This window comes from Gasterosteus aculeatus, chromosome 9, assembly GCF_964276395.1.
Source record: "Gasterosteus aculeatus chromosome 9, fGasAcu3.hap1.1, whole genome shotgun sequence".
NCBI lineage: Eukaryota > Metazoa > Chordata > Actinopteri > Perciformes > Gasterosteidae > Gasterosteus > Gasterosteus aculeatus.
In genome coordinates, this window is record NC_135696.1 from 8,219,850 (window position 1) to 8,359,934 (window position 140,085).

The window sequence follows — 140,085 nt, forward strand, 5'->3', positions numbered from 1 at the left end:
TTCAATGGAGCAAAAAGTCAACTGTGTGTTTTACTCAATAATTTCCCAAGTTGTAGGCATTAAATGTAATTAAAATACATTTGATCCCTCACCTAGAGGGTTTCTGGTGGGAGTGAGATTAGTCCACTGGCCTTTACGCTCAGCACGTTGTCACCGAGGGGGATGCTTTAGTAGTATGAATGTGGTTATTTATATTTCCCCAATGTGGATGATCAGAATCTGTTTACATTTGATGAGTAATGTCCACAAAAGCCAGAGGCCCTCCACAAAGATGACATATTGGCTGCTTTGAGATCAACAGCAGATTGCTAATGTCATAGTAAAAACAAACCACTTAATCATCACTAGAATCTATCACTTACACTCTGCCCCTGTTTGGACAAACTCCTACCCTGTGAACGGTGAAATAACAAGCCTTTACGTACGGCTCATGGAGGGTTTCCTTCCCTCATCAGGACCAGATGGCATCAGCCATTAGTTAAGAACTTGATCTCAGCCGCGAAATGGTGGATTTCACAGTCAAATCCGATGTAGCTACCTGAAGTCGATGGCAATTCAACACAGATGCCTTTTAACCCATGAATAATGGTAATCTATTAAAAATAGAAAAGATATTTGTGCCCTTCAGTATATATATATATATATTTATTTTTTTTATTGACCTTTGGGGATGAGTTCTCAAATGTTTATTTGGACACGCTGAATTTACACATGAAAGTTCCATTAGTCGAGGTGGAATGAGCCTAATGTGTGTTTCAAGGTGTAAAAGAAATGATGAAGCCTTCCAGATAACACATGAAACCAGTCGGCAGTTGTCTAGCTCAAAGTGGCTCAGAGTCCAGGCGTCTGCTGCCAGCTGAGCAAATAACACCACAGGAGCAAAGCTCATGAGAGAAAGTGAAGGAGATGTGGACGGAGATAAAGGACATTTACACTCAGTGTTTGCATTGGGAGGGATGTATTGGATGGATGCGTGGAACGCGATGTGGTTATGACTCCTGCAGTGCAGTCATCATTTGAGGAACAGGCACAAATGAATATTGTTGTTGAACATCTCATTCCAAACCACTGGAACCTGAACCTCCGCCACAAGTTGTTAGCCAATAAGCCCTGGTTTAACTTTGCAAGGTGTTCAGTGGGGTGAAAAATCAGATCTGTGTGCAAGCCAGAAAAAGATTGACCTGGTACACACATTCCTTTTAAAAGTACTGGCATAGTACTCATGTTTGTACTGGAGAGGGTACACCAATGTTGCTGCACAGCAAACAGTGCTCCCAATACACCACACAGACCATACAAATCAGGCAATCTGATTGTATTGTGGTTTTAATTTTAGTAATGATTTACTTATTTATTATACCTTTACTGCAAAACATTACACGACCTCACATGGACTGAGAAGATCATTATCAATATTCTAAATGGACTATTTGTGCTTCAATTAAAATAGCCGTAATTCAGTGAAGGAAGGTTTGAACTCTTGCAATCTCGCATTGCAACATGTGCAAAATAACAGTTTCTCAGCAATTGTTATATTGATCTATTCAACATATCCAGCTGTTCCAATGACCTCTTCTGCTTTGTGGCCACCCAGCCTTTCTGCTGTCACCTTGATGTAGAGCAGAGTGGAATTCTTCAAAAATGGACCCATAACACACATTTTGTGATAATGTCTTTACTCACGATACAACCTACTACCACACTGAATTTGTTTTAAGAGGATGAGGAGATCATGGAATGCATATGCCAGAACAAACCTCATAGTAATTTGACGGATAAATTACTCCAATTTACTCTCTGTGAGGTGAGAAGACCGTATAAACATGCCACTTTCAGTCCTACAGAGCTGCCAGAACACCGCAGATCAGTGAAATTTTTTTTTAAACTCCAGGCCACATGTCAATATATATATATAAAGCACATTTATTGATAAGATAATTCTGAGCAATAATTGAATTCAGGCAGAGCATGTGTTTAAACTTTAACTTTATTAACATCATTTATACATTCGGTGCAGTCATCTACTGTTTTAGTAACTGAATCACAACATGGGAGAGTCGAGTGCACTAGAATAATGTCGCCCGCTTCTAATCTCATGGGCCAGACTGGGAGTCTGTTTACCTGCACAGTGTTTACGAGAAAACCTGGAACTCCCCTGCAGAACAACAAAAGGTGGACGTGTGCATGTGCAAGTGAGCTGTGTATGTGTGTGTGTGTGTGTGTGTGTGTCTGTATGCACGTGCGTGTGCGTGTTCAAGAGCTTGTTGTCCGACTGCATCTCAGGTTTGTTTAGGTGTGACCGGCTCTGTCTGGAGCCTGGCCTACCGCTCTCTCTGCTCCCCTCCTCCTGCTGGGCAGCGAGTTCTGGGGGGGGAGAGAGAGAGAGAGAGGGAGCAGCCCTGACCTCCGGCACTTGATGCGGAAACAATGGCGACGGGCCTCAGGGTGACAGCAGGAGACAGGAACAGGCACAAACACAGGAACTGAGCATTCTGCCACTGAGACAGACCTGCAAAGGCCTGAGAATCTGGAGGAGGAACTCCCTCTCGCTCGCTCTCTCGCTCTTGTTCTCTCGATATGCCCTAATATGAATATGAAAAGTGATGAACTTGATTGTATGCCAATATTAGCCAGTGGTCCCAGAGGGGGATGCTCTGAGCGCCACAGAGTCGTAGGGAATGAGACAAGGATATTTCAGGACACAATGGTGGTCTCCTTATACTCACCTTGCAAAGAGAACTGCTAAATCTGATAAACGCAAGACTTGCCCATGGTGACTATCTGTTGCAGGAAAGTCCCTCTAAGGGGGGCAAATACAAATTTCTGAAAGGTTCTGCAATGTTCAACCAGTTGCTACCACAATTCTCTTTGGGTTCAGCTCACAACTTTAACCCCCAGAAACCTCATCAAAATGTAAAAAGCCATGGGTTAACAATGTAATGTAAGTCGCTTTGGATAAAAAGCGTCAGCTAAATGACCTGTAATGTAATGTAATGTCACCTCTGGCTAAAACGCCAACCTCAAGGCTTCAAACTGCAGTCGACTGTGTGTCCACGTTCTATCTGACTATGATATGGAACTATTTAGCTACAGTGGTGCTTTGAGCTAACTGCCCACGCCAGTATGCTAACAGACTAAAGAAAAGCTGACATCATGATTGTTGGCAGGTGTAATGATGGTAACCTGAGGCTGATGGGAATTCCATCGGTTTGGCTAAAAACTACAGCAGTTTGAAAATGTGGATGATGAACTTTAGGTGAATAGACATACAGTGAAATCATTTCAAGGTTTTTTTTTTATAAAGAGCTTCATGAAACAAGAGACATAAAAACACTCCCCAAAAAAAGAAAGTGCCCCACACTCATGCAGCGAGCCTGCTTGCCTTTGTGTAAGTGGGTGTAGAAATAAATCCCAGGCAAAACCCTGGCAGTTTGGAGCAAAAATAATGAGTGGCAGGTTCCAGTTTAGAGTTGTAGGGCGTAGTCTGCGCTGAGCAAATGGGCCTTGAGCTTAGGCTGGAACATCAAGATTGTATCCTTGAGAGTACATCAGGTATTAGAAATCAACTCCCTGGTTTTCTCTTGACCCGAGCAGAGGAAAAACTTTCCACTCTGAAAAGTAAATGAAAGGAAAGCACAAAAACACAGACAAAATTGAAAATTTAGTTACTGAAAATGTGTCCATCTGTTTCTTCGCTTGGGTATTGTATATGTTTTTAAGTCCAGTTAAAACTGCGCTTTATTCTAAGATGATAAATGAAAAAGGTGTTTTGGGTAATTCCCCGATCACTTTGACCACACACCTTCTTCAAATGAGCTGCAGCCAAATTCCTTTCATGCAGAGTTTCATGAAGAGGTATTAAAGACATACATTACTCATTGCCGATGTTAACGTGATGTTCTTCATCCCAAGGGGCCACACTTATTTGGGGGAGATGATTTTGAAAAATGAATGTGCACTGAGCTCATCTGTTAACAGCGTTCTCTGTTTCATGGAAACAGAAATACAAAAGAAAAACGTGTTTGTGGTTCAGCTGCTGTCCCAAGAAAGTAATGAGGTATTACTTTGTGTTTGAAGTATTCAATTATTCCATTTAGTGCCGACCACAATCAGCTGTACCGTCCCGTTAACCGTGGGGCTCGGGGAAGCCAAGAGATTTGGGGGAAAGTCTATTAGAAGCCCAGAGGCTTATCCATTAAAACCGTCTTCATCCACCAAACAAAATACACTTGGAGGAAGCAGAAACATGTGAGTCCAACATGTACCGAGGTTGACATGTTGCAATGTTAGCAGGCAGTCACACATCTTGTAGCTTCGGAGCCACGTTGTCATGTGGAGTTCTATTCGTGTCCACCCAATGAACAGAGAAACTGCAGTTTAAGACCAATATTTAGATTGGATTCAGGGTCAGGTTGAAGTTTGACACGAGACATGATTTGTTGTGACAGAACTGCAACCAATCACAGATAGTAGTGTTTGCAAAAGCACATCAAGTTTTCTTGTAAACATTGATTCAAACCAAAAATAAAGGCATATTTTCCTTGTCTATCTTTAGTAGAGTAGCTTGTGAGCTAGTTTCACTTCGTAGACGTACATCAACTCAAACTGTACTTCACACAATGGAGCTGCTGATAACGGTACGATTGAGCTATAAACCTGCCAACCGTTGATGTACACCAAAACACGGACTTCCTGACTGGTTTATTGTGCTGCGCTCAAGCTGAGTCCTCGAGGGGCAGCGCTATACAATAACTGACCAGATCATATCACTCAGCACCCGGAGGGCACACTCCACCTCCCCTCACACCCTCATGCTACCTCCCCCCTCAGCCGGTGATGTGGCATTGTTTCACTATTAACGAGATCGACCTTGAGGAAATCCCCTGCAGCTTTAAACTGGAGACTGTCAGTCTGGCAAGTAATTCCAAGGTAAACACAGTCAATCAACCAATGAGACACCTGTCTGCTGTTCTCACCTACCAGCAATCAGGAAGGTGAAACCGGATTGGGAATGGCACTGGGAACTCTGGGGCTATTTTGTTTGGGAGCAGAGCAGTCTTCCTCCCTCCATCCTACAGCAGCCTGTGAGGCCGAGGTCTAGTCGCGTTCCTCTTTTCAGCAGGAACCCCCCACTGAGTGAGGCATCGCTTTCAAAGAATTCAAAGTTGCGGACTTGGTCACAAGGCTTATGTCTAGAGGTCGGGTGTGAGAACCAGTCCTAAATGCCGGCCTCAATGAGTTCTCTCTGGGAGGGAAATCATAAAGCAAAGGTTGAGTCCAATTGGGGGAAGTGCGGCACGGTGTGTCAAATGGGTGCTAATGTTGTGCATGTTAAACTATGAACTTTGCTGGATTCGTGAGTGTCAATGCAACAGGTTGACATTAAAACCATCAAAAAGCCTTTTATGGATAGATGGGGAATAAGCCCGTCCAGTGTTACATGGGAACGTCAGTTCCAAATAAGGAACACTGTCCGTTGCTGTGTACACATTTTCCATTTGAAATGAACTGGGCTGGGCTGTGGATTCCCTGGTGAAAGAATGCGGTGTTGTTAAAATCAGCAAAAAAAAAAGGACATCTTGGGTTCAGTTCAAAGGATGGAATATTTAGGCTCCACGAATGGAACTGGAAGACATCTCCCCTCAGGACACAATGGATGTTGTGGTCCATTGTCTATTGTCGGATTCCCTCTGCCTCACCCTGTGTTACCCCACAACACATCCCCTCCCCTCTTTCTGGAAAAAAAACATGGGGTGAAGCAGTGAATCCTAACTCTTTTTGTTTTCAAACACATCCCACCAGTGAGATCTTTGCCTTGGCTCTCGTTACCAGGGCGGTGGGAACAATTGATGGCGTGAAAGTGTGTCCAAGAACATGGCTTCCCAAAGTGGTGGGGCTCAAAGAACTCCTTTTTCCTTTGAAAGACAAATCATGATACAAAGTAACAACCACTTACTCGCCAAAGAATTGGATGAGATCAATAGTCCGACATTTGTCTTTATGGAGAATTCAAAATTAGAATTAGCACAGTTAAAAGTAAAAATTGTCATATAATAAATATAACAATGTGTCAAAGAACTAACTGTATTCTGCAAAGTACAATGTGTGCAGATTGAATTGGTGCATTTGTGAGTTCAACTGTAAGCTGCACTTATCATAGCACCTCTAAAAAAAAGGAGCATTTATTTTGTGTTAGCAGGGATCAGTTGGATTTCCTGTATTTGTGGCTGTAAAACAAAAGGAACTGTTTTCACTTACTAAAACAGGATTTCCCATTACTAATATATAAGGTTTCTAATCAGACTTAAGGTTTGCCTCATCCATGTGTTTTGGATTTCCTCTGCGTTATAGTGGATCACCGACATGAAGGGGGTCCGTGATTGGCGGGGGGGTGAAACAGCAGCTATGTGCAACACTGCAGAGCTCAGCAAAGTATCATCCCCCTTTCTAACTTTCTAGAAACCAAACCGCTCTTTATTCATATTTCCGTTTGGTTTTGACAAGTGCTCAGTGTAAATACACTTTATTAGACCCTTGTATGGTGTTCGGGTTTGTGGGACCCGTTTTTATTTTTTATTAAAACAAAGATATCACGGTTCATTATTTTTTCAAACTCAAGGCCTTGGCTCATTTTCTGCCAAGAACACATATCAGACCACATTTTTATCAAACCCACACTGTCCCATTCATATTACATATTGTACATGCTGGACCCGGGGCAAATAAAAGTGTGGAAATTATAGGTCCTGCTTAGCTTTAGTTTTACAAGTACACTGGGAGACCTGATGGAGGAAACCCTGATATAAATCAAGGGATGACCCTTGTCCTGGACATGGCTCAGGGACTTAGAGGACACGCGGACAGGAGCTCCTAAAGAGGAAGCTGACCACGGGCAGGAACTACGAGGAAAAACAGGTCTACGCTTGCCAATAAAATTATAATGTCACTCATTAACTTGAGTTACAGTTTTTTCTGATTGCTAAACGACAGTGGGCACAACTGGAGTCACATGTGCAAAACTCTAACTACAGTCTGCACAGCAGCAGTTCATGAGGACCAAACTAGTTCATTTTTCATTGCTTGAACACAGTTTTCAAAACTCTACACACTTATCCCATGACTTATCCACAACCTGCACAACACTGATTTACAGCACTTTGTTCAAATGCTAAAACAATGCTAAAAAACTGTGAACCACACATTCAAAACTAAATAGATTTCAAACTTGTGCCTTTCAATCACTGCTGATTTCAGGTGTCTCATTTTAGACGTATTAGTGAACACACACACACACACATATATGATATATATATTATATATATATATATATATATATATATATATATATATAAAAGTATATATATATAAAAGTATATATATATATATATATATTTCAATAAGGCATGTGAAAGAATGTCACTCTTTTCTCTGAAGAAAATCTTACTTTGTATGAAGTCACTGAAATGGTTCAAAGTGTAAAGATGAACAGTTAGTATTTAGTGTATTGGTGTTTGATGCTGGTGTTTTTACTCTCAGTGTGTTCTGAGTGACAGTGTGTGTTCTCTCACTGAGGCTTGTGCACAGTGTTTGCTGCACTGAGCCTGTTTTGAGTCGTGTGTTGCTTGGAGCGAGTTTTGCAGGTGATGTGAACTGTTTAGCTCAGGTGACTGTTGGTAGTGCAGACTGGAGTTAGAGTTTTGCACATGTGACTCCAGTTGTGCCCACTGTCGTTTAGCAATCGGAAAAAACTGTAACCATATTTGCAGTTTACGTTGCTTCTAATTGGAATGAAGTAAACATCGGTTGAGTATTTTAACATAGGATTGTTTGATTGTGTTGAATTAAAATACCCCAAAATACAGCAGGTCCAACAGACCTACAACGCCGGCTGAGTAACAAAAAAATGAACACCACACAAGGGTTAAAGAGTGATTGAATTGTTGTCCCATTCTGTCACAGAGAATGGTAGTGCGTGCCAGCACTGAATCCCATTGCTTTGTATGAGTCAACTTGCAGAGCTCGTTCTCCAGTGTCACCCCATAGTTCAGTGATGTCCGATTGAAACGTACAATAAAAGTATGACTGTTCATTTCCTTTGCCTCATTACCTTGTCTTATACATTCCCTCCATCCTGCCCTCCCATCCACCTGCACATTCTAACGAGGTGATCGCAGCGCTCAAATACCCGACTGTGATCACATCGCATGCCTGCCCCATGCGTCCACTTTCCTCTCTTTGTTAGTCCTGAGCCGAGCACACACATGGAGGCCCGGGCTGCTTCCTGCAGGCGAACGCAGGGAGGTGTGTTTCTAATTATAAACCTGATGCAGGGTTCAGCGCACCCTCCGCAGGCCACCGCGGTCACCAGGATTTATGGTACCACGTCCAGGCTCCCACCCCTGAGACCCGCTAGGGATGCAAAGCTGTTCGCTTTCTTGGGCTGCAAATCAGAACAGTGTGGCCGGTACCTGCCAGTCTCTCTCCGACCCACAGCGCTGGATTCCGTAGGAGGTGAGAAAACAAGTCTGCTCCTTGCACTCTTGTTAGATAAATGTGTCACTTGAATGACTTTAGGCCTGTGGGCTGACCTTGACCCTAACCCAAATGTTAAATGTTATCTTTAGTGATTAATCTCACAAGCGATTACTTTTGGCTACTCGTGTCCCTGCACAAAAAAAGTTTCAATTTAATTCATTTGGTGTAGCTCAAAATCACAAATACCAGAGGAATCCCCGGGTGCAGAGAGCCCAGTATCACTCAGTAGCTTCATGACAAGCTGATCAGCTGTCGATGTATGCTATGCGAGTCAAGGTGTTTAAAAGGTGTGCTGTGCTGTTACAACCCAAACTGTCTGATAACACACAGCTTGATAAATAAAAAACACAAATGCCCATAATGAAAAGATGTCTTATTTTCAGCACATTCCTGTTTAATCAAATAAAAATCTCAATTTGAGAGGCTTGATACCATTCATAAGTCTGGGCGCTAAAAAATTAGCTTAGCTTAGCATAAGTCTAGAAGATACAGGTAACCAGCTCTCTCCATTCAAAAACACACCAATTAGCATCCACACATTACTAACATGCGTTGTGTCCTGTTATAAATGTAACAATATTGTATTGTTGTTTTTAAGAGTTACGCGTACCTGTAACTATGTTTATTGCACTTTATCATAGTTGATGCAGTAGGCCGAGCAAATCACCTCCAATCAATGTGAGTTTCACCTCAATTATAAACCGAAGAGCTGGTTTTGATCGGAGAGAATGGGCCTCCGCCTCCAAAGCTGTTTCCATTCCTCCAAATCCTGTGCCAATGACACCTCATTAAGGAAAACGTTGCTAATTGTGTATTGTTTTGATGTTGTATGATTATTGTTTTATGTTAAGCAGTGATTTTGGATAATTGGTCAAGGTCAAACACGAGTAAAAGTTCAAAGAACAAGAAGGAAATCAGCCCCACGCTGTTTCTACTATTATCAAATAATGGTCTAGCAAATCTAAAATGAACCACGGCATAAAGAGTCAAACTGTATTATTTTAGCCTTCTGCTTATTGAAAAGAAGAGGAAATCCTTCACAGACAGGAAGGTTTCCCTTTTGTGTAATAATGATCCAAAATATTGTGCCAAAGGCAATCTGGAATGTGGTAAACAATGTTAGGGAACAAACTGCCTGCGTGATAGATGTGCGATTACCAAGATGTAGCATGGCTGGACAATTGATCCTTTCAGTGGCGTGTAAACCCCAGGGAGTAATAGCCATAGTTAAGCACTACAGGGGAGTGATGCAAACACGGCGGTATGCAGGTTGCACTGTGATAATTCCCTCTTTGGGAAAACACCAGTAGTCCGGCATACTTAAAGAGTGTCACACATCATTTCTAAAAACACTGCATGTGCTTTCCTATTTATTGTTGATGACTAATCGGTCAGAGAAAAGCGGACAAAACCTTCATAAACACAGGAAATTGTATTGAATATGAAAGCAGAATCAATCCAGCGGGGATGGAGTCGAGGTCAATGCAATATTGTTGATCATAGGAAGCTCGTCTCTGTTATTAACAATGACAAAAACAAACAGAGGTGGGTCTGTAGTTGCACGTTTTGCAGCAGGACAGCAACAACTAAGTGGGGTTTTCCTTCAGTGGGGCAGGACTCTCCAGGGCCCTTCAAGACATGAAAGAAGTCCGTTGGGCTGCCAGAATCCCTTTCAATGCACAGAGATCTTTGTAGAGGAAAAAACTCCATTCCCGGACCGTTGTTCCTTTGTTCGTGTTCTCAAGTAATCTTCTGGAAGCCCACAGGTGGACTGGGTGTTTTTTTGTTATGTTTTTTATCTGGAGTGTGACGGCAACCGCACAACAACATCCAGTTCAATCTGTCGCACATTTCAGACTGACGTTTAGATTTTAAACAGCTGTTATCTAAACAGCGAGAATACAAACAGTTCGTGTTTATTTATTTGTATTCGAGCCATTGCGAAGAATGTTGGGATATAACTGAATAATTAACCATCATGAGGTTTAACGTTTCCGATGGATGATGGTGGTGCTCGCTGTGCATAATCACGTTTATATACATATTCATATGTCAGGCTAGAGAAGAAATACAGAACATAGTCACCATTTCATGAAGTGACACTCGGCCCAGCTGATAGATACAATGCAACAATGAATATGTGTAGGTAACACAAGCAGAAAACATTTAAACATCTTGTTCTAGGGCCTGTGGCCCATGATCGCATGGGCCACGATGCATTTGGATTGAATTTTACCAAATTTGTCCAAATGCATCGTGGTCCATGCGATCATTCCACAACAGATAGTACTTAAGAGAGGGACAATAAGAGTGGCTGGGTTTGCTACACAGGAGCCTTTTGCTGCATGCTGCTGCCACATTGTGGTCGGGGTCGAAACATGAAGATCGGCCGAGTGTGCTGCTCATTTCAAACAGATGTTGGAATGAGGCGCCCCAGAAAATCCTTTGACGCTAGTTTGGTGTACAGCATCATTTCAGACTGCAGCGTCTGTGGGAACGAAGCTGTGCATCAAACGCGGATTTAAAAGCTGTTTAGGATACTTTAACAGCTGGGTCCAGCTAGTATACATAACCAAGTGTGTTTCAAGAACTTTGTGTTGAGGGAACTGCCGGTTGACTGAACGGTATCTAAGTAGGTCTCTAAATGACCCTTCTGGAAATGTTTCATCCTTTACGTGTCTTTCAAGAGTCGGCTGCTAACAAGTGACTAAATCAGACAACCAAAGCCTGTTTACAGCCTTAAGCTTTTAAAGCTTTTGATTTCTGACAATCGGCTTTTTGTTTCAAAATGAAATCGTGTTGTATATTTGTGAAGATTATATTAAGTGTCATGGATGTGTGTTTTTGCAAAACTTCAAAATCCTAAACTAGACAGCAGAACATATGGGATTTGCAATTAGCTCCTTAAAAAATAAGTTACTTTCCACACACAAACACAGTTTCTAGTGGGTTTCTTTTACTTTTGTCACAGTTTTTTTCCTTCATGCGTTAAGTCCCTGGTTGAAAACCAAATGAATCTGTACTCTTACGGTAGTGGTCACTCAGTAGTCCTACAAATATCTATATTTACAATCCAGCCACAAGCTTTATTCATGAATTAGCTAATTATTCACTGTGGACTCATAAGACAAAAGACCGCTAACTTATTTTAATGTTTATACTAGCGACAGTCTTACAAGAGAACACATCCTCCTCATCATAACAAGTTACACCGTATTATTATGACAATTCATTGTTGACTATTCGTACATTTTGAGCAAACTATCATTTGTAAGTTCCAAACACCTTCTCAAAAGCCTGTTTGTCCACCACACGTCCAAAACGAGTGGAGAAATACAGCGTCTGTGGACTGCTGAATCTCTTGAGTTTCACTATTGTCTCGTTGACAGAGTCGCCCGTATCCCCGATGGTCATAACATCTGACACGGGGAGGTAGAGGTCATGGCGCCTGCCCCAGAAGGTGAGGTGGGACACTTTGAGCGTGGTCTGAGGAGGGTCTAGGTACATCATCCCCACAACCCTCCTGAAGAAGTGACTGGCAGTGAAGAGCATGACACCAGCAAGCAACGCTATACCAGTTGTGTAGCTGACAAGAGCGAACGGGACGGCTCCCTGGAAGTAGAAGAGGTACACGGGGGGCAAGATGACCACGGTGATTGCAGTTTGCAGCAGTTTCAGCCTGGACACGGCTCTGAGGAGCCGAATGTGCGGCAGGGTGTAAATCAAGGAGTATCTGTTTGCGGAAGCGTCCGAGCACCTGACCAGGGCTGTGATTTTAGGTAGGTGGGGTCCCGGGAAGCTGTGCTGAGAGGGTGTGCGGCCTGGTGAATGAGGCTGCACCCCATAAGTTGTCCGACCTGTAAGTAGACATGATCCTCTGGAGCAGGATGTCTGAAGGAGGATATTTGAAGTAAATCTGCACAGCAGCACTGTCCTGATCTGTAGAAAAATAGCAGATGCGTTTGATACTCAAGAGAAAAGGATATTTGCACATTGGCTGATCAGAAAAGGTATCAGCAAAAAATGTAATAAAGCATTTAATATAACTTCTAAAGCCAAAATGCAATACATCACTGGTTTCAGCGTTACATATATGAACATCTGAGGTGCAGCTGAATTACCCGGGACACTAAACCGAGAGCTACTGTTGGTCAGAAAAAACAATGCCATTGTTTTTCAAACTATACTCCGGTATATTCTACAACACAAACTATTAAGCAAGATAATATTCAGGAGATTAATTGATAGTGAAAATAAGCGTAATTTCACAATGACATGCAATCCATCAACACAAACATATCTCACAAGCTAAAACTCAAGAGGTCCCAATAAAATGTAAACATTGGTAACTGGGCTATTTGATTGCATAACGTTGTGCATTTTTTTGTGACTTTGAGTGACTTCTTTTAATTTCCGGTTCAGTCCTCAAGGAGACATGCAGCCAGTAAGACTAAATACATCAACACACTAACATAAGCGACCGAGCACATGCACCCGTTTGGTTTGCATTAGCTTCATTATGAGAAGTAACGTAACACGGAGAAGCGAGGTTGGGAAACATTTAAGGTAATGAATAAACAAGTTAGAGATAGATCATCCTAATCAGGCTGGAATACAGTAGCGACAGGAAAGCCGGGTGGTTAATTAACTATGCGGCTCAATTCAACCTTCATATTATTTTACATATCTCTTGCAAAACAGTGAAAGCAATACACGATTATATGGGAGAAAGGGGCTCACCATGATCGATGACAGGCTTAATGGAAGAAGAAACGAAAAAAGTCGAAGTCAGAGACATGCGAGCTGTTCGGCTAACGTTAGCTAACACGACTGAAACCCTCTGACCCGGATGTACTCAGCAGCCGGTTGGTGCTTTATTCGCCCTCTTAAGAGCCAGTTGTAAACTACCCTTAGAATAAAATGCATTTCATGTGTAAGAATCCCAACATGTAACATCTTGCTTTAAAAGTATTCAGCTCGCGGAAGAGACGCATAGCTTGCGGCAGAGTTGTCACATCCGCCGTAACGTGAAAACGGAGTTCCTGTTTCTCGTATATCGTTACTGAATGACCACTGGCAGGGTTTCTCTCTGCTCGGAGGCGTCTCATCGATCTGCCCGAGTAACCATTGTATTACCTGCTGTCCACGCTGAGCGTGCCCTTATATCACAGAAAATATACCTAGCAGGACGGGTAGCTGACGTTAGCTAGCTGAACTAGCTGTCGCTCGCTAACGCTTAGCTAGCTGAACTAGCGGTCGCTTGCTAACGTTAGCTAGCTGGCTAATTTAGCCCTCGGCGTCAGCGCTAAACTGACGTCCTGTCCGTTTGACACGCTCAAGATAGACGGACCAACGGGGACAACAATGCTGCAGCTAGGGGACGATGTCACCCTCTACTCGGTCGTGTTCGTGCTGGTCCTGCTGGGTACCCGCAGTCCGGTGTGGACCACCGCGCTCACTGCCTCGCTCTACCTCTTTGTGGCCGTGTTCCGGTTCCCTCAGGTACCGAGCAGCCGAGCCCGGCTGGTGCTGCACCCGGCCGAGGGCACGGTGGGCTCCGGCAATGTGTCGGTGGTCGCTCACCGGTGCGGTGGGCACGACGCACCGGAGAACACGATTGTTGCCATCCGGGAGGTGAGAGGAGGGCGGGAGAGATTTTTTATTTTCCTTCACATGTCCAGTCCAGATTCTCACCAAAACAACCTCCCTCAGTGGCTGTAGCACAGGGGGTAAAGGGGCTCAAAACAGTGACTAAGAATATCAGTTTACTTTTCCATCAGAATATCATGTCCCTTTAATTACTGTACCACAATAAGTGTCCACACTGGCATTGACAATATTTTTTAAATATTTAACTAACTTTTATTCTCTCTTTTTATACTAACCTATAGCCTTATTCTACTAACCCATTGCATTAGCATTTTATTTTATTTTATTAGTTGTGCACTGCTGTCTTGTTGTCTATTGTCTGTTTTGTGTCTATTGTCACGCACCAACCACCAAGACAAATTCCTTGTATGTTTGACATATTTTGGCAATAAATGTTTCCTGATTCCTGATTGTAAGTCGGTAGAGTGAAGTATGCAACTATGTGAAACCTATAAAGCCCTTTTAATTGATCCGTTCTTCTCTCTAGTCCAGCAAGAACGGGGCGACGGGCGTGGAGTTGGACCTGGAGTTCTCAGCAGACAGTGTCCCGATACTGATGCACGATGAGACCGTGGACCGGACCACCAACGGGTCAGGGTCGCTCAGCCAGATGAGACTGTCCGAGTTGGACAAACTGGACGCAGCAGCTAAACACCGACTCAGGTAAGACCGACAAGAGATCCCACACAAGAAGCATGCAGAGAGATGGGCACGTCTGGCTTTTCATGCCATTTTTTTTGCAGCTGATGTATCGCTCTTGCCGGTAGCACATGTTATATGTGTATATTTGCAATGCAGAAACAAGAAAGCCAAGTTGCTATTATCACAGAGCCCTGTAATTCGCAATTAGCAGTCTTACAACAATAAGCAACTCAAAGTTAAGTGTGCTGTTTGCATGGGAAACCGATTTTGTCTCCTTGGTCACCAGGGAAAGGTTCGCTGGAGAGAAGATCCCCACTCTGGAGGAGGCGGTGGAGGAATGCATAAAACTACAGCTCACCATCTACTTCGATGTCAAAGGTCATCCAGATGAGGTGAAGCCAACAAAACTAACAAACAAGAGTTTTGGGGTATTTTCTTGAGGTCCACACTACACGTCTACGCGTACACACTGGCTAGTTACCAAGTGGTTGCACAGGAACACACACACACACGCATAATAAACTAACTAATAACTGTATTTCTGTTCCCAGGCAGCTGCAGCCCTTAAAGAACTGTATAAACAACATCCAGTCCTCTACAACACCAGCATCGTCTGCTCGTTTGAGCCAAAAGTCATCTACAGGGTAACCGAGGTCTTTTGAAGTTATTTTTGGAAGTGAGTGTCTGGTCAGTAGTATACTGTACCTGGACAAGGCCACATTTGGGCTCAAGCATTTGACCATCAGCTAAATTCTCTTTGTTTCCTATGATGAGTATGAAGCGTACCCACTGTGGGAGCATCCCCTCAGGTGATGCCGTTACGACGGACTTTGCGTGTTTACCATATTTCCAGGGATACGTCTTAACCTGACTTTGACGGAGCCGTGCCAGTACAAATAGTTTGTCATTGCTAAACCACAAAACTCCCATTTCTCAATGCTTTAGCTGTGGCCCCTTATCTCTGGCACGCCACCAATGCTAGCTGTACAAGCGCAACAGGCTGACTTCTTGTCATATATCTTTCTCCTCAAAGTTAACATACTGGTACTGAATGAGTAAACTACATTATTAGCATAGGCCTGTCATTTATTGCATTGCTGTTGTGTGTATTGTATCGCTAACATTCACTGTTTTCTTCTCTCTTGCTCGGTTCCACTGTGGCCCAGATGCGGCAGAGCGACCCAGAAGTGGTCACAGCACTGACCCACCGTCCATGGAGCCTGAGTCGCCTCGGCGATGGTGCCCCACGTTTCTCGTCGCCGTGGAAACACAACTGGATGACACTGATGGACATAGCATTGGACTGGGCGCACCATCACGTGCTGTGGAAGCTATGCGGCATCTCGGCCTTCCTGATACAGAAAAACTTTGTCTCACAGTAAGTTTCCACAGCTGAGACCAGCCATCGTGTTAACGTCCGATTCGCCACGACGAGACTGTGGATATTTATTAGTACCCCCAGAGTTGGTTTTCCCAATAAAGGGAAATTCCCGTTTTCAACTGGGTCAGTGCTGCGATGAGAAGAGGGAAAGCAAAAGCCAGCCTACTCTATTTTTCTAAATGGATTCTGTTGCTGTGTCCTCTCTGCAGGGACTATGTTCAGTACTGGGCCCGCAGGGGGGTGGAAGTGGTGGCCTGGACGGTCAACACAAAGGTGGAGAAGGATTTCTACCAGGAGCTGCTGCATGTCAACTACATCACAGACAGCCTTGTGGAAGACTGTGATCCCCATTATTGAAAAAAACACAGGAACCCAGAGCATGATTTTACGACCACATGAATGAAATATACATACACATAATGAAAAAAGTACTTAGGGAAGTCTCTCTTCATATCTACTGTTCACCCAAGATGTGGCTTCAGGTATGAGAGCATAAGCCACACTGGTCCCGATGTGTGTTTGGTTGGGGCCATCAAGCTGACCAGACTGTGGGCCATCTGTATATTGAGAGTAGTTGCTTACATATCCAGCAATAATGACCTGTAACAAACCTTAAACGTTTGAGTAATGCATTCACCAACTCAGGATTCTGCATTTCTGCCTCTTTCAAGACCTGAGGTATAGTGTCATACAGTGTCTGCTTTTTACTCTGCAACAGACATTAATCTGGTGTAAATAAACATTTCCTAACTTTCATAAATGCACATACTGAACTGCAGACTTGAATGATATTGGCATTTGAATGTTTTTTGTATGTGCTTTTGTTAAAATTCTAAAAAGAACCTTCTAGTTTTTTTTTGTTTTTTTTGTTAGCTGGGGGAAAAAAAGCTAGACTGCTTTGTTCTTTGACCCAGCTGTAAACCTCATGTGCATTTCTATTTGGCATATTCTCAATTAAATCTGAACAGACATAACAATTTAAGAGTAATTAAAAATGTAATTTGTCATGTGGTGGAGTGAGGAAATGCGACAGCAGTGTTTCCATCCATAATTGCTTTATAACCGTTATAAATGCATGAGGAAGAGCAGAAGTGTAGTGACCATAGTTGGGCCTCTGTGGTCAGTGCTAAGCTGGTGTAGTGCAGACTGTTGATGATTAGCCTCTTGGCCCCCAGTCTCCGGTGATTGACCCAGATAGTAAAGATGAATGGGGGGCTGAGTCGGACATGGAGTGTGGGATATCACCCGGGTTAAGCCTGTCTGAGCTACTTGTCTCAGCTGAATGTCAGCTGCCAAACGGAGTCGCTGAGATGCTCATCGTAAGGACACTGGTTACCTGCGATGACTATTAGATCTTTGATAAATGTCAAATAAATGTGATCTACAGGGAAGCTTTAAAAGGGTGCAGCAATATACTCATAGGATTGCGACAGTGGATGGCGTCAAACTGGAGACTAAAATAAAAGAAGAACAAAGTGTATATTGCATCAAGCACCATTCATAAAAGTCTTTAAATATATGAGTAATTTACGTCAGGCTCTTGGTTGTTTTAAATATAATCTGTTACCTGCAGCAGAAAAGGATCGACTTTATTTCAGTCAGTCCATCTCAGGTCTGTAGGTGAAAGGTAAACGCTCCTGCTGAGGGTCGAGCTGTGACGTCACTGAGTGGGATTGCCCGTTTTAAATAATCAGAAACAACGAAGAAAGCGGAAGTGAAGACATTTAACTTCAAAGTAAAAGCTGCAAATATAAAAACGCTTGTCAGCAACTAAACATGTGTACAAGTGTACTACGAACGTTTTCTATCAGGAAATATAAGATGCACATTTCTATAAGTTGGTACATATGATTGTTTTACAATAGTAAACCGCATGTTTCAACAATAAACATGCATGTCCCGTTCACTCTCGTTAACCTTGTATTCTTTTGCAACGTCAGTCTGCCAGATAAGTGAAACACTCAATTTTCATAGTAAATAGGAAGCAATAACACTTAAAACCCGATAGCCTCTCCCTATCTTACTCCCTAACCATTTTAAAGAAAATTCCACCTTTCCCAATTTGTTTACAGAATGTAAAATAGCACATAGTTATTCAAACAAGCTATCTATAATGTGTCATATTACAGCCTTTGTATCAATACCGAAAGTTAAAATTATTAAATCAACCACAAGTTTTGTCAATCCCATGTAGCCTTCGTAATCAAATAGGTGCGTCATCACAATATAATAAATAGCAATGGCGTTTTATTTTGAAAATTCCTCCCGGAAGTCCCGCTCTAAACTCCGGCCGGCTTGACCGTGGAGAATCATTGTAGCTTTCCGAGCCGATTGAAAGCATCAACGTGCGCCTCGTCCCTGCGCTGCGTCACAGAGCGGAGGTGTCGCAGTCGGTCCCGGTGCATCGGCGGGACGCAGAGAGCAGACTGTCCGGCCTGGAACGTCCCTTATTCGACTTGAGAAAAGCACAAGGTCTCCCCCCCCTAGCCCCTCCTCCGGGAGACAGCCCCGGCGTTTCTCCTTGGATGACCTACACGAGCTCTCGTAGTAGCAGCGGTGACGGCGCTTCTTTGCAGAGACGCGCCGGCCGGTTTGGTGGTGTGACAGATCTACAGAGGGCAAAAAGTCAAGGCGAGTCTTCCCGCAGGCTCAGGCGGACCGCGGAGCAGCTGACCCGTGGTGGTGGTGGTGGTGGGGGGGGGGGGGGGACAAAAATAAATAATTAGTTTTCATCGTCGTTGATGCGTCAGCCGGTCGATGCGCTCACCTGCTCATTGAGAAGAGCGCCCGGGTCTTGACGCGAGGACACTACGGAACATCCCGGAGCTCACATGATGTACACGATCACCAGAGGTCCCAGCAAACTTGTTACACAACGGAGGACAGGTTCGTGCATGTGCGTTATCCGCGGCATGACGCAACATCGCATCACTGCACTTCTTTCTCCCATTTAAAAAAGAAACGGGGTGAATTTGGGGCATTGCGCACGTTTGCATTTTGCCCGCTGTATGTATATCCATCAACTCCGGCTTCTGTCTCTCAGGTCCCACGCAGCAAATCGAGGGAAAATTCGGCGACTTGAAGCTCAAGCCGACGTCCTGGCTCTCTCCGAGGTAAGTCACGTCACCGGCGGTGTTACTGCAGCTCTGCCTCCCCCATCCGAACATCAGAAACCACCGGCTGAAGGCACAGTTCATGTTTCTCTGACCGGGTGGGGATTTCATGCAAGCAGATGTTCTGCAGGGCAACATCACAAGACCTTAGTTTGTATGAGGTGAACCTAATCGACTGGTGACTGAGTGTATTTCCAGTACAGCACTTTAGGTGGAAAAAATACTTTTTTTTAAAAACTTTTTAATCTGAATTAGTATTTAATTTGTAACAGGAGGAGAAGCAAAAGCAACTGGCAATTTATGTTCCAACTGCAAACCTCAATCTACCAGAATGCATTGCAACTATAAGATGTGTTTCATTTTCAGTTGTTGATATGACCACATCAAACCACATCAATTTCTTTGAACTCCTTGCTAATGGAGACTGTGCTCCGATAGAACTTTGAAATTTTCGTTGATGCCAAATTGTTCTGCCTCCTTGAATCCGCTCTGACCAACTACAAGCAACCGGCTTAATGTTTTGTTACCATCCGCGTGGGATGCGCTTGTGCTTTCTTTACGACGCCTTCCTCGATCCTCTCTGCAGCTCTCCGCCCCCAAAGATTGTCTTCAATCGTCTGAACGGGAAGCGTTACCACGGCGCCGCCACCCAGAAGAGCGCCGGCCCAGCAGAGGGATTCACTCCCGACCATGAAGACAACGTCAGATTTGTGCACGAAGGTGAGAGTTTTGTGTGCGAAGGTCAGACGTCAGGAGGATTGAAACTGGGACATTGGGGGTGGGCAGATAATCGCTGGCTCTCCAACCCCCCCCCGGCCCCACCTCCTTTACCTGAGCAGGTGTAAATGAATGACTAGTGGGGCCGTGGCGGCATGAACCGGTTATCTGGGTCGCAGCCAGCGCAGCCGCTCTGAGGCAAACTCGTGTGGTCGTTTGGAGACTTTGTGACTTCTACTGGGGCAGGGGGGGGGGGTCCATCAGATGGTCACCATGACGACGATGCAACAAATGTCAAATCCAAGTCAAGTTTAGATTGACTCTCCACTATGGCCACATCCAACTGTTTGATAGGTATGCGAGCTTTATACTTGTTATCTAAAGTGAGGAGGAAATGAGTGTAGACGTATGTTTGCGTGTGTATCAACCGGACTCTCTTGCACCTTATTTCCATTTATTCATTTGATCTTTATGCATGTTAAACCGAGACCATGAGTTTGTATTGTTATAATATCATACGGGGGCTTTACATCTTCTATATTATTCATTCCATTCTCACATACTATTACCTGAAACCCTGTGGGGTCATGGTTTGTACGTCTACAGGGCTCTGTATTCCATCGTAGGAGGCCTGCAGGCCAGCGTGAGCTACTCATTCAGGTTTTAGGATTGATGTCCCACTCGGGATGCTCGTACATGTAGTGCACAAAGAGGCGTGCTGCTTTATGTTACTAAACCCAAATAATTCCCTATGAATAGCCAAAAAAAGAGTGCAAGCATCTCGTTCGAAGTGCGAGGGCGCAAGAAAAAGTAAAATACAGCCCGTCCCTTGAGGCTTACGGAGAGTGACGCGTGAAAACCTTCACCCCTGGCAAATAAAACACACGAGTTGGACCGGTCGCGTTATCTCCGTGGGAACACGTGCAGGGGCTGCGTTATTTGGGTTTGAGTCTTGCGTGTAGACATAAGGGAAAGAAGGGTGAAGGACAACTTCCCCACAATGTCTGAAGCCAAGTCTACGTATCTACGTATGGTGTGTTTGTCTGCTCGCAGCATGGCAGGAGGTGGAGCAGAAGCTGGGGGACGACAGCCAGGGGCCCGTTCAGTACGCTGAGAAGACTCCCGGCGCTGCGATGAAGAGTGAGTCCTGGCGCCGATAAGCGTGCGATTGCACTTTATTCACCTGTCAAAAGTCTTCAGAACAACAATGGAACTCAACGCTCATTAAATCTAATCTCGCTACCAGGATTTATGGTGTCGAAACACAACGCGCTCCCCTCCTTCGGAGCCCGCTGCACTTTGAACCAGTAATCCAGGCATGTTTTAATTATTAGTGATTATTTAAACACGGGGGGAAAGGGGAGGGTGTTTGGCTCAGTTTTTTCCCTAGTCAGAGGTTAACCCATTTAAATAATCTGCTTTAATTTTTAACTCCCAGTTTGCCAACCTGCTTGTTCCAGATAAACCGCGGATTGCAGAGTCTCTTCTCTTGCCTCGCACTCACCCGTCTCCTCCTGTGGCTCAAACCCACTCTGACCACTTGGGACTGAACATTTTTACATCCACATAACATTCTATACTACAACTTTTAACCATAATAATCTAAGAAAATAGAACTCCACGTAGTCTCCTGATGCATAAACATTAGCTTGAATAATTCTGCAGCTGCCAGATCGGCCTGAAAGTTCCCTGACTAACGTTGGCTACATTCTATTTCATTTCCCGCAAATATCAGTTCTAAAACATAATTTTCCAAACATTTGACGGTAGTAAGCACTACTGCCCCGTCTAGGTGGTCAGTCTGCTGCGTGGTTCGATTACATGCCGTATGGACGAGGGATCACCGTCTCCTGCCATCATTTTGGTCGTCGTGGTATTAAAAGTAATTTATTTCCCGTCAGTGAAGGAATGTTGTGAGACTCTGATCTTGGGGGTCATCGAACGCGCTACGTTTTCTCTAACGGATAAAAGATTTCCAATCTTTTTGGACAAGATGAGGAACACCAAATACATTAGTGGTCATAATAATTTACTCAATCAACAACTAAGTACAGTATGTGTTGACCAGATCATTTCCTGTTCAATTATACTTTGGGGTCCATGTGGCAAAATTGATCCTAAAATACAAATGATGCTCCTGTTTCCTTTGCAGACTTTGTGCCCATAGACCTGGAAGAGTGGTGGGCAAAGCGCTTCCTTGCCAACATCGCCAACCTGTCATGACTGTGAAGCGGGAGGCTCCAAGTCGATGCTCCTTCGCGAGGGTGAAGAGGAGGCGAGTACGTCTCCAGGGTCTGCGAGGCAAAAGGCCGCTCCGGAATTCGGAATCTGCCCTGTGCTTCACGCGGCTGCAGAGAAAACTGAGTGCAGGACGCAAACCAACCCCACGAAACACCAGCGACCTGACGAACTGTGACAGCCCTGCTGTGAAGGACCCGCCTCCTCACACGGATGACCGATCAGAAGTTGTGAGAACCCTCTCGAGTGTCCTCGGCTGTATGTACATCTCGGCTGATCTTTGGATATAAATCTATTGAAGATCGAAAGTAAAATGTTTTTCAAAAATATCTTGTGTGATGGATTTTTTTTTTAATTATTTAGGACATTTAACTCCTGAGTAGTTCTTCCATAAAATCGGACTTAAATGAAACATTTATTATGATGGTAGCTGGTGTTTTTGTTGTTGTACCATCTCTCACACACAAACAATTTTTATACATAAATACAAGTGACCCATCTTCTTATTTCCACGTTGGGTTCAATAACCACATCCTTAAAATAGTTTTGAAAAACCGAACTCTGAGGTCAACGCTGGAGGAAACAACTGCTTCCACCTCAAGTTTCAGTTCAACTCTGCCGTCTCTTGCGGTTAAAACGTCATTAAATCACGGCTGTGGCGGCTCTCTTCCTGCCCGCCGCCTTTGCCCCCCTGCCCGTCTTCTTGCCCCGCCCGCGGCCGGGTGCGGCCCGGCCCGGCTTGGCCGTGGTGAAGGTGATGCACTGGGAGTCCAGGTAGTCCACCAGCTTGGCAGCGCCCAGCCGGATCCCCGCTGCTTTGAGCTGCTGCTGCAGCCGGGACAGTACGAGAGGCTGGTACTTGAGGATCTGGCCGTACAGCTCGGCGTTGGACAGGATGAAGGCGCGCACCGCGCGGAGGCTTTCTTTGAGCCGGTTGGCTGACTGCGAGGCGGAGACGCCCTCGTCGCTGTCGGAGTCGGAGGAGAGGCACAGCTCCGGGTTGGACCGGCTGAGGGAGGGAGAACAGATCACGAGTCCACGGAAGCTTCTTATGAAAAATAAGATCGATGAAATTCTTGCTTTTCTCTCATGTAATCTTAAGACTAGTTAATTACACATCATTGAGCTCTGGGGGATAAAACACTCTGATAATTGACTACCAAATCTCGTATAAATTTGAATAGCAACAAAACGTGACTAAAACACCTGAGATGACGCAAACACTTGAATAGACGGCGGCACCTTTCAGATTCTCCGCTGGCGGCGCCGGAAGACGAGTTGGAGCCCTGAGAGGCCGACAGCAGCTCCGCCTCCTCTGTGGCGACGGCTTCTGGCGCTTTAAACGTCACTCTCTGGCTGCAGGAGGCCGGTCTGAACTCTGGACCGGTGGCCAGGGGCCTCGTCGGGGCGGCGCAGCTCGCTGAGGGAGCCTCCTCCTCCTCCTCAGAGCTCACCAGCTGGTGGGTGTACTGGTGGATCTCCTTCAGTTTCAGGATCATCTGGCGCTTCGGCAAAGGCCGAACGCCAAACCTGCACAGAGGAGAAAGTAAGCAAGGACGTGTGTGAGGGAGGGGGAGCCAGACTAAGGTGACAGGTAATCGGATAGGAGTTAACTGGCTTGATAAACTACACGTGGCCTCCGTTTAAGCGCGCTGGGAGGAGAGCTAAAGTTAAACCGACTGACCTGTTGAGCTTGTTCTTGAGCTCCGGTGTGTCCATGTCGGAGTAGTGGGGCAGGGGGGTGATGGGCACCAACGTAGCGCGCCGTTGGTTACGTGATGATGCTGATGAGACACAAAGAGAAAGGCTTTGTTTGAAGTCTGCTTTCCCCTCATCGCGGCTTGCCTATTCTAGTTAGCAGTGGATTGCATTTCAAACCATGAACTGAAACTACTCGACTTAAAATGCTGCTTCTTCTTCTTCAGATCTGCACTCCAGTGAGCTACACGAGTCCACGGCGTTGCAGTGAGACGACGTACCTGGTGTCTTGAGCTGAGCGGAGGAGGGGTTCACCCTCTGACGGAGAGGAAGATCCTCGTCGTCTTCCTCTTCCCAGCTGTCCCATATTTTGGAGTCCAGGAGGCTGCTGACGACCCCATGAGCGGCCTGGTTTGGGGGCTCGGGTGGTGACGGCGTAAAGGAAAGCCCCCCACGAGGTGCCACGCCGCTGGCCGCCGGGGACCTGTGGGCTTCGGACGGAGCGTAGGCGGTCGCGGCGCCGTGGCGGCGGTTCACCGGGCTCCGCGGCGAGGGCTGTTGGTCGGTGGAGGAGGAGGAGGACGTCCTGGCTGCGCCTCGCGGCGCCAGGCTGCGCTCGCCACGCTGGCTCGATGCTCCGCTGTCCTCCAGCGCCAGACTGAAGCGGCCCGGGTTCGCCCCCAAATCGGCTGCGTCGAAACCCCACGAGTCATTGAAGGCGATCGGGGGCTCGTCAATGAAGCTCTGCTGGAAACTGGATTCCCCGACGTCTGCTTCTTCCCGCCGTCCTTCATCAGCACCGGAGTCTTTGGCTTCTCCCTCGTTGCTCCCCGCGAGCGCAGACCCCGCGTGGTTGTGACCGCTGCACTCAACAGGGCGACGGCTTGGACGGGGGGATTGGCTTCGCCTCGGCGTCCCTCTCAGAGCTCTGCGGGAAGGGGAGGAGGGGGGTTGCGTGGGGGCGGACAGCGGTGACAGACGAAAGCTTCTCGGCTCCGTCTCCTTCCGCCTCTCAGACGGCGCCCGATCCTTTGCCTGACATGTCCAACTCTGATCGAGGTCGGCGAGCAGCGGGGAGGTGGCGGGGGCCTCGTGGAGCTCCGCGGGCAGGGGGGTGCTGCTGTAAGGCCGCGGCAGGACGTGAAGGGGCGTCGGCCGGCACGGGGGGGGCGCACGCGCCGCTCGATCTTCACGCACACCGCCGGGTCGGCCAGAACGAAGGCTGAGGTCCAAGCTGGAGCGCCAAGTCTCCTCTGGCATTGACTTGCGAACGCCGCCCCCTATTGGGCCGACGGGGGCGGAGACGCTGCCCGGGCGGGGGGAGGTTTGCGCTCGCTCGTTAACTGGTAAAGCAGGAGGGGAGAGAACAGAGGGCGAGGACGTGTCCCCTTCAGGGAAGAGTTGCGTTCTGCACATGCTGCTTTTGGTTTGGGTGGAGCTCGTCGTGGTGCTTCTGCCGGGCTGCACCGGCGTGGACGGGATCAGCCAAGACACCTCCGGAGAACAGTCTACTGGATTCTGGTCACACCAGGTACCTGGTTCACTTTGATCTGGCACCGGATCGCCCGGACCGAACTCTAGACCAACCGATGGCGTATTTGGCGGCGGGGGCGCGTTATGGTCGGGGATCGGCTGAGGTTTGATCAGCGTGTAGCTGCGCAGCTTCCGGGAGGCGCGATGGGGACGTGGAGAAGGACTGCGGGAACTAAGGACCAACTCCAGCTCCTCGCTGGAGTCAGACAAAACGATGAGCTCCGGTTCCTTCTCTCCCTGAGGGACACAAATACTACGAGCACCAGAACGTTCTCGCTTCGAAGCCACGTCGCCAGTTACCTCGTCTGCGACGGCAACCCACTCACCCGCCTGCCCAGGAGACCGACCCGGGACGGGCATGTTGGGGGCATCGGGTGGAGGGCTGATTGAAAGGCCGTGGACCACGCTGGCTGAGGACCGAAGCAGAGAGGGTTCGGAGGAGGGTTCACTGGGTCCTCGGCATCGGGGGCTGTGCCTCTCGGCCGGGGCAGCAGTGGACGGATCTTCTTCCCCGTAGACGCCCCAGGAGTCGGAGAAGAGGCGGCTGGAGCTGCGGTCCGGCTCAAGTTGAGGGTTTGGCTGCAGTTGGGTTAAGCGGACGCCTGATGGACTTCTTTTGGGTTCCGTCAGTTTCGCTGGCACTTCTTCTCCGTCTTCTTCCTCGTCCGCCTTCTCTTCCTCCTCCTCCTCCATCCCGTCTTTCTCCTCCTCCCTCTTCCTCTGCGTGGCGGCGAACTCGTAGATCTCCTCCAGCTCTTCCTCGTTCACCTTCTCCTCGCGGCTCTCTCGGTCACCTGACGCAAGGTCATCGCCCTGATGATCTTCTCCCAGTTCCCTCTCCTCGTCCCTTTCTCCCCCTGCGTCCATCCCCTCGCCGTCTTCGTCCTCTTCGTCCCACATGGAGCGGAGCAGCTCCGCGAGGGCCTGGTGCGTGTGGTCGGCGACGGTCTCCTCCTGGTCCACGCGGTCTCCCTCGTCTGGGTCCTGTTCGCAAAGCGACTGTAGCTCCTGCAGGTCAAACCTTGACAAACCCCGAAAGAGAAGAGCGCCGTCAGCGCGACGCAACATTCAACCTGACAACACGGTTCATGGACGTCTCTTAGCAACTAATTAGTAAAACTTTTAGTGAGACGGCACAGAATCACAATGAAGAATCTATTTTCTTTCCAGTTATCAAAACGTTATGCAGCTCAACATGCAAAATGACATTCTTTGAAATGCAAGCGAAAAGCGTGTTTAAATGTCCCGGCTGGTATAGTGCAGACTGACCTGGAGGCGAGCTCCAGCACATGAGCCCGAAGCGCTGCCGGGACGGAGCAGCGGGCGGCGTAGAGATACTGCAGCAACGCCAACACCGCCTGTCCCGAGACGTCGTTCAGCAACACTCTTTGGGTGGCAGGTTCGCCTTCCTCCCGCACCCCGAAACCACTTCCGTGTGCCTGTGAGAGGCGCAGAGGAGCGAGGACAGAAGAAGATAAGGTTGTGACAAGGGGAGACGGCGGTAACGGCCTGGTTCTGTGAGCGAGGCCCCCCCGAGCAGCTGACAGCGGCCGGTGCCGTGCTCGGGTCCGACTCCATCGGGACGAGGCTCGGGCTGGAGAGTGAAAGATACTCCTCTAAAATCCCCTTTGAAAGCATGTTTACAAAGAATTATGCAGTAAACAATTTTGTGAAAAGTCAAATCCATTCGGTTTCAGATCATACACACTAGCGCAGGCCCATATAAAAGACACACTCCCACACTGTGGCCACTGGCCAGATGTTTAAGAACGTATGCTGCTTGTTCAATAGATACAGTCCGAATGCCTGGGTATCTACTGAACATACTGAACCGATTTGGTTTCCTCGCCTTGACTCAATGACTATTGTGTCCGTTTCCCTTCACAACGCTGATCCGCTCGTGTGCCGCAAGTCTTTTGACGTTACTACGTCTATCTGACTTAATAGGAAGTTAATATCCGTCTCATTTTAATCTCATTGCACCCTTCCAGGTGGGCTACATGATGTATTCCAAAGTCAACTGTGAAACCAGATTCCTACATAACGATGCAGTCCTGCTTCTTCCGTTTAAACGGTGTGTTCGGCAGGTCACACAGATCATTTTTACCATTTCTGCCAGCAGGGGGCATCGCGCATACAGCATGAAGGAATGAGCGAAGAAGACCTCTCCGCTGTCCACCTGCAGCTGCAAGTCACTGAGCTGGGGGTTGTTCACCATGCTGCTCAGGTCTGATGCCAGCCCGGATAGCGCCACCTAGAGGAGAAACACGGGGGTCAGCGGTGCGCAGGGTGAAGGCCCAAAGGCGTCCCACGGGATGATGGATATATTCTACAGATACATCTGCTGAAGAACGTTGGAACTCAGGATCCAGGCTGAAAATGGTCAGAATAAGTGTGACTGTGGGCGCGCTCACTGATCGGGGGCTGCCCCGCTCTTCATCCGCCCCGCCGCGCCCGGCCGTGGTCCTCCTCGCCGGCCAGCGAGCACCCTGTGAATGCGTGTTGCGTGTTGGTTCTGGAAGGAAGCCACTCGCGCGGAGGTCCGTCTGCTCCTCGGACTCCTCCACCACCACAAAGCGGCTCAGGTGGACGTTTGCGATCTGACCGGCACTCCCGTCTGTGGGAGCAGAATACTAGAATCCAAAAGCCGAAACGTAATGAGTACTTTCATTTTAAAAGGATTGTGCAATCACGGTTGGCTTTTCCAGTTTGGGCCCATTTTGGTACGAAACCACACAGAATAGCCAAACCGGAACCGTTAAAAGTCATTTACTTTTGGCCAAATAATCCTTTGGTGACAAGTACAGCTCATAAATGCTTCTGGTATCAGAAAGTGAAGAGAAGAATATTCTCCCTCTTTTTTTTAAATTGAAAACAGATGAATGGACTTCTTTGAAGGGGGCGATACCTCCGTCGGGGCCCGAAGCAGCGCGACCACACTGGGTGAGGGTCACGCCATCTTCAGCCAGCTCCATCAGGTCCATGAGGAGAGCCCGGCTGGTGGAGGGAGCCGTCTGAGAGGTGGACGCCTGGGAGGAAGAGGACAGGATGGAGGCCATGGAACAGGGGACGGGGGTTCCTTCCCTCACTGGTTGGACAGAAGCCGGAGGATTGTTGGCGGCTGCCTCGGTCTAGAAGTGGAGGAGAACCTTATCAGTTCCTTATCAGATAGATTAAACGTCTGGTACGCTGCAGCCACAGCCAAGGACAAGGGCAGGCTGCAGCGTGTCATTCGCTCTGCAGAGAGGGTGATCGGCTCAATCTGCCATCCCTGCAGGACTTGTTCGCTTCCAGGTCTCTGAAGCAAGCTAAAAAGATCGCGGCCGACCCCTCCCACCCCGGACATAAACTGTTTGTGCCTCTTCCATCTGGCAGGAGGCTGAGGTCCATCAGGACTAAGACCTCCCGCCACACGAACAGTTTCTTCCCGTCGGCAGTCGGGCTCATCAACAGAGCCGGTCCCCCACTGACTGACTATAACATTCCACCGGTCACTCCCCTCCACACTGCACATGTCACTTTAACTGTCATTTCTCACTTTGTCGTCACTCGTCGCACTGTCACTTTATTCTCTTGTTTTATACTAACCCATAGCCTTATTCTACTAACCCATTGCATTAGCATTTCATTTTATTTCTTGTGCACTGCTGTCTATTGTCACACTGTCTACTGTCACGCACCAACCGTCAAGACAAATTCCTTGTATGTTTGACATATTTTGGCAATAAATGTTTCCTGATTCCTTAAACGAAAACGAAATGTTAAGTTCCCGTCAGATTCAGACACTTGTGTTGACATGTCCTTTTTTATTGGTTCTCTGCGGTGGCATTCGATTTTTTTTTAAACTAATAATAAGCTTGGATTTATAACCCCGAGTCAGTTCAAAAAGGAAATATGCAAACACGTCTCAGGCGTCTCTCACCGCGGCCGATTCCCACGGTGCGATGAAGTCCCGGAGCTCTGGCGTGTAGAAATCAGACGGACAGGTGGGGGCTCCTCCGCCCAGCAGCGCGCTCTTCTGCCAGAGGACGGCAGCGGCGCTGCGGCCGGGCAGACTGCTGGGGCGGCGGGGCGGGGAGGGGGGAGACGGCCCCCGGCTGCACAGGAGGAGAGCAGAGACGCGTTCCTGCAGCCTCGTCAGAGCCGCCGCCGCATCCTGAACCAGGAGCAGCGGAGGAGGACGGAGGTCGCCGCCCTTTCTCCTCTTTCCGTGGATTTTACCTGCAGAACAGCAGAGAGAGCGACGATGCATGTGAAGAGATGACTAAAGAACAATATTTTAGCACTTTGTCCACTAAAATATATGTACCAACATTGTAATCTATTGCTGATCGGACGTTATTGCTGCACTACTTTGGCCAGTCGGGGGGAAATGATGCAGGTCATCTTATTAGCATATAAAACTCCACGCCAATCAAAGTCAGCGTAGATCTGCTTTGTTAATATTTAATACACCAAATGGTTGTGTTCCGATTTATTTACACAAATTTTTCTGTTTTAACAGAGCAGAGATTTGATACGTGAAACAATTTTGCCTGTTTTTTAATAATATTCATAGCAATCAACAGCAAAAAGTACATTTATTCAAAACCAATCACGTGCAGTTGTGTAATTAAGTGCATTAACAATAGAAAAGTAGCATAAAAGCATTATAATACCAGACTTAGTGCGTCACTGTGAGCTCACGCATCCTCTGCAGACTATATATTGTTAATGTCATTGTACCTTTGTCTGGTCTCCACTTCAGTGATGCAGTCATGGAGGTGTGAGAGGCAGCCGTGTTTGTTTCGGACTGCTTCTCTTGTTCCAGCAGGGAGGTGGACAGAGCCAGGGCCACCATGGTGTCTTCATCCAGGGGTGCATCCTTCTTTCTGGGCTTTTTCCTTGTTGGGAGGCCCGGCTTGGGGGGGCCTTTTCTTTTAGTGCCACCAGTCTGCGCGCTGAAGAGAAGAAAAGAAGATTAAACTTGGTTACAGGTCAGCAATACAGCATCATGTGGTTGGGTTCAATGTGTTGATTTGTTTCAATAAATCAATAAATGATGCAACATTAAGTCCGGGGTATAACCCCCCCCATATTTGTGGATCGTCATTAACACCATTTTAACAACAATAGCGCAGAGATAATTACGGCGTGGGGGCTTCAAATGATGCATTGCAGTACTTCGGTGTGGCTGGACGGAGGTAGAGGCCGACTCACAGCGTGTGATCCGTGGGGACGTTCTGGGTCTCCTCCGTCTGTCTCTGCAGAGCCTGCAGCAGCACAGCCGGAGCGACGCCCATGTCCGAGGAGCAGCGCTTCAGGTGGGCCAAGCGACTCTTCTGGGACTTGAACTTCCTGCCACAGATGGGACAGTCGGAGACAACGGGAGGAGGAGGAGGAGGGGCTGGAGCGCTATCTTCACTGTCATCCAAGCACCTGTAGAGGGGGATCATTCACTTGCAGTGAATCAGCTCTTTTCTGCACACGAACCCATCTTCGAATCAACGCCTACAACCTCAATGTCCAAACCTGTTGAGGTGCTGCGTTCGCCCCTCGGGTGTCATATGAGACAGAGCTCGGTGGCAGATCTGACAGAAGAAGAGGCCTCGGCCTTCCAGGTCTGCCGTCCGGGCCTCCGCCGCCTCCCTGTCCAGCTGCTGCTGCAGACGCAGGGCCAGAGCCTCGTCGCTGTCCCCGGGCTCCGGGTGGAGGCCTGAAAAAAGAGAGATGGCGATACAAAACTAAACAAGGTGTGCGAAAAGTTACATTGTGCCGATATTATAGTATTGTGACTTCAATGGGATAATAAAATGATATTGATCCAATTGGGATTTTTCTTCCCCTTAAACTCCTTGTCTGCACGGATACGAGTCATCAGAGCACTTCAAGGTGTTATTTCACACATACTGGGAAGGTCAACTGTGCATACACGTCATGTCCTACACACGGGATCAAAGTCCATTACGGACAGACAAAAAAGCCCAAAATATGACCTACAACGAGATGTAGCGGTCGTAATATCTCAAGCATGGATGATGTTGTTGATGAAGATGATGCTGAGGATGATGACATTGGCAACAATGCCTCATAATAAAAATGGATCTTCTATAGAAGAACATGACGTCGTTTCACCTTGCGCTTGCCTCGGGGGTGGAGGGGGGACACCGTCCTTCTCGGGGACTGCTGTCGGACTCTTGTCTCCGTGCACCATCCTCCGCGGACTGGCTCTCTTGAACTGCTGCATTCTGTGGAGGACTTTGTCCCTCGCCGGCGAACCTCTCGGTCCTGCCGAAGCTGCAACCGAGGCCCGGGCATCTCCTGAATCGCGATCGGTGCCTCCACCCACCACCTCCTCCTCTTCTGCTGCAGCAGTAGCAGCAGCACCGGGTTCTCTCCTGTGGTTTCTCCTCGGCTGTATGGACTCGCCCGGTTTCTTGCGGACTCGTTTTAGCAGCTTTGAGCAGAGATCCACAAAGTCCTGGTCCGAGTCATCCATGACGGAGCACTTGGTCTCTCACGTTAGGAGGCCGGGCGGACGGAGCTGGTGTAAAGAGGGGGCGCATATCCAGAAAGGTCTATTTGCAAACACTTCGGGAAAGATGGACAGTTGCATAAAGCAGCGAGCTAACGTCGGCTAGCTGGTCGTGCTAGCATATTTATCCTCACCCGGGTTTGATGCGTTGGCTCTTCGGCTTTCGCCTCATCGCTGCTCCGTCACGATTGTTTTTGACGTAACGTTACATGTTTTTACATTCATGTGGGCGACATAGCCGCGCTATGCAACCGGAGAGAAACAGCGGGGTTTGTTATCATTTCAAAAGCACGCGCAACCGCTTCATTTTCAGCTTCCGGTCACGTGACGCACAAACGCGCGCGCGCGCGTCTTCCAGGTCATTCGGCCGAACGGGGTCGATGTCGGTTGGTATCATGGATCCAAACGGACCACAGAACCGTTTGATGCACTGCAAATGGCCTAACGACGTTATGACCACGTGGTTTCATCTTGACGCTACTTCAGGCTTAAGAAAAATAAGAAATTTGTTTGTTTTTTTTACTTCAACTGCCGTGTCTCTTTATATTTACTCAAGAGATTTCAAATACATTCCGAGTACTTTTGTAAGAAACTCCTGGCTTTTGATCCACTTAAAAGTACCTTTGCTAAGCTTATAACTTAATTATGTTAGAGCTGAATCATGATCACAATGCATAGATCATTCAAATGTTTCATGCTTGGACTGAATGTTTTTTACTCAAGGCCTCACGATATGTTGTTATAGTCCCAATGTCGCCATTGATACCAGGAATTGCTCCGACTTAAATGTAGTAGTAACAGGCCTTCACTGGTGACTTGATTGTTCTTTAGTAACCCTGAAATCTGAAGTGAGACCAAGTCCACGCCAGTAAACTTAAAAACTCCCAAAACTATGATCATAACCTTTGATTTGAAGTTGTGAAAGACTTTAAAATAAATGCTATGTTTTGACCCAATACCACTTCTTTAAAAACAAACCTAAACCTAAATAACAGGAAAAGTGAACACTGCTGTGCTGAAACAGACAAAGTAGTACACAAAAGCAATGCCTCGTTATTGAGTCAGAGTACTGGAGATCTTCTGCTGCAGTTTATTTAACAATATGGTATATAAGTAAGAAATGAGTCTTTGAACCGGTTTATACAGTGTTTTCATTTTCTCTTCCTTATATTTATAGTATTTTGCTTAGTAACTTGATTTACAATAGGAGAAAAGGTAATCCCCCCCCCCCCCACACTAAATTCAAGTTTAGTGGGACAGGAACGCGGGTTGATACTTAAGTTTCCCTCGGGGTGAATCTCAGGTCGGCCCTTCATCCATAGAAAGCACATCGCTGAGTGTAACCTGTAGAGGACGAAGCGTCAGAGACAACAAAGGAAGCTGTGCTCATTCCACCTCAGGCTGCGTTATGCATCACACGCTTTACACTTTACAACATTTGTACGACAAAAAGTATGACAAATTATTTTTTTAATGTCAAAGCAACAATGTTCTACACCCGCAAGACAGATTTTTCCAAATTCCAGGTGGCTGAGATGTGGGTTGCACTTGTCGTCGTCGGTGTTTGTGAAACCAGTTACTTTAGTGACGGAGTCCGTGTCATCATGTGTGCCTGTATACGTGCCGGTGTATAAACCACTTGTCGCAGTCCGTTTCCTATTTCAATACAACTGAGTGCTCTTCATACACACAACGAGGAGGGGAGCGGTCCCTGAACACACCGTCTTGGAGTAATGGTACAACACTGGATTACGATTGCCAGGAATGAGAAGAAAAACAAACGGAAAAAAACCTGGCCCAATTCCCGGACATATTATTTTACAATTTCAACACAACAATGCTTTAAGTTTCTTTTTCAAAAGGTACAAAATAAAAAGATATGAATAATATAATGCAATTGTACATTTTCTTTAAAAAATAAATGAAAGGCATGTAACCATACTGAAAACAAACCAAAAATAAATTGAGTATTGAACACGTTTGGTCTCAACCAAAAAATATATTCTTTGTGGTTTAAATTTTATTCAACAACTAATCTTTAAGAAACAATTACATTCCCTCAAGTGTTGACTTTTTTTTCTTCTTTTCTCCCCTCCCCCCAGCTGATCAAATTATCTTTTTTTCTTTTTACAACAGTCAAAACTTTACAGTACAAAAAAAAAAACGTTCTCAACCTTAGAAAGAGCAAACAAAGCCCTTTAAATGGGATAAAGGGTCTGAGGGGAGCGGTGGGAGAATGCGAGTTCTTTAGTTCCAGGGAGAAATGCTACAACCCCTCCACGAACTTCTCCAGAGTGTCCCCTGTAGCGTCGCCCATTAAGTCACTGTTCAGTCCCACTCGGTTGGGCGTGTTAAGCTGCGGTAACATGGCGCTTTGCTCTGCTGTCCCCAAGTGTCCCTGCTCCATGGACCCTGACAACGGGCCCCCTAGTACCGGGCGGGGGGAGCCCGAGTGTGCTGGGTGCGGATGCTGCGGCGAGGGTTGCGGCTGGTTCTGGCCCTGCGGCGACGGACTGGAATGAGGCCGCTGCTGCTGCGAGGGCGGACATGGCGACTGGACTGGGGCGGGGGAGCGGACCTGGTTGTTCAGGGCGTTGGCCAGCGTCTGCTGGCCGGGTAAGTGGGCTCCGCCCTGGGGCTGGCCGGCCAGCAGGTGGGTCTGGGGGCTCATGGGGCTGGGCTGGGCAGGGGAGCCCATCTGCTGCTTGAGGATGGCCTGCTGCTGCTGCTGCTGCATAATTCGTTGATGCAGTAAGTTCTTGGCAGAGTCCAAGCCCATGCTGGGCTGTGCCATCTGAGCGATGGGTGGGAGCTGGCCCATAGGGACCCCCGCTGCTCCTGAACCGGCCTGCAAGACCAGCTGCTGCTGCATACGAAGCTGGGAGTATGTTGCTGCTGTACCCTGTGCTGGAGCAGGGAACTGGCCAGGATGGCCCTGAGACATCACTCCCTGTTGTTGCTGCTGTTGTTGTTGTTGTTGTGGCTGCTGCCTTGCGAACCGCTGACGGTAAAGCTCCTGGATCTGGGGGTTGGTGTTGTGCGCCGCGTTCATTAGCTGCCCTTGAGCTCCCAATGCAGCCATTCCCTGCGCTGGAGGCTGCTGTGGTGGCATCCCCGGCATCTGCACCGCCCCTCCCGGCATGGCGATGGGCTGCATTGTTGGCATGCCGGGCTGCTGTTGCTGGCCTGCTTGCTGCGGCTGGTTGGCGTGGTACTTGGCCGTTCGCTGTTTGATGAAAGCAGCCATTAGCTGAGGGTTCGATTTGAGGATGTTTAGGACTTGCTGCTGCTGTTGGGGCGAGCTTGGAGACTTGAGTGTGCGCAGAAGGTCCTGCAAGGCGTTGGGTGCAATGGCTCCGGCTCTCTGGGGCGTTTGTGGCCGAGCCCCGGGCTGCTGTGGAATTAGCATCCTCTGGCCCTGCTGAGGTTGCTGCCCGGGGACCATCAGGGCTCGCTGCATCGTCATGGCCTGCTGTGGGGTCTGGCCCGGGAGCAGGCCCGGTTGTTGAGTTGGGGCTGCCTGCATAGGCCTCGGAGCGCCGGTCCACTGACCTGGAGGCAAGCCCGTTTGCATGACCTGTGGCCCCCTTGGCCCCGGCACCATCTGCATGGGCGGCTGCATCGGCCCGGTCATGCGCTGCTGCGGCTGCTGGGGGTTCATGGGTAAGCCATTCATGTTGACCCGGTAGTTCTGCTGGTTCTGCTGGGCCTGGGCCATCATCTCGATGTGCCGCGCCATCTTGACCGCGGCGGGCGGAGGCTGCTGCTGCAGCTGCTGAGGGGCCTGCGGCGGCTGCGGGAGAGGGGACGGCTGTTGGTGCAGCGGGGAGGCCTGGCCGTGCTTGCCCTGGGACACGGGCGTTTGAGGCTGGCCGTTGTTGGGAAAAGACGGAGACATGACGCCCGCTGCGTTGGGGGTTTGCGGCTGGTTGCAGAGCGCCTGCTGGGGCTGCTGAGGAGTGCTTGGCTGGGCGTGCGAGGCGGGAGTGCTGGGAGCAGCTGTGGCCGGCGGGGACGGCAGCGGCATGGTTCTGCCTTGCATGGTCGCCATCCTCCTCCTCATCAGCTGGGCCTGCTGCAGCCGGTGCTGCAGCTGCTGCTGGCGCAGCTTGTGCTTGATGTTCAGGCAGAACGGGACCGGACACTTGTTCTCCTGGCAGTGCTTTGCGTGGTAGCAGCACAACGCGATGAGTTGCTTGCATACGGGGCAGCCCCCGTTGGTCTTGCGCTTGCACCCTTTGGTGTGCTGCACCACGCGCTTCATCTTCTGGCAGGACGGCAGGGAGCAGTTGGCATTGCGACACTGACAAGCGTGGACCAGTGACTGGATGCATCGTTGGATACTCAAGCGCCGGCTCTCCTGCGGGCTCTTGGAGGCCTCTCCGCTCTGGCCGTTGCTGTCGTCGTCCAGGCCGAGGCCCCATTTCACCATCTGGTGCTCGTGACCCCTCACGTTGTAGCAATTAATGCACAGATCAAAGTCCTGCAGAGAAAGGGCAGACGGGGACACAGTGGTTAAAAGAAGCATAACCAAGTCTCATAAATAGTTTTGCAAAGAGTATTATTTAGCAGTTGTCATTAGAAGAAGCTCACCTCGCACACAGTGCAGTGCCAGCGTGTCTCTACATGGTGCTTGCACTCGTTGCAGGTGTAGACAAAGCGGTCCTGTCCCTGGTTGTGCAGTTCGACGAGCATGCACATGGTGCTCCACTTGCACCTCCTGAGCGAGCTGAACTCCCAGTGCTTGTCCCTGGCCAGAGTCAGGAAGGCATCGCGGCCATCCATCAGGTCACAGGAGAGCATGGGGTCAGGGTCAGCGATGGGAGGCAGGGTGTTGGCCATGGTAGCAGAGTGGAGGTGGATCACAAAGAACACCTTCAGACGGAGAAAGGGCCACAGACATGGGAGTTAGAGAAGCACACAATAGAGGGTTCTGCTGGGCCTCGGCCATCCTCTCGATGTGCCGTCCCATCCCGGCTGAGAGATTATTCATTTGAAATAGTAAGGACAGCTATTGCTCTTGGTCCAATATTTGAAAGTATATCATGTCTAATAGAAGCCATATAAACCTCTTTGTGTTTCTCCAAGGAGGCGTATAGCTTCTGGGACAGATCATTGGCTACATTCGGCATCCCAGGTTTCTTCTTATTGGCTCGGCTGACGCTGCTCTTGTTTTTGTTGGTCTTCTTGTTATTCTTCTTTTTAGCGTTTTTGCTGTCACTCGGCGTACCCTGCAGGAGATACACAATGACCGACATTACAGAAAGCAACTTATTATAGTTTCACATATTTCCTCTACAACGATAGTTATCGAATCCTGACACAATGTTCGCACCTCGGGGGTTTCACAAGCAGCTGTGTTCTCCTCCTTCTTTCTCTCTTCCTCCTCCTGCTCCAGCTCCTTAATGCTCTCCTCAAGCACGTTGGGCCAGAAGTCGCCCTCAAAGTACGGCAGCTCATTAGCGCTGGTCAGACGGTCCTCTGTCGCCTGTTTGCAGATGTCCTGAGAAGGAGATTAAAAATACAATTAAAGTTACACAAGGTGCATTGTATTCCTTTTCAGAAAGCATTTACCGTATTTTCCGCACTATACGGCGCACCGGATTAAAAGGCGCACCTTCAATGAATGACCTATTTTAGGCTCAAAATGGTCGCATTTGGAGGATGATTATCGTGTATCTGGCAACATTGAGATCGGTCGAACAATGACTGTTCTCTCTACAGTCAGAAGGTGGAACATAAGGAAGACACCATTTCCAAAACTTGTAAGGGCGTAATAACTAGTTTGTTAAAGACCCAGAGAAACACAAATATCCCGGACGTTTTTGGAATCCCTGCCGGACGCATTTTTTAGGTCTCAAAAAGAGGACATGTCGTCACCCTAACTGTAAGTAAGCATAGTATCGGTGGTTACTGACTACGGTAGCCGTAATGCTGCAAGCCGTGTGGCTTTGTAGTTTACCAGTCGTACCGAAATATATTTATTATTATTGGTTTTTCATACTGAAACATTTTGACAGAGCGCCTTGAGCGCCGTGTACAACCAGTGTGGATCAACCAATTGATCCATATATAAGGCGCTCCGGATCATAAGACGCACTTTGCACGTCGTTTTTTGAGAAAATTAAAGGATTTTAAGTGCGCCTTATAGTGCGGAAAATACGGTACATATTCAATGAATTTGTCTACTAACAACACAGAAGTTGGCATTGTGTAAGTAAGTTTCTCCTCCTTACCTTGTAGTCATGTAGAATCCTCTCGGCAAAGGCCTTGTCCAGCATCTTCCGGTACCACTCTTGCAGCCTCTTAGGCTTTGGGATCTTCTGGTCCGGAGGATGACAGTGGAAAATGTAGTCGTCTCCTTCGCTGGGTGGACACGCCCAGATGTGGCCCTGTGCATACCTGCGGACACGCATGCAGACCAATAGTTAGACCACGGCCGCGAAGTGGAGATTAGGACACCTGCTCCCGTAAAAGAAATCATTTTTAACCACGCAGGCGGCTGAGCGAGGCTTACCCGAGTTTCTTGACGTATTCTAGATAGCCGATCAGGATCTCGTGGTACACGGCTGTTCGTAGAATACGAGGTCTGAAGAAGTGAATACTGTCGAGGTACGATATGTAGACCCGCCTGCAGAGGTAGAAAGGGGGAACATGGTACATTTCATTCATGAAATGGTGCCGGTGCATTTTTGCCATGCGCAGCACACAGTAATCGGCTGTACAGACCTAGTGTTGGGGAAAGAGCACTCTGAGCCGTACTCCTGCACGTGCATGCCAAAGAAGCACACGTCTACGCCATCGATCTCCTCAAAGGCAAAAAGTGCTTTGGTTCTGTAGGGAAAGGTCTCGGGCATTTCCCCCGTGTCCACAAACCTGCGGTAAGGAAGAAGAATCATATATTAAGATTCATAAAACACACATGCGTACATGTGATCTCTAGTTAGGAGAAACAAAAGATTTTCAATACAGGTTACATATCTTTAGTTCCTGCACAGTGAGCATAAATCTAAAATGAAAGCCCATCACTCGTTGCACGGCAGAGAAAATGATCGCAACTTCTACAAATGGAGTGGATCAACTAGTCAGAGAAGACGCGACAGGTATTTGATTGTTTACAATATCATGGAATTTCTCACCTCCTCTGTTGCTCAACAAATTGCTTAAACAAGCCAAAGCCTACAATACGCTCAACCAGTTCTCCCGTCATTCATGCGCTCACCTGGATTTCATGCCGGGTTTTACTTCCACCATTTTGTCAGAGCTCGCCACCACTCGCACAAACACCTCTCCGGCCTCTGGGTGGTTCTGTCTCTTCAAGTATTTATTCACACGGTCCTCTATGTACATTCCCAATCGTGTCGACTGGAGCCCTGCAGAGTTCAAACACACAGGAGAAATCTATGACAAACGGAAATTATTTTAAAAGGTAAAGCAAGGGAGGCATTTAATACTTAAACAACTGCTGCCGTAGAATTACACTCAAATTAGAACAGATTCAAGTTTGTGAAATTGCTTAGCGCCATATGTACTAAAAGGTCAGCGTTGTTCCCAGGGCTACAAACACCAATGAAAAATACCAGAACAACCACGAGGCCAACATAATAACTAACTAAAAGGGCAGCAACTGCAGGAAAGTCAGGGAGACAAGTGCAGCCCACGTGCACGTGGTTTAAATAATTGCTTAGGTGCTTAGGAGACAAAACTTCAATCATTTGTTGACATTTCGAACACATATGTAGAGATTTTTTACTAACGTTTTGCGGAGAACTTGTTTTCCTTTCGTGTTTTCGCACTCTTCTTCAAACAATTTTCGCAGATGAATCTGCAAAAGGGAGAAAAGAGAAGTTGTTACAGTTAATAAAACAGAAAATGTGCAATAAATATTTTGCAAATCTATTAAAGGTACAAGTTGACATCTCACCCAGATGGCCAAATGACGTCGTAGTGTAAGACGCATATCTGGTGCATCTTCCGTCCACAATCTTTACATTCAACAAACCTAAAGAAAAGAAAACAAGAAAACAGAAATTGAAAGAAATGTGATATTTCACAGATAACGGAGTTACATTTCTCCTTCCAAGGACTTTACTTGCTGCATTAATGGTGTTGATCAAAGGGTCCAAATCTAGCAACAATGTGCAGCAAGTACAAAAAACACCAATAACACTGTCCAGTTACTTCTACTTGTGTGCTGACTACGGCTGCAACTAACCATTATTTTGATGACCGATTAATTGGTCGATAATTTTTTTCGATTAATAGGATAGAAAAAACATTTTAAAAAAGCCCAACAGAACTGACAAAGTACACAAAAAAGGATTGAAAAAAGAACGGGCCAAAAAAGGCGAGTGAATAAAAACGTGTCTTTAGTCTCGCTGGCTGATTTACTGCTGTTAGTAACGAGGTAACTAGTTCCTCAAGCTGGATAACGGGTATGATGGATACTAAGTATGATGAGTATCGTTACGTCCCTCACTTCAAAACCAGACAACGTGGCGCTCTCGTGCCGCGTCATGTTGATTTTGCATACTTCACAAATAACACTATTTTAGTTTATTTAGTGTGAAATGCGGGCGGCACGGTGGCGCGGTGGTTAGCACTGTTGCCTCACAGCAAGAAGGTCCTGGGTTCGATTCCACCCAGTGGCCTTTCTGTGTGGAGTCTGCATGTTCTCCCCGTGTCTGCGTGGGTTCTCTCCGGGTTCTCCGGCTTCCTCCCACAGTCCAAAGACATGCTCTGGGGACTTTAAATTGCCCGTAGTTGTGTGAGTGTGAGTGTGAATGGTTGTGTGTGTCTCTGTGCCCTGCGATTGGCTGGCGACCAATCCAGGGTGTACCCTGTCTATCGCCCGAAGTTGGCTGGGATGGACTCCAGCCCCCCCGCGACCCTGTGTGCAGGATAAGTGGTTTGACGATGGATGGATAGTGTGAAATGCTCCCACACTATTCAAGTCATACAGACTTATTATAAAAATAATAATAATTCATGCGTATACCAATTGCTAATCAAATCCTCAAGACTCTGCGAGTCATGATCCTGATGGCCATCGCTCATCGGTCAGACAGAAAGGTCTTGACCTCAGGCTGGTGGTGCTGCTGAATTGCCCCGAGGCCTCGCTGAAGTTTAAGTGATTGATGTGAGAGCTCCAGGGAGAAAATGTGCAGATTGTTCACCAAAAGCGCAAACACAAAAGCCAGATGTGACAGATGTAAGATGTGATGAGGAACATGAAAGGGGGAGGGAGGAGTGACTTCTGAGTAAGAATAAGCAGCAGGAACAGGACACGAGTTAGTTCGTCGCACTGAGAGGGTTTCTGTGTACTTACGGTTCAGGGTCGAGCACATCGTTCTTCTTCCGTTCAAACTGGTCCTTTGAAATCATCCTGAGGTTTCAGACAAAAGGAGGAGGAGCGGTAGTGAGAATAACTGGACAAATAAATGTGTGAGGCTACGCTTCCATAAGACTGTTGAAGAAACACGTGCGTTGATACATCACATGCATTCATACAACACATGCGTTGGACATTCTGGATTAACATCATGAAAGTCCCATGTTAACAAAAATGGAGCGATGTTAGAATGTGTGACACTCGCTGTTCTGGAGAGGACCTTTAGTGTGATGTGAGGAGGGACATTTCCTCTTGCTATTCAAAAAGAACTTGATGGGATGGTTTTTTTTGTGGGTTTATCAATAGCCAGAGTACTTACGTCTGTGGCTGTGCGGGATCATCTCCCAATGTCACGCTCTCCCCCTGGATCTCATTGAAGCACTTCTCACAGAAATGATACCTGCAAAATAACGCATTCAATATTCAGCACATTCAACACTGGCCCAGTATTCGGCTACTTGTGTTCTACAATCCTGCACAAAACAACGCTTGTCATTTATGTTTTATGACAGAGATCCGGGAAGCCCTGAGCTCCCATTGAGAGTGTGAATGGACTGTGTACAAGTCCCATGTTGTCTGTCAAGCTGTGCTTTATCACTACTGCTCCGCTTAAAAGTGCCCCGTTGAAGTGTGAAAGAGGGGAAGCTGCAGTGAACCCGTTTAGGCACCAGGGGGTGCAAGGGATTGTGATGCAGGCAGGATCTCAACTGAGAGGAAAAGACACTGACAGCACCGCTGTTTGTTGCCAAAGCGTTATTCTGTCATCAGTCGGTCCCGTGACAGATGCGGAGCAAAACACACCATCAACGCACCGCTGCGTTTCCCCGTGTCTGTCGTTCTTTTCACTCTAAAGTCTTTAGAGTCATTGTGTTCTCATGTATGTGCAACACTGGCTGTTAATAAATGTTGGGCGCAAACCCGCTTTGTGGTCTCGTGCCGTGCCTGGAGGCACAAACGTTAAAGCCAAAGCTGTCGGGATGACCCTCCAGCCTGGATCACACAGATCACACCGGTGGAGCAGAGCCCAGGCTGCAGGCGGTGGCCAACGCGCTTCTAAGTACCGCATTTATTACCCATGAAAACACTCATCTACAACTGCGCATGTGACGCGTATCAAATGATTAAGAGAGGCTGCAATTCAAAACAGACGTTATTTTATATATATATATATATATATATATATATATATATATTTTTTATATAGGTGGTTCAGTTTATGAGGGACAAAGACGCCTGTACCTGTTCTGGTAGCTGTAGTAGGTGCCTCCAGTAGGTATGGTGCAGAGCTGTTTGCCATAGCAACACAGCGTTTGAGGGGAGAACTCGTACTGCAGACACAAGCAAGACGACAAAGTAAACAAAACATTCATACCATAAACCCTTTCATTAGGACAAGAAAGTAACGTTTATTCTTTGGTTTATCTAAATTGGCTTCATCTTTAGTGGCGGCGTGGACAAAGTACTAAAATCGCATGGTGAAAAGTAAAACCCATTATTCAGAGTCACGATAAGTTTGTGTGCATTTCCCCAAACAAAAAGAAGCAGTAGTGAACAGCGGATTTTGAGTAATTTGGCTGCAACGCGACAAAAATCCCTTTTCTTTTAACAGTCATAGACAGAGGCCATATCCTACTCTGGTTACTGCATCTTTGATCATCTCACCTTCCTCCCGCAGCAGTACCCCAGGCCCTGCATGACCGGGTCAATCTCAGACTCAAACACCTCGGCCAGCTTGGAGCAGTACTTGTAGACGCGGGATGTCTTGCGGTTGTAGAGCCAGGCGTTGTTGAACATCAGCCAGACATCCTCCACGTACTGCCAGGGCTCTTGGTATTGGCCTGTGTCAAGCTTACGCTTGATGGTGGACAGGTCTATTGGGCACTTAACGATGTCAAAGTAGTCCTGCATATTAAAGAGCAAAACAAGAGAAAGCGTAAACTAAAATAGTGCAGCTGATTTAACAACGTCCCGTAGGAAACACATTGACCGTTTCAGAGTATTTGAAGTAACAACATTGTGTGGAAATGGGATTTGTGCTACGTACAGGGATGCCCAGAAGCATGGGGTCTACAGGCTGTCTGAAGGGCAGAGACTCGGGGTCCTGCCTGTAGAGAGACTCCAAAGTCGGCATCAGAGCCTGCCGCAACTCCTCGGGCTTAAAGACTGAAAAATGGACATGTACGTGTTAGTAATCCAAAACAAGGAGGGAAGGAGGCTTTACTGTACAGGAAACTGGACAAAATGCAGAGGCTACTGCTACATTGTCCTTCTATGCTGGAACTTCCTAAAGAGAACAGTCTCTCTGAACTCTGAGTACAACTACTGAACGACATCATGATCCTCGGTTTTATTCTGTTTGTGTCTAGAATGCAGCTAAGTTCCAAGAAGACTTGAGTCTGGACTCAAGACAGATTTTGTACATTCGTTGGCATCAGACTCACTTTTCCTTCGTGACTGAGAGGGGGATGAAGAGGCTGTGCCGTTGGCTCCACCCTCTTCCTCTTCTTTGGATTCAGTCTTAATTTCAGTTTTCTTCTCCACCTCCATTGGCTGCGGCTTTTCCTCCGGCTCCTTGTCCTTAACCGCTGAAGCGGAGTCTTCTTCGGTCTACAGACGAAAAGGGGAAAATGACCAATCACGTCAGAGCCATGAAATAAAAAATGTTGGACGACAACATTGGTCCCCCACATTCAGGATTTTGATGATCACGTAAAAAAGTCCAGCTTAAAAATCGAAATGCTAAGATCAGGCAAAATAAGTGAATTTGAAATATCGCGTGGGTCCATTTCAACAGCAGCAATGCCACAAAATGCATTTCAGATGCAAAGATTCAGGCATTGCAGAAAGATTCTGACTTTGTCTAGTTGAACCAATTTTGTATGAAGTCTGTCTGCGGGCGTTCAACCTAATTAAAAATTAAGAATGCAACTTTTTTTCTCTTTTTTGAAACAGATTTCAGTCCCTCAACTCTGGGTATCTGTACGAACCAATAACTGCTCTTCTTTTATTAACATTTTAATAACCTACTGTGTGGAACTCAGTAATAATTCCTATTTACCAAAAATAAAATTTTAATAACTCACGGATTGTAACTGATGACAGTATTTTTTAAGCATATAATCCAAAAGCCAGCAGCGTGCTGGAAACAACTAGCACACGAGTCATGAGGTCTGTATCAGGGACGCAACAGACATCTTCACTCAAAAATCATAAAATAAATTCAAACTTTTATTTTTCAATTTTCTAGTAAACTAGTAAATGCCTTTTCCCGGTCTTCTTTCATCGTCTGCGTTCAAGTCTACTCGTTAGGTCCACTATCACAGTTTGGTGAAGGAGAAATAAGTTACTCACATGTTGCTACTTAAAGATATATTTCATATTTATTTTAGGAGGGAAGGCGGTCGGGGACAAAGTTGACACACCGGCTCGCTCACGTCTATTGGTTCTCCTTTCTGATTAAGGCCAAACTGTACCCTCACGGAAGCTGAAGATTGCAGCTTTGACACAAAGTCCACTTGCAAATAATGCAAAAAGAACACTTTATAACACGGTGGGTTCACGCATGCTCTTCACTGGTCAGTGTCCGCTGTGTGTGTGTGTGTGTGTGTGTGTGTACGCTGCCTGAGCTCCGCTTTCGGCAGCGACCATCATTACATATCGTAGCACCAAAAATGGTCGCGTCCTTTCCATATACCGTGTCAATATATTGATTGGTTACAGGCCTTCTGGTGGGTGTCACAGCTCATTTTATTGACCAAATTGAGATTGAACGACATGCAAACTAATGAAACACATGAAAACATCTGTGTGTAATTTTGTGTTAACCCGAGCAATCTAAATCTGGTCTTTAGAAGATAAAATAGCTTCTTATTGAATTTTCGAATGTGAGATGAATTAGTTAATTGATAGCTCTAATTTAAACATATCTATTCAACCCACCTCCATCTTGGGCTCGGTTTTGCCGCCAGCGCCCTTGAACTCTTGCAGGTCATGACGAGCCTCTGCTTTCACTTCCTGGACAGGCAGGTCTGCTGCAACATGCTGCGAGTGCAGGTCGGCCGCGGAGGCTGGCGTGGGCACCCGGTTCTCCAGACAGGCCCCTGGTTGAGACAGCTGAGAGCCAGGGACAGAAAGGACAAATGTGAAGTTTTGGCAGCAGCTCAACGGCTTCCCTTGCGTGCAGAGCTGAAAACACAAGACACAGATGAGCGCCTCCATATTGGTTTCACCGCTCCTTTGTTGAAACATTCTTATTGTGACGGGTGCTACAAGCAGTGGTGAAGATGCAGCTAACAGACAGATGGGTGGGTGGGACGGGTCGGCACATGACAGTCAGAGGGATGGGAGTTTGCGGGGGAGCGGGCAGAGTGGCGGGCATGCTGAGGGTCTCTGTCTCACCGGTGTGGTGGGGGGCTGAAGTGGGGCCTGCGTCTGTGCTGCTGCAGGGAGTTCCACCTGGGGTTGGGGCTGGGTGGGGCGGGGCGGGGTGGCACCCTGGGCAGGGCCAGGGAGGGTGGGGGTGGTGCTGCGGGTAGAGGGCTGGGGGAGCGTCAGGTTAGTGACCCCCCCGGCCGTGGAGGCGGAGGAGGCAGCGGGAGGAGGCGTGGTGTGCAAGGGGGTTTGGGAGGAGGCTAGCTGAGGGCCCAGCAAGGGGCCAAGTGCATTCATGGGGAGGTTAGCGCTCTGTTGTTGTTGCTGCTGCTGGAGAGAGGGACAGAGACAAGTGGCAGGCCGACATACGCGTTCAAGATTAGCGGACAAACATACAGTCATAAGGTCACCGAGACTAACAGGACACCGCCCACAATTAGGGGTTTGGAGGGCACGTTGTGATTGGCATGAGAACAATTTAAGGGCAATTAATGCGTAACATTGGTTGGTGAACGTAGTTTGGGGTTTAGTCCCCGGGGGTAAGCGCAACTTTGTTGTGCCACCTAAAAGGATGGAGTTGAGAAACCCACCAAATCAAACCAATCCGAGTGCGATTACCGCAGCATCTCCACACCCCTCGTCAGGTCTCACCTGGGTGATGGCAGCCTGTGCAGGCGGCTGGGCTATGCCCGGTACGCTGACATTCATGGCACCCGTTGCGGCGGCCGTGGTTGATCCGGGAGGGAACTGGGTCTGAGCCAGGAACTGTCCCTGGCTGGCTGTCTGGCCCACCATGTTAGCGCCACTGTGCGCGGCTAGCATGCCTTGGGCCTGGGGCATCCTGGAGGGAGACATGCCCATCTACAAGGCAGGAAGAGATGGCGTTAGTATGACCAGTGACCAGAAGCATTCCAACCCCATTAATGATATTCTTCCATCGATTTTCTTTGTGTGTAACTGGACTTTGGTCTTTATTTTCCATAGTCCGAGTAATTAATAACCAACACTAGTAAAGGAAAACGGTCTGGCGCATTCTTTAGACTGCGATGCACCACATCTAATTCAGGTTGACCCAAAGAGCTGGTAAAAGCTGATCAATTTATTTCATATACTGTTTGAGTTCTTTACACATTTAATTTTTTGCTTCTTTACCGCTGGGACAGAGCTCATGTTCATTTGCTGTGGGTGGTTCATGGGTGAGGCAGCTCGGGCTCCCATCGGTGTCTGTGATATTTGGGTGTTGGGCAGAGCCATGTGGTTGAACTGGTTGATTCCTGTGAGGAAGATAGGTACAATGAAGTACTTACAGAATCATTAGTAAATGTATTTGTCGCCTTATCGCAATCATATTTACAGATCTTTGGACATACCTTGTGAAACTTGCATGCGATTCGTGATCTGATTTGGCATGTTGGGCAGTGAGACAGGTCCATCTATAAAGCAAAGACAACGTCAAACCAAAATACAGCTCCAAGGGAAGCAAAACCAGTTGTAAGGGAAAATACAACATGATAAATGGCTGGAAATCAGGCAGCTGTCTGGAGATTAATCTCCGAAACCTATTTACAAACTACATGAAATATCAGGGATCTCAATGACAAACGGAATGAATGAAACTGCAATAACATCATAGAAGGTTTTTTCTTTTAGACAAGATGCCTGTTCCATTTGTCCAATGAGATCTGTGTATGACGTGTCGGCTACAAGATAAGATGTCCAATGTCCAGATGACCACTCGATGTCTTATGATGGTAAGAGATGTAAATCTCTGCGTAACGAACATGATGGTCCTCGCCCGGGTACGTGCACAAAGCCTCCCTGTTTATGTACGATCTTTCCAGTATGTATGTAGTAGCCTTGACGCATGACTTGTATGTGTGTAGATTCTTTCTCCTGTTAGCAAGTATTTAATAAATTATTTTACCTCAGTGTCAAAGAAGAATTTTTCTAACAACAGTGAACTCACTCTGTGGCCTCGGGCCAAAGGCACTGGGCTGGGGAAGGCCGGGCTGCTGGGCCCCTTGGGGGACCATGGGGGCCTGGTTGATGATTTGCTTCTGTAGCCTTGAGCGCCTCTTCTCCTCCAGTTCCTTTTGGATTTTATAGATTTTCTCAGCCAGGAAGTGATAATACTCATCCTGAGGCGAGAAAAGAGCAAAGTTGAAGGAGACGTTGAAGTAGAAAAGAGCCTTGTGTATTTCGTGGGGCTCAGAGTTTGTGGTCTAGATGAGGTGAGCAGAAAGATGATGAGTTCAGAAAACCTACCCGGCTGTTAGCTGACTCGTACATGTCCCCCTCCACTTTTCTGGCGTAGGCCACCAAGTTCTCCATCCGTCTGTCCTTCAAAGCTGCCGGGTCCGGGGTAGGGAATATGGCTTGTACTCTGCCAAAGAAGTACAGAAGTTGAGACAATGAATAACAGATGTTCTAATAATCTGCTTTAAAAACAGTTCTGCACTCACAGTTTGTGGACGAGGTGGTTGCGCAGGTCCTGAGTGACGTGCTCGTGCCACGCCTTCCTGGTGCCCGTGGCAGAAATGGGCGCTGCTGTGGGCAGGTTGGCCATTGAGCCCACAGGGGACCCGTCTGACAGCAGCTGACTGGAGGCGAGACGACAGCAGGAAGTTACAGCGTATACTTGTGCGTTTGGTAATATAGTTTCATTCAACCCGACCAGGCAACTACACTCCCATCAGAACCTGTGCATCTTAAGCTGCTATTTAACAATTCACAAAACATTTAGGGTCAACAAATGAATAGATTGGCTTGGACCGACCTGTTAGTGTTGAGTGTGTTGGGGAGGGAGTCCGTGTGCAGGTTCGTCTGTTCTGAAGTGGCCACAGACAGTGCTCCACTTCCAAGAGCCATCTGGTTACCTTTAAATACACAACACTGAGTAAACGCCTCCTAGAATAATATACATTTTTAGAAACAATACTTCCATTGTAGTGTACTGTGTTACAATGTAACAGAAAACAGCCATATATGGATGGTCAAGAATTTTTAATCACTATTTTACCTCCATATCTGACGCACATAAGGAGCATGTATGATTCGACTAACAACATTCACTGTCAATTTATGCGCCAATAACATTGCTAGGTTATCAGTTGGTCTTTAAAATGTAAAAAACTCGTTTGTAAGAAGTTGGACTAAGAAAATCACTCAACACGATTTTTAGGCTGAAAATATTTCACGGGCAACAATCAATCAGTTAATGGCTGCAGCTCTGTCGATCAATATATACACTTCGACAAAGGAAGGAAATATGTTGAGGGTTTGATAGAAATCACAAGGATGAAAATGGGGTCGTTTGTCTGTACCAAGTGCATTGAGGGATCTCATCTGCGGAAGCTGTTGCTGCTGGGCCGGTGCGTTCTGTGCTCCCGTCGTCGGTCCCCCCGCGGCCCCCCGGGCCTGCCCAGCGGCCTGGCTGCTGTAGGGCAGCCCGAGTGCCTCGTAGGCCCTCTGCATGGAGCTGGGGTCTATGGGGGTTGAGGTATTGATGGTGGGAGCACTGGGCTGGCCCACACCCACTGAGGACATGGCGTTCTGGAGGCCCGTGTTGGGGGAGCTCAGCATGGCTGCAGAGAGAGATGGAGCAGTCAGGCCAGAACAGCCAAATACAAACCTATTAGATATTCTGCCATATTGGATAGAACCTTTGCTCACTCTACTGCTGCACCAGCTAAATATGAGAAGAATCTGCTTTGGTGAAAACAAAGCTTGCCCCTTGACCACCAGCGAGATGAGGTCAGATGGCAAAAGAATACTGTAAAAACAATGTAGAGCTAAACGATTGAAAAAGCAGTGAACTGAATAAATGCATGAATCCCTTCAGGGGACAGAGCATTAGCATATTCTTATGGTTCAGGTTTGGTCGGCCGAAAAAGCCTCATAGTTTGTGGAATGACGAAAATCGGAAGAGGCAGGATAAAGAAGAGAAGCCAGAGAATGCTTCAAGTGATGAAAGACGCTGACCAGAGCGGTGACGTAAAGACACATAAAAAACAGGGGTAATAAAAATAAGGGGGGAAATGTAAAAGTAACTCGTGCAAGGGATCCAGAGAGGAATGGGAAAGACTGTTGGGCAGGAAAGAACAGCCTGTGAATCTGGGACAACAGAACAGAAAGAAAAACTAGAAGTGTCAAATTCAGCTCTGGGAGGGGAGAAGCAGTAAACAGCAAGACACCTCCAGCTCGCGCTCTCCCACTCCTCCCTCCCTCCATGGATCACACTCCTATCCCTATTGCGCATTGCTATACGAGCCCGCCAGGACCAGGCTTTAAAATGTGGAGGAGCGATAATTGCCTGAATAGTGAAATACACAAATATTATCCACACAAACCGGAGATGAAAGAGCCAGCTGATTGGCCTCGACTGCTGAAATGTACACACATGCGGTGCCTATTACAGCGGCCGCTGACCCGCCCAAGGCGTTGGGTGGGGGGGCTGATGTTAACAATAGTGCAATTGAGTTTAGCTCTAATTAATAAAAATGTGATGTTTGAAATTTAGTTTTTGGCACGAAACTTGAATAAATAAAGTAGTTTGAAGAGCGGTTTTCCCCGCAGGGATTATGCTACGTTTAACATCTCAACAGCTCCAAGATGTTTAGAATATACCAATATATTCCTCTTACATACAATCATTCATTTGCATATTCTTTATGCAAGTAACCATCATAGATGACAATGAAAAAACATTTACACAGACATTGATTTGGTTCAGAGTGTTGTTTTGCCTTGAGCCTCGTCGTCAAGAAGAGAAGACTGAAAATCTGAATGGGCCATGAAGGATACGATTGATGCATCTTTGGCCGGGGAAGAAGGCACATGCAGCTGTCAATTGTTTCCCGAGGCCATCACTATGGACCACCAGAGCTCAGTATAAGCAGCCCAATCTGGAAATAAAGACTGGGCCCTTTGTCCCAGAAACACACACAGCTTGCCGTGTGCTAATTCAGCACCGTCAATGGAAGTAATCGAGCCGCGTGGCGCGTTGAGCTCCTCGACCCGAGCCGGCTGCTCGCACTTACGTTGCTGGGTGCGCTTGTCGCTGGCGTTCTTCAGCGGGAGGCAGACGGGACAGTCGTGTCGTGTGCAATTTTTCCAGTGGGAGATGATCTGTCTGGATGACGCACAGTGAGCCACTGCAAAGAGAGGGGCAGAAAGATGAGGGACTCCCCGGGGGGAGCATTTTAATGCTGACAGTTTGCCACAGAGTGCTCGACTCCCCGGAGGCTTGCCGTCAAATTGATATCTGGAGTGACACTTGGAGTGGATTGGCCATTACTACACAAACAGTTTGTAAACAAATCTACTTCACCAATTGTCATGAAGGCATGAGAGAAAAGCAACGTTTTGTGAGTAACACAGGGCGAGTAATTGAGAGGCAATTATTGGGCGTTTGTATCATACAAATGTGTAATTGTATTATACTACTACTAAAAATTTGCAGAGAGAAAAAAAGTGAACACAAAAGAGGCCTATTGGACATTGGAAAAATGGGTAGGTAGTGGGACAAATAGATGGATAGTGAGATGTAATATTATAAATAAATGACTCTTCCCAAAAGGTTTGGGTCACTGCACTAGTTCACACTCCTGGAAGTCCACTGATTTGACCCGGAGGGAATTTCAACAATACTTTCTTCCTGGAGGGTGACTGAACAAACGGAAGAGTTTCATTTTATCGGTGGCCAGAGGGGATAGCAGCGCATCTGGAAAGCGATCACTAGCTGGCTCTAATTTGCCACCAATAATATTTATGGGACTGGGCACATTAACAGGCTACGAATACGTCACATTACATTACATTACATGTCATTTAGCTGACGCTTTTATCCAAAGCGACGTACAGTAAGTGCATTCAACCATAGGGTACGTCACCGTAGCAAACCATTAACTCTGATAAGGGTTTCATCATGCGTTAACTGCATTTCTTTTTAGCATTGGGAGGGGCTTAACACCATATTAACACTGGACAGTTTCATTATGAATCTCTACGAGACGTGGAGTCGATAACAGCAAAGCTTTTTGTAACCACTGCAAACCGGGATGATCTTTTCACCAGAGTACAGCAAGCCGGAGGACGACGCATTGATGCCAGCCCACTAGCCTCCCAAACAACAAGTGGAGCGAAACTTTGGCAGACTACGTTGGATGCTGCGTGAGGCAGAACGGTTGACAAACCAACGCAAGACAAATTCGGAGGAAGTGATGAAAAAAAGTTTAATTTGCCATTGTGGAACATCTCACATCTCCCTTTCTTTGACGGAGATTCCTCAGATGAAATCTACAGGTTTTACAGACTAAAAAGTGCTCTGCACAGTGAATTCCAGCTGTGTGCTTTTTGTGCTAGACCACTTTACCTCACTAACAGGGATCTACTGCATGTTAACTTGAGAGTGCCTGTTGTATTGTTCTGAAAAATACTTTATAATGAAATTTTCCCAGTCATCCATCTTTATAATTACTATGCATAACGCATAACATTTTGTTGGGGAACAAAATCTCTTTCCAGCGTCATTTGAGTGGCAAGGGGAAGCGAAGGTCCTGAGCAGGAGGAAAAAAAGACAGACTCAAATAATTTTGGCTTCTCTGAGTATGTTTGGCAGGAAAAATTAACAAGCATTCAACTCCACGGCCAATGGAAGACATTTAAACAAAAAAATAGTGGCCAATTTTTGATTACAGCAATGCTGGTGCTCACACATGACGCACGCTTTTTTTGTATTGATTATTGAATTTCCCCTTCTATTAATACATTTTCATGAACTTGGAATTGTATTCATGCTTTTTTAACTTGTGTTTCCCCTCCCATTATATCAGTGGAAGCCCTGCTGAAAATAACTTTTTTTTTTTGCGCAGGCAGTTTCGCAGTTTCCATCAATATTTTTCTGTATTTCTTAATACATTATGAAAATATGAGGCCGTCTTTTATCGTTTGTCAACTGGTTGCATAGCTACCTAGCTAATAGTCTGCTTATCAACTCCAGCCTTCATCCACGGCAAAGCTGGACCTTTTAAACAAGACTGGCCAGTCACAATCATTTTTTGGTGCTGCGATATATTATATTCATTTTTACTTTGAAATAAATTTCTATTGCGCTGCATCTGTCCTCTTGTCTGCTTTCTTTGTCAAAACAGAGGCAGCCAGTGTCAGTCACAATCTCACACACACACACACACACACACACACACACACACACACACACACACACACACACACACACACACACACACACACACACACACACACACACACACAGGAAGGGAATGCCTGAACCCCTCTGTGTTATGAAGTGTCCTTTTTTGTAAAATCTACAGCTGAGCCAATAAGAATAAACAAATCCAAAAGGACTTTGTTTCAAAGCCGCAATCTCTGGCCGTGGTTTGGGAACATTTTGTCTTCAAGCCGAATGAGAGAGGAGAGCCAATTTACGAGTCAGCAAGTTGACGTTGTTTGAAAACAGTGGCAACAAAAAGACGCAACACAACTTAGCTAACATCTCACCATCCACCCAGTCTTTCAACCTGAACTACTGTCGGTTCCCCAGGACTGCAGGTTTGCCTCTTTCGCCGGGAGGGCCATGCGCAGGAGGAAGGTCTGAGCCCCCCGGAACGTCTCCCCCAGCTGCCACGCAGCGCGCTGCCCTGCCGGCGGTTGAAGCCCCTGGGCCAACTTCCCCCACTTAACACATTTACTCAAACCTTACAGCATCGGCCCAAGCTCAATGTTTCGCCCGGCTGTGTGTATTTAGAACTTTTTGGGTAACAAAAGGTGCATTATTTATTTAGGATATATGTCTAAATATTCAAGAACAAAACACTTGCACTTGACTGTGCCACACTGTTCTTTGAAAGAGCGTACTTGCATTGCTATGCTTATGTCATATTGTCATTATGTAATAAAAATGGCATAAAAAGGTCTGAAAATTACAATGTTTATCACACTTAATTTGGGGGCAATATATCACACAACAAAAAGTAAGATATTGTGACCGCTAGTGGTCAAATGGCTTATAACCACAAAGTATTTGTTTACTTACTGACAGGGTTGCAATAAACATTGATTGACAGCTGGTATGTTAAACCTTTAAAATTGTGACCACACAAGAGCAAAGGTGGAATTGACCGCGATGATATTTGCCTTTTTTTAAATTTCAGCGAGTGCTTCACACGCTCCAACTCACCCTGGCAGGTCTTGCCGGCCTGGCAGTGGGTCATGTGGTTGAGGACGTTCTTCATGGTGCGGCAGTGGGGCAGGGCGCAGGCCCTCACCTCGCCGTTGGCCTGCTCCCGTCGCTGGCACTTGTGTGCGTGGAGCAGCAGGACCAGCTGCTGCTGGATCAGCTTGCGCTTCTCTGGGTCGGCTGTGGGGCCCGCTGACGACACGGCAATGCCGCCGCCTGCGGCCAACGGGAGCATCGCCGCCTGCTGCTGAGTCTGCTGCATGGAGGGACGGCGTCATGGGGGAAAAAAAGGAAATTTCAAAAAGGTGCACCGGGTTATCCATTCTTCCGTGCCTGCGAGGCCGTCAATTCCACAACAACGCCACTTCTGGCAGTAGACGTCCAACTGAAATCCCAGCGAATGTGACTGCATGCGCGCACCAGCAGACAAACTACCTGTGATGCTAGATGTTGCTGCCCGTTTCCGTCTGAGCCAAGACCAGCGACCTCCCAGCCCGTCACATTATCCAGGCAAAATTGCAACACGGCGTCTCACAAGCAGGCGGTAGTTCACTGTGGAGCGGAGCAGTGTGATCCGCGCTTACTGCTGCCAACACGGGATGGATGTAGCCCAGGATTTACCAAGAGGTAAATCCCTTCGCTGATAGAAACTATTCAGGCACTTCAATCTTCAGTGATTACGACAACGAAGTAAATACTACCCGGATCATATTATTCTCTTATTAGTTTTAATATATTCATAAATATCAGGTTTGGATGACCTCGATCATTTTGCACCCAGCTGAGAGTCAACGACTATGAGCTCTTCTGGGCTTAGGGGACCTGTAATGTGTTAGTTTCTACTCTCCATACATTGTAATAAAATGTGTAGGTGGGGGTGTGTGTGTGTGCACGCGCCCTGGGAACGAATTACCTCACCCGATTCAGGGAGAAACTGAAGCCTTCGCTTGGGAGCCCTGCAGCTGATGGTTCACATTCTGTCAGAAGAAAATGTATAGAAGACCAAAGGGCTCGGAGCGAACTTGGTTTTATTTTATTCCAAACTGAGTAGATTATATTGCAGTATAAGGGAAACAAAAAGTTGTTCCCCAGCTTGAAAAATCCCTGGTTAGAGTCTGGAAAAGTTAATCCAATGTCCGGTGATTAACCGATCGCACGCTTGTGCTAGAACAACTTAAATGCACAGACCACAAATATAAATATGTAATTTTTTAGGAAAGCTCACTATCGCTGAGCTTTTGACCACCTGGCCCATAACTCAGGCCTCCTCAGGTGACATATTTTGTCCGTCATTCATGTTTTTTTATAAGCTTAGTGATGCATAACAACACACTTGTTGTTCAATGACAACATCATAAGTGACTATGCAGTCCTCTCCACAAGGAGTGACAAATAGAATAACATAACATATTTTTTGATTTCTCTCGATTCTCTCTAGAACGATTCGGTCTCGATTCAGAAAAGTAAATTTTTAGTTAAAAAAAAAAAAAGTCCGTCTGGCACAAGTAAAAGCCCTCGCGGAGGGTGAACTTCCTCGCCCGCGAGGTTACTCTCTGCTCGCGCTCAAAGGTGTTTTCTACGCGCTCGCTGTTTTTCTTTTTGACAGTAAGGGGGCGGAGCCAGACACCATGGTATCTACACCTGGTTACAAACCCCGTCTTTGGATTGGCCGGAGTGATGCATTCACACAACTATAGAAGCCCATTTCCGCTCTAATGTAAGGGGATAAAAAGAAATTATGAGATAAAACGTTGTCAAAAAACAAACGCCCCCCTTCGGTTATTGTAGTGGACCGTAGATGACAACCAGCTAAAACCATCATTTACCATCATTACCGGCACATTAAGAGCAATGCGTCCAGCTCTCAGACCGCTCCGTCAGTCTGAATCTGAATATCTTGCCAACTTTACCGAACTATGGAGAAGCCTGCGCATATCTTACCTCATTATTTTGATTTTCCAAAAAGTCGATTGAAAGTTGGCAAGACATTTACAGATTTGGACTTTTTTCCAGTATTTTACAAATACGGACCGGTCTGATTCTGTATTTGTAAAATACTGGAAAAAAAAAAAAAAGTCCAAATCTGTGAATATCTTGCCAACTTTCAATCGATTGGTGGACTAAGAGGCGCTTTTTCTTCATTTAAAAGAAAAATGAACCTGTTTAATTTTTTTTTTACATAGGCTACTTCCATATTGTGTTGAAATGCAAGCTGCATTGGTTCTTGCATTTGATAGAAAATCATATTTGTGACAAAGATTTTTATTTCTCTTATAAAAAATTAGAGAAGGTAATTCATCTGTTGTCTTCTTTAATTATCAAACAAAGTAGGAAGTGGGGGCAACCTCTGAGTAGCAAACTCAGATTTGAGAAAATTGATTTGATTTTGATTTTGATTTTCGATAATCGTTTTATCAGTTTAGAATCGCTAATCGGTTTAGAATCAAATCGTTGACCTCTGAATCGGAATCGAATCGAATCGTGAGGAGATTCCCACCCCTAATAACATATGCACCTCATTCTCTGCTGCGTGACCATGTTGAATAGGAATACCGTCTTAAGTAGTTTTGTCTGCGTACACTATCCATGTGCTGTATAGCAAGTTGTATTTACAGATCTATTTTTAAATTGACATAAACCCAAAACATTGTAATATGCATTGTATCGCTATTGTATTATGCCAACACGGTCCAAGTTACCTGATCCGATTGTACGGCAAAACAAAGGATCTCTAAAAGTGAGAATTTGCTCCCTTTGTCTTTTCTGGTGTTCAGATCTGTGTCTCCGGTCCCAGCCTTGAGTTTTATGATCCGTTTCACCACTATAGTTTATAAAAAAATCAAATTAAAAAAACATGTTCAATTTATTTTTCAAACCCAAAGAGGATACCTTAAACAATAACCATGACAACATCATTAAGACGTGAGGAACTAGAAGTCTGTGTTGGTGCCAAGCCCCCCCACACAGACACACAAATTTGCTGCCGCTCTCATCCACAAAGCTGCTGGGAGACCAGACCAGACTGTGCCATGCCAGGCCAGGCTGTACCCCCTCAGGCTGTTGACACCTCTCCAACAGAAAAGATAGAAAAGACCCAGCTGAGTCGACCAGAAACTGGCAGCCTTTCAACACAGCTGAGTGTGCGAGCACAAACACACACACCACACACACACACACACACTTACAAATGCACACCCTCTTTACTTCGCTCTTCCCATTCAGCCTTACCATAACCAAATATCATGTCAACTCTACTCCCTGGCCAGACTATTCAGTCCCCCCCCCCCCCCTCTCTTGTTGCGCTCGCCCTCTGTCATTCTTACTGATTAAGTGGTTTACAATATCGGTCCCTACGTGATCGACAGGGAAAGCAGCAAATCAAATAAGCCAGAGAAAGCAGAGGGGAGTGTTCATGCATGTCATGAGCATTGGGCAGGAGGGAGCGACTGTGGCCTCAAAACGACACAGATGCCCAGAAAGAGGTTCAACCTACGGTTAAAGAACAGCAGAAGCCACACAAAGACTTGTCGTGGTTTTCATCGGAAGAGTTATTGGTAACAAACACACACAGATACACACTATTCCTGCAAATCCTGACCGTGGAGCTCCGGCATTAGCTTTTGTTTTCTTTCTTGTGGTTCCACACTCTATTTGAGAATGTACATTTAAAACACACACACACACACTCTATCTCTCTAAGCTTCCTTCCAGTAGCTTGCAGCATCTGTGTGTTGTGGTTACACACAGCATTAGTGTCTTTGCTTTGACACAGCCAGTAAGAAAGATGGCTTCCTACTGATTTCCTGTGAAACCACATTCGTGAAGCAGAGCGTACGTATAAAGGGGCCGATGACACCATGAACTGTCTCTCACACACACACGCACACACACACACACACACACACACACACACACACACACACACACACACACACACACACACACACACACACACACACACACACACACACACACACACACACACACACACACACACACACACACACACACACACACACACACACACACACACACACACACACACACACACACACAATATGAATAAACATTTGACAGCAATGTCTATTGGCTGCTTTCCAAGCGCGGAGTGGAACGGCAGCCTGTCCGCTGGTGGGAGCATGTTCTATTGTGTGTGTGTGCGCGCGTACGTGTCTGTGTGTCCGTGGAGGCGGAACTGCCGTGCGCAGCGAGGAGTGAACGATAGTAAACCTGTAGTGGGTTGGTGGGAGGGTTAAATAATGGTAGGGGAGACAACGCACATGATGAGCCGACTCACGCCCTTTTACCGAGGGCTGGGCAGTATGGCCAAGAAATCACATCACGGTACTTTGTAAGATCCTGGCAGTTACAGTTTTTTTGGTAAGTAAACACAAACGGCGAGTTAGCGTGTTCGATTGTTACAGCTACAAGAGGCAATACTGGCGGCCCGAACAATTATTTTTCTAGTGTAACATGAGTTTGATTTTTCAAAAGCAAAATGCCTCCAACCCTCTGCACACAGCTCCTCTCTTGGGAACAAGTTGTGTTACTGCATCGCTGGTCTTTCGTTCCTTCTGCATTGCTCTTCTATGTTTTTCGTGTAGCGAGTTTCTTTTTCTGATAGTGGGCGAGCTGTACCCAGCATGCAGTTTGGTGCGTTAATTATATAAATGTACCATGAATGTGTTATTGGTGTTGCCACCCAGCCCTGCATTTCTTCCTCACATTTGATGAATGACAAATTGAGAGCTCTGCACAGGCTAGTTCAATAGGTCAATATTCTCACCTTAAAAATGCACTCACCTTGTTCGTGTTGCCTGCCTGCTGGGCCGCGCCGAGGGAGGCGTGAGCTCCCATCTGCTGCCCGCCCTGGGCCAGGGTCTCAGCCAACGCACTCCCCGCTCCTCCGGGCCCTGGGGCGGCGCCCTTCATCGTCGCCCCCTGGTACTGCATGCCGGCCACCCCTGCTCCCCGGCCTCTCCCGGCTCCAGGAGCAAGACCGCCATTCATCACCTGTCCAGGTTGGGACTGCCCTCCCTGTGCCAGGAGCCCCGCGTGGCCCTGGCTATTGTTGATCATGGCCTGGCCAAAGCCCATTGTTGCAGTATTATTGTTGTTTTTCAGTCCTGTTATTCCGGTCGGCGTTCCGGCTTTCTGTCCCTGGGGGGAGGGGTGGTTGTTGGGGGAACCCTGGCTGAGGGGACTCATTCTCAGCGGCGTCCCCAGCTGAGGCCCCATAACGCCTGGCTGAGGGCTCGCTGTGATACTGGAGGCGCTGCCGGCTCGAAGTAGCTCTGAGAGCTGCTTGTGCTTGGCGGCTGCGTCAGGTACAACGGAGACGCCACCGGGCCCACCGCCACCATCGCCAGGTGCGTTTGAAGGCATCCCGCCCATGAGGCCCAGATCGCCTCCATTTGGGATCAACTCATCTGGAAGGTCGTTCTCTAAATCATCCCAGGATAGTGAACCCAGATCTAGGAAAGAAGGAACAGTAAAGAATAATTAGGATTATTTTGATCCAATCCCATGGGAACGTTTGCCTGTTTTAAGTCAGCAACATTGAATTGATTCCAAAACGTTGCATATAATCATTTCAACCTGTGTCAGTGAGGAACCGTCACCACCTTTATGGTCAAACAACTCATTCTGAAAACGCTGCATTAGGTGCCAGGCGTCTCTACTTCCTCTCAAGACGACGCCAGGCTACAAGAACGCACAACTCATTGTGAAGAAGCAACAAGTCGATAAGCATTATCAACGCCTGGCAGCCTCTTGAACAACGGGAATTGTAATGAACCCATACTTTAATAGCTTTTTATAAAATTCTTCCAAAGAAAGCAGTGAAATATTTAGAAAAAAAAATGTAATGGAACAAAGGCTAAAAGCTTGAAAATCCTGTAAACAATTCGAATTGGCTGTCGAAATATTATCTCCGGTGTTGGACTTCTTAAAGTGCTTATTGCATATAAATGGCACAAATTAACTTTAACATTTTTTTAATGTATTCACTTTCAGCAAAAGTAGTCTTGTCGAAGTTACAGTTCCTTTTACCAGAACTCGACGGCCAACTTTACTCCCAACATCACTGCGACAACACGGTCCTGTAGATACACGCTCTACAACATCAGGAGAATACGTCCTCTTCTCACTCAGAAGGCTGCCCAGGTACTGATTCAGGCTCTTGTCATCTTCTGCCTGGACTACTGCAACTCGCTCCTGGCAGGTCTCCCTGCTGCCGCCATTCCACCTCTGCAGCTCATCCAGAATGCAGCAGCTCGACTGGTCTTTAACTTTCCTAAATTCTCCCACACTACTCCACTCCTCCGCTCTCTTCACTGGCTACCGGTGGCTGCCCGCATCCAGTTCAAAACATTGGTGCTCACGTACCATGCTGTGAATGGATCAGGTCCAGCTTACATCCAGGACATGGTGAAACCAGACATCCCGACCCGCACTCTCCGCTCTGCATAACTGCTCGTCCCTCCCTCACTGAGAGCAAAACACTCGACTAGATCACGACTCTTTGCTGTCCTTGCTCCTAAATGGTGGAACGAGGTCTCTGATGACACCAGGACCGCAGAGAGCCTTCACATCTTCCACCGCAAATTGTAGCACTTAAATTGTACTTATAACGCCACTCATCTATAGCAAATTGTAAATTGGCTTATTTGATAAAATTGCACTTTCTTGTTTCTTGCGCTTCTGAGTTTGTATCCTTATGGTTGAAATGCACTTATTGTAAGTCGCTTTGGATAAAAGAGTCAGCTAAATGACATGTAATGTAATGCAAAACCCTGCGTCAACAACAGAAGCCATGACTCAATATTTAGGACTGCGTGCCAAGGACACCACAGCAAGCGTTTACCTCACTTTACACCTTCATGGTACAACTGTTCACGATGTGGACGTTAACAAGCAAACACGCTCAATGCTGCTGCACGGTGCACCTCGTCTCTGCAGCATGCGACACAAACGGGAAGCTGGGTGATTAGAGCAGCATCACTGCTGGCTGACTAACAGCGGGAAGCGAGAGAGGATCCAGCACGTGCGGTGTTCCTGCTGGATCGAGGAGGAATATTTATGTCACACCATCCAGAGGCGTGCTGGGAGCCTGGGGCGAAATGGAAGTGACTAAAACAGGGGAAAAAGATTGCATTACAGCAGTACTCCGCCAGTAAGATTCCCTCATTGACTAATCTGGAATATTCATAGCTTTCCAGCGGTTTACCAGGGTATAAGACGGCATCGAGAGTTCCACAGACAATTTATTTTGTGACCAGAAACGAAAAATAGCACGAGGCGGTTTCTCTTGACCAAAAACTATTTTGAATACACTCTTTGATTGCTCTCTTTGATTGTGATCAGTCACACCCGAAGCCGTTGCCTGGTTACCTGCAGGACATTTGAAACCCATTTGAGCACACACACTGTAAAAATGAAAGCACTCGTTGCCGTTCATATAACAAGACCACCATTGGTTAGTTTCTCGTTTTACCACCAGTCTCATCAAATACTTCAAAACAGCTTTTTACTTTGCAAACTTTAACGGATAAAAGTTTCGGCTGAGCCGTCGAGCCTTCAGCAACAAAGCGAATGGGGTCAACAGGGCAAACAGCTGGACCTGGCCACCTAGCGGGCTAAAAAACAAACTCACTTTAGCCAATTTAGACGTAAAACTGCACGGTCGCATTTTGAAATTGAAAGTGATGATCAGCATACACACAAGCGCCTAGTAGGTCAGGAGGCAGCAAGTCACTGCCGCTGCACAGCCAAAAGGTAGGGAGAGCTGAGGAATGCCAATTTATCTGAAGCACATCGCTCAATCAAATAGAGCTCGTCCGTTAACACAAACAACGAACAGGGCCTTGGTCTCAACTAGGGCTGTCAACAAATATTCTATATTCGAATGTGGAAATTAATAATCGAATGTAAAAAATAAAAAACAGCGGCGCGGCTGTCTGCTTTGCGTCAGGCGCGCACCTGACTACTGACTACACATCGCATGAATGAAATAGACTAGATGGCTACAACAGCTTCATGCACTAGTTTGATTATTTGCCGTTTTATGCAAAGGAAAAGTTTTGTGTTTACAGCACAGCTCGCTTGGAGCGTTCAATGTCGGTACTGTAAAACTTTCAGTTTCAATCACTGAATGAAGCCTGACGTCTTTGGGACAAGAATCGCAACATTACATTTCTTGCACAAAACTCTTGATTTGTTTATTGTAGTCGTTATTTAGAGAGCACGACGATGTTGGGGAGAGAGAGAGAGAGAGAGAGAGAGAGAGATATCTGCGGTTGTGGCCATTAGTTAATTTACTTCTTTTTGTGTAGGTAATATGTTGTTAAATAGGTTTAAACTTAAGAACACCCCACCCGCCCATCGGCCTTGTGCTGCTGCCGCTGCTGGATGCCTTCATTGACATGCAGGGAGAATCCAGCCTTTGAGGAGGGTGCTTGGCCGACGTACTTCCCCGAGCAAACACAGCCTCCCAGATCTGTTGCGCTGGCATCAGGCGAGCAGGTGCTTTGTGTGGAAGGAGCTTGTTTAAGGCTTGAAGGGACCATCCATCTTTCGCCTCTCTGGCGTCTTACTAACCAGCAGCAGCCACATGGCCGCTCTCAAAGCAACAGCAATCAGTTGAGCCACATGCGCTCGGGCCTGCATTCATTTCTGAATGGGACACACACACAACCACACACACCCACACCCCCCCACACCCCAGGCTTCTTGGCTGGGAACCAGAAATGCAGAGCAATGTTTTGGTTAGGTAGCGCCACATGCAGTCAGGGGAGCCCCAACCATGGATGGGGGGGGGGGAGGGGAGAAATGGAGTCGTACTTCCTTCGATCACTTCCATTTGCTTTGTCATTACTACTTTTAATGTGCTTTATTCCCTAAATGACTGATCTACACACTGCTCTCTCCTTTTTTGTTACCTCCCCTGTGGCTCCTGTCTGGGAGCTACGGCTATAAATAGACTTGAAAGCCGCCCCAGCGGTGGTCCAGACTGGGGTCGTCTGTCACCCTAGGGCCCCAGTGTCTGCCTTCACTGGGACAGGTGCAGCATGGCCGCCAGGCTTTTCGCTTTAGAAGTCGCCTATGCAGCGAACCACAACGACTATGTTCACATTGTAGCTAGTAGGGCGGTCAACAAATATTCTATATTTTGAATATATATATATATATATATATATATTCATATATATTCGGATAGTTAAAAACAACTATTCAAATGTGAATTCGAATTCATATTTGAAAAAGAAAAAAAAAAAACAGCGGCAGCGCTGTCTGCATTGGGGGCGGGCGCGCACCTGACTACTGACTGTATATTGCATATATAAAATCACAACCTTACAAGAATCACAACCTTAAATTGCTTGCACAAAACTCTTAATCAGCACTCTGCATTTGTTTATTGTTGTCGTTCATTTAAACCGCTTTGCACAGAGAGCGCGGCGATGCGGGAGAGAGAGACAGCGAGAGAGAGAGAGCGTGCGAGCGAGAGATCTGCGGTGTTGGCCGTTTAGTTAATTTACTTATTTTTGTGCAGGTAATGCAATATTAAATATGTTTAAATTTAAATAAATAACCTATACAAATAGTCTCGTTGTATAAATTTGCCCTGTTATTGACGTGTCTAATGCGCAACCAGATATTCGAATATGTCTTTTTTTAAAGTGAATGTTCTAACTTTTTGAACAATTTGACAGCCCTAGCAGCCAGCAAGCCCCACGCCCGGACCCCCTCGCTTCCCGGGGGCCGACTTGAAACACACATCACATCTCACATCTCGGATGTTTTTGCCCTGTCACACAGCGTCTCTCTATCAACGGACCACTCTAACAACTCTATCAAAAACAATTTGAATCAAACTGGAATGGAAGAAAATGCAGGTAATGTAACAGACGTGTTGTGCAACAACAACGATCACGTGGGTAATTAGGAAGTGGATCAAACCGCTGTTTGTGGCAACATAGAAATCACTAACACTGACACTTCTCACACTCAAAGAGTTTAGTGAGATAAATAACTGAACTTGGCCAACCAACACTTGCGTTATTAGGCGACTGGTGGAGCTTTTACACCATTGCAAATCGGCTTTGATTGAAATCATTTCTCGATCACCTGATCTATTGCATGTCCATGGTAACGCCTTGAAAATCTAACTTGATCTCCTCAAAGCAACCCCTTCTCATCCTCGCCAGACATCATGCCGCATATACTTGCTTAATTACTGTATCAACGTGACTCATTGCATTTTGTTGGAATGAGTGAGTCAGTGTCTTCTAGTAAAACAATGAGGAGGTCCAGTCAAATTTATGCAAAGCTTAAAAATGACTCAAAAGATGTTTTAATACAATTCAATGGGACTTTGTGGTGGAAAATCTATGGTTGAAAGAGTTTTCTCCTTTAAGTCTACAAATGCAATAACAGATGCAGACGGCTGCGTGTTTGAATCAGCTAAAAAGGAAAAACTGGCTCGTGCAAACAGATTGTATCCAAACAAGAGAAAACAACCATAAAAACAGACGCAAAAAAACAATTCTGCAAACATATGCAGCCGTAAAACAAGACACGGTTCCCATATACGCTTCACATGGTACGTGGTGAAAAACACCCTCCAGCCCCCCGTGGTCTGTTTTGCTGCTCCCCCTTCTTTTGCTGCAGGGTTTTCTGGTCGCCCGTAGTCAAAAACATAAATGGCTCCATTAGCAGCTGCGTCACGAGCTTACCGAGTGCCTGCAGGGCTTTAAAACATGCCATTTGCATAGTGGAAGCGGACATTTGGGGGTTTCACTAACCCCCTTCCCCAGAAAGATTCTGCAATACTGCCGCAACAATTATCTGCCATTAAGCAGTCTTTGCTTTTTCCAAGGTGAACCAAACAACCGCGGCATACTGCGACTCAGTTACTAGCATACCTGCATCATGTGGGAGCAAAAGCGTTGTGACGTGAAGGGAAACTATATGACATCCAACATATTTTATACATATTTGGCAGGGACCCGCACCCGTTCAAGCCGCCCCTGGTAGCGGCAGTTGATCTGGTCCTCGTGGAGGGTAAGTCGCCCACGTCAGTGTTCTCCACCCACAGGTTTCACTTTTGGTGGCTAGGAGTTAGCCGCTAGCGTTTTCTGGAAATATCCCCACAAGTAACAAAATGTCACATCGGTGGGGAGGGGTTCACGTGGCTTGAATAGAGCAACAGGAGGCCCGTGTATAATCGCCAAACGTACAGTAAAGAAAATACACACACCCTGGAAGGATGTATGGCGTACTACATATTTCATTATGCAAGCACCGCCCCACACACCCCAAAATGGGACGTGAAAATCCAACCAGGGGCTGGTGAAAAGGCAAAGGTCTAATGTCAAGGACAAGTGGTGCTGCGCACAGAGCTTCAGGCATCACTGCCGTCAAAGACCAAAACCAAAGTCTTTATCTGCAGTAATTTACGACCAATGACAGTGCGGCCCAGTTCTGTCCCAAGGGGTCCGTTAGGTCCCAATGATGACGGGCCAAAACTATAAAGAGCAGGCGGGACAGGTTTAACGATTGTTCATTGCAAACATGTGGTGCCTTTGCCATGTGTGCTTTAACTCTTCGTCTTGTCAGCTGCTTTTGTCCAACGGCTGTCCAACTATTTTTATTGCGCACCAAACTCAACCAAACGATGGGGAAACATGCCATTTGAAAGACTTGATGCGTTCAAGGAAAACATTTGCCTGGCTGTGAATTCACATCCCTACAACGCCATCTTATCGCCAACGTATCTTTGCACAAATAGAGACCCCCCCCCCCCCTCGCAGAAACCTACTGAATATACCTTTGGGTGTAACACAGCAGCAGGCCAAGTACTGGCTTTAAAAACCAACATAACATTAGAACAGCAGTAAGATATTTATGTCGACTGAAGGGCGTTTCATTCATACTTATTTGCAAATAAAGTTCTTATGGTTAATGCATTAGAAAAACCATTGACTTATTACATGTGCAGCAGATACATTGCAAATCAGTATTCATTTAAATTCATGTTGGTCGACAACATTTGAGAAAACTTAACTGACCGATGGTTTGCTTTCTCCAACAACCACTTGTCCACGCTGTCTGTGGTTTAGCTGGAAACTTTAGTGTGAGGAGACCGCAATCTAAGGTAGGACCTTTGATAGGACCAATTCACACATGAACATACAGTAAATTTACCAGCAGTAACACTTGAACACTGAGCAACAAGAAGGTAAAAGAAGTCCTCGTGATCACGGTGATGTCCACAACGCTGTTTGCCGGAGGTCAAATGCTATGGGCACACCGAACGCGGCGCAAATGTGCTGCATCGCCTCAAACGCTCTTAACGCTCTAATAAATGCGCCGCAGGACTCTCGGGGTACATTTGTGGTCAGTCCGCATGCATCGCGTAGTCGTGCCCGATGCGACGGAGAGGGGGCGTGGTTTATGATAAACTTCACCGACTTCTACAGGAACTGCATCTGGATGACTGCCGCTTCCAGCGGTACATGGTGCTAGCCGATACCGCTGTCTGCAAGTCTTCGGGGACGATGGGGAGCATCTCGGCTCTGATGGGTGTTTTGTCGCAAAAAAATGGAGTATTTCAACTTTCGCGTTTGCTGCGAGCGACCAAAATCGCAGCGACCTCGCCGGCATCCTGTGGCACAAAACGCTGGAGACGTGTTCTATGGGAACGTACCTTAACAGATTGTTTCTCGCCAATGATTCCTTCTGTACTTCAATTGTTAAGTTAGTCTCAATAGTGTATAGTTACAGTTTAGACTACAGGAGTGGTCTGCAAGCTAATGTTACATGTTTACTCCTACCGAAGAAATAAATTCCTAACAACTCCTTACCTCAGAAGTGTGTCAGTCATCTGCCACACAGCCAGGGAGTGTCACAAAATACCAAACCTTTATATGAAAAAAATGACACACCGTAAGGGTCAAAAGGTTAGAAGAAAAATTCCGGGTTGGTAATTAACCATAAGCCGCAAATGAAACCTCTACTGCACAATCACAGGTAGCCGCGTCATTACCAGATCAGTGTGTGGGCTCCTACACTTTCTTATGGATGATGTGGCCAAGGAGATTGTGTATGTCTCCGCTAACTCACTTTTTTATTTATTTATTTTTTTACAATTGGTAGCTGAATCAAGCTGTTTCAAAAACATTGTCTGAGTTTCCCTTTTTCCTTCTGCAAGGCAAGTACCTCCTTAATGAACTACACACCGCAAATAAAAGGAAATCTCACTTAAATTGTACGTGTTATGAAATGATCTAGCATTGAAATCTGCTTAGCTACATTAGATATATTTTAAGATGATTAATATGACATGGCTTCTGATTCTGACATGTCATAGATGATGCATTATTTGAGTATGGAAGATATTCACGGCTTAAAGATGTCACAGAAGGCCATCAGATCTATGATACAAATCACCACTGACACTACACACGTTCCTCCATTAAGTGCTGTTTTGATGCTTGATAACAGACACACTCTTTGGTAACATCCTTAAACTCGGTTGTCGGTGTCAATCACAAAGTTAAAAAAACTGGTGTTATGTAAAGAATGAGCGCTGCAAAAAAAAATAAAAAGAAATTGCAACTTCCCACCCTTCAACCCCTTTTTTCTGCTTTGACTGCTGTATAGAGGCGTTGCTTTAACTGAGGACATTTTGTAAACTCCAGTTTGCGGTCTTGTTGTATTGTGTTGAACTACAACGTTACCACATGGAGGTATTCTTTAATCCAGGAATGTAATTAAAAGCACCGCCATTAGCAGCACAAGACGAGCTCGCCTAATAAAAACTCACCGATCGAGTGTCATTGCAGTTAACTCGCCGCCCGCAGAAACAAACCACAACACTGCAGTAAAAAAACACAGCAACACAACTGCCCGCCGACACAGCGCGCCGACCTGCCGGCTTCCAGGAAAGGTGCTGCGCGGCTGGTCAACACGTTTAGGAACCAGCGTGTCGTGGCGAAGTTAAGTTGGCGTCTCCCAATAGGTTCGCGTTTGACGTTGCGTTGTGCAAACAGTGTTGAGGCCTTTACCTGGTCCATCAGACGCTGACAGGGCAGGTGAACTCAGTTTCGGCCGCTTGGAGTTGGGAGGTCCGGCTTCCAGCAGGTTTTCAGCCATAGTTGTTTTCTCGTCCGGCTGGTTCGCTTGAGTTGAAGACGTCAGTTTACCTTTGGCCAGGCACGTTGTTTGAGATCAACCCCGACCGTCACGATTAACACATTAGCGAGCTGGCAGCCTGCTAACGCTAGCTAACTGGCTAATAGCTAACGTTAGCTAATTGCCGGCTACCAGCTAAATTAACTGTTAGCGTTAGCTACTCGGTGCTGCGAGTGTCTTTCAAAAGAGATGCAATAGCGCCCCGCTTCGCCACCGCCATTCACCCCATGATAATCCAACACCCAACACCCACATTATCGTCGTTAAATACCCCAAAATAAAATTCGCCCCATGAAAGAAAAATGGAAATTCAAATTGATAGCCTAATAAAATCGGTTGTTATGATGCATTCCGTTTGAAACGTAACAATTTCTAGAGGTTCGAAGTACCCATTTTGGCGTGACGTCAAATCTCTTCATGCAAAAATCGCGCGAAGCTCCGCAAAATGCACTATTGCATAAAAATGCTGTATTTTTGCAAATCACCTCGAAGGTCACGACGTGGTCTCCGCTTGGCCACGGTAAACAATACTGCTCGTGAACGGCGTCAGGGCTGAATCGCCGCACTCCGAAGGGGGAAATCAGATATACGGAGCGTTTTTGCCCGACGACCACCGATCCTATTCCCGTTTTTTCACACAAAATGTCTCCGAGGCGACGTTAAGAAGTCGTTTTCTGGGGAAGGACGCTGTCATATCACGGAAAGGTTGCTCGATTTCCTACGTAAAAGCCAGTGTTGGACCGAAATCCTAATTCCGAGCCACGACAAGATGGCGGCTGTTGATTCCTTCGATACAAAAAAGTTTTTTTTTCTTTTCCAGATCGTCTGTGGAGGGGGAGGGGCCGCGCAATCACGCCCTGCGTGAAAACACCGCCGCCGCTGACCGCCGGGGGCGCTGCGGCCCCGCAGGAGGTGCGGAGTCAAAGCACTTTGCGTGTGTATTACAGTTAGCGCTATTCAAATATGCTATGATGTATTATACGTATTATATATAATTCCTATTACATTAAACGTATATATATAAATCAACTTTATTCATGTATTTAATTATTGGATTCATTAGACGTCTGTGTTGCATTGTCATTATCTCATGTAGGTTCCGGCAGTCAATATTTAGTCAAATGTACTAATCACATTATAAGATCATTTTTGTCATCAGCTCGCTGATTAAAGACTCCCACCTTATTGACAGATTTGGGACTATCTTTCCAAAACATGCCCACGTCTGACTTAATCAGCAAATTGCAATTCGGTCCGATAATCAGGCTATTAACATGAATTTATGTCCACTTCATATTTCTCAGCGCACTCAAGTTTTTTCTGCTTGGAGATTTATTTCTCCACGAAAACGTTTTGAAATAATATCCCTCACACTTTAAACAGACACACATTGAACCAAGCTGATGATACGTGTTGCTTTTTCATTGTTTTCCGGCAAAATCTGACACATGCACATGTATAAAAAAAAAAAATCATACGTGACATAAAATAATGTACAAACACTGAGTGCTTTGTGCAAATGTGTACAGATTACGGTCGTGTGTTGATAAATGATACATGGGTAATGTGCACAAAAACATACATGATACATCTCATTCATGAACATAACACAAATACACAAAGATTTTAAATCAACCAATTGTCTAATTTCTATCCCAGTGTAATTCAATACACATACAGGTTGACTTTATAATGAAAATATGTGGCGCTGTCACAACTTAAATGATTAGGCGATGCGGTTTTACTGTGATTAATTCAGAAGGGCCAATAAAACGTCCCCCTATTTTTCTTTCACAAAGCAAATTTACATTTTTATTTTGAAGAAGATGATTGAATGACAACTTTCCCTCAACGAAAAGAGCCTGTTTTCTGGAGCTGTGTTACCTGTGAACTGGAGCTCTGAACCCACTTTCTTTCCCTCGGACATAACCAAAACAATTTTTGGCATACACACATCACCAATACACTGAGAGCGAAGGATACAATCAAAGTAACCTTAAATGAGCAAAGCTTAGTGAATACCTCCTGCAGCACATACTTATTGTTCAACATAAGTGTAGAAATAATTATATTGAAATGAAAAAACAAAAGAATGATGCAGCACGGTGCAGAGTCAGAATGAAGCTGTAGTGTGTTAAACCCTCCCTCCCCCCCAGTACACACACACACACACACACACACACACACAGAGATAACAGAGCCAGCCGTGTTCACTTAAATATTTTATTCTTACGTGTCGACAGACGGTCGCTACTGGAGAAGTGGTGCCCCATCAACAGGTGGAGCCCCACATCTCGAATCTAGTGACGGGTCCTGAAAATCACCACAGATTAATTCACTAATGTGGGGGTCGAAGGGTGATCTGGGAAATATTTTAAATAGTGACGACAAAGGATTTGTGCAAACAAATCTCCTGTAGATACTTTTGGATCTTGATTTAGAGTGACAACTTCCGGAGAAACATCTTTGGATTTGATTATGATCCAAAGATTATTTGATAGAAAATAAATCACAGTTCTAACACATTCCAAATTCAAAAGGCACTGGTTGTGTATGTTTGGAGGGCACCATGGTAACGGAAAACTGCTTTTTATGCTACGGATGGAGACAGCTACATCATTTAATATGGTTGACCTGTCACGTGGGTTTGCAAGATCAGATTACCAACTTTGAAGACTTTTTTCTCGATTTCAACGAATGCAACTAAGTGCGTTACATTCTTCTAAGGATAAAGTATCATTAGCAAGATAAGAGTTTAAGAGTAGCAGTGTAGTTGATTGTTTTTTCTGTCATCTTTTCTCTGTTATTGACTCGAAGTAGAGATGAAATATCTTTCTCACACACACACACACACACACACACACACACACACACACACACACACACACACACACACATACACACACACAAGTACAGGGGGGGAAACAAGTGATCTAAGGAGTAAAGACAGAAGCATGAAGTGAGTAAAGGAGAAAGAACAACAGACGTGCCAGCTATTAATATTAGTGCTGCCACCACCTCACTCCAGCGGGATATTGGCAGACTGAAAGAACTGAAAGAAAAGTGAAAGAAAAAAAAAAGAATTTGTCCCAAGAAATAAAATTGCAGCAATATCCTAAACAACCAGCATCATTTCCTAAAATATATAATTATAATCTATCCTCATTATGAAAACAGCATGATAAAAAAACGTTCTGAAAACAAGGATACTCAAAAAATACAGTCATACTTTTTAGGCACCACAAAACAAATCAGCTAGTTCAGGTTGCACTGCACCTATAGATCACTCAATTAAAGTGGCACGATTGAAGTACATTGATACAGTAGAGGGCCCCCTACGTATAAAGTCTCACCCCTTCCACAGCAAATCACACAGCTAAAGGCAGACAATACGCAACTATTGAATACATCTACGCAGTGAACCCATGGCTGTCTTTTGGTGATAAAGGCAACGATTGGAACTAAATTGGAGCGCGAGGTTTTAAATACCACTGAAGAAACTGTGATTGATCTGAATTTTGACACTTTTAACCCACAACAATTAAGCCTTTCCTCTCTATCAACAACTACACAGCGATGGTCCATCACAGGCCCACTACACGTGACACAACTCACCCAGAGTCTCGATCAAATTATCGCCTGTGTAGTCAGTTTGATCTAATTGCTCTGTGCCTCAGAGCTCCGTTGTTGAGCAAAAAGTAATAAAACATTTTCTATTAGCCACATTGTTGCACTGGGTGCCATCTTCGTTCACTGCAACAAAAATGGGCTGCGCATTCTCATTTTGAGTCACTCCCACATTCATGATCCGGCTGCAGTAAATATGCACTTTCTCTTGTTTTCTTCAAAGTCATTACTTTACTGTCTGTTATGATGAAAAAGACAAATTAATAAAAATTACAACAATGCCCACTGTTGGGATTGTGTTTCATACTCAAAAGACACATCTCGGGGGAGTATCCTTTTAAGAATATTTAAAGTGCCTTCCTGCTTTTGTGATGATCTCAATTTAATAAAAAAAAAAAACCTTTCTTCCAAATCTGTATTCCCTTATCGGTTTTAAAGTTGTGCTTTTAGTTGTACTCGTTTCGACTGACAAGAACTGTGTTTGAATGTTCTCAAAGCCACTTCAACGTTCCCTTTGAAGACATGAGCAGCCGTTTTAACAGCCTTTCACGTTGATAACTTCCAAATACAAGTGGTCGGGACAACACTGTGCAAGACCTGTGCTTAAAATGTGCATTTAGCTGCTACACAAACTAAAATATATGCAGTCTGCTGTGTAGCGTGTCTCCTTTTACTGAGACTCCATCACAAATGAATACTGTGCAAAGCCCTCAAGTCAAAGCAGAATACATACATTAACACTGCTCAATGTGATTCCCTCATCCATCCCATAATTCCCTGCTCAGCCCATCATGCTCCACTTACGCTTATAAAAAAACCTAAAATATTCTTCCCTTTAGACTTTGATCACGTTAAAACTAATAATATGGCACAACAATAATTATTCTTTTAAGAAATACTTGCATTACAAAATAAAAGCATGGGGCAGGAGTCCACAGCATGTCCTGGTGTCCAACATTGTTAAACTTTGATCAGTAATTTATATTTGTTCATTCAATGTTCTCGTCATGAAGGCACTTAATAACAAAAATGAAAAATAAAAAACACCTAAAACATCACCGACGGTCTTCCTTCTTTCTGAGCCCTTTTCTTTGTCTTCTAACCTAAACTGCTGCGATCAACACAGGTCCCACCCCCCCCTGCCACCTCAACATCACCATGTAACACATCCATAGCCTTTTGTTCATAGCTCCTGCTTGTGTCAGAGTGACATACTGCCTCTAAAGACGCTCCAACGATGCCTAAAGAAAAGGACACGCTGCGGTCGGTCGGTCAGTCGGGCAGCAGGCGGGGCGGCAAGGGGACAGAAGTCACAGGAAGAGGAGACGAGGGATCAGAGACGAGCGTAAAACTCCTCGTTGAGTTTCGATAGCTCGCTGGCCTCCGCCTCTTCCTCCTCCTCCTCCTCTTGTGCGAGAGGAGCGGACTGCACCCGGAAGGGCTCTAGTGCAGCACAAGGCTGGAGGCCCAGTTCAGAGTGGGGAAGGTCGGTGGCAGGCGGCTGCCCAGGGAGGTGCGGAGGGTCCCTATACCCCTCTTCCCTCGCCTCTGTGGACTTTGCCTGCACAGGCTCCGGCCCGGCTCTTGAAGGCCTTGCAGCACTCTGCGGTTGAGGAGTGAGAGTGGAGACATAGGAGGAGGAAGGAGTGGGAGGAGAGGGAGGAGGAGTATTCACGGTCGGCGCCACGGAGGAGATCCCGGGGCTCTCGCCCTTCTCCGCTCGATCCTGATGTATACTTTCCCCACTCTTGGGGAACAGAAAGGTCCTCATTTGACCTTTGCCCTTAACATTAACTGTACCTCTATAGTCAAACTCCAGGCCCATGGCCCTGAGCACGGCGTGGCTCTCCTCGCTCACCTGCACCCGGCACTCCACCCCGGTGGAGTCCATGCGGCTGGCGATGTTGACCGTGTCACCCCAGATGTCGTAGAGCAGCTTGGTGGTGCCGATCACGCCCGCTGTCAGCGGCCCGTGGTTAAACCCTATCCGCAGCTTGAAGCCAAATCCCAGCATGTTCTTGTTGAAGTCGTCCAGGACGCCCATCATCTCCAGGGCAAAGTTAAAAAGCGCCCTCAGGTGAGCGTGCGGAGAGTCGTCTTCGTCCTCAGCCAGCTGGCGGACGTTCAGGCCGGACGCGGCCATGTAGGTGGCCCCGATTGTCTTGATCTTTTCCACGCTTTTGAACTCGGGTCGGCGAAGGAGCTCGTCGAAGTCTCCAATTAACTCATTAAGAACTCGGTAGCACTCTTTTCCACCCTCGTAGCTCTCCTCGTAGAACTCGCTGAAGTTTACGATACTGGCGAAGATCACGCCCACACTGTCGTGATTCTTGGAGTAGCTCTGGGTCACCTGAGCAAACAATGAACGTGGTCAAACAGATTGAACTCTAAGATATCCTCATATTTATGGTTATCATTTATATCCATCTTTTTCATTTAAGAAGAATGTATCGTTGGATACAGGTGTGCTATGCATTACAGAACTAATAGATGTATCAGGCACTGTTCTGATGAACTCTGATATATTTTTAAAATCTTCAGAAACCTTGAGCTGGTCAGCGACATGGATGGGGATGATGTTGCCTAGTAACCACTCCGCCTGGTCTCGCATGGTCTGGATCTTGAAGCGGTGTTTGTCAGCCTCCACGTTGCCGTGGTAATGGAGATGGTAGCTGACCTCAAACTCACGGTTGAGGAACCAGACCAGGAGAAGAAGCAGGAAGAAGGCCAGGACAGCCTCCGGGACCAGAAGGTCAAGAGGTTGCGGGGAAGGTTCAGGGGTGAGCAATGCTGAGTCACCATCAGTGGACGTGGAGCTGTTCAGTCTGAGCGAACAACCGGAGAAAACAGAAGAAAAGTAAAAGTGTTTCAAGACCGACGTAAGAAAAGCAAACAGAAACCAGAAACAGCAGAAACAGGGTTGAAAACAGCTTCTGATGTTGTCTTGCATCTCCTGTAGCAGTTTGCTGAGAGGTGCTGTGTGCTACACGAAGACGACATGCCACCAGCATACGTGATCCACGCCAGTCACCCAAGGTCATCAAGCTAGTGTGTACTTTTAATCAAGCAATGTTACCAAAGGGATAAAATTCATCATAGGGGGAGTCTAGAAATGAAGGTACATGTTCATCTTTGACCGAAAACAGCTTGGTTATCCTGCAGCTTCTATGGGGTCGCTGTCAAAAAGCATTGTGGGAGATGGAGAATCCAAAGTCTCGAGTCCAACTACATGTGGGATAAAATCTCCCTTATTTACAAAGCGGGTTGCGGTACATTGTAGCGGACAGATGAAGCACTACGAAATGTAGTTTCTCGGGTCAGTTTTTGTAATCTGAACAATGTAGACTGTAACCAAAATAGTGCCTTAAGATAATTGTTTGTTAATTGGGTACACACACTGAATGTAAGAAAAAGAGACACTCACCTTTGAACTGGCAAGCTGTGATTACCAGAGCTGAAAGACGACCAGAGTGGTGTCAGTCAAAGGAGAAAAAAAACGCTCACGTACAAACGCACACATGAACGAACATAATCCAGATTATATTAAACAAGGAGATTCTTGTCTTTGAGTCATGGACTAACAAAACAAATGACAATGTTTGAGAATAATGAATTAATGAATAAACGCAACCTGTTTATCAAGGACAGGATCATACATCTATTTATTCATTTAAAACATTCAACATTCATTTTCTACCACTGCATGATGATCGATGCGATCATATTTCACGTGTGTGAGATTCGGTATGAAGTCTTTTAATTGAATGGAATGTGAGAGGCCACAACTAGTGCATATAGTATAAACCTGTATGTCCGCTTGTGTGCAGTATCTGGTGACTTGCGTATGTGTGTGTTTACTGCAGAGCTGCATTTGGTATTTTTGCAGGTGTGCAAATAACACACGCTCACCGGTACCTGTGCATGGGGATGTACAGCAACAGCAGCAGGGCGACCCCTGTAGAAGTGGCCAGGACTGAGCGCATCCAAAAGCTTAGCTGACAGAAGTTACAATACTGGATGATGGCCAGGATGGTGGCGCAGCACAGGAACATGGTCACCTGCAGAGACAGGGCTCGTCACTATACCTTAAAAAGCCAAACAGAAACAAATGGCAAAGCACAAAGACATGGATGAGGTGATTCAAATAAGGAAGGATTCTCCATAGTTTTGCATATTCGTCAGGGTTGCGACACACCCATTGGTCACTGTTTTGATGGGTCCTACTATTAGTTAATTGTTGTGAAGAGTGGACGCACAAGCACACACTGATTCTATTAACAATGTGTTGGATTTCACTTCTCAGTGAGTTACATTAGACTATTATATACAGAGAGGAGATATCAGGAATAGATAGATATAATATGTTGTCTCATCAAAGAGAGACTTGAGACATAGCGGGGTGGAAGGGACGGCGATAGAGAGATGGAGTGTTGAAAATCCCTTAAAAACAAGATATGAAAACAGCACACATTTTGCAGGCAGCCGTTGGCTCAACACTGGAAAGAGAGGATCACGCCGATGCAGATGGCCCCGAATCAAAACAGCAAAAGAAGAAATGCTGAAGTTTGGCTGCTCTCAGTCTTCTCACATAAAGGACTCAGAGAAGAAGAAATGTCAACATTCTGTGCGTCAAAGTCCACAGACGAAGCCTCCTGAACCTCCGAGCTCTTTTCCTTCTAGAGTCCCTAAAAGGGCTAATGCCAGCTAACGGCCCTGCTGGCCCCCGAAGATCTCTGGCTTCAAACCAGCGTGGGCAAGATCTCAAACTGCCAACTCCTCTCAGTGAGTGAGTGAGTGAGTGAGGGAGGGAGGACGAACCCTTCCAGTAGTTAGATCAGCTGCAGAACGGCTACCAGTGGCCATAGTGATAGCTGCATCAACAGCTGCAGCAGCAATTTAGTTAAATATTAGTAAGGAACAGAGAAGGATGTAGTGCAACAGCATACGTTGGATGTTTCAACCCAAAATCAAAATGTCCATCTACCATTTAACAAAATGTGTCTTTCCCAGTGTACCTGGAGGGGCAGGTGGATGCTGCTGGTGAGGTGGGACAAGACAGAGATGGCAGGAAGGGAGACCAACACGGCCCCAATCACGTGCCGGGGGACCCATCCAGAGACCACCAGGAGCAGGGAGCGGGTACAGTTCATCACTTTCTCCAGGTAGAAGGCCATGCTGCAGTGGAGGAGGACAACCAGACAGAGGGTGACCTTTCAGCGGTGTTATCAGATCCTTCTAAATTATACAGTAAGAACCTGTGTCTTTGTCTCCTTGCTTTGTTTGAAAATGTCAACATTTAATTTGAAATATTATTCGGAAATGTGGCACCTAACAACGTGCTGCACAAACTTTGTGTTTGATCGCTCATCTGATCATCTTAAATGACTACAACTGATAACTACGTAGGGAACAGTTATATTTATCTAAAGTTTCCCTATGGGGCCACATAACATGGAAGATCACCAGATGATTGAGTGTTTTTATTCCCAATCTAGAAACAAACACAGACACGACGCTGACAACACGACAGTCCCTTTTCCATCTTGCCGGGTAAAGTAAATTGCACACACACAAAAGTGAACGCACAGACTCCGCGTCCTCACCGTATGGAGAGCACCAAGGAGGCCAGCTCCAACAGGCCGGCCAGGGGAGCCAGGGCCAAGGCGGCGGGAGCCGGAGGGCCCACAGAGGCCGGGCTCACCAGAGGCGGAAGGAAACAGGCCAGCGTCAGAGACAGGAAGACAAAACAGCTGAGAAGGACGTCCAGGAAGGAGCTGAAGGTGGTGCTCGCAAATGTCTGCACTTGCACCAGGTTCTTCACCTGGAGTGGGAAGAGGGAGACACAAGTGGCCAAGTTTTTGGAGGAATCTAAAAAAGTGGAGGAATTTTTGTGTACGTGGGAGTATACGCGAGCTCATCTGGTCTGTCGACTCCCTCGCTTACTTTTGAAAGAGTAAAAAATTGTCAAACAATGAAAATAAATATATGGCTATAAGGATATGAAAATTAAAAAAAACATGGTGATTGGTGGCTGACTACGTGTTTTTTCAGTGTGTAGTAAAATCAACTCAAAATTCAAATAGTTTTCAGTATGCAGTAGATTTTGGTTGTACTTATGTGTACATAATATATGTATATACATATATGTATACATACATTGACATTGCATTTCACAGCTCAGCCACGGACAAGTACATATGAGCTGTAAATGAGCATTGCAGTAGAACGGCGAAATGAAGCGAACTGAAGAGGTTGAACGCGAGTGTTTCGGAGCTCTGTAGTAACAGTGGTGGAACAGAAGGGGGCTTCGAGGCTGTGAGGTCCTGTGAGGTCCAGGTAGGCCGAGTGGAGCAGGACCTGTGAGCGTGACAATGTGTTGCACTAATGTGGAAAAACGGTTCTTTTACATCACACTCTATAAATCCCCACTAACGCTATTGTTTGTACAATAATTACACTAAAGTTAAAGTTGAGTGAGACAATGATGAGTCTGATGATTGTACCTCCTCTTTGTAGCTGCTGCGATACGCTTTCTCCAGTGGTCTCTCAAGGAAGTTGAGGCTGATCTTGTTGATGGGTGGCTTGAAGAAGTAGTCTTTCATCAGACTATGAACCAGAGAAACAGGGCAATATATGAGGTAATATTTATTCCAATAGGAAATAATGTATTTCTCAAAATAAATAAACAACAAATATGTTGTTTTATGTTTTTAGGGCATTGTTTGACCAGTTGTGTTAAGTTTAACTCCCAGCTCAAAGCAATCATATTCATGCATACATACTATCCTATGGACTCTGAATGTAGCGGTATCAAGTTATTGTATAGCAATAACTCTTGCTTTCTATTTTTACGAGCACCCTAAGGACGTTCTGTGTGGAGTTTGCATAGTTGTGTCAGTGTTGATTTACACATGTAATATGCAAGGGTGAACGCATCATATTACACTATTCATTATCCTCAGGGTTGACTGGTCGCGGGTGTGGATAGAAACACAAGTTGAGATGGTGAACATTGTGTAGAGAACTTTTAATCATTCACATAATTCTGTGAAAATATATAATCCCTTCCTCTACAACCCTCATCATGGAAAATCCGTTACCCATGAGGGAAATTATCAGTTCATAAACTCGACCTTTGACCTCTCTGCTCACCTGTCCTCCCTGATAACATCCACAAAGTGGACGTCGCTCTTTTCTCGGGAGTTCTTGGCGCGCAGCTGGATCAGAGCGGAGTGATCCATTCCCGGGCCGGCCGTCCCGGAGCCACCAGCCAAGACCAGACTGGTGCCAGTTCCCGTGCTGGTGCTGGTCTTCTTCTCTTTCTCCTGAAGCATGTTGCACAGGGAGCTCTGGCTGGCTCGCGCCGGCTCCTCCAGAAGAGGACTCAGGAGGCCGTTGGCCGCTCGGGGGCTGTGACCTGGCATGAACTGGATCAGGATGAGAAGGTGAAGAAGAGAGGGACAAGCTTCAGGATATGGAGGAGAAGGAGAGTTAGGAGAACATAGAGAAAGGATGGGTGTAGGATCATCTCAAAATCCTAATTCCCACATCTTTGCATATTTAAGACTTTTAATTGATTGAAAGCAAAGCAAAATTGATTGAATTTACGTGAATTGAAGGTCTTTTCTGAGCTAATTTAAGGATTTAAAGAACCCCGGCGTTGTACCTTGGCACTGCTGCTCTTGTGCTCTTCCTGGCAGCCGTTCAGCACAGTAACATCTTCACCCAGCTCCGCCCCGGAAGACAAGATGCCACTGCGGGACACAAAGGGAGGCTAGACGGACAAAGGGACAGCGGTGGGAGAAGTGGACAAATTAAAACATATCACACATGAGCAGTTTGAGAATATCACAACACCTAAATGAGGACTGGCACTGCGGCTAAAGGACTGCCTGCACTTTGATGACATGTAAATCAGACCAGTTTACTCATGAATGTTAAATTCATTTGATAGCGGAAAATGTGCAAATAGAAAAAAGTGAATGCCAAAACAAAGACAGTGTTGTAAAACACCCACAAACCATCACATAATAATAGCAGATTGCTCCATGTCTATATTTTACCCAAAAGGTTTTGTTTCTGCAGACTTACAGCGATCCTGTCCGGAGGTTGGTGGGGCAGCAGGGGCTCTGCAGCCTCCGCTCCCTCCGGGATGAGGTCCGGGGCCCGGGCCTGAGGACAGGAGGACAAGCTGACCCCCCCCAGATCTCTGCCCGACAGCCCCACCTGAGAACAGCTGCACTGCGCATCAACCAGCTCCAACCTCCTTCCCGAGATCAGGTAAGTTTTTAGGCCTGGAAAAAAAAAAAAAAAAAAAGACCCGTGCTCAGAACGTCACGCTCACGGCTTTGATCATTTTGTTAAGTCCTCCACGCCGTGTTTTTTTAATGTGAAACTATAGTGAAGTAATATTGTCCTGAGCAGGCAGTGAAGCCACTCTTCCTGTGTGTGTGTGTGTGTGTGTGTGTGTGTGTGTATGTAATCCGATCACCTCGGAGTTGTCGACATAGTTGAGCAGGCCGCTCATGCTTCATGCTTTTAGTGCATGTTAGTGCAGGTGAGCGCGCCCAACCGGTTACCTCACTGCTGCCGCGCTGCACTGCAGAGCCCACTCTGTGGGCTAAACGCCTCTCTCAGCACTGTTGTTGTTGTTGTTGTTTGAACTATTTGGTTTTCAGGTTTCTAGCATCATCAGTAACCGGCTCAGCTGTCGCCATGTTAAGAGACGCGTGAATTTTGTGCTGACCGGGAAATAAATGAACCGCACAAAGAAACCGTCAGATGTCGCTTAAGAAAAAAGATCCTCATTCGATCGGGACAAAATTCTTCCAACAGCCCTTAAGGCTGGACCCATGCAAAGGAATAAGAGAGATGTCCATGTCAAACAGCAACAGATTCTCCAGTGAGAGGCGTGCAGCATGTTACATGTGATCCTGAAATAATAAGTCTGTCGACAATAAGTAGTTTCAATGATTCATTGTTGAATTCAATTCTCAGGTTCATGTTCGTAACCTTCTGGTTATTGCTTAAAAGATGCTTTAAATAGCTTCTGTTTCTTTATTTTAGAGCTTGAAGATGGATGTTGATCCGATTAAATCTGCCTTGAAATCTCACAGTGACATACCGACACACATCGTTTCTGAGTAATAGGCCTCTGTTGCTTTGGACTTTTTGTAAAAAGATTTTTCACTTAGAAAATCAGAAACTCTTTGTTGATGCGCGCACAACAAAAAGAAGGGGGTAACGTAATACTGGGTGTTTCACCGTTTGTGTTTGCACATCAGCCCGGAGCTTTTGGCCGTCTTCACAGTAGCGCAGGGCCAACAAGGGAATATACAAACAGTGGATCAGAGTAGTGGCCCGTAGCCAGGCGCTATCAGCCTGTCCAAACACAGAGTAACCTGGCTAGCTGGCCTCGCTGTTCAAACAGCTAAAGGGTGCTAACCTCATTAGCATGTCGACGACTGACGGAGATACCAGGTCGTAAAGGAGCCTGGTCCGGGAGTCTGCTTTCTTAAACAAATAAGCCTTTATTCATCTTTGTCAGATCATGACCTGACTACATGTCATGAGAGTCAACGCCGCAGAGTTTCTTATTCAAAAGAAAAAGGGAAATATACTGTATGCAGGGATGTGTCCACCTGTGTAAGTGTGACTGATGAGTATCCGGCGCACATGTGACAGCGTGTGCGTCAGTCTGATGTGGAGTGCGTGTGTTCTTAAGTCAATCTGTGTACTGCAGAATGTTTGCAACAGTTATTTGTGAATCCAACTGCCGCACACGCACACATGCACGTACTTAAATAATTAAAAAAACATTTCAGTAAATGCTGGAGAGGTTTTCCAACCAGCTACTTAAAAGCATTCCTAATAGCCACAGACGTGCTTTTCTTTGTTATTAGATGTGTTGCACAATGCTTGAGAGCACAGGAAGCTGACTGGTAAACTCCATATAAGATAAAGGCGGTTGTACGGGAGGAAAACCCTCAGGGGTGCGGTTTGCGGAGGTATCAGCCAATCACTGAGCTGAATGTATTGATGACTTAAGGAGAAAATGGCGGGAAAAAAACATGGAAATATAAACACAGGAATTCAGGTGAGCTAGTGGGACACTGGACAGCTAACTGTAACCACATCAGGCCTCTATTCAACCGAATATTATTTTATGTGATTCAATCTGTGACTTCATGATCTTGTTAAGAATAAACATCCTTTGATTTGAAGCCCGACCATTTATTCTGTTTTATTTTGATGACGGACCTTTGAGCCAGAAGTCTAGAACACAACGCTACTAAAGAATAAAAGTAACTCAACGCAATCGTTGACCTCTTGATTTTTTTAACATTTAACAACATTTTATGACAAAGACAAAGAACCGAATTGATGACATTATTGGCAGAGCTAAAGTCAATCTCAATGATTTGGTTTATGATTGTTTCATGGATACGGGATAATCTGTCATGAGGTGCAAATGTAAAATACACCACAGGTTAAATTGGCCACTGTGACGCCAACGGGCAGGACCGAGTGACCCCACGCTCTATGTTCTGCGCATGTGTCTGCAGAAATGAGTTATTAATGTGTAACTAACAATGAACTATTAATTTGGGAGTGAGGAATCACTGTGTGTCTTGTTCCAAGCCCTGGGACACTGTCGACTTGGCGGACATCTTCAGCCTGAAGGCCAACAAGAGCCCTGACTTAGGGTCGGAGAGCCTCGCCGAGCGGGCGACGAAGGCCGTTTATGAGACGCACACAAACACTTTCTTAACAATGTGTTGGATCGTACATTCCAATGAGTTACATGGACTACTGGGAAAGAAGAGAGCTATATCTTTTCTATATTTAGAGAGACTTAACATTGAACAACATCACCGAATCCTCATTACATATCTGAGTAAGTCAATGTCTCTATACCTCTGATTGTCTGAGGTATCACTCAACTTCAAAAAATCTATTAAAATCAGTGAAATATTAAACTTAGATTTTATCTATTTTGACGTTGGACGAGATCGGCTGCTCAAGTGACAACTTATTAACTAATGCATTGAACAAAAAAAGTTATATTTTTATGTTACATTCATGTCAATTAAAGGCCAGAAGATAGAGATGTGACGTAGAGGCCCTGGAGTTTGTGCGTGTGGCGTAACCCACATTCCTTCTCTCCTTCCAGTTCAGGTTCATAACTGTATCAACCGGTTTCTCCGTACAGGCCTTGAACCGTTAGGGTGTTTGACATAATACACACTAGTCTTGTAGTTTTTTGACCATCACAGTAGGTTTGTGTGTGTGTGTGCGTGTGTGTACGCGTGTCTAAGTGACAGCTAGACAATAAACTGCCACTGTATTTTGTGTGTTTATCTAAGCTCCAGGGCACAACAGAGCTAATACTTTACTGTGTTTTTGCAGCCAAAGTCATTGAAACACATTGCATTGGTCTTTTTGTGTGTCTGTGTCTGCACATGTGTGCATTTGTGTGTTGATCCTTTCCAGGCTCTGTAAAGGCAGCACTCTGGGAAAGAAACTGACACGAGCACTTTAAGGTCTCAATGCAGCTCAATGGTTTTGTATTGATTTATTCAAACCAGCTGCGTGGAGCAGCTGCTGAGGACAGCAACTTCTATCGCAACAACAAAACACGCAGACACACAAATTATAAAGTATAGATGTAGACCTAGTCATATACACAGCGGTAGACCTGAGGTCCAAACACAAACACCGAACTATGTGGCACAACATGGAAACGACTGACATCACTTCATCATAACATTTGTGTCCGTTTTCCACGCTTGCCATTCAAAAGACTGACATCATGCATAAATTAAATGTAAACAATATTATTTAAAGAGCCAATTCATTTTAAATTGATGTTTTAACAACTTGTCGGGAGTCTGATGAGGTAACAAATGGTCCTCCATGTGGGATCAAATTGAGCTGGAAGCAGCGCAGGGGAGTAACAATCGGTCTCTTATTCTGAGGTTGCATCCATTCAAGTCTAATTTCGGGCTGAGGCCCAGAATCAAATTTTCTAGATTGTGCAGACAGAAACATCTATACCAAATATTGAAGAAAAAATTCTGCAATAAACATTTAACTTACACATGAACATTTGGGGAACAATTTGTTTTCCCCTGTTTGCTTGAATATCCCAGCAACACCCTCCAAGAGGACATAAGACATCCTTTCCAGGAAATAAGCCACTTTGGCCCCTCGGAGACATATTGGATGGTGATATATTCAAACGAGTGACTCATCCAAGGTAGTGGACTGCAGTGTTGTTGCCTTTGCCCCACATATCCTCATTTATTACAAATCATCAACACAGAAACACCAACACACACACACACACACACACACACACACACACACACACACACACAGTTACTACCACAAGACTAAATATAAAGGGTGTATACACGAGAATGAATGAACAGAAGCATCAGTGGAGAGGAAGCGTAGCTGAGTCGCCACATTCCACATGTACCCACAAGACCATGCACACCATAGACACACACACACATCCAAAAATGAGCACACCAAGCTCACTTACACAGCAACACGTACAGATTTAAACTCATCGCACTAGTGCTGAAACGGCAAGTAAATTAGTCAATACAAAAATTTGCCACCATATTAATTAACCACCATAAACATGAAGCAAGAATGTTTGACATCTGCTGCTAACAACTCAAAAGCAAGGATTCGCCACCGCTTCCCGAGATCGCATCATTCAAAGTGCAGATTTGATTGATATGAATATTTATTGACATACACAATAAACACAAATTAATCAATCAGAATAAAAAGTGTAGAATAAATGACTTGATTAGGGAAATCATCATTATGTGCTCACTCACAGTCGAATTATGAGAATGATTGCACAGTGTTTCTTGATTGCATTCACACACATACACACACACACACAACTCCCTGTCTGCGTGGTAGAGTGGATGTGGCCCGGCTCAGCGGTCCCCATGTGAGAGCTTCTTGGTGAATATTTCAGACCAAGGTCTCTTCGGGTCACTCCCCACAGGATCATCCCAAACCGGACTACGAACTTCTTGACAAATAACCTCTGAACCCTGCGGCGGCTTCAAAGCCCATGATCAGAAATCCTCCCCGGTGACCTAAAGGTCGCCGGCTTTCCTTTGGCTCCCAACACACAGAAAAGTGAAAGTGTGTGTGAACATACAGAGGGAGACTAAGAGCAACAGCAATATTTACTCAGACTAATTAGGCCTCGAAGCTGAGGCATACAAAGACAAATAGAGGCAGGCGCTGGCAGAACGTGCCCTTCTCTTCCTGAGATTCCTCTAACCTTTTCTCTCATTCTTCACTTTCATCTTGCTGCTTGGAATAGTCAGAAAATAAACAACTGCAGCACTAAAAATAGCCTTCAACTTGTTTTCCCTTTTCACAGACTTGCCCTTCCCACTGTCCAACTTTGCTCCACCACGGCTCAAACTTTCACCTCCAGCCTTTTCTCTCTCTTGTCTTGCTGAATCTTATGTCTTTCGCAGTCTCTCAACCCCCTATTTTTGAACCCAGCTACTCCATCTTGTCTCTGCTGTCATGTTCTCCTGTTTTTCAGCCATCTTCCTTTCACTTGAAGCTTCTCCCATCGGCCTCTTTCTTTTTTTTTTTTTTGTACTCCCCCCCCCCACCCCCCCCTGTTCCCTACCCTCCGGTCTGCTCCCTGGCCAGTGGCGGGTCTTGAGAACAGGCCTAGTGCAAAAGCAGATGCCTCCATATTTGGACACGCTGACGAAACCGAGAGACGAGGCTCTCGCATGATCCTCCTTCTAATACCCTCCCTCCCTCCCTCCCCCTTATCCATCTATCCTTCCTCCCCCTCCGCTCTTATGCCATCAGTTCCCCACTTGCTCCCTTTCTTTTGTCCCCCCCCCATCTCCTTTATCTGCTTTTTGAAATCATACTCTGGGGATTTGATAAAGCCTCCATTGGCAGCGTAGCGGATCAGAATTCCTCGTCTTTTTTTGGACAAACACGATACTTTTGTCAGATCAACCCTGGTTATGGGATCCACAACTTGTTCTAACTGGAACCAATCCGGTCCAAACAACATCGCTTACACATCTGGGGCGGCAAACGTGTTTAACGGGATTCTTTTTATTACTTTATACACACAAACACGCCCCTCTGTTGGTTTCCAAATAACAGTGTTTAATAATGCATCCACCCGGTTTTATTCCTTCAAAATCTGCTCGTCAATGGCTCTTCCCTCAGATGATCCTACAAGTGTGAGTGTGACATATAGTGCAGCAGGTTGACAGGAACAGTGAAGCACTCTGACGGCCACTGCGTCACACACACACACACACACACACACACACACACACACACACACACACACACACACAGCTGTTAAAAGGCATTTTAGTGTCTCACATCACAGAGTTTCTCTCGGGGAGGCTGTCGCTCAGTGGCAGAGGACAGTCCTTGAGCAAGAAATGACGAACCTTGGTCCCTTCTGCAAAGGGGAAGCCAATGACAACGGACGCGTCACTTGGTTTCATGCATGAGCAAACACTTGGCCACATTTTAACTCCATGCTTGCTGGGAGGTCAACAATGCACCACAGTATCAGAATACAAACACGCGGCACAGTTTGTTGCACTCGTTAGTTCTTCTTTTCATGAAGCATCATTTCCAGGGGGGCACAAAGGCGCTTTAATAGGTCTCGCTTGAGGACTACATGGTGGGATTTGTTCTGCTGGATGCCACTGACCTGCTGCCCTTAGCTCGACTGTGGGAACTCCTTGGGAAGGGGTCATGACCAGAAAACATATTCTCTCTCTCTCTCTCTCTCTCCTAATGTTACACAACTCACTCTTTCCACAAACTACCAGGGAGCAGCGCTTTGCATGCCGCTCATAGTAGCACTGGACGGACATTTTTAGACTGACTTCTCTGATTTGTTCCAAACGCTACTTTTAAAAAACATGTTTTGGACGGTTAGTGTGAGTCCTTTTCCCCCCAAACCACAAACTGCAACAGCTGCAAGTCCTTAAAAAAGGGGTAATTTCTTGTCTCACTAAATTGCATCAATATTCTACACCTACTTCCATCCGGGTAGAAGGCTGCCGATTTGTCCGCGAAGGATTTTTTAGACGTGGCATTAAGGTGCATCTTGGGAGATCCAATCGCTAGTTATACACCTCTAGGGATGAATGAACCAAAATACTTAAGAACAAGTTGAGATCCAAATTGCTGATACCACATTTGAAAGTCTCATTGTAGCAGCGTTCACGCTCATGTGTTCCGGGCCACGTTGAAGGACGGAGCGTATAGGTGTTGCACTGTCGCAACGCACCGGAACGACGCTCCCACACCTCGTTTTTTCCTCCAAGCGACGAGATATAATATATTGACAGTCTGCAAAATCAGATTTCTGCAAGCGTGTGAAGATCCAGACGTCACTAGAGCTCATGTAATGCTAGAGAGAGCAAACGTTGCATCAGTAATCTCAGTAGGTTGTACACTCCGCAATCCTCCTTTAATGGAGACGCTAGCAGTGACCTGTGACCTTTCCCTGCGGTCATGCTCCACCTACATACGCTGCACTAAAAAACTTGAGTGACTTCTTCCGGACCAAAGGGCACGCTGCTCGGGCAGGTTAAGGTTGACGAGGGCACTCCTTGCAGGTGAGGTGGCCTACTTTGGCGAACTGATAACTGCAGTCACACACACATTTAACTGGTAACACAAACAGAAGGGCGGCGTTTATCCCGCTTTCTTTGCGTAGGCTTTGACGAATTGCGTTTGTCATTCCTCGGCCATTCCTCTGGTTCCATAGGGGGAAAAAAAGGGCCAGGCTTGTTTACATTTTTGTTTGTATTTCTTCAAACCAGCCCCAGTCGTCTTAGGCGGCGTGAAGCACAGGATGCAGCGGCGGCGTCTTTGTAACACAGATGGAGCAGCCACGGGCGTGGAAGGGGAGGAGGACGCACGTTGAAATGAGCGGCCAATGACGGGCCAACACCCGCAGTCTGACTAAACATCAGCCCCCCCCCCCCCCCCCTGCATTAGCTATCAACTCGCTTTCTCCCTCTCTCATCCCTCTTTAGCGCTATAAACCAAAGGAAGCTCATGGATTTTTCAGCAGGCTTGAAGCAGCGCACACGTATGTATTATTCAGAACAGCTGTTTAACACAGCTCCTCTCCAGCGTACTCCAGTTGGCGCGCACACGCACACACACATGACACAACCAGCTGCTGTTGCCACACTGGCACACACAGCTGTTGCAAAATACGGATTAACTAGCAGATAAATAAGATATATTTCACGTGACTGAGTGTGTTAAATGAAAATGAAAAAAGTTTATGAAGAGCCGTGACGCACACACACATCCTCCTTCGAGGACCAGCAGTTTGAATGACAGATTAAAAAAAATGTCCAAAAGTGAACGCATTGGGATTTAAAACAAAACTAAACACTCCCGGGTCCTGATGGTCTAGGCTGGAGGTTCGTGGTTCACATTAGGCCAGGGACCTTTTCCGCGTGCACGCTCCCCCTCTAGTATGCATTGTCTGCCTCTGTAATATTTGCTATGAATTAGGTTCATTGCCTAAACCCTGATAAAGCATTGGATCTTCATTGTATTTCACACGACTTGAGTGTTATGCAAGCTGGCTTTATCAGTGTTGAAATATTTGCTGGTTATTGAACACGTTTTGTTGAAAGGGCAAAATAAATACTCCGGGGTGGTGGCAGTGAAGAAAATTCAAGTTACCTCGTGTGTATTAAAACAGCAGATGAGACCAGGCAGAGAGTGGGACCTGTAGCAGGTCCCAGTTATTCCTTGCAAGGCCTCATTTGCTTATGAGAGAGTACTTTGGTGTGAGTTAAATGTCCAAACACTGGTATAGAATTCTGCATTGACTGACAAACACTCATGATTGTGGGTAACCTTTGGCCTCTGTCGCACACAAACAGAGACACGTGTTGGATTGACTGGACGGACCTGTCAACAACAATTACACACAATTCAAAACAGGTGACTCATCAGTGTGGATTTAGCTGATCACAGAAATGAATTTAGGCTTCTTCTAAAAATAGCTTAAATGTATCAACTGCCAGGAAGGACTAGTTCAAGATTAAGTGCATGTGTTTGCACAATACACATCCAATCAGGCTATGACAGCACAGGGTTGGGCACGCTTATCTCACACACACACAGACACACACGCGCACTTGACTCAACACATTCTTGAGGAATAGGAGTGACAAGTTTTTTCGTGATAAAATACGTGTACAATTTAAAAAAAGCTGATGAGACAACTGTGGAGAGAGGAAAAGACTGTCAGAGAGAGAGACACAAACAGGTCAATCCGGATGGAGAGAAGAAAGACGTCTTTCTGCTCATGTGGACCAAACTCTAGTTCGTTTTTTATTGCTTGAACACAGTTTTCAAAACTCTACACACTTATCCCATGACGTATCCACAACCTGCACAACACTGGATTTACAGCACTTTGTTCAAATGCTAAAACACTGCTGTCAAAACTGTGAACCACACATTCAAAACAGAATGTGCCTTTCAAACACTGCTGATTGCAATTCAGCTGAAAGGCTGAGCAGGTGTCTTGTTTTAGACGTGTTAGTGAACACACACACACACACACACACACACACACACACATACATATATACATTATATATAGGTAGAGCTCAGAAAGACTCATTTTGGACATTTTGGAACAAGGACAACGGCTTGGTGGAGGGAGACAAAGAAGACAAAGAGCTGTTATTTCAGATGAAATAAGGGCTTCACTTATAGACCATGTGGTGACTCACGGCCTCTCATTGAGAGAGTTGAGGGTGGAACCCAATCTGCAAAGATCCACAGTGGCATCTGTAATGCAAGTTCTCCATCATACAAACAGGTGAGAGGAGTTTCTCTCTGCCTGGAGGTGGAAAGTGTTTGGTCACCACCCACATGACCAAATGTCTCTTTTGGAAGCCGGATGTGAGGACACGAGTCCAGAGGACTGCCAGGGATGGATGAGGACCTCCAGAAGGTTCCTCCCCAGGTTCATGGCAGAGAGAACATTAGATGTGATGGTGATGAAAACCTGTGGCCTGGTGCTAGAGAGGCGGGATCAGCCCCTCAATTATTTGTTCACATTACAGTCTGTACTTTTAGTTTCTATCTTTTTTTCCCATTACTGTAATTCCGTAAATTACTACAGACTATTGAAGCAAACTGCTAATTTTCATTTACCTTAAAAATGTTCTAAAAATGTCAATAAGTCATGTAAAAGAATGTCGCTCTTTTCTTTGAAGAAAATCTTACTTTGTATGAATTCACTGAAATGGTTCAAAATATAAAGATGAACAGTTAGTATTTAGTGTATTGGTGTTTGATGCTGGTGTTTTTACTCTCAGTGTGTTCTGAGTGACAGTGTGTGTTCTCTCACTGAGGCTCGTGCACAGTGTTTGCTGCACTGAGCCTGTTTTGAGTCGTGTGTTAAGAGTGGGGTTGCCTCGTGCATCGCCACTGCTGCTTTTCATCACGGACACATTTGTCCCGTATTTTCCTCCACAACTTTGTGCACCTCTCGACCGGCGTTTGCGGCGATCTCGCTCCGTGAATCCAACCCGCTTCTACAACCCGCCAATGACGGCTTGTATAAGCGGTCATGTTTACGCATTTCTTCCGACAAAAGTTCTTCAATCTGATCCGTTCTCTCGTAAACATTCTTAGTTTTAATAATGGCGGTGTCGGGCTATGAAAGCGGAAATGTGAGACTCCGTAAAGGACGTAGTTAGCGGACCAATCGCAGCCTGGTGCGCTGCGGGAGGCGTGCGTCGCTTGCGTCGAAAGCAACGCACGCCTAGAAAAATGTCTCGACACACGCAAGGACGCGGGTGTGAAAAGCGACGCAAGGGACACGCAAGGGGGGCTTGCGTCTGCGTGGCTCTGAAAACGCAGAAGCATAAACTAGGCTTGACTCCAGTTGTGCTCGCTGTCGTTTAGCAATCGGAAAAAACTGTAATGAGAATGGGATTAGGAAGAACCTAATATAATATTGAACACCATTATACAAGTTTCTGTAGGTCCATTACCTCAACCGCCACACAATCCTTAATACAGTTTAAGAAACATGAGGAACTAAATTCAATTGATTCATATCCCTTTATCGTGACGTCGCTGCTGAATTTGACAAGCTCGCCGATGCTGCGGATGGGATTAAGGAAATTAAACTTTGGTCTTCTTAACTGCCTCTCACAGAGAAGAAAGCCACAAAACAAATAGTAAAAATGGGGTTAAAACAAAATAAACGGGAGTATAGCCGATTACCTCTGCAAATATCCCAAAGTCATTTCAGTCTCAAAAGTTTATTTTTATGTTTTTTTTTTTTCCCCCTCAGTTCCCCAGCACATTCCTGCGTGGTCGTCTTCTTTCCTCTCGGTTCCCATGTTTAGCTCCTGTTACTGGATGCCATTTTCCTTTTCATTCCGTTATCATGCACAGCGACAACCGGCAGCAGACGGAGAAACAGACACGCTTGCAAGACTACTTACTAGAGAGAGATAGAGAGAGAGATATTACGGTTGACCTTTGAACCCTGCAGGATCAGCGTCGCTGTAGACCAATGAGGTAGAAGAAGCAGGGCCGAAACAACAGCACGTTGGGTCACAGGCCTCAGGACAACCGCCTCCTCTCAACTTCAAACAGGGGATGTGTCGGTCTCATACGCACACGTATGAGACCGACACATGCGAACGCCGAGAGTTTACGCTACAAAGACAACATTAAAACTCCCAGAGTTGATTCTAGCTTGTGTGCTCACCTCTCAGCCATAAAGCCCTCTCTAACTAACTATATACAACTGTGTGCACGTTTATCTGTGTACCAAAGGACTTTGATCAGCCATTTAGTTTGATGTCCTCTGGGTCTTATCTTTGTCATAAAACATGCGGGCGCACACACTGCTGGACAGGCCAACGCAGCCACGCGGCTCCGCCCCAAAAGGAGAAGACGACCTGTGGAGGAGAGACTCTGATGCCTACTATCTTACAGTTACTACAATCTGCTGAAGAAGCCTGAGAAGATTTGGCCGCAGAAAGTAAACATGAAATCCGTTTTTCCCGGTGACGGCTTTCAATGTGGAAGGGATGACTTCAGAAGTACCATACGAGCTTTTCCCAGTATCTCAGAGGTATTAAATCACATTTGTTAGAATATTTGTACTCTTTATTAATCTTTTTTTATTCTTATTATAAATAATGACTCATTGTATATTCAATAATGGGTATGTGTTAAAATCACTTAATAATAATTATTGTTAATATTGAATGTTCTAAGGATCAATTAACCAACTAACCTCAGGACAGAATGTGCCCTCTTTAACAGATATTTAGACTTCTCGGGGTAGAGGAACCAAAGGCTTAACTAGTAACATTAATTAACACTAATAACGGCGTAGATAAATGGCTTATATTCCCTTGTGCATCAGTTATATCTCATCCTAATGCCTCTCGGTCTCTTATTGCCTTGTCGATGGAAGGTGCAATACAAATAAAAGTCTTCTCTTTTGGGGAAAAAGCGGCGCCATTAACAGAATAAAGTGGTGCAGTGCTTGTGACAAACAGCCAACGTTCCCTACACAGCCTGAATAAATGTGGAATTATTTCACTTCATGCCCCAGCAAAGCTTCACCATCAGAAAACACTGTTGTCTTGACCTATTAGTTTCAAAGTCCCAGTCCCAACAGAATTTCCCATGAATTAATTTCATGTACTAATAATATCAATGAAATACTGATTGTTATGTACTGATATTATGGTACCGTATTATGGTGATATAGTACAGATGTAGACTCCACAGGAGAAAACCTTTGTAATGAACTTTAATACACCACCATCGACAGAGTAACATTTGCCGATTAAAAAGAAAACTTGACAAGTGAACGCCAAATCCCAGCTTCTTATCGCGCGGGCGGTGTGGAAGTGCGAGGGCTCTCCACGAGATGGTAAAAAGGCCGCTACCGTCACCAGGGAGCACTGGAGAAAAGCAGAGTGCAGAACAGCGAAGCCCACGACCCACTGTGGCCGGCCTGCCATTTGCTTCTGCGTGTTTAAGTGACATGTTTGATTTAACTCAGACCAACCAGCCCGGGGCCACGAACTTCCCAAAGCAGCACTCTGCCTGCACTGGAAGAATAGGTCTGTTTGTACACACCGGTGTACATGTGCCACGGACGCACACAAAGACACACTGCACACAACACAAGCCCCGATTTCTGCGGCCGCAAAACACACACACCCACACAAAAAATTGAGCAGGTGCCAGTGTCGACTTATTATACTGTTAAAGCAGTTCAAGGTGGGAACCTTGAGGCTGCTGAAGTACAAACACACTGTAACTATACGGAGCTGTGACAAAAAATGTAGACCGTCTAATGCACACGCACCCACACACACACACCTGTGCCAGAAAACTCCACAAGCTGGTTTCCCCAAGCTGCAGCACTTGACAAGGGGAGCGTAGAAAAGTCATTTGTTGGACAGCAGATACAGGACTGCAGTCCTCACCACTCGCCGTGAAATAGCCGCGTGTTAGGAACAGAGAAAAAGAGGCGAGGCGTGAGCAGCCGAGCGAGGGGAGAGAGGGAGGCATCGGCTACAAGGCAAAGCAGGAAAATGGAGGGTGTAAATATCCAAGTAACTATAAAGATCTATATAGATGTAAAGAGTAAGATGTGGCAAAAACAACAACACAATAAACAACAAAGTGAAAAGCGGTAATCTCCTGAGAAAACTGTAGATAAACGGGGAAGAGTAGATGGTGACCATCATTGGGACCGTCGATTACTGAGAATTTGAAAGGCAGATTTACAATAGAAATGATGCACTCGAGTTGTGGGAAGAAACAAAACACCACGTAAGTGTTTGGTCACTTTAAGGCTTCTGTGTTCCACAATGCAATAGGACACATTTGAAGCCAACCAAGTTTTTTCAGGGTGTAACTTTTACAACTCCTTCAGTGATCGTAATTTCTCTTTTTAGTTTAAATAAATTGCATCATTATATTTCATCAGATTCACACTATTAACATCCATATAACAACAATATACACTGTATATAACTATTTGTGTACTTTTCTGAAATAAACTGTGTTTTCTCCTGTGAAGGAGTAGAGCCACGCATAACAATGTTGCTTATTTGGCCTATTCTGAATCCTCACTGCATACTTTTGTAGTTAATGCATTAACCAACAGGGGTATGACTCATCCCTTAGTCTTTCATTAAATAGATACAGCAGATGCTTGGATTTGGCGGTTCATGCAGTCTTGACACAGTCTATGTTCCATGTACTGCACTGTGGTGGGACATACATGTAATTCGATTTCATACATCACTTAGATTCAGCGCACTGCTGACACAACTAATGACTTACCCCAAGATTAAAGACCACCAGCAATGAAGCGGTGTTACACAACAGACCACATGTCACAGCCTGGGTGACAGGTGAGAGACCGAGGCGATGAATGTGATAACACGGCGAGGATGAGGGGGAGCAGAGGGAGATATGTGGAAGGGGGGGGGGGGCAGAGAAAGAGAGACAGGAGGGCGGATGATGATTCAATATGATCATTTATCACCTTTCAATGGAAACAGATTGTGCATCGAAATATCGTGGTACACAATAACGTTGTCTAAAAGAATTAAAACAACCAGGAATGTATAGAGCCTGGAACTAAGGAAACATACCAAATTATTCACTTTATCCCTCATGCAAATATTTCAGCATAAAAGACAAAATAAAAATTTGTTAGGATATACGGTGAGAAAGAGAGACACCTCGAGGTCTCAGAAAACTCAAGGTATTCAAATAAATCATGAAGAGCAGCAAAAACTGATTTGTTCAACTATTCACAACATGAAGCAGGAGTATGTGATTCTGAATAATTATATTTAGTCAACAAAAGAAGTGTGTTGCTTTTCTCTCTGTTCATTTCACAAAAAAAATTTAAATAAATACACTATGCCGACCCATCCTTCTCACGCAGCAGGAAACCCTTTCTCCCCTTTTCACGCTCAACAAAAGCGGCGTGTCCGTATCCCTACTCTGTTACTGTTTACCGGTCTGGAGATGGAGAGTGACGGCACTATTTAGAGCAAAGCGTGAACACACTCCTACGACCTACGATTAGAAGGATAATGAGGAAGCTCCTGCTGGAGAGAGCAGTTCCATTGAGACACACGTCTGTGTTTGCTGTGTGCGTTCAGGTTGGAGGGGGGGAGGGGTGCGATATGAGCATTAGATGTGAGGTGTCCATCTAGTCGCTCACCACTTTCACCATCCATCGTGGGCCCAATAAACTCCTGTTTAATCCACTGAAACCCAGTACGGTACCTGGCTCAGGACAGTGAAGCCGGTCAGCTCAAACATTCTGTCCCACCACAACAAGAAGCTTTAAACACAGTCAAGAGATACGAACCGGACCTTTCACTGGGTGTTAACTCACCTCAACAGATTTGATTAAAAACGGTATTTATTCCAAGAGAAGGCCTGAAAAATATGTGTTGTTTAACTGTAATGTATGATATACAACATCCCTGAATCAGTCCGAGTATCTTCATATTCCGTTTTGTGGTTTGAATTCTCTAGCAAAACGGACTTTGGGTCATTAGAAGAGGCATTTAATCAAATAATCTTTTCTGTAACAATCCATTTGGTGTATTTGTAAATTAAAAAGGTTATGACACAGACCGTAGTCATTAAAATGCAGAGCTCCAAAATACGTATAGAGCGCTGCTTAAAACATTCAAAAAGTTATTGAAGAGACAGTAATATATGACACTGCAATCTAACACTCAATTCATGTGGGGAACTTCAGAGGAAGTTGGAGGTGAGCAGCCACTTACCCTTCAGTTTCTCCACCACACTTTGTCCGGCTCTCTCCGCCACCTGCCCGTCCTCCCTCTGGTAACGGTCGTCCAGGAACCGGGCCGTAGCTTCTGACAAGTGGACCTTCCCCGCCACGCCGAGCTGCTCCATCAAGTTAGCCAGATTGACATCATTTGACCACACGTCAAACTTGAAGCGCTTTATTCCCAGGATGCCACATAGGACGGTGCCCGTATGGACGCCGACGCGCATGCTGACGGTCTCGCGTGTCTCCTGGCAGAACTGCTCGATGGCCTGGATCATGCCCAAGCCCATCTCCACACAGCAGTAGGCGTGGTCCGGCTTGGGCTCGGGGCAGCCGGCCACGCAGTAGTAGCAGTCTCCCAGAGTGCTGATCTTCTCACAACCGGTTAGCTCACATAGACGGTCGAAGCGTCCAAACAGATCGTTGAGAAGGCCCACCAGGGCGGGAGCGGACTTATTGGCCGACATTCTGGTGAAACCCACGATATCCGCAAAGAGGATGCTGACGGGCTCCATGCGTTTCATATTGAAAGGCCGAAAGATGATCTGTCCACTGGGGATGGAGGTCTTCTTGCGTTTGTGATTGTTGTGAGGGTAGCTCTTGCCACTTGTGGCACTTTGGGCTTGCGAGGCTCCGCCGCTACCTCCGCCCCCCACTGAGACGGCCGAGGCAGAGCAAGCACCGGAGGAATACCGCTTGCCAGAGTTCTCCCCGCCGCCCTCATCGTCGCCTTGTTTCATCAGCTCATCCGCCACCCGCCGCGGCATGACGGAGTGGATCATGCGCTCTTTCAAGGCCTTCTCCACCTCCAAGTCTTTGCCGTGCATAATAGCCTGGCCAACTTTAAGGAAGGTGCTACGGGAACGCACCTCCGACATGATGAACAGGTGGATACCAATGACGTGGGCGCACAAGTGGAGCAGAGCTTTGGCCGGACCGAGCCAACGGAGGGTGTCGCCTTCCCAATCGGGACTTGACCCCGGCGACCCCGTCCCCCATAAAGTAGTGTCGTAACTCTTTTGAAGCAACGGCAGCCATTCCAATGCCTCAAATAATATAGAATACAGGAGCCCCAGCATCACGGAGGCATACAGACGAACATGGAGGACGCTGTATAACAACAACAAAACCTCCATGCACAGGGAAAAGGTTCCCACGGGGGAGATGCAAGGAGTTGGAGGCAGTGGCACATATGAAGCGTTCCCACCGCCAGCCCACTTCAGCTCGTTGTAGCCAGTGGTTTGCGTCTGTGGAGCTAAGGTGATGGCGAAGGTGACTGCGATCAGGAGCAAGGCGGTTTGGTTGTACAGCCTCCTGTAGGCCCGCGTTAAGGTGAACAAAAAGAGGAGCACCAGGAGGACGAAGAAGGAGGCTGTGGGTGCTACAAAGGCCACAGGGTCGCATCGGTCACTATTGACACCGAAATAAACCCCCCAGAGTACAGCCGCCACTGCCAGGTAGAAGAGGACATAGCGGAAGTGCCGCTGTGTCTGAGGAAAGCACCTCTCTTGGCACGCGTCTTCCAGGATGGGCGAGTCGAACTTGGGGTCCCAGCACTGAGCGGCGGAGCGTTCGAACAGCGGCAGGGCCTTCCTGTGCGCCCTCGGGGCAGGGACCCCGACCGGCCTCGAGTCTGCCGAGCTACAACTGGAAGAGATGCTGTATTTGTGGAGGTTTGGTTTAATCTTGCTCACAGCCTTGCCGGCAGTCCTCAGTGGCTCGTGTGGATGCACGTGTGGCGCGCTGTTGCTAATCTGCACGGTCACTGCGCCATCACCGCTGGAGTCGCAGCTCGCCTCCGTGCAGTGCATGACAAGCTGCCGCTGGTGTTGCAGAGTGGCCATGTCGAGGGGGAGGTGGGGGTGGGGGTGTATTATCTTCTGATGGCCCTCTGGCAATTAGACGTGGGCACAGAGTGTGCACATAGCGCACGGGAAGTAAGAGAGAGAGAGAGAGTGCGCAAAGGGATTTGGAATAATCACAGTGCTTGAATGGGGAGCGCGGCACAGACGTCTTTGCTACGCACACAGGAGTCTGCTCTCTCACTCGTACGAGACGCGCCGTTCCAGGTCCTTGAGCAGTTCATTCTCCGACCCCGGGTATGCGTCAGTACTCATGTTACATGTATTCATCTCCAAAGAGGCTCCGGGTTTGAGCCCCAGCTTTCTATCCAGCTGCGGTTAAAGTACTGCCACAACTCCTTCTGCCTCCTGAACTGACCATCCTTCCCGGAAAGGACTGGTTGGAGATACAACGGAGTTAATTCTGTGTGTCTTTATGACTTTATCCAGTTGGTTCTGGCGTTAAATGACTGGAAATGACCTCCGCTGTATGTGCGCAATATGTTGATAGAGCTGACATTTCAAAGTCAGACCGCGTCAGGGGGAGAAAAAAAAACCCTGCTTTTCTTTTTGTCAATCCAACATAACTTTGTTGCATGAGGGGGGGCAGCGTTCAGGTCGAGGGGATTCCAATGAATGAGCGAATACAGATGGAGGCTGTCAATAGTTTGCGCGTGCGGCTTTTCCTCAAAAGTTATACTGTTATTAATGCTTAAATCAACTATTATGACTGAAACGAAATAATGTGCACAGCACGCATTCTCCAGCACGCAGCATTAAATGTGTGTGATTAAAACGGTCCTGCGGTAAAAGACTAGTTGTCGTTTCGCATCAAGTATTTTACTTTTATTTGTTACTGTTTTGACTTTACACGGTTCGCGCTGATTTAAAAGGGATGTGTAACTAAGGCGGCTTTACCTTCCACTAAACCCCCTTGTCACAGCTCAGAGTGCGGAGGATTTGCATTTCTTACTCCCACGAATGCTCGTTTCATCCGTATTCCAGCGGGCAGTGAAAGCAGTCCGGACGCCGCTCGTTCGGGAGCCGCGTCCAGTCCGAGATCCGGATCACAAGAGGCCTGACAGGCGGGCCTATTCCCAAGGATCCAGCCGCGTCCTTTCCTGAACTCCCACTCCGGATCTCCACCGGTTATTCTGCCTGCGTCTTCCAAAGAAGGAGGGGGGAGACTCGGGGTTGTGCGTTATTCACAAGACGCTAATCCAAAAAAAGAGAAGCGCAGAAAATACCATCTGCCGGCGCAAAGCAGAGTCGCGTTGCCTCTCTGCTGGGAGTGTCTGCAACTTGTTGCGCGCAGTTGGCAAAAAAAAAATTGTAAAAATTACAGCTACAAGGAACAGCCTCGGTCGGAACAGGCTGGTCTATAAATAGTGATAATCAAACCCCCGTGCAATAACAACACCGACGGCGGGTCCTTTCTCAGCAACTCCAATCTATGGAGTAACAGTACAAAAAAACAACAACAACAACGTGGTATGCTGTTCGTAAATCACGCCGTAAAATGCAAAAACATCAGCGACTGGGCCCCTTCTCTCCTTTACAAAAAAACTTTTTTTTTCTCCCCCAGGCCGTATTTCCTGCGTTCGGAAAGGAGTCCCAGTTTAGGAGTCTCTGGTTATTTGGAGCTGAGGCTGGATTTCCTCCCCTCGCATCCCCCCCCTCCCTCACACACACACACACACACACACACACACACACACACACACACACACACACACACACACACAGCAAAGACGTATGAGAGGAGAAGAAGAAGGAAAAAATGCCCAGAGCTTTGAAGGAAGCCCCTCGGCTACGTCCTCGGTGGGATCACCAGAACTCGCCCCGCAGTCGGCACCATCTCCTTATCTCGGCCGATCCCTCGGGTCCGGGCTGCGTCGGATTCCGCTGGCGTGCATGTGTTCAACCAGCACAACACTGTGCGCGCTCTGCCCGCCGTGCGTACTCTTCCGTCCGCCTGCTGGTCGCCCCCCCCATCCTCCCCCCGATACGCCTCTCTGCTGGAGTTTAGGGCGCCGCATATAAAACACACAGCGGGAGTTTGTCTCCGTGTTAACCGGGCGAGCCACGCGTAGCTGCCACCATGTTCGCCTGAGACGGGGGTCGGATATCCTCCCCCTGCTGTTGATGTGAGGAGGTGAGGGGGGAGGAGGTGAGGGGGGCGGGGGTGACAGGCACGTCAAGCGAACCGCGGCTTGAAAAAATAAACTCGGTTTCCGGTCTCGAGTCGCAAGCAAGACGGCCGATAAATTGCAGCGGTCAGTTAAATGTTTCTACGCCGGCGTGAACAGGACGGGAGACCTGAACAAGAAGCGACAGGAACCCGCGGCGATAACCCGGGATAATAAACGGCATTTTGTTGGTTAAGGAAGCGCCGTCCACAATAAGTCAGAGGAGCGTGACATTTGTGCGTAAAGTTAGACGCAATTACAGCTGTCACTTCATCCTTAACTAACAGCTGGAAAGCAACATCACGTTAGTAATGGCGATGCGGTTTCCACGCGTTTATGGGACGGTGGAAGAAATAGCTACGCATATAATAGAAAAGTCTGTTTGCACTGTCCGCTGAACTAATATCGTCAGCTCTTGAAAACCGGTTGGAAAAAAGACGACTCGGTTTGTTGAATAAAGTTAATTTACCAATAGGTGGCAACGCTTATTTGACGAAAAAAGCGAACCCGGCCCCCAGAAGGCACCTACACTAATAAAGTGATGCATTAAACAATCTAGCAACTACTTGAAACAGAACCAATTTTGACGCTTTTAATTTGAAGGCAGCCCAACTTCCGGTAACTCGGCTCCCCGGCGTGTCTGCGCGGCTTGACGGATCGCGGTGCGTGGATGTCCAGGCAGGCGCTAAATCAAAGTAACATGTGGATATCTGCTATTATGGTCTCTCCGCGGATGTTTACAGACACTCCTGTAAATGACTGTCGCTCCCTTCACACTCAACCAGCAACACCGAGTCAACAGATTTTTATGTTAAAATGTTCCTCGCACCTGCACTCAAAAAAATGCTATTGGCTGGTTGTTACATTCACTTTAGTGCAAAATGTATTTCGAACGATATTAATTCATGTTTCCAATGTGAACGTGATTCAGTCATGAAGGATTTGCATGAACTTCAGAAATGTAACATTTATTAGATCCATTCAAGTTGCGATAAACTGAGACAATCAAGTATCTGACATGACCGCGAAAACCAAGACGAAGGCCGTCTTGTCACAACCAGATTAAGAAGATAACCGTTGGCCCGCACTTGGAAAAGGTTAGCAGATATCCACCGCCATCCGTCTAAATGTAAAACAATTATTTGTGCATTAATGTCTTCATATCTTAACTAGTTGTTCTGTTGAGGCTATTTGTTATTTAGTGTTATTTTTGACCAAATTTGAAAAGCCGACAGTCCCCACGTGCATGGCTAGCAATGCTTAGGTTAGCTAACGTTAAGTTGTCTCCTTTTTGCAACCTGCCACATAACTTGCCGATGTGAACGGTGAGCTATTGTTAATGACGAGGTAACATGTTAGCAATATATTCTAAGGTGTTCACGACTAGCTAACGTTGACTTAGAAATAAATGCTTTGATGTTAGCATACTCCTTGTAGAGTTAAATTAGCGCGCTGACGCTTAGCTAAACTGCTGAATTGGAATGAAAATAAATTACTAACCACACGTTTCGTTAAATAGGGATGAAACTACCGTCATTTAGCTTTAATACTGGAACATGGGATATAAATTAGCTAGTCCGGACAAGCCCAATAGCGGCGCAAGGCTAATTTATCGTTAGCATTCTTTTACCGACTCTAGTAAAGACAAAGCTAACTTTAATAATGAAAACTAAATAATAAATAAATAAAAAGTGAACGTTTAGTTTGACACCATTAAATCTACGGTATGATCATTATTTTGTGTTGGAATGTTAACGTTCGCTAAAATGGTCCGTTAGGTGGATTTGAAACATTTACTTTGACTCCGTTTTTTTCTGCTGCCCAATGTAGGATATTAGAAATAAACTGACGACCCGGTTCATAAAATGAATAAAATGCATATAGTGTACACCAGAATACAGCCATGATTCTGGAACTGTGTAATCAATAAAGTAATGACAATATTGTAAAACCACTGTAATTCTGCAACTGTAATAGAATAATACCAATGTACAGTTATGATTGTATTTGATGTAATGTAATTAACTGGAATGCATGCATGTAATACTTGCACAACAACTGATGTTGACTGAGGACCATTCGACATCCGAGTTACAACTCACCAGAAGACCACTCCCAGAGGTGTGGACACTAACTTTCACACCTTTAAGCATTGTTATTAATACCTGTAGGAACCATTGTTCTGGAGTTCGCTGGTGGAGACAACAGACGGGCACTATGGGGGGTCAAAGGACTGACCTGAGGCCTGTTGGTTGCTGAGACCAGCGACTCCTCAGCTGAGATGTTCTTTTTACCACAACACCATCTATTTTATTAAATACATTTGATTTTAACCTTTTGATCGGCGATGCCCTCTGTCCGTCTGGCATTTCTTCATTTTTGAACACTACACCGACTTTATTTATTTTTCGATTGGTTCACTTTCCAATGATAGAAGAGATTTGTTAACTTGAATATTTTCTGGTCTATCTAAATTAAGTTACCCAGGAGCTTTGTTGACATAGACTTAGCTAATGTTAGCTACAGCTTGATGAGTTGAGTCATTTAACACAGCAGGAGAGAACGCAACGTTGGCCAGCTAGCTAAAGCTCCGGTGGGAAATGATTAGCTAACGCTACCGTTTTTGAGGAGGTAGATTTTGAGGTGAGGGGACTGACAAGGCAGAAGGTAAAGTGGTCCACCGTTCTATCAATAAGCAGACCTGCCAACCTGATACGCATTCTGACTTCAAAGTACGCTGGTACGATTTGTCACTCTAAACGATGCAAAAATTTGTCTAAAATTAATTTTAGACTATTTGACCAGCAGACATTATATGCAATGCAATATAATGCATGACGAGTATTTAATGACTTGTCCCCTATTAGTTGTTGTCAATTCCGGACCCCCAACCGAGCCAACGAAGAGCCGACTTCGGTCAAGCAGCCCGCTGCCGCCGCTAAGATAAACGCACATCCTGTCAGTGCAGCACTTCCTGTTCCCTCAGCTCAATCCAATCAGGTTTAGTTTAAAGATTTGATGATCTAAAACAATTTTTCCGTTACTAGTTGCACATCAAGTTGTTCCCAGTGTGACCAGTTCAACCAAGAGGGACTGTGTGTGTGTGTGTGTGTCCCAGGCCTGAGTCGCTCTGAGTTGAGCTTCTATATATATATAGTTTTATAAAATAAAGACCAACTTAACATTGTAGCCTGATATATATCATGAAATGTGCTGCACATTTATTTCATATGTTACTATTGATTGTTATCAATTTGATTCATACTATCTTGCACTGTTTCTATGACACAATATACATACAGAATACAATGGCAACTTTTTGTTACCACAGCAACTGTTTTTCTTTTCTACCACTCGAAGTGGTAGCGATTTGAATGTAAACCAAATCTCTAAACAAACGCAACGGTTGTTAGCTGGAACAGTTTTAGGACTAACGGCCATTCGCATAACGGCAGTGGACTAAGCGGTGTGAACATGTTTAAAGATATTTCACATAGTGGATTATTGTCCCTTTTCTCCAACCTCGGGAGAAACCCGCTTATGATATGGGATAAAGAGGTGAGCTTGCACAATACCACTAACAGAGTTTAGCCGTGTTAGATAGCCGCGCTAAAGCTAACCATGTTACATACAATACATGTTTTGTGATTAGGCTAGCTAAATGATCTCTTGGCAAGACCAGAACTTCCTTCTCTGTTGTCGTGTGTTTTGGATGCATTGCTCAAATGTTAATGTGTCACATGAACTTCCATCGACTCTTTGATAAGTGCAGTTAATCAGCTTCACTAAAAAGTATAAATACGTGTTTAACTCGTGTCAATAGCGCTGTCGAGTTTCTTGTTGTTATTTTGAAACCGAACAGAGGTTGCATTATAATTCCAAGCAATGTTATTGATTTGGGGAGGATTTTAGGTAATTGACGGGGCTGATATCATTAGTCACCTTCTTATTCAGGAAGACCCTTGTATTCAGGGTTCAATGTTAGCGTTAGCAATACACAAGGAGATTACCAAGCAACAGGTGACACTAGTAGAGGAGCATTTGGTTTTTGTTGGATCCGCATTGCCATTGAGATCATTTCTGCGCGTAAACTAAACATGATATTTCTGTGTCTTCAAAGGTGAGGAATGGTCACATCAAGCAAGTTATGGACAACGACACCAAGTCGATGGAGTTGGAGCTTGAGGAGGCGATTGTCATGTAAGTTTATGTTTAACTGATTCTTCAGCTCAGGTCAACCAGTTCAAGCACTTGCAACCCTCATCCATGTCACTCGTCTTTGTGTTTCCTCTGCTCCCTGCAGTGCCACATATATAACATGTCCCGCAGACCCCAAGATGACATTGGGCATCAAACTTCCTTTTCTTGTTGTGGTTGTCAAAAATCTCAAGAAGGCTTTCACCTATGAAGTCCAGGTATGGTCGGCATTCCTGCAGACACAGACAGCTTCCACGGCTCAGTGTCGGAACAAACAAATGTGCGTTGCGTGTGTATGGGTTCATTTCTCTGCAGTCACCAGATTCATGCTTTTTTTTCCCAAAAAAACGCATAGCTGTTAGACGATAAAAACAATCGCCGGCGGTTTCGGGCGAGCACCTATCACAGCACGATACGAGTAAAGCCGTATATCTGCACCATGCCTTTGAGGCTGGGTGATGACTGGAACCAGATTCTGTTCAACCTGCAAAGCATCAACAGGAGGGCCTACGGGACCAATTACATCGAGACGCTGCGTGTACGGGTTAGTGCATGGAGACCGACAAGGAGCCGGCTCGCTTTACAGATGAACTTGTGTGATTGCGGATCCTCATGTCTGATGCAAATGAATTTAAACAGTTTTCCTTCCAGATCCACGCTAACTGTCGAGTATCGAGAGTATACTTCTCGGACAGAGTGTACTCCGAGGACGAGCTCCCAGCCGAGTTCAAACTCTACCGGCCATCGAGAACCGAAAGCAGAGGTGATTGATTTCCATTCCATTAATCCATTCTAAATTCAGTACATCGAACTGTAACTTCAGGATAAACTCTTGTCCACTGTGTGCTAATAAAGGTGATGTGGCAAATAATTTGCTTTAAAGCTGAATAATGTGTGGAAAGGAGTGTGCCATTTAAAAAAGTTATATCAACTGATTGGCATTGGCAATACAGAAAGGTAAATGTAACATTTAGTCATGGTAAACTTAGCTCAAGTGCCTGTTGCTGCTACTGTGGAAATTTTACACTCTTGTAATATTTGACTCTCACAGCTCTACGCTAATTCTCCAGCGAGGCGCAATGACTGAATTTTTCTGTTAACTTTCCGCTAAGTTTCCTTTGAACAGAGCAATTTTGTGCCGTAATGTTTGGATTTTTGGTTAGCGTGGAGGAAAACACTGCAGACCTTACAGGGAACCACGTGACACACAGAACTCCGCTCTAACAATTATTTTTGGCACGTTACAGGGATTCTAACTTGCAAGAATACAAGTAAATAAGTGGATTGATTTTTAGAAGTTTGCCCAACTCTCGTTTGTTTGTGTGTTTATTTCTTGCAGAAGTAGACCATCCTGAACAAACCCTCCGGACCTGATGTGGAGAGTCACTCTTTAAGACTTTTGCATGTATTAATAAACATTTTGTAATTCTGAATCTCTGTACAGTGATATTTTGAATGAACTTACATTTCAGTTTTTAATGCTGACGGTAATCGTTTAAATATTATAATATACGTTTTCTAGAAACAATAGTTTGTGGCACGCATTCTACATCATCCTCCGGCTGGAATGACAAGTGAATGGCTGATACTCACTGTTAACAGTTAAGAAAATGACCACTAAATAATAAGTCAATTTGTCATATATAAATAATCTTTATCAAATGACTCACAATTTGCATTCCAAAAACAATTCATCTTTGTTTCACTTTGGATTTCTGGGTACAGAATGAACAGGCCAGTGATGCATTCATTTAACTATATGCTGCAACACATTTCAAGCTGCATCTTAAGCATTTCATGCTCGTATTTCAAGAGCAGACAGTACAGTAATAATGTAGAGACAGCGAGAAGGTGCAACAAATCCACAGAAGAATTTAAAAAAAGATGTGATACAGCTTCTAGTGTTAAACTTCAGAGGACAACACCCTGTCGATGTGTATTTTACAACAAAGTAAGACAGTAATAAACAGGCATAAAAATCCCTCACCTTTCGGCCAAATTCGCCGTTTTGAAACCAAAATAGGTGACACGTGAATCGTGTAGATTCGATGAGGTTTTTTTTGGGTGGGGGGGTATTCATATTCAGTGAACTGCGAACAGGTGCGCATGCCAGAAGGGAGCACGAGATTCAGTGAATTGCGAACAGGATGAGTGATGGTTTCAATAATTTTAATATTTTCTGGTATATCTAAGTTAAATTACCCAGAAGCTTTGTTGACATAGACTTAGCTAACGTTAGCTACAGCCTGACTTATTGAGTCATTTAACACAGCAGGAGAGAACGCATTATATGCAATGCAATATAATGCATGACGAGTATTTAATGACATGTCCCCTATTAGTTTTTGTCAATTCCCATCCCCCCTCGTCGGTACGCAAAAAATGATCCCTGGGACGAAACCAGTTGAAAACCCCTGCCCTAGAGGGGTAATATCCTTTGGACCTTTTTCACCCTTGACCCGTTTTCATTAGATTAATCAATACTCGCTTTACAATCACATCGTACCTCTGAATTTGTTGTGCTTTCTCCCCTAGCAGGTCTCCGTAGATCGTAGTTCCTTCTCGACCCTGGTCCTGACACCTGCCGTGGCCCTGCTCTGATCATCATCATCATCATTATTATTTTAGATATTAATCATATTACTGTACTCATAAAGCAACATTACCCTCTCCTAAAGTCTCTTTGCTCTCCCTCTCCACAGGCTTCTGTGGATGGTGGTTCTATCTGATGGTGGTTGCCCCTGCAGTGGTCCTGCTGTGCGCCTGGCTTACTACTCACAATTACTTCAATCATTTCTGTCATAGGAATTGCATGTATTATACATTGTTCATTCTGTACACATGGCATCCATTGTAGTCTGTCCATCCCGGGAGTGGGATCCCTCCTCTGACGTTCTCCCTAAGGTTTCTTCCCTTTGTTCCCTCTTGGAAGTTTTTTTTTTGCATATTTTTTTTTTTTTTTCCTGTGCCGATGGTGGGTTTCGGGACAGAGGATGTCGTATGTGTACAGACTGTAAAGCCCTCTGAGGCAAATTTGTAATTTGCGATTTTGGGCCATACAAAATAAAATAAATTGAATTGAATTGAATCAGAATTAAATTGTGAGTCTCGCTTCGAAGTATTACCCCTAAGCAATCAGAACTTGTATCTTAAAATGTTATTTATTTTTACTTCAATGCACCAGTTTAGCTAGTTAACATTAATTACTTTCCATAACAATATATTTTTTAATCAAGATAACGTAATAACTTAACCTTCATGAATATTAATTGATTGTTCTATCTGACTTTTTTACAGCAATTTCTGACTGCAAAAGTGTCCTGTGTCTGCTATCCCACTGCAAGAGTGTCCTGGTCCACCTCTCTGACCTGCCAGGCATGAAACGGTGAATGTTTCTGACTGAAAAAGCGATTCCAATGTTAAAAAGCGCATGTGTGATGGTCTAGCTAAATTAGACATTTATAGGTGCAACCTGCTGCTAGTAAAGGTTGCTCTTTCCGTTGCTAGGTCAGTTGGAATTTTAGGCCGGTCAATAAATAGGGGCAGTACATGGTTGGTCTCAGCTCATCACATTCTTGTTTTAATATTTGTTTTTTTTTTTTTTTGGCTGATGGGACGTGGAGGTGCACTCTGCATTTGCATTTCTGCACAAGATCCCGGTAATCTTCAAGAGAACAAGCCCCATTTAGATATGGAGAGAAGACGAAATCCCTGAAGTCAAGTGCATCACTATCAGTGTTCGTCACACAGAAAGGTAAGCGAAATATTTGCATCCTCATCTTATGCAAATGAAATATTCAATACTATGATCAGATGTTAGTCCGTTCACGTTTTAACACCTGTGGTGTTTATTGTAATGTTTTGGGGGATACAAAACAGGTGACCGTGTGCATGGAGTACAGGAGGTGCGCTGGGAAGTGTACTTGAGAAAGACACCCAACCCCTAACTGCTCCCACTGTGTGGGATGGGTTGTACATGTAAACCATACCTTAAAAATGTAAACCATCTAATGCAATGCAAATGCATCAACTTCAATGACATGTAATGTAAAGGCAAGTCGCTTTGGATAAAAGTGTCAGCTTGAATGACCTGTGGATAAACTTGCCTCAACCACATAATACAAGGTTTCTTTATTTGTGTTGTTGTCATTTTTTGCACTTAATATTTATTCTTTGACTTAACTTAATAAAATCATGGAAAGGATTTCCATTTGATTGAATGGCTTTCTTTTAGCACTAAGAAGTTAAGTTTGGCCAACTCAATTCTATTGAGTTAGGTTAATGTGAATTAATAGGTTAAATGCATTTAATTTGATTAAATTAAATTAAGTTCAACTAACTTAACTAAATCTAACCTAACTAAATCTAGTTGAAAGTGATTAAACCATTCATATCAATTCAACTCTACTAAACTATATTAACCCAACACCATAACATAGTGTTAGGGTAACGTAATTGTTTAGCATAGAGAGAAACCAATTTAATCCTGTGGAAATCCTTTCCATGAATTTTTTAAGTAAAGCCAACGAGTAATTTTTTTGAGTGTGTATCTTCACACACTAAAGTTGGGGTAAAATGTTTTATCAGGTGCAACCGAGCCCTAAGTATGAGATTTAGATTATTTTACAGATATTATTTCAGAGGTCCTGGTTGTTTCTAAATGGCCCCCTAAATGCAGCATGACACACACTTATTCATACGGGGAGTGTTGAGTTTAGGGAAACCTTTTGACCAACCCTCGACATACTGCTACCAATGTAAATATAAATACATATTTGTTTGTCCTAAAGTAGTGAAGTACGGTACAGGGCATTCAATTCAATTACTATTATTATTATAGCCGTTTGATTAAATTTAAACAATTCAAACTAAACTTTTATTTGGTTTCACTACCTTCTAATTGACATTAAAAAGATGCATTCATTCATCGCACCTTTAATCTTTTCTGATGGTGTTTATCAAGTTATCTCGAGGGGGGATAGTTATCCTAGGATAGGATACTTTCTAACGGGGCTCAAAATCACTCGCAGATTTCTGAATTGCAAAAAGCATAGAATGTAAAAAATAAAGGTGCATGAAAGGAGCTTTTCAGTTGGCAAATCAATAGAAAAAAAATACAAAAAATGATGCTCAATAAGGTGGTTTGCATGAGCTATGCAGCTCTTTCGAGGCCAAAGGGTTGCATGTTGTAACAATGTTCAAATTCCTCCAGGGAAAGGAGACTCAACAACAGCACACTGCTGCTACAACAACTAGCACACAGCTTGCTCGACTGTCCAAAACGGCAGTCTGCATCTGCCCTCCTTATAACCCCTGTGGCACCAATCGGGCATCACGCACAGCTGTGCTCGCTCATCCGCTGCAGCTGGCAAGCAGGGAAAAAGAGCAGCACCCGAGTAGACACTGGGGACACAGGGATGAGCCCAGCAACAACAACAACAACAACAATAACACATCACGTGACAGCATGGATGGACACCGTACCTTCAGCTGGCTTGTAGCGCCGACGCTGTGAACATCAATGAATAACAATATGTTTGTGGACTCTACCTTGGAAGGAGCCTTAATGTTTAAACTTTGAATCCAATAAAGCAATAAGCCTCTTTGCACCATTCTAGTGAGGGAGTGTGTGCATGTGTATGTGTGTGTATGTGGTATGAGGGAGGCGTGTGACTGTGCATACTTATGCTCGAGAGCTTACAAGAGGTCTGTTTGAACAGTTGATAAAGCTGCACTGATAAGTCCGTGCTAACATTGTTCCTCAAACCTCCGGTGAACTCAGCAAACACAGATAGGACACTGAACATTTACACCTTTAGCACGTGTTGCACATGCACAGGTGTGTTCGTGCCCTGCGTCAGGTGACACAAAGCAACTCCTTGCCTTGGAGCTCGGGGTCAGCAGCAGGACACCCGCCGGAAGAAGCACCAGTGAGGACCCAAGCTGCCAAAGTATATGGAGATAAATAGTTTGAATTCATCTCATATTAAACAACTAGGCCTTTTTTTTTTTATGTGTCCAATTTTCTTGAAAAAGCCCACGTGCAGTATCACCAGCGTGTTGTTGTTTTTGTATTAACAAACGGGGTCTTTAGACGTGGCAATGGAATTTTTAATGAAAATGTATACACGAGTTTGTGGTGCTCAGAGGAATTTGATGGCTCTTTAAGTTTTGCTCTAGTGCCACCACACAGTTTACATTACGGATTGCAGTGTGTACGACATTTATTTAATACTAAGTTTTACAACCAGTTACCAGCAAAGGTGAAGGACATTCCCATCAGCCCAAGCACAACATTTAGTTCAAAGCACCTCTGTGGCAAACAAATGTCACACTCTTAACTAAACGCTGAACTGAAAAGGTAAAATGGCAAATTATCCTTATACATTATGTTGACCCACTTAGGGAAAACCAACAAATGGACAGACATAATGATGGACTATTTATGAATATTTCAGAGCTTTTCAGAATATTTATGTCACTGTACGCTCACCAGATGACAGTTGAGAGAGCCTTAGAAAATGTCTTGAGTGGGGTTAAAGGAAGTCATTGGAAAACCCAAATGCAGATGTCTTCCCCACTGGGGGTGATATTGGTCCACGAAAACATCATCCGTCATGCTGGTGTAAAAAACTGTTTTACTAGGCTTGTGTTAGTGTATTACTGCATGCAAACACAGCTTTACACAGTTTATTTACACGTACAATATAACACCCATCCAGCACATGCTTACCATTAGATGCCATTGAACTATTTGTAGTTTGAAATCGTTCATCCCAAATACTTCAGACCTATTTCCTGGTGCAAAACCCAGACTGGGTTAAATTTAAATAATGGTAAAAAGCACTAATTATACTTTTATTCAAATTGCTTCTGACAACGTTTAGACTTTTTAAGTAATCGTTATTTTCTATTTTTTTTCTATTCCATCTAATTCTAAATATGAACAAAGCTGCTAAAATAATTCAGGCATTCAAACATCATTCTAAGGGCTTCAACCAAAATATAATGAGCTTATTGCTGTGTGTCAGTCACATGTTTATATTAACTTAAAGCGAACGCGGTGTGTGTGTTGGGGGGGACTGAGAATAAGTCTAAATAAGTTTATGGGTATCTGCTTGATATTAGTCCAAAGAACTACAAGCCACCACTGTACACACACACACACACACACACACACACACACACACACACACACACACACACACACACACACACACACACACAGCTATTTTATTACAACAGAGATTATAACAAGACGTAATGATGGCTAACTATCAGCAGAGACAAATATGAATCTGCATCCTCCTCCTGTTATCCTAATGGAGATTTTTTGTTTCTCCATTTTGTTTTCTCTTCTAACCTGCATCAACAATCCAGCCTATATGAAGAAACGCAGCTTCCTTTCTCCTCGCTCTCTGCTACGCAGTCAGTGCGACTGACACATAATTGCGGCGCCTCCTGGTGGCTTTCTTTGGTCCCTGCAGGGGATAATAACCCGCTATCCCATTGCAGCATTTGTTGTACTAATGTGTGCTCACCCAGCAGTTACACATGTATTCATGTTTCTCATTCATACAATGTGTGAACAAAGTCTGTGATTTTTTTCACTGCGCAGCAGCGTGTCGTGAGGATGAGAGCTCCTGCTTTGGGACCATCATTTCCAAATGCTCCCTTTGCTGTGTCAGTGGAGGGCTCCTAATCTGTAATGTCTTCATATCCATAAAAAGGAGACCAAGTGTGCAGTTTTTTAATTTAGTCGTTTACTCAAAAGGATGACAAGGAATAATGACATTACATTTTTAAAGGAAATGCACCCATGTTGAGGTAAGACAGTTCAGAGGGCTGACAAAGCATTAAATACAAGCGCAGATGAACGGAAAGCTACGATTAACTGATGTTGTTGCATTCAGTCAAATCAATCCTAGTGCAGCACCGACGTATTTTGAAATAAAATGTGCTTCCGTAATAATAGAGAGAGGACAATACAGTATCCAACAGTACATCACAGTACAGCGATCAAACGTGGTTGAGTCCATGCTCAATAGAACACTAAGAGAAAACCCTCCTTTCTACTTCGTTGTGTCACCGTTGAAAATAAGCTTCCAGACGCAATAACAACGGTTTACAGTAAAAACACAGCACAGCGGTTTGAATTTAACTGCACTACAAGCAGAAAACTTCAATTAATAAATAATGTACAAACTTGAACCGCGTGAGGAAACCAGAAAAGGTCAGTCTCAGATTTCATTTACATGAACGGTTACAAGGCTACGTAGCATAACGACGACTCGGATGTTTCTCTTGCAGACAATTCCTGCAGCTCGGAAAGGCGTCCGATGGAAAGTTGATTTCCAACTGTAGTAAAAACGAACACAGGTCTGCTTGGTACATCGTTGCACATGTTCCGACTCAGTCGCTCCGTACCCAGTTCTGAAAAACCTCAGCGATGAGGATCATTTCAGGAAGCCCTCTTGTTGCTGCCGCCATCTGCCTCCTCTGTTCCTCCTCCTCCTCCTCCGTCTCACTGACTCCTCCAGCGGTTCTTGGGTTTCTCCTGGCACCCGGGACCCTCGCAGGTGCCGGGGAGCGGCGGCGGAGGTGGCGGTGCGGCCTTCGCCGGCGCCGGCGCTTCCGCGGCCCTGCTGACGCTGCCGAGCAGGGCCGGGAGCTCGTGCGAGATGGCCCTCTCGATCTTCTCCAGTAGGCAGCCGCCGGTCCAGCTGCAGTGGGAGGAGAGCTGCTTGAAGCTGGAAACCGGGTTCACGCCAAAGAAGTCCTGGTAGGCCTCCTTGTTGGGCAGGTCGAACTTGCTCACGTTGGTTTTGGCCAGGATGGATTTGAAGATGTAGTACTTGTCCGGGTCGTCCACGATGTCTCGGAACACCTCGGAGGGGTCGCTGAACCAGCCCAGCTTGTCGTAGTAGGTCTGGAGGTAGCGGTCGACCAGCAGGGCGTGGATGCGCACGCGGATGCCATGCTGGCGGATGAACGCAATCTTGTTCTCCATTTGGTTCTCAATCACCTGCAGCGGAGGACAGAGTCCGAAATGAGAAGAGACGAACTGGTCACGAGGTGCAAAGTGTTTGGCAACCTTAGGCCACAATTTTCTTTATTTAGGATCAAACGCTTTTCTCAGGGACCTCACGGGTACAACGGACTCTTTAGAATCAGGGGAGGGAGCTGCCGTTTAAAGCAGAATCCTGATCCACTCATGTGCGTTCAAGCCTACTTTCCACAAAGACGAGAGAAGAAGAAGTGATATCATGCCTGGTTGAGGTCCTCCAGCAGAGAGGTCTCCTCCTTCATGAACAGCTCTCGGCTGGTGTCCGCGGCGTAGTCCTGAGGCCAGAAGGAGCTGACGTACACCCGAGGGGGCTCTGTGACGTTGATGAGGGGCGCCATGCTCCAGAACAGGGCCCCGTAGACCCTCATCAGGTTCTGGGTGGAAAGACTGTCGGCTTTGTTGAGGATGAGGCGAATCTGGGACTCGCGGCCCTTCATCTGCCTGAACAGCATCTCCAGCTCCCCGCCCACGTCCAGCTTGGTGGGGTCGAACACCTGGAAGATCAGATCCGCTCGATCGATGAACCACTGGCACACCTCGTTGTAGGGGTAACCTGAGGAAGAGCACAGACCACAATACTGTTTTTCATTTGTTTCTTTACATTTTTACGTTTTACGCATTTGTATTAACACATTGTTATGTCATCTAATGTTGGTTCGTTGTTGCAGATATTGTTGCGGTTCACTACTCTAATAGTAGTCTGTGGCTTTGGCATAGAAACGCGTTGTTAGTCACCTCTCTCCTGCTGCTTGCGGTTTTCAATGACGCCGGGCGTGTCGACGAAGGTGACCCTCTCCAGCAGCTTGTGGGGCATCTCGATGCCCACCAGCCGCTCCAGGAAGCCTTGGCCAAACTTCTCCAGGGGAGAGAAGGACCTGGAGCTGTCTGCTGCCATGACGATGCCCTCTATGGACCGAAACTTCTCACCGTTCATTATGACGGTGTACTCTGAGGTAGTGGGCTCCGCACCTGGGGGAAGGGTGAAGGGATGGTGATTTAACACCGTTGGCTCTGCTGGGTTGAAACTCATTGATTGGTTGTTGGTCAGTTCATTTCTGTCTGATACATTTTGTAAACATACAATAATACTTTAAAAGTCACTCTTATAAAAAATGAAATAAATAAATGCTTCATTTGGTTGCAATTTTGCCTCAACTAAACTTAGCAGTAATGATGATTTGGATATCAGATCACATATTCTTTCTCTTAGATACAACTTTTTTCATTTGACACCAACAAAAACACGCTCTTCTTCAATGAAATGTATTTATGGGCTTTGTTGCTGTCTTGTTTGGTGTGACCGGTAGCACACGGTGGCTAATGTTAGCTAACTTTAGATGAATGTTATTACTTCGGCAGCATCCCTTGGCTGACTCCACGCGTCTCCTGTGAGTTACTGTGTGTTGCTGCTTTAGCAGATAAACATTGTAAAATGAAAACACAAGCTACATCACTAGGAGACACGTTTACTGTTTCCTATGTTCTGCTTTCAGTCAGTTCCCCTGACAAGAATACCTATTAAGATATTGGAAATTGAAATTGTCGCCCATGTATGAGTTAAATTGAAATTAAAGTATTTTAGATATTAGAGTAAACAATAGTGAATATATTACATTCATATGATTATGAAGCTTCATCAGCTCTCTGGTCTACTGTCATTATAACAAGATAATATCCGTGTGAACCTGTGTAGAGTTCCTGTGAGGTGCCGTGAAGACCCAGCAGGTAGTTGATCATGGAGGACTTGCCGACACTCCATGGTCCCAGGAACAGAACCATGGGCTTGGAGGTGATCTCTCCATCTACACAGTTTTTGATGAAGAAAAGTAGACAAGGAAATGATTTGAGACAGAAACAAATAAAATAAATTTAGCGTTAGTTTATCTCAGAATACGGTTTTGCAGGAACATTCCCCTCACATTAAAACGTTTTGCAATTGGCCCTAATTGTCCTGTGTCATCTTGCTTTCAACATTCACACAAGCACACAGTAAATAACCAAATCAGATGGGCAGGCTGAAAGGAAATGTCCTGAACACATTTGTGATCCCTGACAGTCCTGTAGGAATCTTTCCATCCGGCTCCACAAGGGGTCCCAGAGTCACATGCCACAGTGTGAAGACCTCCTCCTGCTCCTCAGCATACATAATACTCCATGCCCTCAAGTGCAATGGAACAAAGTTGTAGGGAGCACAACATCCCCTTTAACTTTCAGCAGACAGAGTCCTTATTGTGCTTCCCTGTGCGCCTGGTTTAAATAATGTCAGTTCCTGGCTCTATTTCTTTTTAATCACGACTTTATTTGTGGTTCTCAAGTTTTGTGAGACCTGAGTTCATTAATTAAGGAGCTGTCAATGTTGTCTAAATTACCTTCTCGTTTTACATGAATGCTTCGGCCTCGTGGGCCTTCAAATCCTTGACAGCCACTGTGACCGTTGCCCATGCGAGCGGGCTACTGGTGTGGATGTGGCTCAGGAGGCAGAGTGCTGTTCCATCCACGGTTAATCTCAGACGGGAAGCTGGTTTACCTGTGACTTCATGCTGCCTGAGCTCGTTGTACTTGTAGGCCTGCTCCATTGGCTTGATGGCAGTGTGGTAGATGTTCAGCAGCTTCTTCATAGAAGCTAGAGAGAGAGAGAGAGAGAATGTTGGGTGTATTAATTGAGATGTAATGGCGAGAAGACATTTCGCACAAGATTGTTATTAATGCTCTTGCTACCACTGCTGATTACAACGGTTCCTTTGGCAGCGCATGACAAATTTCCCTTATAAAGTTTATTGAATCGAGCCGAGGTGAGTAGAAGACCGGCTCCGCTGCAGCACTTTGAAATGAACCAGTCTTCTTCAGGAGAACAGAGAGGCTTTCATGGCCGAGGACAGAGTTACACATTTGCTGTGATTAATCACCTGCCTCAAGACATGTCTGCACGCTCACACACATACACACATGGAAACAGTACACACACTCACACACAACAGCCCCGGGACCTCGACATCATGAAGCAATTTTCAGTCTCGTTTCTGCAGAAAATCCCCCCAAATTGTCTCAAACTTCCTTTCATTCTCATGCAAACACATCTGTTTTTCTTTTCCATTGACAATGTTGCTGTAAACAACCTTCCTTTCAATACAGAAGTACAGCCGTTTCCATGGCAAAGCTCTGAGGGACATTTAAAACGTGGGCAGCGTTTGTCAATGAGCATACTATCTGTGATCAGCGACATGTGGTTTTCCACCTGTGCATGTAGCAAATGTGTGTGAATGGCTTGTCTTTGACTCTGATGCTCACCTGAGAGCTCTGTTGAGGGTTCGGAAGTAGCCAATCGCAGCGTGTCCTCAATGTGGGAGCGGTCCCTCAGTGTCGGGCCTGGTGCCTGATGTTCTGATTGGAGGATTAGAGAGTTAAGGCAACCGTTAATTCACCTGTGAAGTAATGCTTAATCTGCAACTTTACCGTTTTCGGCAAAGTCTGTCAAATGAACCACGTCCTCTCATCCAAATAGTAAAAACCTATTTGACATGCCTGAAAATAAAAGTGTTCCCACATGTAAATGGTCTCCTGGGCTGTGATTGACAAGACCATGTGGGGGCGAGTACCGGCCCCACTGTTATATCACGCTGTTGTCCATCTATTCCTTTCCTCTGCTATTTTGGTTTGTTTATTTCAGTACCAGAGGTTGTTGCGAATTCCCCTTTAGCGATGCACTGCGTCACATCCAGTGGGCTCTGCATGCCTCAGACAGAAAGACAGAGACCTTTGCTGTCATTCACAACCCCTCTCAGATAAATGCCAAAGTAGTCATCATTTGCTTTTTAACTAAGCAAACCTTCCCCTTACATGTTCATATATGAACAACTTTTAAATAATTAACCATTGACAGGTTGTCTACAATCCCTCAGGCTGGTGTTTATACTCTGTTAGACGTTAATAATAAATAAATGTCAGTCTGGATGTCCGGTGGCTTATTTCTAAAGGGAACGTTTTTGAGTTGTCCTCAAGGTGCTTATCTGAAGACAAAGCAAGTTGTACTAGATGAGGAAAAACAGCAGCCGAAAAGGGTTTTCACAAGGTGGCAAGCCGGAACCTGTCCTCTTCAATGGACCTTTATTGCTCATGAAACATTTATGAAGGATTATCAACCATTGAAAAGCCATTAATTAGATATAAGAAGCAACTGATAGTGAGGCTTATTAGACCATTGTTAAAATCCTCAGACATCAGGTACAATGATGAAATGTCTCCAAATTCTTTTGAAATTCAGGAATTTGATGGATCTTTCAAAAAATTTATTTTTGTCACTATTCTTTACTGCGGTATCTTATCTCCCTGTGAGTTATTGCTTTACTTTTTTGTCTTACTTTTCTATCTCAAGATCACTCTTCATTGTTAAGTTTTTCTGCGTAATGATTTCTTAATATATCATCTCAGTATTTAGCTTTGTCATCCTAAACTCTCAGGATATAATTACAAAAACAAAAAAGATGGAACAGTAATCGTGTCAAAACTGTGTCGCAGGACTTTTAACCGGCTGTTGGAATCAGTTGCTGTGGATATCTGAAGTTCAAAGAGATCACACACAAGTGTAATGAAGTGATGGAGAGAGTAGTAGATGGGGATCTCCTTTAAGACCCTGTCATCATTCAGAGCACGTGTCAACAGCCAGGCATCAGATAAAAGCAGGTTTCCTTAACTACAGGAGGAGCGACTGATGGGCAGAGATTTACTGTCACAGGATCCCTGCAGTGCTCGTACCGACACAATGAAGAGGGTGGTGTCCATGAGGAGACATACGTCACCTTCTGATACGTCACCTTCTGATACGTCACCTTCTCATACAGCTTTTTGTTTAAAGGGGGAAGGAGAGTTGCACTTTGTAGATTTCATTTTGTACCTGTGTTGGTTTTTGACGGTGCAGGCTCTCCTGAAGACATCTCCTCCACCGTCACCTCCTCCACATCGACAGGGGCCTCCTCCACCGTCACCTCCTCCACACCAACATGGGCCTCCTCCACCGTCACCTCCTCCACACCAACGTGGGCCTCCTTCACAGTCACCTCCTCCACATCGACAGGGGCTTCCTCCACCGTCACCTCATCCACACCAACATGGGCCTCCTCCATCACCACCTCCTCCTCCACCACATCGACAGGGGCCTCCTCCACCGTCAGCTCATCCACACCAACATGGGCCTCCTCCATCACCACCTCCTCCTCCACCACATCGACAGGGGCTTCCTCCACCACCTCCTCCTCCACCACATTGACAGGTGCCTCCTCCACCGTCAGCTCCTCCACATCGACAGGGGCCTCCTCCACCACCATCTCCTCCTCCACCACATTGACAGGTGCCTCGTCCACCGTCAGCTCCTCCACATCGACAGGGGCCTCCTCCACCATCACCTCCTCGATATCGACAGGTGCCTCGTCCACCGCCACCTCCTCGACAGGAGCGTCCTTCACCACCACCTCCTCGACAACGACAGGTGCCTCGTCCACCGCCACCTCCTCGACAGGAGCCTCCTCCACCACCACCTCCTCGACAACGACAGGTGCCTCCTCCACCGCCATCTCCTGGACATCGTCAAGGGCCTCCTCCACCACCACCACCTCCTCCACCGTCAGCTCCTGGACATCGTCTTCAAGGGCTTCCTCCTCTACAGCCTTGTGAATGGGGATTTCCACATCAGCCTCCTCAGCGGTTGTCTCTGTATCGTCCTGTGTGTCTTCACCTTCTGGTTCCTCAGCTGCTTCTTCTTCTTTAGCATCTTCATTCACCTCTGCAACTTCTTCCTGAGGTTCATTCACGTCTTCTTCCTCATTGGATAATTCCTCCTCTGCTTCTGCCTCGCCTTGCTTTATTTTCTCCTCTTCAGACATCTCAACCTCCTCATATACTTCCTCCTCTTCCACACCTAGATCATCAGGCTTCTCCTCAGATGTCCCTTCCTCTTCTTCTAGGTCTTCCTGAGGTACAGGAAGAGCCTCTTTCTCTCCATCACCTGTCATTTCCTCAGTGGGAGCCTCCTCCTCCACAGAAGCTGCCTCCTCCTCTTCATGCTCCGAGGTCAAAGCAGAACCTGCCTCAGTATCCACAGCCGATGGAGGTTTGCAGGGCTGGCATATGGCCCTCTCTGGGGCTGGGGTGTCGTTGGAGGAGCTCTGGCTTGCGTGCTCCTCTGTTGCATCACATCCACAGGAGAAGGGATCTCCTTCAGGCTGCTGGAGCTGCAGACGCACCAGCGGATCCTCATCGTGGGCGGAGGGTCCGGTCAGAAGATCTAAGAGGAGGACATATGTGGTGAGAGCACAGAACTCTGGGCTGGTGTCGCTTTCCAAACAACATTGAATGCATGAGTCAAACATGATATTTGGTTAAAAAAAGTTTAATTCCTCCCTGACCAGAGTACTATTCATCACTAACTCTTCAATGGAAGGCGTTGGGAGATAAACTGACCAATCAGGCCGCACCATCTAGCCAGGCACGCAGACCTTTGTCTGTTGCATCGGTGTTGACCCGTGCTCAGTCACTGGTCAAGACGAGAGCAGATCAGATGTTCAACACCTCGCAGATTTAAGACTCACATTTCAGCTCCTTGTAGGGAGACACTAAAGAGGACTATTTGAAGCAGACACACGGTGGACAGTTGCATTACAGTTGTGTGGTGGACCTATGAGAATACGGCTGAGTTGACGGGGCGACTCGGAATAGAATAATGTATTTATTGTTGTCGCTTTAATTTATCACTGTCTTAATCCATAAAAATATATTACTTTTAAAGAATTTTGTTTCTTGCCCAGAAAACAACAAACGGTAAAGACATAAAACAAATGTATGATATATCGTTGGGACCAAGTTTCCTCAATAGAACAAGACAATTATCACCATCTGTCAGCATGGTGCAGTAGATTATAGTTGCTTTGGCTTTGAAACTTCACGGCTAAACCTGTGAACTCAACGTACATTGTACTGTTTCCAGCCAAAGTGTGCAACGCGACCTCTATTTCATCTTAACTGTCTTAAGTGCATGTATATAAAGCTATCATCGCGTTAGCTTATTCCTTAGCATTAGCCTCCTGATTGCTCATGATCCAGAAGCCTTATTATCATGTAACGGCGGTGACAGCTGGTCTTCATCCAGCACGCCGACCCCTTCATGTAACATGAACTGGACATACATCTAGCTGCCCCGTACCACATAGTGTACAACCACGCGTTCCTCAGCCTTAAACCTGCAATCACTCATCTTAGTCACTTCTAGGCAGCAGAAACAAGTTGGGAACACATCATTGAGTTCCAACAGCTTTTAAAATAAAGGCTGATTATCTACACATCCAGTGGTTACGGAGCAACTTTATCATTCATTTAGTGTCCAACATTATATGTCACTTTATGACAATTTACCTGACATTATATGTCACGTCTCTTTAGCTGTTAAATGGTATAAATTCACCAACTAGCTGCGAATTGTGTCCGTCTGCCTTTTGGCGCTGAGCTGGTGGTGTGATGTGGTTTCGTAGAGCTCTTTCGCTAACAAAAAGCAGCCTTTGAGGTGGAAAAATCACACCGGAAGCGGTGAGAGTCGATCAAAGCATTAAAAAAAACAGCCTGACAGCAAAACAATGAGCTGAAATCTACTGCAACGCTCTGCGAATCCGATGGGATCTCCAGATTTTGTGAATGATTCTCTGTAGGTTCATCACTTCCCTGTTACCCCCCATTTCATAGAGAATTGATCTCAATTAAACAAAATCCAATTTACACATAAGTACACTGAGAATACCTGTAATGTTGTTGTGTAACCAAAAGTTCAATCAACTAACCCTAACCGCTAACCAACGTCCTGAATCTTTAACGTCCCGGCACCCACACACAGTTTTTATTAATGACTTCACCAATAAGAAGGAAAACCAGGTGAGGCGTCCCGGCCCAACAGACGAATGAGGGATGTGTCACACCTCGTTCACTCCCAAAGCTTAGAGGTCTAATCAGCCAACAGGTGAAAATGCCCAATGTCCTGGATGGGCTTTAGCTGGGTGGGTTTTACTTAAATGGGAAAAACACATCAGAGGCGAGTCAACAAGAGACCGAAATAAAGTTGTTGTTTTTTTCAGCTTTTCTGTTCGTCACAGAAAAGGGCAGTAGCAATACCAACAAATCTCTTTTAATGGTAACCGTATCATCCTGTTACATCAAAGAAAAGCCTGAATAGAATAAGTAATGACTTTTCTTCATTTAGGCCCCCCAGCTTCAGGGTCCGGGTACTGTCATCCTAAACCATCTCACTAGTGACACAAGTTACACCTGTCCAATGACATTTCAAAATGACTGCTGTGGAAAGGTTCTAAGCCAACAGCTTGAATATTAATTCACTTCTATTATTAGGCTGATGCCATGACGTGTTGGGTTTTGCGGGATGCTACACCGCAATCTGAAGCTAAAAATAAGCTACTACTATGCTCACATGACATGACAAGGTTGGCTATCAGCTGCTTCATGTTTTAAATGTGGATGTGAAAGCACTAGTGTGAAGCCTCGAATCTGCGTCTGCCAAACTGGGATCAACCGCTTCTGAGTCCAGATGCATTTACATTTAAGGTTATTTGGCTTAATGTTCATCTTGCTATCCTAAATGACGCTGTCAGTGTACTCTTCCCGCATCATCCTCCATGACGGCTTTTTAAGAGGTTTTATTTCAGGGCCTGAATTACTAACCATCCATTTTATTCTCATAGTTTTACTTTAGTTTACGTCACCCTGTGTATCTGGAAGCTTTGTCTGTCACCTCCTGAAGGGTTTGGCAGCTTCGGTGACCACAGAACATGAAGCTGAACTTTCCCAAGCGTTCACACTGCGTGCAAACCGGTCACACAGTGTGAACAACAAGTGAAACCGATGGGCACCAGTGCTTGGATAATCAGAATTAAAGGTAAGGTCCCAAAATCACAATAATCCTATATATGAAAACAATATATAGTCCTGCACACACAACAGCTCTACGACGTTTAGGCTGTCTGAAGATAAATATAGTAGTCCTGCAGCATCACCACGTTTCCATCTTTCTCATCTCACCTGAGATAAACATCTGGCTTTAGCTGCTAAATGCTCCACTAAATTCACCAGCTAGTCTCAAACGGTCTGCTGATCCTATACAACATACAATTTTAAAGCCAAAATGTACTGAATGCTGTGTAATCATTTACATGCAGCTAACGTTGTCCTGAACTATTACTTAATCATCTCAAAGTCACAGTGTGCACATCCCAAATTCTGCACATTTTTCATCAACAGTGGATTGTAGACTGCAAAATTGTTTTTTACTGCTTCCCCCACTGCCAGAGTGTGTGTGTGGGGGCATTGTGTCTCTCTCGTGATTCCCCCGCCCAGCTGTTGCTGCACTAAAGCCTGGGGGCTCGTAGCGCACCGTCGCGGGGACAGAGGGGGACAGAGGGGGACAGGTGCCTGGGTGCTGGACGGTACATCTTTGAGACACAAATAGCAATGAGTCAGAGGGTGAAAAGAAGGCCGGATAATTCCACTTCTATTTCCAGTGAAGTGCGGCGCTCCACTTCTCCCTGTAATTGTGTTTGAGGCGAGCCAGCTAATCTCCTGCCCTGTTGCTCACCTTCCCTGCAACGGTGTCTCAGTAGCTGCTCAGAGAGCCAGAACAGTAACTGCACCGTGTTCATGCCCCCTGCTTACTGCAAGAGTGACTCCAACCAAGCCTCGACGAACGCTCCTTCAATATGCTTTAATTGGTCATCAGAGCTTCAGGCGAGAGTCGGCGGGAACATGAGGGAGCGTGTCAGCAGTGGCTTTGCACGCCGGGCTCGTCTTGAGTAAATCAGCATATATATTCGTACAATGGAGATTGAGCCCCACGCTCACACAAATCAAAAAGCATCATGTGCACGTTGGGGGAATCATTACTTTGATATATTTCCATTTCATTAATGTTTGAAAAGGTTCTTGTAACTTGAAACTGTTCAGCATTGGGGCATGTTGAACTTCTAGTGCGGCATGCCCTCTGGTTTGCTCGCTCGTGCCTCTTTTAGCCGGGACATCCCCTGGACACTCACGCCGCTGAATGGAATGACAGAGCAGACTGAGAGGAGGGGAGTGGGGGGGGGACCCTTTATTGAGACATTCGCTGCAGCACCGACTTCAGCTGTAGACGTGCAGGGTGTTTGTAAGATTGAACACCCGTGAGTCTTCTCGTGGACGTGAAGCGGTGCGTGCGTTGTTGAGCGTCCTGAGGGGGATGTGTATCAGTGACTCGCCCGCGGTATCCAGTGACTTTGTCGGACGGACTGCAGCACATTGCAGAGGTCGAAATGAACCAGGGGAAGGACGAGGACATGGGTGCCTCGTCTTTAGCTGTAAAATGTGTGGACAGGCCGAGTGTGCAGTGTGTACACGCAAACGTCACCTCAGGTTTTCTTAGCATAAAAAAATGTATTCATTCATTTGGACGTGTGTAAAGCTTGTAAAACATCAAGCATCTGTAAAAGGCCAAAATCCTCACAGCCGTCCCTGCAGAAAGGACACTGTCCATCGGCCGGTGGGACCTCAGCTCCGACCTTTTCATTTGTATAAACACAAGCTCCAGGGCAACACACAACACACGTTTCCGGCCCAATCGGCCGAGCAACGTGTGCTGTGATTAGTACAGATGTCAGGGAAGCTTTGGAACATATTTCAACACAGCTGGCAGGAAGATGATCAATCTTCAATGTCATTTTTCATTTAGTTCAACTCATCCAAACTCAATAAAACATACTTCCTCTAAAACTTTCCTTCCTTATTGAGCGCTAAAAGGATCCCCAGTCAACTCTCAGCCAGACGTACAACGCTCCGACACGTTCAGACACTGAGCGAGTTGTTCTGCCTTTCCATTCCACCCACACACACACACACACACACACTCTACACCTGGTTAAAGAAATCCAGAACGAATCACCGAGACCATTTTAAACACGCGGGACAAACTCACGCCCTCAGCCTTACCTGCGGCACACAGGGCCAGCAGACACAGCACGCCGCACACAGACAGCACAGCCTTCATTTCGGTCGGCAGGGGCCGTCCCCTCATCTCCCCCGCCGTTATATACGGCTCCGGCTGAAGGTCAGAGGGCACGCCGGTGGAGAAACTGCAGCCATGTCAGCCATTGTGTGTCCCAGCAGCTGCCCGGCCCCATCAGGAATGATTAGAGCAAAAAAAAAAAAAAAAACATGCTGATCGTGCTGTAGTTTCATCACCTGATGAGTAGAGTCTTAGGTTTTTATGACTATCTGTACATGCAGATTTCAATCCAGAAGTGGATTTATGGCGTTCTTTGGCCGCGTTCAAATACGGTGTTATATTTCAAACGCACACCGTTTGAAGCCATCTGTCTTTAGTGATTGTATCTAGTCTGAAAATGAGATTTAGAAAAGGCCCCGGTTGTTAACAGTGTTCATCAAAAAGTGAAGCCAAAGCTGCAGAGCAGCTTCTCTTTGCTGCTGCTGCGAGAGTCTCAGTGTCGCCTCCTGTTGGACAAAGAAGTGCACATCATGCAGCGTTTAGGTAAAGCAGAGGAAGCAGAAGGGTGTAATAAAAAAGGTACAAATTTTATTTTTTTTCGTCTTTACAAAGGCCTGTTTACCCAAGTTTTTTTTTTTTATAAACAAAAATATAACAGCTTCTCATCGATCTGGACTGATGGGAAAAATAAAAAAACAATATAATAAAAAACAGAAGATGGTCATCAAAAATGGTCAAACCAGAGACAGAAAGACAAATGAAGACAGAAAGACAGAAAAGCAGAACACAACAAGAAAACGTTGAGTGTTTACAAAAAAAAGAAATAGCAAAAAAAAAAAAGTAATTCTTCCTCATCATTGATTCAGGCAGTAAAGAACAGCAAGTGCTTTATATCAAATATCTCAAAGTCCACCAAAAGACAACAGTGCTGCAACACAACGTACAGGAACATTTGGGCGAAAGTGTTCAGCTGACCAATCACCTCCGCCTGAACTCAGCTGGTAGTTCACCACGTGTCAACAAAACGACAAACCCTTGAACCAAGTTACCCAAAGAACAGGTCGCAGTTTCTCACCGTGTTTCGCAAGAAATACTATTCTACCCAGATATAAAACTGAAGTTTAGCGAGTGGATGATGTCGGCACATCTCACCCAAGACAGTTTCACACGGAACGCATCAGTCGTGTGCTCATGGAAAAAAAAGAAACCTGCAAAAAAAAACAGTAAAAAAACAAAAGCCAGCTTTAGAGAAAAGAAAACAGCCATTAGTAACATGCATTTCAATTGGCAACAGAACATATAAAAGAGATCAAAAGACCGATACAAAATAAAAATAAAAAGGAATGTTTACAGCATCAAGTCAGCGTATCAAATTGAGCAGGACAGGAGGCCCCGAGCAGGGATTTCCAGTCAAAGTCCCGGGAAACATAAGCAACACAACATGAGGTGGACAGACGTGGAGCATTTTACAAAAAGAAAAAATAAAACATGGAGATTGGGGGAAGAGATCTTCTATTCAGTTCTTTCACATCTTGTGTCATCCGATGCACTGAAAGCGTACGTTGAGCTACTGTACAGGACAGCATGTTCCAACTAAAGCAGCTGATCCTCTCCTCAGGGAACTCCTTCTCATTTGGAGTTGGGTAGGACGTGGCCGGCTCACCATGCGACGTTACTTTGTCTTCCCGTGAGCAGGATACCACTAAATCTCCTCCTCCCTGCTCCCTACGCAATACCAAGCTGTGGAAATGACGCGTATCAGTTTGCAGGAAAATCAAAAAGGAAATCTAAAAAACAAAAAACCAACAAGACGAGAATAACTCTGACACGTGATAAACGTGATCAAGTGTGAAGTGTTGACAGAGAGCACCATGTGAGCAGAGACCACATACTGTGGGCGTGAAGTACACACTGCACGTAGGTGCATAGATCACGTCACGTACGAATGACACGAGTAGCGTACTGGAGATGGGATTGCATAAATACCATAAAACTAGTGCATAGTTACTGAAATCGAGTGGAGGGAAACCGGAAGCCTTCGTAGAAACAAAGAGCCTGGGAGCGCGTTTCAATCTGGTTCAGATTGAAAACACCAAACAAACGTTGCGGATTTTCGTATGCACGGACAACGTTCTATTCAGTCAAATTGTCTGACATTGATGGGAGAATTGAAATTTATTTGTTTTCCAGATATGAAAACATCTGGTTCCACTTTATAAAAACAGCCTTTCATAAGTGCGGTGTGACACAAACACCACCAGGAGAAAAGAAAGGACCATTTAAAATCAAATTCCTCTCAAGGCCTCCGGTTGTCTGTAAAATCCTGAAACGCCTCCAAATGTAAGTGTTTAATCATAATAAAACAAAATGTTAACCTTTCAACATTCAGTAACCCTGGCGGAAAAAACGTTTTAAAAAGAACACGAAGAACAAATAAACTGAAAGACGATTAATGTCAATTGTTCAACAGCTTATTTTATAAGGGCTTATTCAGGTATGAAAAACACAACCTTTTTTTTTTCTTCCTTCAAGTAAATCAGACATAATTTCATTTAACATCGTTCCTCAAATTTACTCTGTAATTTAATTTCACCCTAACTTCTTAATTTAGAAATGCCTTCCGTTGTAGTCTAAGTTGGGTTGTGTGGCCGCGGGCGGCAGAACGTCACCTCGCCGACCAGGAAACAAAGAAGAACAAAGCGATTAAGACTGGGGAGGAAATACCTGCGACTCCAGATCCCTTTTCTGATTCAAGAGCCGTTTGCTTGTGTTGTTACATTCAACTCTCCGCTGTACTGACGCCATCAATTTGTCGCGCAAATAATACTGTCAGCGCGCCAGTGAAGACAGTCAGCGCTGCGCAGCGTCACGCAGACGCACGAGAAGGACGGACTGACGCGCAGAGCTTTTTTTTTTTTTTTTTTTACACGAGGAGACCCGGGTTTTCAAGTAGCCGCGGAGCGGCCCAAACATTGAAAAACAGCCTTTAGAATCCCATGAGGGAAATCTCCTCTGAGCGCGGACCAGCCCAGGTTCTACAGTACGAGACTGACAAAGAGCTTAACCACTGGATTTAGTTTGTATAATGCCTCAGAAAGATTTTTTTTTCTTTTTTTTTAAGTATTCAAGCTCCTGGAGGGAATCTTACAGTGAGTAGGTATCTTAAGTGTTTGTGTGTGTATGCGAGTCCACGAGGAGGAAGGGAGGGGCGGTGTGGGGGAGGAGGGGGGGGGTCAGATCAGTTCAGCGAGCAGTCCTCTCCCTCTGTGTCGGTGTCTGTGTCCGAGCAGGCGGTGTTCTTCACGATGACGGCTCGTCTCTGCTCCTCCTCGGCGCTCGCTCTCCTCTTCCGAGTGCCTTCGATGTGCTGGATGGCCTGAGAGGGGGGCGGAGCAAAGACACGCCGAAGCAAACAGTCAGTCCACCGAGGGGGGATGGGGGAGGGGTGGGGGGGGAGAATGACTCTGCGGCGACATTTAGCCGCTGCCGGCTACGCGTCTCCTACCTGCACAATAGTGTCCAGGTTCTGTCTGGACGTGGACACGGTGCTGCTGGTGGCGGACGGGCTGGCGGCCGCGTGGTGGTGCGGGTGCTGGGTTAGTGCCGGGGCCGGTACGATGACCGTGGGGTGGTGGGTGGGGGCAGGAGACGGCAGCACCTGGAGGACGGAACAGAATGTGACCTCGCCCGAGACCGCGCGCCCGTTTGGGCCCAATTCCCAGAATGCCTCACTTCAGAAGCCTTCAACTCAAGCCACCGCCCACCCAGTCTAAAGTGCGAGCGTCTCTGACCTGGGGGCTGTGCGGTTGTCTGTCGGCAGCGTGGATCTGCTGCAGTCGCAGCAGCGTCTGACTTTGGAGGAGCGCCTGCTCCTCCTCCACCTGCTGAGTGATCACCTTCAGGCGGTCCGGCAGCAGCTGGTTGTTCCGAGATCGCACCTACACGCAGGACGCGCACATTTCAGTACAACTTCGGCGACTCAAAACACACTGAGGGCCTTTAAATAATCGGCAATCCCAATAATGACTCCTGCAGAATTAAAGAGCAATCAACGCTACTGTGAATTAATCAGATTAAACGATACAACTACAACACTGATGATACTTTGATAAACACTGAATTACTGCCCAGCTCCATTGAGCCTCTTTGTAAATATCTCAACCCTGCATCTCCAACGCTGTTTACTTTTGTCCTTCACCACCTGTTCAGTCCCCATTGTCTTTACCGGCTATTCAGGTAGAACCAGGATGTGAGCCTGTGAGGAACTAACTGGTCCTTCCGGCCCCACACAGTTCAGGTGACTGATAACTATTTCCCCGTCCCACATGTTGGCTGGTGCAACCGAATAGTCAATCGGGGTGTTATGATTTCAACGCCCTGATATCAACCTCTCTGATCCACCATGTGTTGGTAGACGTATTGCTCTAAAGCTTAAAGCAACAATTTGTTCTCGGATGCTTCCGTGAACGAAGAATTACAAAAAACGTCGGTGAATTGAAGTAAATTCAATTCCTCGTCTTCTTCATTCCCCGTGGAGACAGAATACAAGTCACCGTTGCGCCTCAATACTCTCGTGCTACTGAAGTGAACGATTTCACGGACTCACCTGTTCCTCCAGCTGCATACGAGCCGAGCGCTCCTTGTCCAGTTGCTGTCGGAGCTCCAGCAGCTCCCTCCTCACCTCCTCGACCTTCTCCTCCTCCAGCGTGTCCGGAGAGCCGATCCCTTCGTCCTTCTCCTCCACTCGCCTCCTCTTGGGCGACGAGCCGCTAAAGTCCTGCATCGACACAGAGGCCGCTTGAGGTTAAGCGCTGTGTTAAACATTAGACGTTACGTATTCCACCGACGTGGCCCCGGTCTCTGTGGTTTCCACTTCATGTCATAGAAACAGGTGAACACTGTTACCGCTCGATATAGATGAGGTATAAAATAAACATATATAAATAAAATGAGACAGATTTACTATGAAAAACAATGGCACAGGATTTTACCTGGAGAAAGCGCTTGAGGTGGTTGTTCTGTGCCAGCAGCTGCGTCTTTTCCTGCTCCAAGGCAAAGATGTAGTCTGATGTCTGCTGCAGGATGGCCGCCTGGCAGGGACGGAAAAAAGGGTGAGTATAAGTACGCTGCACGTTGTCCTGATCGGCACCGCCGCGTCTGCTCGTTTTCTGCACCTTGCTGAGTTTCTCTCCGTCTGCTTGGGGCAGGAGCGTTTTGAGCGACTGGAAACCAGCGTTGATGCTCTGCATGCGCCGGCGCTCGTTGCTGTTGGCGATCTCACGGCGGATTCGTCTCTCCTGGTCCTGGGCCGTCTCGGGGCTGAGGGGGATGTTGGCCAAGCTGAGGGACCACGGTCAACGGGAGAGAGATGAGAGGCCATGAGCTCCTCTCAGATGCACGTGATAAAATACAGCCAAAACAGAAAGGTGACCAATGGAAACATCTATTGCACAAGACTGCTGGTTATCGTTTGAAAATATGTATTGTAGATAAACCGCTAACAACACAAATCTGCTCTTATTTGTTAAAGTTAAAATAAATTGCAATGAGCGGATCTTTGACACAGACTCCTTGAACCTTTAATCTCTCCAAGGTTTCAGTCTCGACCTCACATTCCTCACTTTGGCCCACTGGTCTAGTTCTGTGGCTGAACTCGCTGACCCCTCACTCACAACCCACGCCACGAGTTTGGAGGTTATAGTGGCAAAGCCATCGCCGTCACGTTTACTCAGGGGAAGAAATGCGTGAACCGCTGTGGCTGAAGGCAATTATGGTGCCAAGATTTCTACAAAAGGAGGTCAGACAGTGAGCGCACACAGATCTAAATAGTCATTTCCTGTAGAAGAAGAGTGTGTAAGTGGTCTTTATTATTTAGAGCTATATTTAGTCAAGGTCGACTAAAAATGTCCATTTACGAAACAGTATTAAAAGGTCGCAAAAACACACCTCATTAAATTATCTTGTGTGTGAACATTTAAATTGTATAAATATAATACAAGTATGGTTTAATTCCTCAGTTTAGTCTTATTTTGAAAATCTCATAATATAAAATGTATACGGTTATTTAAAAACTGATATTTAGGGCGTAAATTGCTTATTGGAAGAAATTATTATCCCTAAATCGTACTAGAGTGCGGTGTCCCGGTGTCCATTGGGACACATGATGAGGACGTGCGGTCTTCTGTCGGTGTCCAATGCACGAACCGTGCGCTCGACCTCCGCGGTCCACCATCACATTTACCAAATGTGCGTCAGATATCCGACCAGACGCCGCGCGGAACAACAAACGCATGCCGCTGTTATTCACGAGCGAAGTCAGCTGTTGCGCGGCGAGGCTGCGGAGCCCCAACATGGCCGCCGGAGGGCGCGTCGGACCGTCTGGACGGCGGCACCAGTGAAATGTGACTCCTCCACCACCACCTCCTCCTGCAGGAGCAGCTGCTGGAGGCCCCCTGGCACCACGGAGAACAATGCTTTCTACCGTTCACGCTAAGCTAGCAGTTACTCCCTGGTCTGCTGCTACGGGTTGAAGATACCACCCCCCCCCCCCCCACACACACACACACACATACATACACACACACGAGACGACACGTTTCACTCCAACGCGTGGAGTCCGTGTGCACGCGGCTCGGGGAGAAAACCCGTGCGTTCTGGCAGCTAACTGGTTAGCCGTGCTAAGCTAACGCTAGCACGCGGCGCAGGCTGCTACGCACATAGCAAAGCCGACACCCGCCCCCCTTTCCCCAAAATTCACGTAGTCGCTGTAAATGCATCAACGGACACATTAGACGCAATTCGGGGGAAGTGGCCGCGGGGGGAGAGGACCGGGCGTCTGTAACGCGCAGTCCCGCGGCGGCGCGGCGGGCAGCACGTTAACTACCACGTGGTTGGCGAATCCACTGCAAGCAAACGGATCGATTCCACGGCGCCGATTTACATATTTCTGCGCGGAACGACCGCAAACGTGCCCCTTTGTGTTATTACACGTCACCGGGCCGCGCGGCGGGACGACACCAGTTAAACTGGCGTCTGTATCCTCGCCGCCAACCGCGGCATCTGGACACCGCGCTGCTGCTGCTGCTGCTGCTGCTGCCAACGTACCGCGGCGCGGCTAACAGCTAGCATGCTAACTGAAGTCAGGCTGCATCACCGTGCACACCGCGGCGACACGAGGGGGGATTTGTGCGAGCGCTTCAACCGTATCAGCGGACAAATAGCCAGCTACACACCTGCAGAGGCCCCCGATGACGTCCTTCTCCATCTTCTTGCAATGGTGTAAGGGCTGTATCTTGTCCGTCGGCATCACGTAGTAGTCCATGCTTTCAAAGCCACCTTCTGTAGTCCGTGTTTTCTGTTTTTTTTCTCCTTCCTCCACTGCTGTCCTTTTTTAAAACACAGCCTCGCGATGTGCGTCTGTAGCACGGGGCTCTCGCTGTAGTCCTCAGCGGCGCATATCCCAAAATACCGCTTCAAAACGTGACAATCTGCAGAACCGACTAAGAAAAATAAAAAAGTAAGTTCGAGCTGTGTTGCTTCCCACAGCTGATGGGGTTCCCTCCAATGTGTGTGTGTGTGTGTGTGTGTGTGTGTGTGTGTGGCTTCTTGCCTCCGCCTACTACGTGTCTGTACGTGTGTGTGTGTGAGCGTGTGTCTGTTGCCTCCGCCTACTACGTGCGCGTGTGTGTGCGTGCAGCTGATCTGTGCGAGGCGGGAAACAGCTGGTTGGAATCAGAGCCCATTTTTTTCCGCCGGAAAGCAGAACAAACGGAGCGGACAGATGTGTGGCTGCATCGCCGCGCATCTCTCCATCGACGTGGACGCAGAATGCGGCCGATGGCCGCGTAATAACACGCGGATCAGCGGAGGGAGAAACATGGACCCGCAACCAGCACGATGTCTGTTGGATAACGTACAAATGTAACTACGCTTACAGTAAATGTTCACACCACACGGAATTAAATCACTTTGTTTGGTTTAAAATCATAAATATTGTTAATTATTATTATTATTATAATTATTTTTTTTGTCATTTCTTGAGTTTCAGCTCTTCTTTTACGTATCAGTATAACTTAAATCCCTTTGTTGAGCCATTTTGAGGCAACACTTTAGACTGGTATTTTGAAATGTATATTTGTCACTCTAGAAAATAAAAGTTTTCAACTCAAACGTATGAAGTATTTTACACTTTACTTTGCAGGGAGACAATGGTGTAAAAGCTAATGCATACATAACGCATCCATTAATAAGAGCCCAACACAGTACAGCAGGTGGCAGTAATGCACCATAACTTATGTTTCCAATTATGGACTATATTACATTTACATGTTACGACCCTAAAGAGCTGTGAACATGTAGATCTGTGTGAGTAAAGTGGTTTTAAATACATGCATAATAACCTGAGGGTTGACTACACAGACACATTTGGGATGTATAATAGAAATGATGTAGAGAATAATTTCAGATATGCCAATAAGATCAAATCAGAATAAATCTTTGTGCTTAGCGTGCGGTTGTGTGAACCTGTTGTCTACGTCCTTACTCACTGCGCAGGTGAGGACTACAAATAATGTTCAGTCCTTTTCATTGTTGTGCACTGCACATTATCATATTGTACACAATTTACATTCTCAAGCTGCATTTCCAACTGGTCTTTATTAAATCAAATGTCACTTAAACGCAGAATGGTTCCTCTCCAAGCTGGCACCACACGCATGTACACAAACGCCAGAACTAGTGTTTCTTTGGTTTTTATTTATTCCAGGCAATGAAAGTTTACAATGCAGATAATAAAGCATGTCCTAATATATTGTACAATTTCAAAGATAAATATTTGGTCCTTATTCTGCATGATAGTTAAACAACAACCAGATTCTCTCCCCCTTAGTATGACTAACACCTGCTAAATATACAAACTTCCTCTATTCATCTTAACATAAAATATTTATGGTGTATTTCCTGGAATAACCTGAATTAGTGTGTGTCGCTTTATCCAAGCAATACACCATCTCCTACATTTAAATATCTTAGCGTATCTGTCAGTTTCAATACAAGTTCAACAATACAGCTTCACTTAAGAAATTCTTCATGATTCAAATGATTAAAGGATTCGTAGCACTCCAGGATGTCAGGTAACAGTCAACAGAGCAATGAGCAGACACCTTCAAAGGCAAGTTTGTGTGATATGATGAAGCAGCTTTTAAAACATGCAATCGGTTTAAATTTGACTCGTCCCAAACAGCAGCTAGACTACAGATTGTTAGCTTCATCACATCTTTAATGCTGCAAAAGCCTGTAAAGATGTCAATGCGACAAGTCGATTTTTTTATTCCAACAGATCATTTCCTTTGGCAAATATAGAAACTTAAAAATAGACGGCAGGGTAACAGAGTATAGACTAAAGCGAGCATACTTTTAGAAGCCTACAGAGTACCTGTAGACGGCATCGTCCTGCCTCTGTACGTGACGGGGAGCGAAATAAGACCAAAACAAACACGTCTCAAGCTGCTGATCACTGAGCTGTCTGGGCGCCTCCTGTTGCCACCGATGGTCTGGTTGTCTTTGCGGCGGTTTCGGTCGCAAAAGTGTAGTTATACTGAAAAACAAAAAGCAATGGGAGTGTATTCTTTGTCAGAAAAAACATCCTGGTCTTATTTCGAGGATCAAAGGGTTGAGCGTCAGATGTGAGCCTACCTCATTCTCAATGTCTTGAAGGGACTTTATACGGATGTTGTGTAGTTGAGAGTTTAGCTGAAGAGCCTGAGAGAGAAGGATATGGAGTAAGAGTAAGAAATGTTAATACATGTTCATGTTAGAAGCTCGGGGGGAAACGCATGCATCATGAGATAAACCGAGACCAAAAGAAGGTCAAACTCACCGTGCCGTTTGCCTGGCCATCGAAATTTGGGCTGAGGCTAAAAGGAACTCCATCTAAAGCTGCAGGGAGGGAAGGCAGAGAGCGGTTGATCCAGTTGCCAGCTGTGAGAAACCCGCAGTACGTTTCCTGTGTGTGAGCGGAGACTTGGAGTACCTGTGATCCCCTGGATGCTGCCGTCGGCTGGTTTGTCGAGGTTGTCCTGTTTTTTGAAGCTGTGGCGTCTGTGACTCAGTTTATTTGGTGCCATTGGATGATTGGGGCGGCTGCGTAAAACCAATAGATATTTATTAATGCCGAGAGTGAAACATCAGCAAAACACAAAGTATCTTTCACTGTTGATATGATAAATGATATTTTGATTTTTTTTACCTATACATACGACTATGCCTTATCAGTAACCAATGCTCCTTTTGTGAATTATTCTCTGGACGTTAAATAAGTGGTGCACCTGGGTTGAAGGGGCAGAGGAGCAGACGGCTGCTCCAATGAGAGCCTGCGGATGTCCAGGCTGACACTCCGGGGCTTTGCTTTAGGCATCGGGCTGGAAAAATGTCCCTTTCTGCACCACAACACATAGCCGTGGATGTCTCTGGAGAAAAGGCACACCGAGAGTGCATTCACAAACAAAGTACTGCAGGGGGCAAACAAGTGCGAGGGAAATGTTTTCCTGCGGGAAAGTTACCAACCCAAGGCACGTGTAGTGCTGCAGCATCATTTTGCTTTTGGCAGTCACTTTGATGTCCAACACAGCTGTGTCCACGCTGCCCATTGGGACGACGAGCATGCACGCCCGTTTCTTCTTCCACACGGAGGCCTCTGGACAGACATCAACAGCGCGTAAATAGGACACCAAATACCAGGAAAAACTATCGGGGGGTTGTGTGTGGGACCCTCCGTGCTTTGCAAGGCCCGATTGCAGCTTTCCACCATTGGAGTGAGGACATTAGGTGTGGGTCAGGGTAAAGGATGGGCGTGTAGTTGTGATGGTTGGGGGAAGAGACCAAACGCGTGCACAAGTGTATCAAGACAAACCCGTGTATGTGCGTGTTCTCACTTGGTTCGAGGTGCTCTTCTATGTAGCTGTAACCGTGAGGAATAGCCTCCTTGTCTGAGATGAGCTGAATGTCCGACACCACCATACCAGACGTCAACTCCTACGGAGAGAGAGAGAGAGACACACTCAGCCCATTTATAAAAGGCAAGAGGGACAAGGGTGAACACAAGTGTCTTTCGTGCCATGGTTAATAGCACAGAGGAGTCGGCTACCCTGCTGTAACAGAGGTAATATCCAGATTTAATCGCAAAGCTGCGAGTAAAGTTTGCTGCTGCTCCGTCTTCTGTGATGCTGATCTGCAGAGGGACAGGGGAAGGGAGAAGGTAAATGTACCTCTTCATACTACCGCGGCATAACAAGATGAACAATAGGCACGGAATAAGGCGAGACAATTTGGGCGAGACAGGGCACAAAAATGTATATATTAGTGCTGTCGGGTAAACGCGTTATTAAGGACGTTAATGCAAACCCTTTTACAGGTTGTTGTTTTTTTGCTTTAGATGTTGTGACGCAGCTACTTGATCCTGTTTGAGGGACAGTCCTACAAATGTCACTCAAGAAGAAAACAAATCCAGCACCTCTCCTTCATCTTGTAGTAAAAACTCCCACCAGCACGACAGCATACAAACATATGATCGTATATTAAATCAATTTACATGAACATGTAAATCGTTTTTTTTTCCAGGCAAATTCGCCATTAGTTGTGACTTGAGTTGTGTACTTACTTGAGTAAGTACTTTAATCGTTTGACAGCACTAGTATATATATATAATGTGTGTGTACCAGTGTGAAGCCCTTGGGGCAGGTGCCGGTGTTGGAGGTCCAGCCGACCGCTGTAACTGGCCGGACTGACCCGTGCTCGATCAACGACATCTGAGGATTAGAGAAAGAGGAATAGTACAATAAATGAAGTCATATTCCTGTATGATAGTGCCTTTGTGTGTGTAAAAATGTGCTTTCTCTAGGACTGGTTGTCATTGTAAACCTATTTGCTGTGTTCATGTGACAAAAACAAAGGTCTTACTAAAGTTAAACAGGCTCCCATTGAGTCTAAGGATGATCTAATCTCTTATTTACGTTGTTCGGGACACAAAGATCCTTTTCAGTTTAAACTACAGCAGGGAGGTTGAGCATTTCCCCCTTAAAAAAAAAATGATTTAAAGGCTCTTTTACCAAGCACCCTGTTCCGCTAGAAAGTAGACGTTGATATGGAGAACGTCAACAGATATGTCTTTTTATTTCCAAATATTCATATCTTGAAACAAGCAGTGTGATTTTGGCAAATTTAAAAAAAAAAGACCGAGGTACTTCATTAAATTGATTTGAAAATGAAGCATTTCAAATATTTCCCTTGTCTGCTATTTGATTAAACGCAAAGTCTACAACAAGCAGATATTAAAGATCTACCACATCATATGCCGAAATATCTGCCGTTTGTTAATTTTTTTTTTAACCAAATCCCGCTCTTCAGTTTTCATTACATAAAAACAGAACATAGCAAAAACAATTAAAAAGTATTGGAGTGAGATTTTAAAATGTAAAACTTATTTCGTGAACTATATTCGGTATCAGGGTGCGGAATGAATACCTGTGAGAAGAAGGTAGCGATCCATTTTATCAATAGTTTGACTGCATCGTTGGATAAAATCTGCCCACTTTAGGAAATGGTGACGATCAATCGATCCTTTGTGAGTTTCGACAGGTTAATTGTTCTTCCAGCGACTTGGACATTGGCGCTAATGTCATACTTCTATGTTTCCAAACAAGTTCACGTGTGATGTAATAGTTATTACTAACACAGACGGATTGTAGTTCAACCAGCACTTGGAGTCACTTTTGGGAAGTGACACGACAAGCCGGGTTCTTTTTACAAGAGTAAATGTTGGCTGCATCTTGTTCAGAATGAGCTGCCTCGCTTCAGTTCCGCAGTCAACCAATAAAACCATAAAAACACAAAACGTTACTTACTCTGTCTCCGTGTCCTCTCGTGTCTCTTCGAGGGGAAACGGTTTGTCACGTCAACAACGTTTTGGTTAACTAACTTAAACAGCCGCAGTGTCTTCGTGTTCTTCTTCTAAGCAGGAAGTGCTGAATCAATTTCGACTCCAACTCCCATCATACCGCGCGGCGTGACGTCACCGAAAACAAAGGAAGCGCACACGAGTCCAAACGCAAGGTGGCAGCATTGCAACAGTCAGATAAAAAGAGCGAGTCCGTGGTCCAAATTCACGTCATGGATGCATTAAACATGTATTTTTTTCCTCCGTAGCTCAAAAGGATCTGTTTTATCTGACGTTCTGGGTTCGTGTTGTTTGTGTACCAAAATAATGAAGGATAAAACTACACATTTAGCTCGCCTGCTTGGCCTCGTATCACAACAAACGCACAGGCCACTGCAGATATAACTAGGTGTGGACAGAGGGGTGCTGAGAGAAGAATCGATTCTCATTTACATGAAAATGAGGGTGAGCAGGCAGACTGGAGGAGGAGAGGGGAGAGCGAGGGGAGGATAATGAAAAAGGGTAACAGGGAATGAGAGATAAAGAAGGGATGAATTGTAGGGAGCAGTGGGGGTTTTAAAGGGCAAGGAGAGGATGTGTGACCAGGCTGGTGTTTTAAACCAGGCATGCACACACTACTGGTTTAATGGATAACACACATTTTCTATCTGAAAAGACCCAAAACAAACAGTGAATTCATTCTGCTAACATGTAGCCTACGATGTTGCATGTGTTGATGAAAACCATGCAAAACACGGCACTAGCTGACATGTTCCTTCGTTAACGTTAACAATAACACTGCTGAATTTATCCTACACGCAACGTAATTTGCTGCTCAAATAGATTCAAAATCAGATCATCTTGAGCAGGGTCATGATTTCAGGAAAGTGACATTTGTGTTTCATTTTAAAAAATGACTTTGGGGATGGGATTTTGAGCCTGACATGCTGAATGCCACATAGTTCTATCATATTGAAGAGAAGGCAGACATCTATGGCTGATGTCTCCAAAACTAGGAAATACCCAAACACACCAAAACAATCTAAATCGATAAACAGCAACACAGCACATAGGGTAAAGGTGCCTTTTTTGGTGAAGTGTCCCTTAATAGAATTTTTTTTAATTCTTTCAAATTCAAAAAAGATGTCAATCTTCAGCGGGGACAAATGGACATTGGCCTTATAGTGCCACAAAGAGGAGAGAGGAAAGCATTTAATACCAACAAATGTTTTGTTTTTAGATTTTTAGTGTGACAAAGAGAAAAATGTGTAATTTCATCCACCTTATCCTTTTCATGTAGGATACACACACGCACAACACAGTTCAGTACATCAACATTAGGGTTGAAACCATCTCAAACCCTCTCAAGGTGCGATACGTTTTAAGTAGTCGGTGAGCCCACCGAATGCAAATAACCCACAAACAATGACCCCAAACATAGAGAGTAAAATCACTCCCATCCTTTGTTTATCATTTCCGCCATTGAACACGGAGGCATTCACATTCGAAATAAGCTCCTCTGATGTCTGCACACTACACACTCTCACAACAGACAGTCCTCTTAATCAACTCAAATGATGTGCGTATACGTGTGTGAAAACCAGAGAGAAAAAGACACTCGACTGGAGCATCCAGAGGTGATCGGGTCCCTGTTGGCATGGCAACATGGAGAGCAGACCACAGGGGGTGGTTGCTGGGGGGAGGGCGGCAGCGGGTGGACTGTTCCATCTGGGTGAAAATAGAAAATCAGTGTTTATTCAGAGCATTAGCTTTATTGGCTGATTGGCCAATTAATGAGAATGAGCCAGCTGTAATCTGCTGGGACCGAAAGCGAAAGTGAGAAAAGGCAAATTGCCGTGAGTGTGTGTAAGTCTGTGTGTGTGCGTGTGAATGCCTGCACATCTGTGTGTCTGCTTGCTGCGGGTGCATGCAACCGCCTGTGTTCGCCGAGTAGTAAATATGAGAGTGATAGACTGAATGAGAGAGTAGGTTCAGACGCTCTGGTACTTCCTACTATGCTGGAGGGGCGGGGGGGGGCTTCATTCATCTTTTCCATCAAGTCAGCCTCCTGTCTAGAGTGACACACACACACATGCATTCAGCTCATGTGCAAACAAACACACGCTGCAGTCTCAATAAAAAACACTACATATCCTGTTCCCTCCCCACATCCCCACACAGACACACGCACAGCTTGCAAACAAACTGAGACAGTTGAGAAGGTGTATGAGAATCCTCTTCGAAACTGATTAAACATAACATCGTAATGAATGTCATTACAGACAATAGACGACGAGGTCACCACAAAAGAAGACCAGTGTCTATGAGGAGAGGGCAACTTCAGGTATTTCAGGACAAGACACACACACACACACACACACACACACACACACGCACACACACACACACACACAGACACACACACGTATTAGTATTGGTCGCATCATAAGCATCTACATCAACAACAACATTGTTTCCATGGTGAGGCGATGGCCTCCTCGCGGCTTCAAATCAAACTGCAGCATTCCCCGGAGCCCGCCGACATACTGATGGAGAGCTGCGTCAAGGGAACCAGAAAAAGCCAGAAAGAGACCGGAATTGAATCACTGTGTCTTTCAAAATAAAAGCACTATCGCGCTTTAATCTCATTGGAGAAAGGCATTTGTACAAAACCATTGTTCCTTTTTCAGGGTTGGTCATTTGATTTGACACGGTAGCGTTCTAAAAAATGTTTTTTAAAATGTTTAAATTGTATTGACTTTCAGCAGCGTTTTGTATTGCAGTGACAAGATAAATGTGTTTTTTTGGCCCTGGATATTAAAATAATTTAAGTGGGACAGGTCTCCGGCCAGACGAAATGCAGATAAACAGGCCAGTGGTCTAGAGCACATATAAATACACACATTAATCTATTTATCTATCTATCCACAAGAATAAATGGATCGATTCAAATGCAGTAAAGCTGGTAAACGCTGGTATTGTAGGCTGCTGACTATTAAGAGAAGGAAAACGTGCGGGTGATGGATGGTAACATGGCCACCGGCCCCCTTCACGCGGTCCGCGATGCGGCCAGAACCACCGCCTTTACACCGCCTCGGGCTGGACCCACCGTGTGTTTCTCCACTTTGCA

The 140,085-nt window shown here is 45.8% G+C and overlaps 11 protein-coding genes and 1 long non-coding RNA gene across 22 annotated transcripts in view; 4 read left to right on the forward strand and 8 right to left on the reverse strand.

Annotated features, from left to right (window-relative positions):
* Positions 1–11,469: 11,469 nt before the first annotated feature.
* LOC144383320 (transmembrane protein 186-like) lies at positions 11,470–13,419 on the reverse strand. Its single transcript, XM_078080399.1, has 2 exons — positions 13,276–13,419; positions 11,470–12,474 (listed from the first exon to the last, which is right to left on the reverse strand). Exons 1-2 carry the CDS (start codon positions 13,276–13,278, stop codon positions 11,800–11,802), a joined length of 678 nt encoding a protein of 225 aa, XP_077936525.1. The 5' UTR covers positions 13,279–13,419; the 3' UTR covers positions 11,470–11,799.
* gde1 (glycerophosphodiester phosphodiesterase 1) lies at positions 13,377–16,993 on the forward strand. Its single transcript, XM_040186576.2, has 6 exons — positions 13,377–14,169; positions 14,672–14,847; positions 15,113–15,218; positions 15,378–15,470; positions 15,993–16,204; positions 16,417–16,993. The coding sequence occupies exons 1-6, from the start codon at positions 13,900–13,902 to the stop codon at positions 16,562–16,564; spliced, it is 1,005 nt and encodes a 334-aa protein (XP_040042510.1). The 5' UTR covers positions 13,377–13,899; the 3' UTR covers positions 16,565–16,993.
* A 929-nt stretch (positions 16,994–17,922) lies between these two features.
* Positions 17,923–22,602, forward strand: mcrip2 (MAPK regulated corepressor interacting protein 2). The gene is made up of 5 exons (XM_040186582.2): positions 17,923–19,093; positions 19,251–19,320; positions 19,907–20,040; positions 21,091–21,177; positions 22,190–22,602. The coding sequence occupies exons 1-5, from the start codon at positions 19,039–19,041 to the stop codon at positions 22,258–22,260; spliced, it is 417 nt and encodes a 138-aa protein (XP_040042516.1). The 5' UTR covers positions 17,923–19,038; the 3' UTR covers positions 22,261–22,602.
* Positions 22,603–22,672: 70 nt separating this feature from the next.
* Positions 22,673–32,586, reverse strand: slx4 (SLX4 structure-specific endonuclease subunit homolog (S. cerevisiae)). 3 transcript variants are annotated; one of them, XM_040186572.2, is made up of 14 exons: positions 32,155–32,586; positions 31,621–32,029; positions 31,018–31,201; positions 30,706–30,924; positions 30,232–30,446; positions 29,429–29,727; positions 28,415–28,637; positions 27,921–28,123; positions 27,614–27,760; positions 26,776–26,945; positions 24,255–26,527; positions 23,960–24,059; positions 23,518–23,805; positions 22,673–23,284 (listed from the first exon to the last, which is right to left on the reverse strand). In XM_040186572.2, the coding sequence occupies exons 2-14, from the start codon at positions 31,982–31,984 to the stop codon at positions 22,918–22,920; spliced, it is 5,052 nt and encodes a 1,683-aa protein (XP_040042506.2). In that variant the 5' UTR covers positions 31,985–32,029; positions 32,155–32,586; the 3' UTR covers positions 22,673–22,917. The 3 variants fall into 3 exon arrangements, with proteins under 3 accessions (XP_040042506.2, XP_077936524.1, XP_077936523.1); XM_078080398.1 differs by having other exon boundaries at positions 31,632–32,029; positions 32,155–32,351; XM_078080397.1 differs by having other exon boundaries at positions 31,632–32,338.
* An 887-nt stretch (positions 32,587–33,473) lies between these two features.
* crebbpa (CREB binding lysine acetyltransferase a) lies at positions 33,474–69,004 on the reverse strand. Of its 6 annotated transcripts, none has more exons than XM_040186565.2 (30): positions 68,049–68,993; positions 58,783–59,453; positions 53,980–54,235; positions 50,822–50,935; positions 49,106–49,366; positions 48,559–48,658; positions 48,245–48,382; positions 48,048–48,165; positions 47,749–47,920; positions 47,153–47,215; positions 46,935–47,056; positions 46,434–46,643; positions 45,810–46,112; positions 45,351–45,524; positions 43,853–44,018; positions 43,456–43,574; positions 43,074–43,313; positions 42,651–42,739; positions 41,731–41,811; positions 41,349–41,405; positions 39,945–40,022; positions 39,778–39,845; positions 39,243–39,393; positions 38,750–38,896; positions 38,538–38,651; positions 38,257–38,422; positions 37,356–37,523; positions 37,090–37,251; positions 36,614–36,895; positions 33,474–36,503 (listed from the first exon to the last, which is right to left on the reverse strand). In XM_040186565.2, the coding sequence occupies exons 1-30, from the start codon at positions 68,134–68,136 to the stop codon at positions 34,287–34,289; spliced, it is 7,095 nt and encodes a 2,364-aa protein (XP_040042499.2). In that variant the 5' UTR covers positions 68,137–68,993; the 3' UTR covers positions 33,474–34,286. The 6 variants fall into 6 exon arrangements, with proteins under 6 accessions (XP_040042499.2, XP_040042500.2, XP_040042501.2 ...); XM_040186566.2 differs by having other exon boundaries at positions 45,810–46,109; positions 68,049–68,992; XM_040186567.2 differs by having other exon boundaries at positions 53,980–54,232; positions 68,049–68,986.
* A 572-nt stretch (positions 69,005–69,576) lies between these two features.
* adcy9a (adenylate cyclase 9a) lies at positions 69,577–99,056 on the reverse strand. The gene is made up of 11 exons (XM_040186575.2): positions 95,703–99,056; positions 79,894–80,096; positions 79,469–79,576; positions 78,955–79,229; positions 78,306–78,408; positions 77,406–77,623; positions 76,818–76,977; positions 75,718–75,860; positions 75,227–75,256; positions 74,348–74,627; positions 69,577–74,152 (listed from the first exon to the last, which is right to left on the reverse strand). Exons 1-11 carry the CDS (start codon positions 97,552–97,554, stop codon positions 73,136–73,138), a joined length of 4,389 nt encoding a protein of 1,462 aa, XP_040042509.2. The 5' UTR covers positions 97,555–99,056; the 3' UTR covers positions 69,577–73,135.
* Positions 99,057–99,558: 502 nt separating this feature from the next.
* LOC120825141 (cilia- and flagella-associated protein 20-like) lies at positions 99,559–105,370 on the forward strand. 2 transcript variants are annotated; one of them, XM_040186581.2, is made up of 6 exons: positions 99,559–99,706; positions 103,861–103,940; positions 104,044–104,155; positions 104,293–104,481; positions 104,589–104,700; positions 105,277–105,370. In XM_040186581.2, exons 2-6 carry the CDS (start codon positions 103,888–103,890, stop codon positions 105,309–105,311), a joined length of 501 nt encoding a protein of 166 aa, XP_040042515.2. In that variant the 5' UTR covers positions 99,559–99,706; positions 103,861–103,887; the 3' UTR covers positions 105,312–105,370. The 2 variants fall into 2 exon arrangements, with proteins under 2 accessions (XP_040042515.2, XP_040042513.2); XM_040186579.2 differs by lacking the exon at positions 99,559–99,706 and adding an exon at positions 102,873–103,298.
* Positions 105,371–111,672: 6,302 nt separating this feature from the next.
* Positions 111,673–124,162, reverse strand: srla (sarcalumenin a). The gene is made up of 8 exons (XM_040187537.2): positions 124,009–124,162; positions 117,896–119,281; positions 116,293–116,385; positions 115,532–115,627; positions 114,690–114,806; positions 113,740–113,973; positions 113,208–113,557; positions 111,673–112,962 (listed from the first exon to the last, which is right to left on the reverse strand). The coding sequence occupies exons 1-8, from the start codon at positions 124,091–124,093 to the stop codon at positions 112,462–112,464; spliced, it is 2,862 nt and encodes a 953-aa protein (XP_040043471.2). The 5' UTR covers positions 124,094–124,162; the 3' UTR covers positions 111,673–112,461.
* Positions 124,163–124,590: 428 nt separating this feature from the next.
* On the reverse strand, positions 124,591–132,027 carry LOC120824995 (transcription factor AP-4). Of its 2 annotated transcripts, none has more exons than XM_040186243.2 (7): positions 131,257–132,027; positions 129,199–129,364; positions 129,016–129,114; positions 128,631–128,801; positions 127,816–127,962; positions 127,530–127,682; positions 124,591–127,400 (listed from the first exon to the last, which is right to left on the reverse strand). In XM_040186243.2, exons 1-7 carry the CDS (start codon positions 131,343–131,345, stop codon positions 127,263–127,265), a joined length of 963 nt encoding a protein of 320 aa, XP_040042177.2. In that variant the 5' UTR covers positions 131,346–132,027; the 3' UTR covers positions 124,591–127,262. The 2 variants fall into 2 exon arrangements, with proteins under 2 accessions (XP_040042177.2, XP_040042178.2); XM_040186244.2 differs by lacking the exon at positions 131,257–132,027 and adding an exon at positions 130,152–131,081.
* Positions 132,028–132,758: 731 nt separating this feature from the next.
* mvb12a (multivesicular body subunit 12A) lies at positions 132,759–137,350 on the reverse strand. Its single transcript, XM_040186245.2, has 10 exons — positions 136,924–137,350; positions 135,739–135,828; positions 135,168–135,251; positions 134,956–135,055; positions 134,588–134,717; positions 134,350–134,490; positions 134,055–134,164; positions 133,902–133,960; positions 133,718–133,783; positions 132,759–133,619 (listed from the first exon to the last, which is right to left on the reverse strand). The coding sequence occupies exons 2-10, from the start codon at positions 135,826–135,828 to the stop codon at positions 133,536–133,538; spliced, it is 864 nt and encodes a 287-aa protein (XP_040042179.2). The 5' UTR covers positions 136,924–137,350; the 3' UTR covers positions 132,759–133,535.
* An 833-nt stretch (positions 137,351–138,183) lies between these two features.
* LOC144383322 (uncharacterized) overlaps positions 138,184–140,085 on the reverse strand; it is a 6,142-nt gene continuing 4,240 nt past the window's right edge. Inside the window, exons 2-3 of the long non-coding RNA XR_013450679.1 lie at positions 138,963–139,027; positions 138,184–138,683 (exon numbers count right to left, since the gene is read on the reverse strand). This is a non-coding gene — a long non-coding RNA (uncharacterized LOC144383322). The remainder of the gene's footprint in view (positions 138,684–138,962; positions 139,028–140,085) is intronic.
* LOC120824994 (pre-B-cell leukemia transcription factor 1) overlaps positions 139,841–140,085 on the forward strand; it is an 8,987-nt gene continuing 8,742 nt past the window's right edge. The window contains exon 1 of one of the 2 annotated variants that reach the window (XM_040186242.2): positions 139,841–140,085. This exon is cut by the window's right edge and continues 526 nt beyond it. The gene's annotated coding sequence lies outside the window, so the exon portion shown is untranslated. The other variant, XM_078080400.1, reaches the window with a different exon arrangement.

Excerpts from the sequence above, each read along its gene's own strand:
- gde1 (XM_040186576.2), top strand. The coding sequence starts at position 13,900 with ATGCTGCAGCTAGGGGACGATGTCACCCTCTACTCGGTCGTGTTCGTG. Across the intron at positions 15,219-15,377 it reads TCAAAGGTCATCCAGATGAG|GCAGCTGCAGCCCTTAAAGA; the intron begins GTGAAGCCAACA and ends TTCTGTTCCCAG. Across the intron at positions 16,205-16,416 it reads CAGAAAAACTTTGTCTCACA|GGACTATGTTCAGTACTGGG; the intron begins GTAAGTTTCCAC and ends TCCTCTCTGCAG.
- mcrip2 (XM_040186582.2), top strand. The coding sequence starts at position 19,039 with ATGATGTACACGATCACCAGAGGTCCCAGCAAACTTGTTACACAACGG. Across the intron at positions 20,041-21,090 it reads CGTCAGATTTGTGCACGAAG|CATGGCAGGAGGTGGAGCAG; the intron begins GTGAGAGTTTTG and ends GTCTGCTCGCAG. Across the intron at positions 21,178-22,189 it reads TCCCGGCGCTGCGATGAAGA|ACTTTGTGCCCATAGACCTG; the intron begins GTGAGTCCTGGC and ends TTTCCTTTGCAG.
- slx4 (XM_040186572.2), bottom strand. The coding sequence starts at position 31,984 with ATGGATGACTCGGACCAGGACTTTGTGGATCTCTGCTCAAAGCTGCTA. Across the intron at positions 28,124-28,414 it reads TGCTTCGGGCCCCGACGGAG|ACGGGAGTGCCGGTCAGATC; the intron begins GTATCGCCCCCT and ends CTGCTCCCACAG. Across the intron at positions 24,060-24,254 it reads CGCTCAGCTCAAGACACCAG|CATCATCACGTAACCAACGG; the intron begins GTACGTCGTCTC and ends GTGTCTCATCAG.
- crebbpa (XM_040186565.2), bottom strand. The coding sequence starts at position 68,136 with ATGGCTGAAAACCTGCTGGAAGCCGGACCTCCCAACTCCAAGCGGCCG. Across the intron at positions 46,644-46,934 it reads ACATGAGCTCTGTCCCAGCG|ATGGGCATGTCTCCCTCCAG; the intron begins GTAAAGAAGCAA and ends CCTGCCTTGTAG. Across the intron at positions 46,113-46,433 it reads CACAGGCTGCCATCACCCAG|CAGCAGCAACAACAACAGAG; the intron begins GTGAGACCTGAC and ends CCCTCTCTCCAG.
- adcy9a (XM_040186575.2), bottom strand. The coding sequence starts at position 97,554 with ATGGCCACTCTGCAACACCAGCGGCAGCTTGTCATGCACTGCACGGAG. Across the intron at positions 78,409-78,954 it reads GATGTTATCAGGGAGGACAG|TCTGATGAAAGACTACTTCT; the intron begins GTGAGCAGAGAG and ends TCTGGTTCATAG. Across the intron at positions 74,153-74,347 it reads ATGTCGCTGACCAGCTCAAG|GTGACCCAGAGCTACTCCAA; the intron begins GTTTCTGAAGAT and ends TTGTTTGCTCAG.
- LOC120825141 (XM_040186579.2), top strand. The coding sequence starts at position 103,215 with ATGTTTAAAGATATTTCACATAGTGGATTATTGTCCCTTTTCTCCAAC. Across the intron at positions 103,941-104,043 it reads CTTGAGGAGGCGATTGTCAT|TGCCACATATATAACATGTC; the intron begins GTAAGTTTATGT and ends TGCTCCCTGCAG. Across the intron at positions 104,701-105,276 it reads ATCGAGAACCGAAAGCAGAG|AAGTAGACCATCCTGAACAA; the intron begins GTGATTGATTTC and ends TATTTCTTGCAG.
- srla (XM_040187537.2), bottom strand. The coding sequence starts at position 124,093 with ATGAGGGGACGGCCCCTGCCGACCGAAATGAAGGCTGTGCTGTCTGTG. Across the intron at positions 116,386-117,895 it reads ACCGTCAAAAACCAACACAG|AACATCAGGCACCAGGCCCG; the intron begins GTACAAAATGAA and ends TCCTCCAATCAG. Across the intron at positions 114,807-115,531 it reads CAGGCAGCATGAAGTCACAG|ATGGAGAGATCACCTCCAAG; the intron begins GTAAACCAGCTT and ends AAAACTGTGTAG.
- LOC120824995 (XM_040186243.2), bottom strand. The coding sequence starts at position 131,345 with ATGGACTACTACGTGATGCCGACGGACAAGATACAGCCCTTACACCAT. Across the intron at positions 129,365-131,256 it reads GTCATCGGGGGCCTCTGCAG|CTTGGCCAACATCCCCCTCA; the intron begins GTGTGTAGCTGG and ends GTGGTCCCTCAG. Across the intron at positions 127,401-127,529 it reads ACCTGGACACTATTGTGCAG|GCCATCCAGCACATCGAAGG; the intron begins GTAGGAGACGCG and ends CCCCCCTCTCAG.
- mvb12a (XM_040186245.2), bottom strand. The coding sequence starts at position 135,828 with ATGTCGTTGATCGAGCACGGGTCAGTCCGGCCAGTTACAGCGGTCGGC. Across the intron at positions 135,056-135,167 it reads ATTACCTCTGTTACAGCAGG|GAGTTGACGTCTGGTATGGT; the intron begins GTAGCCGACTCC and ends CTCTCTCCGTAG. Across the intron at positions 134,491-134,587 it reads CAGCACTACACGTGCCTTGG|AGACATCCACGGCTATGTGT; the intron begins GTTGGTAACTTT and ends CCTTTTCTCCAG.